The sequence below is a fragment of the Onychostoma macrolepis genome, chromosome 18 (genome assembly GCF_012432095.1).
Source record: "Onychostoma macrolepis isolate SWU-2019 chromosome 18, ASM1243209v1, whole genome shotgun sequence".
Taxonomy (NCBI): Eukaryota; Metazoa; Chordata; class Actinopteri; order Cypriniformes; family Cyprinidae; genus Onychostoma; species Onychostoma macrolepis.
Window position 1 is genome coordinate 3672823 of NC_081172.1, and position 122450 is coordinate 3795272.

The following is a 122450-nucleotide window of genomic DNA, read 5'->3' on the forward strand; positions in this document are numbered from 1 at the left end:
CCTAATCATCATAATTGGCAATACTTGGATGGAACGGTTACAAATATGCAATTTTATATGAGCTGTTGTGAAGGCAGGTTAATCAAAGACATGCAGCAATGAGAGAATTAAGTTCATATGCATATGCACTCTGTAATGAGAACAGTTGTAAACGTGTGCATGGTGCAATGGCTCTTAAACTTTAATGGTCTGTGAAAAATGTATGAAATTCATTAGCAAAGGTTCAAACTGTTGTTGCAATCAGCTGAACAATAAAGTAAGTGTTTTACAAAAATGGCCTATTATGCATATTTCTATTGTAAAATATATATTTTTCTTCTCTCGCTCGTGATGAAATTTGCGTGGTTATGTATAGGCTTATTTTGAGCTCCCTCAGTAACCTCTAATATCTCTTTTAGACTTTTATTTACACTCTGTGTGGTAAATGATGAATTATGTTTGTGTAAATATGTCCTTAGTGGTTATATAAGCCACTTAAAAAGCAAGATTCACCGCGATAAAAGCAGAAATGCTTTATTTTCTCCCATGAGTTAAATAAATAATCAATTTGTGTATAGAATAACCGATTGTCAACATAACAGATTAACCACTGGGATTAGTGTTGGTCATTAACTGATTTGCTTAGCAGGGTAATGTAAAAGAGATTACATGTATCACACTGCTGTGAAACTTCTTTTTCTTGTTTGTTTTGCTAAAACAAAGCCTAGAAGTACTACAGATGAAATGCATATTCATGTCATTATTTACTCATGTTCTTCCAAACCTGTACGACCTTTAGTTTTTTTCATTAAATTTTCATTAAAGACATATTAGACTCTAAATAAATACATTTTATTTTACACCATTTATTTATTAATTAAGTTTTAAGTTATTCTTCTGTTTTTAGTTATTCTTCTATTCCTCTTAAGAAAAAAGTCATAGATGTTTGGACACAAAGAGGACAAAATTTTGGGTGTGCTAACTTTTCCATTTTAGTTTACATTAAACTAAAAAAAAACAAACAAACAAAGTTATCCTTAATTGCTTTTTTATAGTAGTTTTAAAGCAATCAAAGCATCCGCCACAAGCACATGGAGTTTTATTCAACATATTCACAATAGGAGAGACTTCAATACAGTGCAATTTCATGGCGCTTTGTGTTGTGTAACATCACAAACAACTTAAAAACACAGTACAGAATCCAGACTTTGCTCAGCAGAGGTTCTTGAATGCTTTGTATTGATTTCTTGAGAAATGAATGTGCTTCTTTTCTCAGGCTGTTTACTGTAAACATCCACGGACCGTGAGTATCCTATGGTCATTGTGGGATTTGGATCCGGGGGATTGTCCTGTCCACGTTCCCCTAACACCTAATTAAACGCACCCAGCAGCGCACGGGGCAGGAAGCGGAACAGAGCTGGGGTTAGCTGGTCAGGGGCCGGGACAGTACACGGTGACCTGGGTGAGCTGGAGGATGCCGCACATAAATTCCCCTCCTGATCCCTGCTGGAGCTCCAGGCATGAACTTTCTGAGGTCTGCAGAGCAGAACAAGCTTCCAGGCAAGTTCATCCCTCACTGAGTGAAGATTTGTCCAGCCAGCCACCAGAGTCCCAGGCCTGGCTGCACGCAAACAAAACCCCAGAGAGTTTGGGTGATCACTTGGCAGTTTGTTGGAGCACTGTGGTGGTTTGTCTCAGTGTTAGCAGAGCAATAGTTTCATTTAATTTCATTTCATTTATATATATATATTTTTAAAATATTCTAAATTATTATTATTAGTAGTAGTAGTAGTAGTACACACTTCTTTTTACACAGTCTCAAGGTTTTGGCTTTTGACTATTTAGAGCATCAAATTAAAAATTATTTAATTTAATAATAATACATTAATTGAGTTACTATTAATTTTTAAGTATTTTAATGTTTAATTATTATTATTTATTTGTTTGTTTTCCACTTTTATTCACTTTTATTACTCATCTTAATGGAATTTCTTGACTGGGATACAGTCTCAAGGGTTTTGGCTACTGAATATTCGAAGTGTCAAAGTCAGCAGAAAGGACTAAGAGTCTGTGAGTCACAGGATTCATCTAAAAACCAAATGGTTAGCGAGTCGGACTTGTAACCCAAAGGTTGCAGGTTCGAGTCTCAGGTCCGGCAGGGATTGTAGGTGGGGGGAGTGAATGTCCACCCTCGATACCCTTGAGCAAGGTACCGAACCCCCAACTGCTCCCTGGGTGCCGCTGCATAAATGCCTGCCCATTGCTCCGGGTGTGTGTTCACTGCTGTGTTTGTGCACTTAGGATGGGTTAAATGCAAAGAACTAATTCCGAGTAACCATTCGTGGCCACATGTCACGTCACACTCACAAAAGAAGAAACATATTTTGTCAGAATATATGTTTGCTGTTAATTGATTATCAGTGAAGAAAGATGCATTTGAGATCAATTAGCAGTGGCTAACGGGTCAATGCTAACCAGCTAGCAGTTACCCAATCCATTGGTTTTGAGTAACATTGATGATTAAAGACACATGGTGTTCTTATTGATTGCCATGGTGCTTTTGCAGGTTCAAATCTGTCTTGCAACATGTCCAAATCCTGTTCCCCCCTTTTCCTTTTCCTGTTATTCTCAGCTGTACTTGTTTAAAAACATCCACAGATAAAATACAAGGTGTTATTTTCTTCATCATTAAATCTAGATTGTTCTGTACTTTCCTCACTGTTTATTGACATTTCAAAACCCCAAATGGTGAATTCTGAAGTTTTTCCTCTAGTCAGAAAAGTTAATATTAAAAATGCACTCAAGAATAGTATTGATTTATTATCTGACATTAAAGCAGGCTGAATTTAACTTTCTGTCTCCAACTCTCCATTCCTGTCATCTTAAACAGAATTATGACATCATTAATGAGTAATGGATGGAGAGAAGAGCGCACGTATCCCATTGTCTCCTGGGAAGATTGAAATCCCGCAGAATGAACCCCTTTTCTTTGTAGTGTTCGAGTTAAATGAAAATGTGTGTACGTGTAAAGAATAGGAGTGTGGTTGTATATATGTATGCAGGGCATTTTATATAACTCTGGGAATGGTTGATCATGCACAAATAGGAAAGTCTATGGGGTCGTTCATAATACATATGCATGATTATGTACATTTTTAATGCATATACCTCTCTTAAACCACCTTCATTCATATAAACCTCGGCTTTAATTCTATGTGATCAGGTTTGTTCCTTCATAGTCTTTGCTCAGAGCAAAAAAATAACATGTTTGGCATGAAATTGCCAAATGGCAAATAAAAATCATTCATATGTGGTCAGAAATCCTATTCGTTGGAAAGTGTGTAGAATTGTGTGCAACTGTGTCCAAATGCACTCATTTTCACTCACTTTTTCCTAACATAGGAAGTGTGTGACCATAATGTAGCAAATTTGCAGCAAAAAAAACAGTAGAGTTTGATTGGACACGACCTTTGACAGTGCAAGATATTGGATTTGTTTTCTCCTACTTTTTAAAAGTTGCTGAGCCTGTTTTCTACAGTATCTTAACTCCGCACCATTATATGGTTAGTTGCATTTTATTATTTGCATTTAGCTTCGGATTCCTCCCGCTGTCTGTGACCCTATTAAAAACTGACCCGTTTTGAACCACCGCATTAGAAGATCTGTCTGTAATGGATGTCTGCGCTGTAAGAAGGTGAAATATCTCTGCATTATTAGTTTAGAGGCATCTCTCATAAACAAGAATGGCTTTTAACGCAAAGGCATTCGCTCCTGTGATTTTATACTGTTATAGGATTTTTCTCATAGCTCTCTCTATTCCTTGTTTACAATGCTTTAACCTCCCAGAACCCTCCACCCCCGTGCTGATGGCAGTCATTCTTGTTATTGTGTTGTAAAAGAGACTCTCACCTCTTAATATCTAATAAGTGTTTGGCTTGAATGTTGTCATTCTGAAATGTCCTCTCAAGACATCCATCAAGTTGTCGACCTTGAGAAAAAATTATGCAAGTTAAGAGCTCACAAAGAGAGACTCTTGTATGTAGCAGCTTTTTGTTTTTTCTTTATGGTTTGATGGCATTTTTCTTTATGGTTTGATGGCATCAGCACATTTGGGGTTTAAAGGAATATTCCAGCTTCAGTGCAAGTCCCCCGCCCCCCCAAATTTTCATTTGACAGACAACCTTTGACGCCGTCATCAAAAGGTAAAGGAGGCATTTTAAAAGTTAAGTATATTTTGTTGTTGTTGCCCTAACTATACATGATTATATTAGTTAGTTGCATTTTATTATTTGCTTTCAGCATTGTGTCCTCTCCACAGTGCCCCATAGTTCACCTAAAAATGAAAATTTGCTGAAGATGTATTCAGGCTATGCAGATGAGTTGCTTGTTCACTGGAACAGATTTGGAGAAATGTAGCATTCCATCACTTGCTCACTGATGGATCCTCTACAGTGAATGGGTGCCGTCAGAATGAGAGTCCAAACAGCTGATAAAAATATCACAATAATGCACACCACTTCAGTCCATCAAATAACAAAAAGTGTTTTTGTAAGAAACAAATCCATCATTAAAGTGTTTTAAGTTTAAACCATAGCTTCTAGCCAAAATACATGTCCATAATCCATGATATTGCTTTCTCCAGTAAAATGTGTTGTCCTCTCACATCAAAATCCACGCACATATTTGTCAGCATCCATAGTTTGACATTCAAATCTTAAGCTTTGTGTTTTTTTTAGAAACAAATCCATAATTTTCATTTGATAAGATGTTAACTGATGGACTGGAGTGCCGTGGGTTACTTGTGGATTATTGTGATGTTTTTATCAGCTATTTGGCTCTCACTCTGACGGCACCCATTCACTGCAGAGGATCCATTGGTGAACAAGTGATGGAATGCTACATTTCTCCAAATCTGTTCTGATGAAGAAACAAACTCCTTTACATCTGGGATGGCCTGAGGGATAGTACATTTTCAGCAAATTTTCAGTTTTGGGGTAAACTATTCCTTTAAGGACACAACAAGCTGTAGATACTGTATATACATGACTCATATGAACTGTCCATGATACCGTTACAGTGTTTTTTGTGTTCTTTTAAAGCCTGAATGTTCCCATTCATTGTCCTTGGATGGAAAAGAACATGGATCAGTCTTCAGATTTACTCCTTTTGTGTACACAGGAAAGCAAGTCATGTAGTGAGTAAGTAATGAAATAATTATTATTTCAATTTCCTTCAGAATTTAAATTATTTTCTGTGGTAATCAATATTACACAACAAATGCAGTCGATTTTCACTTGTATTGCACCCGGATCATTCATTTAAACTGAATTGCAACTTGTTTCACGCAGTTGAATTTTGCGTTCAATTATCTTACTTCTTTCAGTGGTTGTGGTTCATGGATGCTGACCTTTTTATGTTTCCCCAGAGCTGCAAAGCATGTCTGTTGTAGTGAAGTAGGGTTGTCTAGGGAGAAAGAATTGAATTGACACAACTCCTGCGCTCTGTGCTGTTCTGTTGCTGACAAATACAGGGATTTATGAACATGCACTGTGTGTCCTTGGCAAACTAGTCAGGCAACAACAGAGAAATTGGGAGAGAAGCACAGGAGACAGAAATAAACTCCTAATCTGTGTAATATCTCTCCTCTGCCCTTCTCTAAACATTACCACCTGTTCCTCCTGTTAACATCCAGTGTATGGGACTGTGTTGTGCCCAAAAAAGGCCACTTGCTAGAGTTGCTAATCCTCTCGGTGGGCCTTCTTGGAGGCCCAGAGGACGCTCAGAAAGCCGCTCGTGAGCATGATGGTTTGGGTTTCCAAGGAGATATTGTCTCCCACTCACTTATTGCTCATATTCACAGCAAGAGATCGATAACTTTAGCATGCAAATGCATGCAGTTTTTTTTTTTTTTTTTGGTAAAATAATCCAAAATGTCGAGAGCAGCACTTAAACGAGGTGCTAAAAACATGTTAAAAAACATTTTATATATCTTTTTAAATATATAATTTAATAGTATTATATATTAATATAATAATAATTTTACAATTCTACATTTTTTATATTTATATTTTTATATTATTTACATTTAATATTTTAAATAGTTTTTAGCACAAAGTGCATATTCCAATAATCAGTATTCATTATTTTGGTTGGATAAATAGTATTATTAATTGGATAAATTTAATTTAGGCGCATAATCAATAACATGTATATAACATATATATAACTTTTAAAAAGCACCAATTTTAAATGACTCCATTTGAAATTTTGAGTCGGTTGTAGTTTATGAATGTAGGTTCACATCAGTATTGTTAGAGCCGTTGTGTGTTTGTTGCTCTTTCTTTATATTCAGGCCTTTGTCTTGACATTTCAAGTATTTTCTCAGTATTCGTCTATGATTTCATCACAAAGCTGATCCCCAAACAGCATGAGGCGACACACCAAACAAAACTCCAACAAGCGCATTTGGTCGTTGGGTTCGCTCTGGTCTGTTTTCGAGAACCTGAAGGATTCCTGCCTACATCACATTAGCAAGCAATCTGCTTCGCAATCTGTGCTTGAACTTCAAGCATTGCCGAGTTCTGTATCGCACTCAAGCTCCCTCCGAAGGGCCCAACTGACATATGAACTGAAGCCTTGTAATTTTAATTTTTACAGTACGCCTCTTCAACTGTTGGAATGGCCCTGCTGTGCAGTGAGAGGAGGTTTGGGAACGTTAGCGTTCTTTATGCTTGGTCTAATACCTGTTACGGCACATAGTGCTGGAAAGAGCCATCGTGCTGTCATAATCATATGGCTGGAAATGTTATGAAGCATTATGTAACTAATGATGTGTATGCAGAAAGTCAGACGGTGAGAGGAAACAGAGTGGGGGTGTGAGTATGTGTGCTTGTCTGCAATTATAAGTATATTTTAGATCTTGTACTGGCGCCGTTGGAGGAATCAGAGCTGGAATGGTTCATATCGCAGGCAGATTCTCTGTTACCTAATGCTTCGTTGCCTACAAAGATAGCATGAAGTGGAAGCTCATGTGTGACTCATTTGAAATGGTCTTCATGAGTCGTACTTAAGTTAATTGTCATTTACAAATAGTTTTTTCCATGCAAGATTCAACTTGTGCCAAAGTCTGTATTGGAGCACTTTAATTCACTTTTGTGGTAGTGGCCATCTTGCTAACAAGATTGTCCAAAATGCCTGAAGAATACTCTGTCTGCATTCCTATTCACCTCAAAAGAAGATGCAAGTATGCCAAGATTTCTTTTCAGTAAAATCTGACAACAATAGAACTAGAAATGTAGCTTCTTTAACAGAAATAAGCAAGCAGTGTTGGCCCAGATCCGCCCACAACTGGCCTGCATGGATCTCACGGGCCAGATGTGGGCCGGATCTGGGCCAACACTATGTTGCTGTTTGGGTTAAAGACTCTTTGGCAGGACTTTAATTATTTTCTCTCCAAATTATGGTAAAACTTTAGTTTAGAGGCCAGTTCTCACTATTAACTAGTTGCTTAATGGCATGCATATTACTAGCATACTGTCTGTTTATTAGTACTAAACACACATATTAATACCTTATTCTGCATGACCATATATTAGATCCCTTAACCCTAACCCATACCTAAACTTAACAACTACTTTACTACTGTATTTATTAAGATGCAAATTAGTATTTTATTATTTTTTTTACTCCAAGTAATATGCAATGACCCAATATTTAGTGTAAACATTTAGTGTGCATTTTTTACGTCATGTCAGATTTATTTCCATAGCGCATTTCATAACATATTAAAGCAGTTTACAGAAAATCCTGATCTTAATGTTTATAATATCTTTCCATCTTCCTTAAAGCTGCATTTAGCAGATTAGAGCTATAGGCAATAATGTTGCTACATTTTGCAACAATGCAAGCAATCAAGCAATTGAGATTTGCTATATAGTAAGCTATACATTTCTTGACGTAAATATACAGTATGTGTGCATTACAACGGTCCAATTTTATATAGAGAGCTGACCAATAATATAGTTTAAATATGAGATGATATAAACAATCACACAGATTAGATTTGCTATATAGTATATATTGCTTTAGGTGAATGTGCATGCAAGTTGTATGCACTTGATTTATATAAATTAATACTTTTCTGGACTGAACACAAAAAAATTGTCCCTTCATTATTTAAGATGGTGCACAGATTTGGATGCAATGCATTTTGGGATTACCTTATTCGAATACATGTGATGTTGGGCCAAAATAAGTTATTTTATACAACAACATTGTTTAGTGTATATTGTTTTGCGTCAAACTTCACAGCCAAAGTGTGCCTATGCTGTATAAAAATGCTATTTATGCAGTTCACAAGGTTTGGAGCTTGAAAGTGGACTGGATTGTAAGTGACCATGCACAGTCATGTCATCTCGTAAACAGCTCAAATACAGCTTAAAAAATGTTCTTATCCACATAATCCATGTCGGATTATGCTCATATGCATGCTGTAATCAGTGTTAAATGAGAGGTTAGTTTAGGAGTGAGAGTCTGGAACAGTGTTTTATGTCTCTTTTCAAGACCTGTTGCTTATCTTCAAAAAGTGTTTGAGAACTCCATGTACCAAGACAATCCCATAATGCATCGCAAGAGAAATTACAAATATGTCATGCATTACTGCAAAGTATGAATGAAGTAGTAGCTATGAGTTTTTTAAAGTAGTTCAGTGTAATTAGAAATGTAATATTTAACAGTATATGTAATCTAAAGTAAATGAAAATATGATCATTTTAAACGTAATTGAAAATTTCAGTAGACTCCCATGCAGAGCACTATTTATGTATCCCATCTCTGTTATCCTGGAAAAATAAATAAAACGTTTTATCCAGTGTAAATACATTAAATAAACCCTAAAGTAATAGTAAAGCATTTAATAGTTATTGAAAAGCTTTTTTTTTTTCTAACAAATGCTGTTATTTTGAACTTTCTATTCATCAAATAATCCTTTTTTTTGTATGATTTATTTTACATTTTCACAACAGCAACAAAAATTAGATAAATAAAAGAAATGGGAAAGAAAATAAATGCTACTACTACTACTGCTGTTGGTGTTCCTGCTGCTATTACTACTACTACTAATAATACAAACATATCTCATATATTCCCTCACCCAACCCACAGGCTGAGAGCAGTGTCCTATATTGTACAGAAAAACTGTATGTAACAATGCAAACGTAAGTTGAAACAAAGTAGGTATTAATTATTTGAAGCTGAGGGGGGTAACCTAAATAACAGGTTAGGTGAAAAGAAAGGGAGAAGAACATAAAATAAAATAATCAAATAATTCTAAAACAAATGTATCTCAGTTTATACAAAAATATTAAGCAGCACAACTGTTTTCAACATTGATAATAATCAGAAATGTTTCTTGAGCAGTATGTTCCGCTGAACACCGGAGTAATGATGCTGAAAATTCAGTTTTTCATCACAGGAATAAATTACATTTTGCAATATATCCAAATAGAAAATAGTTATTTTAAATCGTAATAATATTTCACAATTATACTGTTTCATACTGTATAAACAAATGCAGCTTTGGTGAGTAGAAGGCACCTTTTTTCAAAAACATTTTACCGTCCTCAAATTTCTGAACAGTAGGGTATGTAGATGCATCCTCATGGGTTTATACTCTGTAAAGTTAATCCACTATATGTAAAAAAAAAAAATAATAATAATAAACATAAGTTCAACATCAGCATGTATCTTTCCAGCTTTCTCCCCCAGTGTGTGTCAACATTAATTGACTATGCTAAATAGCTGCACAGTTCCAGGTGCTCTGCCTCGGTGTGTTTGCTGAAGCGAGCTCTGATCTGACACTCCTGCATGGGGAAATTATCCAGGCTGGTTATGACACACTCCACTGAGCCAGGGTCATCTGGAAGCTCATGAAATAACCTCGACCACCTCCCAGACTTTCAGCATATGGCCCGTTTGACCCTCAAGGGCAGATACTCAGAAAAGCCTCAATATGTTCAAGGATCTGCTATTGAAAGAGGACTGACTTGTGAATTTTATATCCATCAGCTCATTTGTTAAGCTTGTCACTCAAAGCGAGCAGCATTTGGGCTTAAGGAGGCTCATAAAGAGGAGCAGCTTCATATTTTCACAAGCACTTGTGAAACAACAACGAAGGTATGTAAGTGTTTCGACTGTTTTTAGAAAAAATAAAAAAATTGGTTGATCCATACAGCATTTCAAAAACAGTAAGTTGTAAATAAATCACTGGAGTATGTTTTACTAGCAATTTATGAGTGAAAATTGTTTCCTACACCAAATTGTTGTGTTTGCTCTTAAAATATAGTTATTACATCCCATATCCAAGCAGAAACTGTGTTCTAAAAGCTATTATCTTTTGACTAATCGCATTGTGGCAAATTTGAATATGATCCGAGATTTGAGAGCTATGATAAAGTTAAAAAAATTGGGTCAGTAAGATTTTTTTTATTGTATTTTTTTTTAATGAATAGCCTACTTTTATTCAGCAAGGATGCATTAAATTGATCAAAAGTGACCGTAAAATACATTTATAATGTTCCAAAAGATTTTGATTTCAAATGAATGCAATTCTTTTGAATTTTGTTTTCATCAATGAATCCCGGAGAAAAAAAAAAAAAAATATATATATATATATATATATATATATATATATATATATATTATCATGGATTCCACAAAAATATGAAGCAGCAAAACTGTTTTCATCATTGATAACAATCTGATTTTTTTTTTTTTTTTTTGAGCAGCAAATAAGCATATCATGTGACACTGAAGACTCGAGTAATGATGCTGAAAATTCAGCTTTGATCGCAGAATTAAATTACATTTTAAAATATATTCAAACAGAAAACGGTTATTTTAAATTGTAAAATTATTTCACAATTATTTTTGTTTTGTTTTGTGTTTGTTTTTTGTTTGTTTGTTTTTAAATCAAATCAATGAGGCATTAGTTCAAAAACATTAAAAACCTTACTGACTCCAAACTTTTGAAAGGTAATGTATGTTTTCTGTTAACTTGAATATAATACAGTAGTTTTGTTTGTTTGTTTGTTTTTTTGCTACTCTATGCTGTTTTATTTTTCCTTAGACCTTAACTTTCTTCAAAACAACTCTTTTTGTGTTTCACTGAAGAACGAAATATGGATTTGGAACCATATGAGGCTGAGTAAATGATGTCAGAATGATCCATATTGGATGAACGATTCCTTTAAACACTGTTCGAGATCCAATACCTTCTTTAAACACTAGACTTCTTTTTGGCTGCGATAAGATTAAGGTTGAAGGTTTTTGCAAAGCACAGGGCAAAAAGATGTATTAAGGCAGCAGAAAGATACTCGAAACCTTGCAATGCTCAGAAAGTTTGACATTTATGTTCACAGGAAGAAGCTGGTGGGAGCAATCCGCTGTGGTGATGAGGTGCTATTTTGCACTGATAAAAATATGTGCTTTATTTTCATACCAAGCATATAATTATAAACTCTTCCAGCTTGGCCCTTAATGAATAAGGGAGGAAGGGTGAAAAGCTCAGAGAGAAACATCAAAAGCTTTCCACACAGCACTCTATGGCCCAGAGCTGCCCACACACACCGGCATTTCCATCTCTGCACCCATAGCATCACACCCTTTACTCATCCACCCAGATCCAGCCGCCTCAGCCAATCACAGTGCAGTGCCGTGACCTGCTGTTGTCCTCATCCTGCCCACAGCCAATGATCTCATCCCCCTCGGTGGATCCCGCCCACTTCTGGTGCCTCTGCTGCGTTTGCCCGAGGTCACTGGGATTTCTAGCAATTATCGCTCTTTCTTTTTGCTGTTCTGCGTTCCATTCAAGCTTTTTTTAGCACAACGTGTTCAGATGGGGATGAGAGGATGCTCTCGGGGTGCTTGTTCTGGCAGTTTGTTCAGATAAATGCAGGAAAAAAAAAATTGCCAAAGTCCCTCCTACAAGACAAGTCTGTTCACTTGTCGGACAATATCACCAAGTTCTAACAACCCTGACTCTAGTCATGCAAGTACAGCTCCTGTCTGCTTGAATGGGGAACGTCTGAAACCTCCAAAACTGTCTAGATTGTATTTCAAAAATAACAATAATAGACTTAGAGCCCAATACAACTTTGAGTAGAGTTAAAAATAAATTAAAAAATAAAAATAATAATAATAATTATACGACTGGCTGATTGGATATACACAATAGCATAAAGAGTTAATAAAGACATTATTATGTAATAATAAATACTGTTCTTTTGCGCTTTCTATTCATCAAAGAATACTGTCAGGAAAGAAGGGGGTGAGTATCAGTTTTAACAAAAATATGAAGCAGCTAGCACAGCTGCTTTCAACATTGATAATAATAAAAAAAAGTTTCTTAAGCAGAAAATCAGCATATTAGAATGATTTCTGAAGGATCATGTGACACTGAAGACTGTTAAAAACTGTTGTAATGATGCTAAAAATTCTGCTTTGCATCACAGGAATAAATTACATTTTTAAATTGAAAATTGTTAATTTAAACTGTAATAATATTTCACAATTTTCTTTTTTTTTTCTCTGTATTTTTGATCAAATATATGTAGCCTTGGTGATCAAAAGGATGCGTCCTTCAACACCATAAAAATATCTTACTTCAAACTTTTGAACAGTTGTGTATTAATTGATTTATTTATCTACCAATTTATTTTCTTATAGCTTTTTGTAAGCTTAAACCTTTAATTCCCTTTTTAATTTTTTTTCTTCTCTTTTCTTATGTTCTATACTGTCTTTAAGTCTTGACCTCAATGTTGTCCTCCCAAACTTCTTGTTTCCTCCCTGTTCTCCCTCACAGTGCAGGTTTGCAGGGACCCAGGGAGATGGTTTATTGTCTTATTGGGGTGCTGAGCATTCGGCGCTGTGCCTTTTCCTGTTGGATGGATCCCTGCAGGGAAATCAGGAAGGAATCAGTCTAATCCAATGAGCCTGCTGTATCTCTCAACATATTGTGCCAATGAACAGAGTGAACACACACACACACACACACACACACTTTATAGCAATGCTCCATCAATCCCTCTGTGTCCCTCAGCTACTCTATCTTCCTCCGTCTCCTTGATTCTCTCACAGTACACCTGTTTATTCTCTAACCATCTTCACTATTTTTTCCCTCTTCCTCAGGCTAAACTCAAACACCATTGCACGAAGAGAAAACAAATCAGTGTCTGACTGCAGTGTGGTGCTCTTGTGTTCTTGTGGCCTTTGACCTCTACAGGTGTCCTTTCTGTCATTTGAGGATTTAGAATGGAAATCAGCCCTGGCAGAAAATGCAGACTCTGAGGAAAAACGTACTATTCGGAACAAGTGGTAAGTTCTAAATGGTTTGACTTTATTGGCACTGAATCTTCTGGTAGGGTGACATCAGATACATGAGCACATATAAACTGTCACACCTTCTCGTTTAAGCTCCTGCTTAGCGTGGAAAACACGGCCGAAGGTTCATTCATGTCAATCACAGATGACTAAGCACCCATTGGCATGACTTCCCCTGTGCTTTGTACCTAATCCCTTCCTGGCAAGGGCATCATGTTTATTTGATGACAGTTGGATGATAAACTGTCAATCAAATGTATAGAGTATGTATGGAGCTAGGAGACGGTGGGAAGAGAACTTTAGCTGATGTGTGACATTGATAGTGGATTATTACTCATAATCATTATTCATTGACAGGTTGACCTTTGAAAGTTGAAAGCCTTAAACTTTTATTTCACTCATTATTTAATCACAACTTTCCAGTTAAAATATGTTACCATTCTTAAGAAAAGAACTTCATTAAAGTTTGTTCCAAGCTAACAGGGAACATTCAGGGAACGTTTCTTAAAAGCTATATAAATGGTAGGACAAAACATTCTTAGAGCAATGTTTATGGAATGTTCGTATAACTTCATAAACATGTATGTTCTTATAATGTAGAGAGAAAATGTTCTTAGAGCAACATTTTTGGAACATCCTTATGTCATTTGAACATTCTAAGAAAGTTTTTTGTAACCTTATTCTATTCACGTTAAACACTGGACATTTTAACATTCTTTGAATATTAAAAATAAATGTTCAAATAAAGTTATATTATTGATGAAAATCTTAGAATGTTTTACGAAACATTTTTGTAACCTTTAAATAATATTCTAATGACAAAAAATAACACTTTATATATTAATGTTCTTAGAATATAGCTAGATTGGTTTGTTGCATAAATCATTAGAGATAGACAAAAAGTGCAGAACATTAATACACAAGTAATACACAATTTAGGTTTACTCTAGATGAAGTGTAAACAAAACTTTAAAAAAAAAAAACCCTCAAGTTTCTGTGATTTTCTGATCTTTAGATTGGGTTCCAGTTCCTCCTTTAATGTAAATGTGTGGCATTTTTGCCCCATTTTATCACACATAAAAATCACAAGTAATAGCACTATGTCACAGAACGTCCGGGCTCATCCACCACCCAATCACAGCGCACACCGTCACCTGAGTATTAACGGCACCTGTTTGGAATCATCACTCTCATCAGGACTCCTTCTTAAGCACACACCTCACTTCACTTAGTGTCCGGTCTTGTTTCTACGAAGTGGACCAAAGCGCTATTCAGAAATACTTACCTTGTGTACTTGCTCTTTGTGTCTCCTCCAGTGTGTGTCTCTGCTCCTCGCTCCAACATCTGTTCCAGGTGCCTTGTCTTTGTGGATCTTGTCACTGCTCATAATCAGAGGTGTGTGCTATCTCCAGTCTCCATTCCACGATCTCCTGCGAAACAAGAAACAAAGTTATACCCTCCATCAATCCACAAACTGTTCCATTGCCCTTGATACTCACCTGCCATTACCATCTGCCTCAGTTGCTGTAAATAAAGTTACCTGTGTATCTTCTAATCCTCTGTCTGAGTCTCCTTCCGTAACACACTACTGTGAAGCAAACTTTACTGTGCTGTGATGGGCTTTTAAAATGACCTGGTGACCATAAAAAAACTTTTGGATTTTAGAATTGAAAGTACTAAAGTTCATTGTGTGAAAATTGACTAAACCACTTCATGGCTTGATGGTGTTTGAAAGCTAATAGTGGTCCACCGAGGGGGTTAGAATTGATTTGAGTGATTTAGGTAACTTATTGATTCTGATGTTTGTCTAGAACTGATTATGCAGTATATTACACTGTGTAAGGTATGTATGTTATTTACTGTATGCCTTTTTGTGTTTATAAGATCCAACCATTGGGAATTCTCTTTTATATTTAGATGCTTTTGGTTCATCAATTCAAACATAATTGCTTTTTAATAAGAAATTTTGGTGGCAGTTTCTTCTTAATATAGATATATTGGTGGCAGAAGCAGATGTGGTTGTTGATTATTTTTCCTGCATTGAAAAATGTCAGTGGCTTCTAAACAGAAAGAAAAATAAGAGAAAATCTGATAACCGTGTTGTTTTGGTAGTAATGATTATATTAAATAATCCATTCAGGGCTATCTCATTTATTTTTATTTAAACTGTAGCATTTTCATAACAAATCTCATAGTTTGTTTGTTTATTAGGAAAAACTATCTGCAATGGCAGCACAGTAATCACAGTAATAAGGAGGTAGTGTACCTGTGGTTATTTTCTTCACATTGCAAAAGCCATATTATTCACTATGAAGAACTTTAGTACATTTTCATAAGGGCAAGTACAAAGTAGAATCAAGGACTTTAAAGTCTGGACCCCCATGAATTATGGACCAAGCTTTCAGTTTTCCTCCTGTGTTTTGTTGTAATGATCTTTGATCATAGGGAAAAAAAAACCTGGCCTTGCTTGGCCTTCAGATATTCCAAGAGATGACTTGAATCATTAAGTGCCTGATGAAAGGAAAACAATATTTGTTAAGGAGTAGGAAACAAACATCTTCAGTATGGTGCCAGTAACGTCATGTACTGAATGTGCACAAGTCAATTTTATATAAACAAGACGTTAGTTAAGTTAGTTTGCCTTCTCAAAGCAATTAGTACAAATCCGTCCGTCCGTCCATCCATCCATCCATCCATCCAGTTTGCCATTTGTTATTCAATAACTGATAACATATTACTTCAGTTTTCTTCTGTTGCTTATGAAGGAGGTATTGAGATTAAATTCTTCTGATATCATTGGAGACATATTTATACTGAGGTAAGTGATATTGTCTGTATTGAAAATGGCTTTCAAGGCTCATCTCAGTAATTCAGCTTCTCCATATGCCAGCATAATGGTCGATTCGTTCCACATTAGACAGTTATATGATATTTTGGAGAATAAGTCAATAAGTGTAAAAACTCAATTGATATTGCATGTAAACAGTCTTATGGATTGTTTTGATACGCATCTCATCATTGTTTTGGTGAACCGCAGCTGTTAATGCTTCTATAAGCAGGGCAAAGAGTAATGGAGATAGCGAAGCCTTGTCTTGTTCCTCGCTAAAGCGTAAATTGTTTTGATATAATTCCATTAGTAATGACAGTAGCCCTTAGGTGAGTGATAAAAAGCATTGATCCGCTGGGTAAATGACTCCCCAAAGCCAAACTTTCTTAGTGTTGCAAAAAGAAAAGTCCGGTTTATTTTCAAATGCCTTTTCTGCATCTAAATCTAAGACACTTGTGTGTTTTATAGATTTAAAAAAAATTCAAGTGAAATAGAGGTTTATTAGGACATGAGGCTGTATTTAACAATGAATATCTGTTTTATGATAAGTGCTGTTATGATGTAGTGTGTGTAATTTACAACATACAATAAAGATGTTGTTTTTTGCCAGTTTATCTGCTGAATATCTAATTGTTGATATTGATTTATATTGTGGTTTCAATTAATTTGATTGTATGATTTGTGTATTGGCTTTTAAAATTTAATTTTGGTTATTCATCTATCTAATTCTTATTTTGTTTGAATATTTTCAGAGTAATATTTATGTTGTTTTGATGTTTTGGAATAAATAAAATGTAGGTTTCATAAATTATATATATATATATATTTTTTTTTTTTTTGAGTAATAATGAGTTATGAAGTTTTAATTAAATTTAATTAATTAAATTCCTTTCATTCCATAATACTGTAATTCTCAGATTTTAGGTTCTTAGAAATTCCATACAATGATATATTGCAATACGATTTCTATTTAATGTTGAAAAAAATACACATGTATTTTACATCATAGGTTTTTTTTTTTCAGTTTCAAACAATTTCAAATTTTTTTATTAATCAAAGCTGAGTAAAGGCGGTAGGAGCATGGTAATTACATTCACTCATTAATGAGAAGTTGCTGATCAAATACAATATGGTTTTATTTGAAAATATTAAGGCAGTGGTTCTCAAATTTGTTTCTGTCATGCCCTGCTTTGTCACATTCTTTGTTTTTGTCCCTTTCTGTTGAATCCCAGAAACAGCTTTATTGAGAAACATATCAACAACAACAACAATGCTGCACATGTGTTTTCAGTTTTCACTGTCTGAATTCCCAAACCCATGAAAATAAATCATCAATGGAATACGAAAGAGATGGATGAGAGGATTGAAACTGTCAAGCTCCAGAAAGCACATAAAAGTTTCATAAAAGGAGTCCATCCAACTCGTGCTGTTCCAAGTCTTCTGAAGCCGTTTAATAGATTTGTATGAGTGAGAGACTGAATTTAAGCCCATTATTCACTGGTAATCTTCCTTTCTGTCAATCAAATCTTGTGCATCAATGATACATCTTGGTTTAAAGAAGTGCACTCGATACCTGTGTGAAGAACTGCGCAGAAAGTTCATCGGTTTTCACGCAGGAGATTTAAATGTGAGAAAGTAAATGAGATTTTAAAACTAGGAAAGTCTCCCACGCACCTCACAGTTTGAGAACCGCTGCTTTAAGGGATCAGGGTGAAGGTGGAACCTCAATAGACCTTCTCTGCAGGCTGTGTAATAGTGTGAAAATGTGTTGATCTGAGCTGAATATCCACAGGATTTGTTTTTAATACCATAAAATACATTTACACACAGAAGTGTCTAAAATCGCATAAGATCAAGATCCACTTCAGCTGTATCAAACCCATTTATTGTCCCAGGCCTGAAACACCTTATTGTGTCAGTCAGTTGCTTGCACACTTAAATAAAAAAAGCATATTGAACACGGCAGGTATTAAGAGCTGGAAGTAGAACGACAAGGTAGTATTTTGGGGCGGGAAGCACAAAGACAAAAATAGAGGCCCTTCATTTCTCCATCTCACTGCGCTTCGTGTCAACAAATCCTGTTGTGTGATGACACTCAAAATGGAAGGTGTGCATACAGGTGTCGAGTTGACAGACGGAGCATGTGCAATCAAAACACACCCTTTCTTTTGAAAAGCCACTCACACAGGATGTGCTCTTGCATTCAGAGATTTGATCTGGAACACAACAGAGTGGAGGGGTCTTTAAAGGGACAGTTCACCCAAAAATGAAAAATAACTGAAAATGTATTCATCCTCAGACCATCAAAGATGTAGATGAGTTTGTTTGCATTCCATCACTTGCTCACCAATGGATCCTCTGCAGTGAATGGGTGCCGTCAGAATGAGAGTCCAAACATCTTATAAAAACATCACAATAATCCACAAGTAATCTACGCCACTCCAGTCCATCGATTAACATCTTGTGAAGCAAAGAGCTGCTTGTTAAGAAACAAATCTATCAAGATGTTTTTTTTTTTATTTTAAACCACTGCTTCTGGCCAAAATACGAGTCCATAATTTATAATAAAGCTTCGTCCAGTGAAAAGGTCCATCCCCTGTTGTCCTCTCACATCAAAATACACAGTTTTTGCTTTTAAACGCTGCTTGATCTGTGCATATTTCTCTCCTGATTCAGACGAGACACCCTTTCCCTGGAGAAAGCAATGTTAGGACTCATGTTTTAGCTGGAAGCAATGGTTTGAAGTTTTAATGACAGCTTTTCACAAGACATTACTTTTATGGACTGGAGTGGTGTGGATTACTTGAGGATTGTTGTGATGTTTTTTATCAGCTGTTTGGACTCTTGGACTCTCATTCTGACGTCACCCATTCACTGCATTGGTGAGCAAGTGACGGAATGCTACATTTCTCCAAATCTGTTCAAGTGGAGAAATAAACTCATCTACATCTTGGATGGCCTGAGGGTGTGTACATTTTCAGCCAATTTTCATTTTTGGGTGAACCAAAACAGAATAATATCTTAGTCACAAATATAAATTAATTAATTGGTATTTCATGTAATTCATTTGAATGCCATTTTAACCTATTTTTAACCAGACTTGAACATTTGAACCAGTAGTACTTGGATGTAATGTTCATCCTAATAGAAAGCAGATGGCTTTATCCAAAAGAAAAAAAAGACTTGATTTACAGACAAATTGTAGTACTTCAATAAACAATCATATTCTCTGTCATCTGCGTTACTGTCGTCATTACCGTAATTGCCGTCATTTCAAACTCATTTGCACTAACACCAAGCGTTTTGTACTCTTCCCATAAGGTTGCAATTCTTGCAATAGCACAATGCTAATTTAAAGAAAATTTTCTCTCATTTGTCACAGTGAGAAAAAAAAAGACAAAACGCCCAGTTCTCTCAATCTTAATCAATTATTAACAAAGAAAAAGGATCAAAAGGAAGGTTGATTTAATTTATTCAAGTCAGCACGTACTACATTTAGGTTTAAGAAATGGTTGAATATGCTAATTTGAGACGTCCTGTTCAGTGTTTCACCTTTGACGTTTGGCACATCATTAACTCTTCACTTCATATTACGTTTTAATTGGAGCAATTATCATGAATTACAGTAATTACTATAAAGTTTTTTTTTTTCCTTTATTTTTCTTTTTTTCTTTCAGCAATAATTCTTAAACGTCACTATGCAATCAGTGTCTCATATTTGTCCTGTGGTTGTTGTGGGCAGTGTGGTGAATTCTCTGTCTTGATGTTTGGCCTTTAGGCAGCCAGATGAGTCGAGGAAGATAATTGTGATAATTAACATGTCCACACAGTTTCTAGCTGACCTCTTGTGGGGCGACAGGTCAAAATGTCTCTGGCCCAAAAGTGTGTCAAACCTGTTTCACATGAAACAGTTTATAGGTATGAAAAATTGAGATGGGGCGTTTATTAAAATTCCTTTGACCATGCATTTATTTATTTATTTATTTATATATTTATTTATTTTTTGGCAAAATCTTTAGGGATATAGATGCTAATGCAAGAGTGTATTTTACTATAGTGATTTTACAGTATTCATCACTGTTCAGAAGTTTACTGTTCTTATGCTCACCCAGGCTGTACTTGGTTGATCAAAAATACAGTAATATTGTGAATCATTCTAACAATTTAACATGGTGTAATTAAAAAACTATTTTAAATCATTCTAATATGCTGATTTTGTGTTTAAGAAACATTTCATATTGTTATCAATCTTGAAAATAATTGTGCTGAAACCATCATATTTGTTCTTTAGTTTTTATTATTATTTGTTTTAATGAATAGAAAGTCCAAAAGAACAGTGTTTAATTAGAAAGTAATCTTTTGTAGCATTATAAATGTCTTTAATCACACTTTTGATCAATTGGGTCCATGATGAAAACAAAAATAGCAAATAATTTTCCTTAAAAAGTGAAAAATTGTTAACTGAAATAAAATAATAAAAATATACACTTATTAACACTTAATAATTGTATTATTATTATTATATAGACATTTTGAAAAAATAATAAAAATAACAAAAACACACAACATATTACTTCACCTTAAACAAAACAAAAAAAACAATTAAAACATAAAGTGTATAATGTAAAATTAAACCTGATTAAAAAAAAAATGTTAACTGAAAAAAAAAAAAAAACCATAGTTTATAATAATAAAATAATAATAAAAATATTAATTTTTATTATTGGAATTACAAAATTACAAAAAAAAAAGACAAAGACACAAAATATTATTTCAAATTTAACAAAAGTAAAAAGTTAAAACAGAAAATGTAAAGATAAAAACTATTCAAAACATTAATAAAAAGTCTAATAGTATTGCACTGATACTAAAATGACATGGATAAAATTGTACTGACCACAAACTTCTTTTTCGTCCTTTCTTATATCTTCATTGTCCTTGTTTACTTCCTCTTCTCATTCTCCCACTTCCTGTTTGTCCTTCTGAGAGCAATACAGAACGTGTTGATCATTTTACGGGGTCACCACACACTGCGTCAACACTACCATGGCCTAATTACTCAGCTGTGGCCCAAAGACAGGGAGCGTTGTGATGTGCAAGCCAAACAGAGGAGCTGTAAAGTAGGCCAGCCTGGTTTCCGTGTTTGAAGAGCAGTTTAAAATCGCATTACTGTGAATAAGCAAACGCAAGGTCTTGTTTTGAGTACTGTTTGCTATTGCTCATACCTTGAACAAAAACCTGACCCATGTTTGTGCTACAGATATGACTAAGACCTCAAATCATGTGCTGTTTCTTTTATATTCTCTTCGAATTTAGGGATTTACACTGGCACACCATTAAAATTCCTTGAAGCATTGAAGGGGACATCCGAGCCATGACTCTTTTGACTTTGTCCAACCTCAAGTACCACTCATATTTCTTTCAGAAAAGGTAAAAATCTAGTTAATGGCTGCACTGGCTGTCAGCTATTGGTCATGATGTGATATAAATGCATTCGTGCAGTCTAATTCTTTTCACCCATACGGGTCTGATTAATTGTGTCCCAGTTCTCTCGCAGTTGTCAGAGAAGAAAAGGTGTTTATACAGGTGTGGGCATTGAGGGTGATGGGGCTGTTAATGTTTTAGCTTACTATGCTAAATTTCAGCCTATTAGTAGTTCCTCTGCAGGATTTTACCCTTCTCTCTCTCCCATTTTTTCTAGCGCTTCATATTCTGAGTAAATTAGTATACCTCTGAGATATTATGCTTGCAAAATGGGACAGTTTTAGGCCATAGCAAAATGCTTCTGGAGGGGGAAAAAAACAGACAAAGCTGATTTCTTTCTCCCATTTGGAAGACTGACAGCTGTCCCATGCTAAACATTATGTATTCATTTTCAAAGAGGAGACATTTTAATAGTAATTTCCCAAAATAGCATTATGCATTTTGTTTTTATGTACATTATGTTATTATTGGAGTACGTATTACAAGACAATACCATGTCAGTCTTTCTACTTCAAATTGTCATTTTTATTAATTCAGTGTGTTACTTGAAAATTGTTTCTACAGTAACTTTTTTTTTTTAAATTTATATATTTATTTATTTATTATGTTGATTATGTCAATTGATTGTTGAATGTTTTTAAATGAATAAACTTATTTCATCTAGCGGCCAAGGTAAATGTTATTTTTTTCCTCTTCTTCATATATATATATATATATATATATATATAAAAGAAGGAAATAAATTTCACTTTGGCCGCTAGATGAAATAAAATAAGTTTAAATTACAAAAAAATATTAATACTTAAGTAAGTATGTAAGTAAATAAATAAATACAAAAAAATACAAGAAGCTCATATAAAAATGGCTAAAACTTAAACTAAAATAAAAACTGAAAAAAATAAAATAGAAGCTTATTGAAAATATGAAAAAAATACTACAATAGTACTAAAATAACACCGTAATAACCTAAATACTATAAAGGTCCCTTAAAACACTCCAAAGTAGGTGGCTGTAAGCGAAAATCATTGTTGAAACAGCATTACAATTACCTGAGAAATCCAAGGATGCCGTATTGTTCCCGTCAACAGCTATCTTTTGAGATTTGGGTCGCCATCATGTCTTGTGACCCCATTGAAGAAGAAGAGCAGGGTTGTTTGACCCAGAGACTGGGAAGAAAGCTGGCTCCACGCTAAAACATCAAATCAAAGAGAATTTTTAAAAAGCCCGTCATGCTTGGTATTTTTGGAGTGCTTTTGATGTTCTGGGTCAGCCTTGGAGAAACCTCAGCAAAAGATGTGGAACACGGTAGAGCCAGCCAAGCAAGCGGGGTGTTTTTCCAGCTTCTGGCAAAGTACCGTGTAATAATCTCACTTTCAAAGAGAGGCAATAATGAGCAAGGTGGTAATGTCGGGCACCAGTCAAAAACGAAGAATATAATGACAGAGGCAGACGGAGTGAAAGACGGTTGATAAACAATAGAAGTGTAGAATGAAGCAAAAGCTTTGGTCACACTTTAGATTAGGGAACGCATATTCACTATAACAAAGAGTTTTCCCTTAATAAGCTTTCAATGTGCTGCTTATTGATAGCAAATAAGGTAGTCGTTGTACGTTTAGGTAATAAACAGCCAATATGCTAGTAACATGCAAGCTAATAAAGCAACTAGTTAATAGTGAGAATTGGTCCCTAAACCCAGATAGAATTCACATTAAGGAGAATTAAAATGTCATACTCAGACTAAAACGGTTGCAGTTCATTATTCCTTTGTACTACAGGCTTAACTCATGGTCTCTTTTGAAAGTAGACAACTAGAAGTTTTATTCAAGAGTCAGAATTCAAATCATAAAGTAAAACTAAACTACCATTCAAAAGTTTGAGGTCAGTAAGATATATATATATATATATATATATATATACAATTGAAAGAAAATAATACTTTTATTCAGCAAGGATATTTTAAATTGATCAAAAGTGGCAGTAAATACTTTTTTTAATGTTACAAAGTAGTTATATTTCAAATAAATGCTGTTCTTTTGAACTTTCTATTCAACAAAGAATCCTAAAAAAAATGTGTTTCAGAACTATTGACTATTTTTTTAATATTGACAATAATAATAAATGATTCTTGAGCAGCAAATCATTATATTAGAATGAGTTCTGAAAGATCACGTGACAATGCAGTCTGGAGTAATGATGCTGAAAATTCAGATTTGCATTACAGGAAAAATTACATTTTAAAATATATTACAATATACTGCAAATCATTTATTTTAAATGGAAAAAGATCTCAACATTGCTGTTTTTGTTGTATTTTTGATCAAATAAATGCAGCGTTGGTGTGCAGAAGAATCATCTTAACTCCATTGAATGGTAGTACGAATTTTTACATTTTATGTAGAAAATGTTATTGGTGCTTCCCAGCTTGATGCTATAGTATTGATGTTGGTTGCCATGTGGTTGCTAAGGTGTTTTGAGTGTTTTCACTCATTGCTGTGCATCTGCTAAAGCGTTTTGCGCTGAAGGTTAATACTTAGGGTTAGGGATTTGAACAAACCCCATAACCGAACATATGAGCAAAAGCAAAATTGATCAGACTATGCTGGGTGAATTTTCATAGTACCAGTGTTTCTGAGTGGAATGCAGTTATTGCTGTGGTGGAAAGGAGTTTACTGTGGACAGGGTGGGATTTACCCTATGTTCTAGTAATCCTGGTGGTCTTTCATGTCTCTTTGGCACAAGTACGGCATGCTCATAGTTGTGGCACAGACTGTGCCCGGGCTTTCTGCCACAGTGAAACATGGCTCCACCAACTGCCTCATGCTCCCGGTGTTATTTTTGGGTGCTGCTTGTCCAAAGATTCACGTGTATCCGTGACCTGATACTGTACATCAAAGAGAGCTGAAGCACAACATGACACCTGCCTCAAATCAGCAGACCTATTGACTCCGTTGACCATGACTGTACTTAGCTGGGTGAAAAGTTGTGTGTGCACTTGTGTGTCAACATTTCTTTTGAAATAAAGACTGACTCTGGTCTTCTAGAGATCCAACATATGTAGAGGAATAAGCATTCCACTTTCATCAAAGTGCAATATCTTTAAATAACCTTTCCAATGTCAAGCCACTTTGCTGTCACTGTGAGTAATGGCTGCTGCATTTAAGGCTGGACATGTCAAGTACTTTAGTGATGGAAGATGAGTTTGTATGTGATTGACATTGCCATATTTTTGTTTTCAGGACGAAGAGATTCCAGGGTGGCTGATGAACCGTGACACAAGCACACAAGAGAAATGTTGTTTCAGGCCAAAGAACACCTTGAACATTTATTATTTAATGGTGTAAAGACATTTCAATGTAAAAACACATTACTTCCGCTCCTATGATGCATTGCGAATGATGTGGATGTCATTATTGTATATAAATACCTTGATTTTTGGCAATAAATAAATAAATATATACAGTGGTGGCCAAAATTATTAGAACACTAGTATTTTCACCAGCTAAAGAAATGGTTTTAAGTCGATTATTTCTATATTTTGCTGTAGTGTGTCAGTAGGAGATATCAGTTTACATTTCCAAACATTCATTTTGCCATTAATTGTAATAATCCAGTGAGATTTTTGGTGCACCTGGAGTTTGACAACAGCCAGATCTGATCTCATCATCATCCAGTCTGTCTGGAATGACATGAAGAAACAGAACAAACAGAGACAGACTAAATCCAGAAGAACTGTGGCAATGTCTCCAAGATGCTTCAAGAGACCTTCCTTAAAAAAAAAAAAAAAACTTTGGTTTGGTTAATAAATGGTTTCCAATGGCTGTTTATTTTATTTTATCTCTATGCTATATGGGGAAAATGCATGCACTTTATTATTGGCAGCAGCATTACTTGAAAGCAAAGCTGTCACAAGTGGATGTGAGAATTTGCATTTGCCCATATTACAACATGCATGTTTCAGCATTAATTAAAAACAAGAAGTGACATCAGAGGCGATTAGAAATGGCAAATTGTGATTAGAGAATTGCATACTGATGGAAAAATAATGCAAATTAAGCAGGACGAAAAAAACAACACATGTTATGAACTGGCTTTAGTACACTGGGATTTATAAAAGAGAAAAACAGCAGAACAAAAAAGGAATAAAGGGATTTAGGAGTGACTGGCAGAGGCAGAAATGAAAGATGGCTTTCACACAAGACAAGATGATTGACTGGCAGTTTTACACACTGCTGCACACCAACCCAGATGCGGCTCTTAAACCTTCTCTTCACTCACTCACCCCTTCATTCTCTCTCCTCTTCTTTCTTTTGCAGACGTTAATCCACCTTGTGCCGTCATGACTGATACTAACCAGCCAATCAGAAGAGGCCTCTAGGTGGGGCTTTATATCGCATGTGTCAGTGCATTGTGAAAAGTGAGCACAGAGTACAAATGTTCCCCACTGACCTTGTGCTTTTGGGGTTCTTTTAGTTGCCATAGGCTTAGTCTTAAATCTTCACTAACTAGTTTGCTCATCTTTAATGAGAGTGTGCTGTGTGCTTGCACTGCATTTAAATTCAAAACCAGTCCAATGAAGGCTTAAAAATGTAATCTGTAAAATAATGGTGGTTAAGGTCCCCGCCCCCTCTGGGCTAAGAAAAATACAATACACTCTCAGAAACACAGGTGAAAAAGCTGTTACCAGTGTGCTACCTTTTCAAAAGGTACTAAAATGTATCATTTAGGTACTTTAGGCACTAATATGTACTTTTAAGGTAATAATATTGACTCTTAGAGTAAGTATATTATGACAAATCAATTATATTCTATTTCAAACACATGATAAAACTATTCATTACTGAAATATATTCTAGATGCATATGAATACACGCTCAGAACCTTTTGAAAGTGTACCATATCTCTCTCTCTCTCTCTCACACACACACACACCTTTGTGTGTGTGTGTGTGTGTGTGTGAGAGAGAGAGAGAGAGAGAGAGAGAGAGAGAGAGTATTTCTATTTTTACTACGTGAAATTGGCACAGTAATAATAATTCTGATCTGTACAATATAAAAATGTTCACTGGTAGCCGTGCTGCTGTTTTTAAGTGAGTAACCAGCAATGTTTTAATCTGAAAATTGGATGCTTTTTACAATCTATTTCATATTACTACATTCCAATCAATATTTTATATAATGGAACAGATTACACAATCTCATTTCAAAGTAATAATCCTGATTAATCAATTTCAGTAAAATGCAACGGTTGTGTGCTGGATTGAACTTTATATCTCAGCCAAGTCAAATTCTATAATATAAATTCAATTCAGTTATATAAGTTATAAAGGTGTTCTTTTGTATCTTTTGTCTGTTTAAAGGATTTGCTGACACCCATTTGGGGAAGTTATCTATTGAGAAGGACAGACGTGGATGAGAACACCAGAGGGAGAAAAAAACAGTCAAAGAGTTTCCAGCCTTATGTCTGCATCATCATAAAATAAATAAATAAATGAAATAAAACATTTTGATTAGCGTCACAGATTTGATCTGATCTGTAATAACCAAAATGATAGTCATGATAGTTATAGCTGCAATCATCCTCATCATCATCCTCAACACAATATTTATCGTCCTTGAGCAATCCAATTAAGCATGACTCATGAAAATTACAGAAATTCAAATATCATTATAAAATCTTGTGTATATGTATTTAAACTTAGCCTACGCTCTAAAAACTTCATAATAAATTTAAATAACTGAAAACATTATCTCTGTTAAATATTAACAGATCTGTAGTTCAAGTACATTCGAAACATATAAGACAAAGGCTAGATATCAAAGGGAAGTTGTCACAACTTCTAGCTATAAGGTTTCAAAAAACAAATTTATTTTCCATAAATATCAGTTGGGGCAAGTTGTCACATTTTATTGGACATGTCATCACTTTGTTATCTTGTATTTTTATTTTTTAAGTCTATGTTTTTACAGTTTTATTTATTTATTTTGTATTAATATTATTTTATTTGTATTTGTTTAACAGCAAATTGACAAAGTGTCTTTAATCGGCTCTGTCTTTAATTTTGTATGTTTGTTTGTTTTTGGGGAAATAATGGTGGACATATTCCATAGTTTTTCAGTAGCTATAAGACTACGATGTGCAGTATGTAGCCTACCTAAACTGATTTTTAGAAATAAACCTACCCTTTGAAATATTCACAGTGAAAGTGCAAAAGCTAGCCCCGGTCTTCCCTATAAATCAAAGTTAAATTTCATATCTATTTTGATCTATATTAACGATCTCTTTAGCATTATTTAAAGTAATAATGTTTTTATGTCATTAATAAATCAAATTACAGAGTGTTACCCATAACCTCTTCCTCATTTCCATGTAAATTTGAAGAATAAAGGTATCCTGTCATCGCCACTGCCCACGCGCAGAGCTAGATTGCCCGCTGCAGGCAGAGCGCGGGAAGACAGGGCGAAGGAAGCGCGCGGAGCTTCACACGGAAGAATTGTCCTCAGCTGTCTTCACTGCAGATAAAACCAAACTAAATTTATACAGAGGAAAAATAAACAGATTTATTGGATAGTTTCGTTTGTAATTTTGCCGTGTTAAGCCAAAGAACCCCGGACTTGCATTTCAACTAACGAAGTGGCATTTTCCAAGGAAAGAAAGGTGGAAAAACTGTGCACAACGGAACTGAATGGGACATTCAAAGCCTCAGAAGAGTTCACCGATGAAGCTCAGAGTTAAATAACCTGTGACATTTATCTCAGAACACAAATCGGAGATGAGATCGCCCTATAACATAACGTTACATCGCTGATGAAGAAAGAGAGAGAGATAGAGAGAGAGAGAGAGAGCACACGGATGCGCGCGCGCTCCCGGTGCGGCACTCAGCGCGCTCAACAGCTCGTGCCTCCTCCATCCCAACCCTCTCCGCCAACGCCGTCTCTCCAATCTCTGCCCTCTCCCTCCCTGCTCGCTTTTCTTAAAGCTCATTTCCGTGACGATCCGAAGCTTTTCTCCGGCACGATGAGAGACGCGAGCAGCGCAGCAGTGGGACGAACCGAACAGAACCGCACGAAGCGGAACTGAGCTCCAGAACTGAACGAACCGGCATCATAAACAAACCTTTATAGAAAAAAAAAAAAAAAAAGATTTAATTCAAATCACGTCTTCATCTTCTCTCTTCTTGGTCTTAGAGAGCGAGAGAGAGAGAGAGACCGAAAGAGAGGGAGAGCGATAGGGGAAAAGCACAGGAAATCTTTAAACTCGTCTTATATCGGATGCTCCGGTGAAAAAAAGGTGAATTTTGAGCGTTTCAGATGCTCACATACTTTTTGGAGATGGGAGAATGACCTGGTTGATCCACAGAATAATCTCTGTATTTAATCAAATGATGCATTGATTTGTTTCTGATGTAACTGCGCAGACTGCTGTACCAATCTCCCAGTTTTAAAGGTGTTTTAGCAAACGTATTTTTAGTAAAAATATCTCAAATGCAAGTTTAATGTTAAGTTTAACATTGATATTTTTTTATTATTATTTGTGCGTAAAATACGGAGATTTTTTTAAAGCGTTTCATTCCAACGCATGCTCTTTTTTTTTCTTTGTAGCCAACCATCGGAGGCAACCTGGGACCACCCGTCTCCAAACCCTGGAGATGTAAAGTTGGACACCACTAAAACCGAGTAGGTATCCGCTACTTTATCGCTTGGGAATGGAAGGACATTGGAATTGATTGCTAAAGCCAGGACACCAGAGAAGGGTGGGAGGAAAATACAAAGTGCGCTATTCATGGAAAATTGCAGTCTCTTCTGGACGGAAAACAAGGATCTTTCGAGGGCTTTTGGTCATTTTTTTTTTTCCTTTCGAAATCCAAGAGATCCGCAGAGTGTGGCACACTCGGCAGCATTTGGCTCTGAGTTTCTCCACTGATCTGCTGATAACATCTGCGCTAATTAAGTGCGTTCAGACTGTGGAAAGCAAATAACCTCCGTTACGCATTGGCGTCTAATTGGCGTTTTGGCGACAGTCTTGGGATGCACCTGTCATTGTTTTATTTTTATTTTTAAATGTTAAGTGGATGCAGCGGTTGATTCGATTTAAGTATGCATTTATTTTTGTTTCATGTTTTATTGATCTAATGTTTTTGAGCTTTGCATGAACATGGAAAGGGATGATTATTCAGAATTGACTAAAGTAATATCTCTTGTCCTGCACTGTGTTTGTATGTGTGTGACAGATGTAGTGAGATACAAAATAGATGGTTTCTAATGGTGATATGTATTAAACAGTTTAGATGTGCTTTGTTTCATTTGGTGGTTAAAAACATTAGTGGTGATTATGCCATTGAGTCCTGTTTTTTGGGTGTAGTGCGAGCTATCATTGAGTGAAAGATGTCAAACCCATGATAATGCATGATCTCTATCGTAAACATGTCATGATGTGGAAGGAGGAGGTGTTTGTTGTGTAGTTTATTGTGCGAAACGCTCAAAGCATCGCAACTGTCACTCGCTGTCTGAGCCTTCTCATCTGACACGCTCTCTTTTTTCTGTGTTTTGTTGCAGTGCTGTGAAGTGGCTCTCAGCCTTAACTTCATCAGGACTCGGCGGAAGGATGCTGTGGTTTACCCTGCTAAGCACAATAGCTTTAGGATGGACTACGCCGATCCCTCTGTTGGACGAGTCGGAAGAAATAGATGAGCCTTGCTTTGACCCTTGCTACTGTGAAGTCAAGGAGGGTATTTTCCACGTCCACTGCGACAGCAAAGGATTTACAAATGTCAGCCAGATCTCCCAGACGTGGACGAGACCCTTTAAACTCAATCTGGCGAAGAACTCCATGCGCAAGCTGTATTTTAACAGCTTTTTGCACCTCAACAATGCTGTGTCACTCAATCTGGGGAATAATGCGCTACAGGACATACATGTGGGCGCGTTCAATGGCCTGAGCATCTTGAAAAAACTGTTTCTGCATGAAAACAAACTGGAGGTGTTCAGGAATGACACTTTTATGGGGCTGGAGAGCCTCGAGTATCTTCAGGCGGATTACAACGTCATCAAGAGAATAGAGAGCGGGGCGTTTCGCAACCTGCACAAACTCAGAGTACTTATTTTGAACGACAATTTGATACCCGTGCTACCCAATTTATTATTCAGGTCCGTATCTCTCACGCACCTTGACTTACGTGGCAACCGCTTGAGAATTCTACCCTATAAAGGGACGTTGGAATACATCGGTCGCAGCTTGATGGAGATCCAGCTAGAGGAAAATCCATGGAACTGTGTGTGTGACATTGTGCAGCTCAAAACCTGGCTGGAGCGCATCCCCTACACGGCACTGGTGGGTGACATAACGTGTGAATACCCTTTTCATTTACACGGTAAGGACCTTCGTGAGATCAAGAGAAGCGAACTTTGTCCTTTACTCTCTGAAGCAGAGCTGGAGGCCAAACATGGCATTCCCAGATTACCGTTTAATAATGAAAATGTCTGGCCCACCAAGCCTTCGTCTATGCTGTCATCTTTTCATAACACAGCCTCCTCAGTAGAGTACAGAGAGAGACACGTAAAGCCGACTAAACGGTCCAGACCCACAAAAACACCACCCACTCCTCGTAGCATTTACCCAGGGCTGAATCAGCCTCCAGTCGCTGCCTACCAGACCAGACCCCCTATACCAATCATTTGTCCGACAGGGTGCATGTGCAATTTACACATCAATGACTTGGGCCTCACTGTCAATTGTAAAGAGAAAAGCTTCCACAACATTTCTGAGCTGCTGCCACGACCACTCAATGCCAAGAAACTCTATCTAAGTGGGAATTTGATTCAGAAAATTTACAGGTCGGATTTTTGGAACTTCTCTAGCTTGGATTTATTGCACTTGGGTAACAATCGGATATCATATGTTCAAGAAGGCGCCTTTATGAACCTACCTAATTTGAAAAGCTTATACTTGAATGGCAACGACATTGAAAGGCTCACTCCAGGCATGTTCCGTGGTCTGCAGGCGCTTAATTACCTGTACTTCGAGTACAATGTCATTCGAGAGATTCAACCGGCCGCCTTTAGCCTCATGCCAAACCTGCAGTTGGTTTTTCTCAATGACAACCTGCTGCGCACCCTGCCCGTGGATGCTTTTGCTGGTACCTCCCTGGCTAGGCTCAACCTGCGCAACAACTACTTTCTGTACCTTCCCGTGAGCGGAGTCCTGGAGCATCTCCACTCCATCGTTCAAATCGACCTTCACCAGAATCCTTGGGACTGCTCTTGCGACATCATCCCACTCAAGCAGTGGATCGAGAAGCTCAGCTCCGTCATTGTTGTGGGGGAAGTGACCTGCAAGACCCCGGACTTCGCTCTTGGCAAGGATCTGCGCACCCTAGAGGCTGAGGTCATCTGCCCAGAGTTGAAATTCACCGCTTCTCCAGTTCTGCCCAATGACATGACAGCCACCAGCGGCTCTGAGTTAGGACAAGCGCCAGTGACGGGAGCTGTTCCGCTTTCTGTGCTGATTCTGAGCCTACTGATTCTCTTCATCTCCTCCGTGTTTGTGGCTGCCGGTCTCTTCGCATTCGTCCTGCGGAGGCGAAAGAAACTTCCCTTCAGGAAGCGTCAGGAGGTGGACCTTACAGGCATTCAAATGCAGTGCAAGATCTTTGAAGAGAGGCAGACCGCCTCGCCTGAGAAGCCACCCGGTCACGTCTATGACTACATCCCCCATCCCGTTACTCAAATGTGTAACAATCCAATTTACAAACCACGAGAAGGAGAGATCGAGGGCGAGCAGTTTGCAGAAACCAAGGAAAATAACAGTAATTATCGAACTCTTCTGGAGAAAGAGAAGGAATGGACGATGGCTGTGTCCAATTCCCAGCTCAACACCATTGTCACCATCAATCAGTCAGGTGACATGGCAGGCTTTCACGAGAACGGAGTGCTTTGCCCTACCGTGATTGACAGCCAGAGACCGACCCCTACGGTGGGTTTTGTAGACTGCCTGTACGGCACTGTTCCCAAATTAAAGGACATGCACGTTGCACACGCACATCCCCCCGGAATGCAATACCCTGATTTACAGCAAGACGCCAGATTAAAAGAAACATTACTTTTCACTGCGGGGAAAGGATTCCCTGAGCAAACCCAAAGTGAATACCTCGAGTTAAGGGCAAAACTCCAAACCAAGCCGGATTACCTCGAAGTCTTGGAGAAATCGTATAGATTCTAATTGAATAGGAAACAAAAAAAAGAGAGTAAACTCACTTACACAAACTCCCCCCCTCCACGCCCAAAAAGAATACGTATCAAAAAAGGAGCATGGCAAAATTATATGTTTCACACACGTACACATACACACTCTCACACACATTTCCCCCAAGTCGCTTTTGGAGGAAAGGCCATACTCAGATTTTTCAATGAAGTGCCTTTTTTTCAGAGTAGCCAGCAATGTTACCACCCATTATTTTTGTACGGAACAGATTTGTTGTTGAACCTCCGGAGCGCCTGGCACAGTTTGTAGAATATTTGCAGTTTGCTGCATGCATCCGACTGCAGAAGGAGGTTACCGAGCAAAAACTTCACCTGCTATAGAGATACAGCGACGTATTACCCGTTGAGTGGTCTATTTAATTTTCTATGCCGCAAAAGACAGAGTTCTATCTCAAGGACGCACCCGAGGATCAATATTTGTGAATATCTAATGACACTTCAAGATTTTATGGAGTTCAACGCACTTTCTTAAGAAAAATGCTTCTGGATACTATCACTAACAGCTTTTTAGGAAGCACTTTTAATGTTTTCTCTCTCTCACAAAGATTTGACAAAGTTAAAAATGTGCATATATTTATTCTGTAATTTCAGTGAAAGATTTAATTGTAAAGGTAATGTTAAATCAATGTATAGTGATTATGCGTCTGGTATAGCCTTCTTAATAAAAATACAAAGTCTTAAATCAAATAAAAAGGGTACCAATGCATACTGTTTGTGAGAAATAGACTTGACGTATTGGTATGGCGCTTCTAATGGCAAATTATAAAATGCACATTAACCTATCAAGGTCTCACTGCTGCTAGGAAAGTCAGGTTGAGACAGTCTAGTGTTCCTGCCTGTATGCATGTGTCATCAATGGGTTTGGACAAGAAAAGGAGACCTTGGTTTAGATTTGAGTCTTTCTGTGAGGTATGTTGTCATACCTGTCCACTGCTTACTAAATTACACAATATTTGAGATGAATATTTAATGCAATGTCACTTTTACATGTGTCCACAAGAGGGAGAAAGAGAGACACACTCGCATCATGTCTGTGGATGGACAAAATTGATATTTGATAATTTGAGGGAAAACGGCACTTATTTTTTTCAGGTATGATATACAACTCCGTGCAACATATGGCATTTGAATATAAATTCTGCTTGTGTGTGTGTGTGTGTGTGTGTGTGTGTTGGGGGTTATTTTAATGTTGATGCATTACTCAAGTGACATAATTACATACTAGAAAGTGATCTGTCCAACAAAATCTGATTTTCTACTCTTTGACAACAAAGTGGCTATTTTTTAAACCAAATATTTTATGTCTGTTTGCCTTTGCCAGTTCTACATCGAAATACAGTTCATCTATTATAAAGTATAATTATTTCTCCTGAGGTTGTCAAGGATGCAGAATGGTCTTTCTTTATTTGTTTCTTATCATTCAGCTGACTAGTGTAGCTTCTGTTTCCTCTGTTCAATAACCACCAAGAATTTTATTTATATTTTTTTTCCCTACATTCATCATTTACCCAGCCTGTTTTGTCAATATTTCAATAAATTGTGCTTGGTCCATATTTAACAGCACTCCCTGTTGTGCAAATCTGTTTCACATCAATAATGTGTTCAAACAGAGAGCCTTTGTGCATTTTTTTTTTGTCAAAAAGTATTCATAAATGATCGTTACTGCGGTGCCCTAAAGTGCATGCAAATGCTATGTTAACTGCATTTCTGTCTTTCATGCATTCTCTTCAGAGCTTGTTTGATTCATTCTTCTGTAGAATGAGAGGCGTATCTTTTGTAAGTGAAGGTGTCATTCAGAGATTGTGTGGTGATCTCTAACGCTGCCGTCTGGATTCTTCACTGTGATGAAGAACCGCTCAGGGACAGTAATGGTCATAGGGACAATGTCACCTTGCTGTGGATTGTTGTCCTTGTCTCTATATTTCAACATAATGATCTTACTTTATTTTTTGCTAAAGGGTAGCAAAGGTAATGACGTATGATGTTGGTGTCAACAGAGTTCATTTCTGAATGAATGATGTTCTAAAGGGTTGACCTGGACAAAATATATAATTAGAACAGTCATTCTTGTTTTGGCTACAATTAATTTTATTCTTGTTTTTTTAAAATAACCTTCCTTTTTGAGTGCACTAATCAATGTAATAGGCAACAAAAAAATGAATTATGTAAATGGAGACATTTTGTTCTTTTCAGACATTATCTAAAAAAAAAGCACAATTTAAAAGACGCCAGGAAAGTCCAAGCCGTGTTATGACTGTAGTTACATATCCTACTCAGATCAAATTTACTGTTATGATGTGCAGGTTTTTGCTGATAAATTTAGTGCTATAGATTTTATTTCATGCCATGTTATTGACGTTTATTTCTTGCAACTTGCATATGTGTTTATTTTCTAGTTTTTCCCACATTTTGCCATTTAATACATCCCCCTGAGGTTAATCTTAGCTTGTTAAAGCCGTGCTTGGTAAATGATCAGTTGGTTGGGGTTTATGTAATCTATACTTGACTTATGTCAACAAACTGTAGCTCATTTGTAGTATTGAACGATTTTCTACATCAATATCATCGTTTTGTTTGTGGCTTGGTCCTGGCGAACCATCGACATCGCTGCCCTCTCTGCCGTCGTTGGCTTGCTTGTGTGTTGCTGTGGGGGTTTGATGTGATGCATTCTGGTAGATGCAGCACTGAATCTGCATTTCACTTAGTTTCTTCCTCCTCTTGATGGTTTGTTCTTGGGCTTTTCAAAGGGCTTAATTAGCTAAAAATGATCAAAACCCAAGGAGGTGGATTGAGGGGGAAAATTAAAAAGGAAATGGGGGAGGAAGAAAGACTTGAATTTAAACAGGCCAAGCATGCAATTCAGCATGTAGAATCAGATCTTCTGGAATGTGCCAAAAATTGAAACTGGATTTTGGAGTTGTTGGAGTGCAATTGATTAAAGACCTTCAATCAATATGAAATATGCAAGCATGCTTGGGTTATATGACTTGTCATATTTCTACAGTGATTCCAGAAAGTTTTTGGACACTTATGCCACAGACATTAAAATGTCTAAATGCCATTGCATCTGGGAATATTAATTTCATTAATTTCATTAATTTCATTAATTTCATTAATTTCATTAATTTCATAAGCTGGTGTTTTGGTGATTTTTATTGGATATATGATGTCAGTTCAAGATTAGTTGCTTGAACAACAATGAACTTTTTTTCATTTATTACAAACAAAAAGTGTTGAAAAGGCATTCAGACATTTTAAATGGTGCTTAAGTGCCCTTTCTAGGGTCTATGTATATGTATGTACATTCTTGTTTGAGTTATGTAGATGCTTTTCATTACTGTGGCAAGTATTTGCTAGCTTTTTGAGAGATGTTGTCAGAATAGTGAAGATGGCTTCAGAGCCCGAGAGAATAGAGAATGTCTAATGACTCGTGGCGGTGCTGAAGGTTGCTGTCCAAGGTGCTGAAATCACTTTGCATGCAAATGGAATAGAAATTAACTCCAGCTCTGTCCTTATCCTTAGAATTGTTACGTTTTGAAGTTTGATTTTAAATTAGAATGTTGACCTGCTAAAATTATTCATGTGAAGTGTTGCATTTTCCATTACCAAACAGCATTTATTTCCTCTGAATTATGAACCGAACTGAAATGTTTCAAATCATATTACACAGTATTAATAATGCAAATGACTTCAGTGCAAGTTAATTACAGGAATCAGTTTTTGTGTCATTTACTGTATATGAAAACTGTTTATTTTTTTATGTGTGTGTACGTATTCAATTACCTTTTGTTTCAGTGCAGAGGTGCAATAAGTCAGAGCTGATAGACATCAAACCTCCCCATGTGAGATGCCGTTCACATGTCATGTCTATGCATGTGTGAGCTCAGTTTAAAAGAGGAGAGAGACAGTAGGAGGGAGACAGAGGATTGAGTACTGTGCTTGTGAAAAATCTCTCCCTGAATTTCGTTACAATTGCAAGTATTGTGTTAGACAGCATTGTGCTTGGGCTGATGTTTAGGTGTGAGCAGACAGCAGTTTTCTCTTTCTTCTTTTGTCTCGTGGTTTTCTTTGCAGCTCGTTCATGTAGGACAAAGAATGAGAGCACATAGATAAATGGAGAGAAGTGGGGGGTGTCGTCAGCGTGTACTGTATCTGCGGCAGAAGCAGTATAAAAGCATCCACACATACTTTTCTGGATTCTGCTGCAGTTATAGGGCAGATGTTACTGATGTTTGCCATCATACATTTTTCTATTTTAAAATGAATAGTTCACTCAAAAAAACCAACCAACCAAAAAAAAAAAAAAAAAAACAGTTTTCTAAAAGTGTAATCACGCTCAGGTCATCCAACATGTAGATGAGTTTGTTTCTTCATGGGAACAAATTTGGAGAAATTTAACATTACCTCATTTGCTTACCAATGGAACCTCTGCAGTGAATGGGTGCCGACAGAATGAGAATAATCAGAATAATCCACAAGTAATCCAGTCCACCAATTAACATATTATGAATAAAAAAGCTGCATGTTTGCAAGAAACAAATCCATCAAGGCATTTTTAACTTCAAACGGTTGCTTCTGGCTGAAATACAAGCCTTATATCCATAATATTGCTTTCTCCGGTGATAAAGTCATCTCATCTGAATTGAGAGAGAAATATACACACATCGTTTACAAGTGAAAACAGTCCAAAACAGTTCTAAATAAACAGTGGAATTTGAGAGGACAACAGGAGATGGACTTTTTCACTGGAGGAAGCGTTATTATGGTTTATAGACTGGTATTTTAGCCGGAAGCAACGTTTTGAAGTTAAAAATGTCTTAATGATGGATTTGTGTCTTACAAACACACACACAGTTTTTCACTTCACAAGGCAATCCTTGATGGACTTGAGTGGTGTGGATTATTATGATGTTTTTATCAGCTGTTTGGACTCTCATTCTGACGGCACCCATTCACTGCAGAGGATCCATTGGTGAGCAAGTAATGTAATGGTTAATTTCTCCATATTTGAGGAAGAAACAAACTCGTCTACATCTTGTGTGTTCTGAGGGTGAGTAAATGTTAGCAAATTTTCATTTTTGAATGAACTATTTCTTTACTACAGCTCAAATCTATAGCTAGACAGACATTATGCTCATTTGTGAGAGACGAGGTGGTGAATATTCCTGGAAATGTTCTGATCGCATTACCAAGTGCTCTTATGCTATAATGCATCAGAGAGGTTGGTGTGAATGCTGGAAAGAGGTTGCTGTGTACTGTATTGTAGCAGGCAGTTAACTTCCTTTGGCTCTCGGAGCTATTAGAATGCACCTCAGAACGGTACAGACACAGCTGAGTGTATCGATCCAAACCGGCAGCGCCTGCCACCGCTCGATAGAAATATCTATGCATGCACTTGATCGTGACTTTATGTGTGTGCGCATTCTTTACTGTGATGCAAGTGCTTATGGTGGGGGGTGATGGGAAATACTTGAATCTATGCATATGAGTTGGAAACTGAGTTGTGCGCTTTATTCCACCATTTAATGTTTAGGCTGTATTCGTGAGTGGGTTAATGATGGAAGTTTTGCACAAGCAAGGTCACTTACATCATCTGTCACTGGGTGATGAAACCCACATCAATCAATGAGGCATTTCCTGATTTTATCCCAGAAAACCCTTTCATACCTGCTTAATGCAAATCAGAGCATTGTTTGTTTACATTTGCATGCGACAGCTGCACGTCGACGCATCATTAATGAGTGCGCTGCTGACATTTACTCCTCAATCTGGCACTGTTGACTTCCTCTAGACTGCTAACATGCAGCCAATACACAAAGAGGAAGTGTTGTGTGCTTGTGTGTTTTGCATGCACTTGTGTTTTTAAATGGTTTTGTGCACACGCATTTAGGATTATTTAGAGAAACAACTCACAATGACAGTTTTTATGTTGCTGAACAGAACTTTTATTTACAGAAGTGTGATTCCCATGCAGTTAATATTTCAACCTAAAATCGAAATGAAACAGTTGCATAAGATTTTATTTTATTTCATGTTTTCTTTCTTTCTTGGGTGCGTTTTTTTTTTTTTTTTTTTAAATAATAATTTAGTAATTCTTATTATTTTCTGAAATGGGATGATTCTCATTAGTTTCTCAATGTACTGAAATAATGTAATGTATTATGTAAGCATTGTGTTTTTTGTTTTTTTTAATTCAGTACATACTGCCACAATGCATAACTATTTTAGAATTTAAATGATATGTTTTTGGCTTCTTTATATTTTGTGGTAAAATATGTAAACACCATAATGCATGAATATTTTAGAGAATATATATATATGACAGACAGACACAATTTTGACAGGATTTGTCTCCTAGAAAGAGATGTGTGTGTGTGTGTATGCGTGCATTGCAGTTCTACAAGTGAATGGATCATAAATCCTAAAATAACTTGTATTAAGGTGCTTCTAAAAAGAGCTGCTTAATTAAAAAATTTGTGTGTGTGTGTTAAATTATGGTGTAATCAGTTCTAGTTCAGCCTAAGCCAGTCAGACCTTACTGATGTTACGTTCTGTGTTCGCTTGATTCATGCAGTAAGTGCAAACAGTTCTGCTCTGAAAACCTGCAGGTTAATTAACACAGAATCACTCATATTTCATCTGTTTCATATTTACTCTTATTATTACCTTCATAAAAGGTCTTCCAGAGGAAAATATTATTGCTCTTTCCGATCTCCGCAGAGGTTCTGAAGATGTCAGATGTGTTTTATTTGAAAGGGTATTTCTCAGAATATCTGAGGAGCAGGTGACTTGAGCAGAAAGCTCCATTTGCTCTACATTTAATCTCGCTGATGTATAGGACAGTAGGTATATTAAAGTAATATTCTCATTTGTGCTTTTTCCTTCTCACAGTCTGACATGAAATTACTTATAGTGTTTAAGTGGCTTCTCTTTTGTGGATATCAGGTTTCTCCAGCAGCCACTAATATGACGTCAGAATTGTATGTTTTTTTACTATTATTATTATTATTTTTTTTTTCATATCTGAAATGTTCAAGTACCTCTACACTGAGCATACCCAATATCCTTTCTTTTACATTGTAACCCACTATTGAAGCAGAAAACACTGTGCAAACAAGCAGCTGAATAGTTGTTTTCTGTTTTCAAACTCGTCCATTTTCAGCGTGGACTTCATCCATGTGAAGTGTACAAACAACAGAACTCTGTAAATGGATGTTGTGCACTTACAGTCGAGAGTGTTTCCAGAGCTCTCTGGTTCTGAAGCACTTTCAGGAAAGATCTGTTATTGCAGATGTAACAGCGCAGTTAAACTTAACATGGCTTTTTATACTGAGAGCTTTAGATGTTCTTTCTCATAATGCGAAAACAACAATCTCTAAACTAAATTCATAAATGTTTTTGCTGCCATTTTGGAGTTAAGGTTATTCTTTTAAATTTGAGAACACCTGAGTTATTTGTTTAACTATATAAAACCAGGAAATTATGTTTTGTATTTAATGAATGATCCAATGTGATTTTTGTGCACATAAGTACAGTGGCCCCAAAACATTTTTGAAACCTAAATGTCATTACATTAGAAGAAATATTAAAATGCAAACATTTTTTAATTTTTTCTCTGTAATTAATAATCTGATACAATTAATTGCATGCATCAATTTTTGGGACTTCTTTGTATTATAACATTTAGTTTGAATTGCACAATAGTCGTTTGCATTTATCCTATTCCTATGGCAGAAATCTGCAAAAAATCCGAATAGCCGATTTTGTCCTTTTTTGTCACGTTACAGATTATTATTATTTATTTCTTTTTTATTTATTTAATTAGCTAGTGTTTCTTTTATTCACAGTATGTTGTTTTCACAACACAGTGTGTGTAAAGGGAGCAGAGATCAGGCGTGAGACTGCAGCCGTCTGTCAGGTTGTGTCATGTGTGACTGAATTTGCCCCCCATCCATTCAAGTCGGGCCAGTGACTCATTTCTGCAATAACTCACAATGATGACCTTTCATAAATGGCAAAATATATCTCCGTAGCAATGCTTTGATGGAGCGTTTAAAAGAGAGATCACTTACAAATAAGTATTGTAGAAGATGCAACCTCCTCTTGTGATAATTAAAAAAGAAATGCATTTTCGGCACAGTAATATTATTTTCATGGAAATCAAGTACATTTGTTTCCAAATTCTTTTTGATTGTATTGCAATCTCATTCTCATTACTTTAAAGTGGAATTTATTTATTTGTTTGTAAGCTTTTACAATTGCACAGGAAATGTGCTTAATTATCATAAAATCTAATTCTAAAATGTTCCTAAGCATACGATATATAGTCATATACAATTATTCAGAGTTTGCAAACCCCTGCCCTTAGAAGCTAGTCAAATAATGCAGATGTCAACATATACAGGTTGTATGACATGCCCTCATCTTCAAAATCCATGAACAGTTTGATTTGTGTGGTGAATTATTGACTGTAGAGAGCATGAAAATTTAGAAACATGGCAATAATAATGAAGTCTATTCATTAGGTCAGTCATTATACATATTGGTATGGAAGCTTGTTTCTGCCATGGAATAAATAGAAAAGGTAACAATTCACAATTCAGAGATATAAACTCGGAATTAAGATATGAAATCATAATTCTGAGCAAAAAGTCTTTTTTTCTGTATTCTAAGTTTACAGCTTGCAATTTTTTCCCACTATTACAAAAATAAAATAAAATAATAAAAATGCCCCCCACAACTTTGAGTTTATAACTCATGAATATAATTTGCAATTCTGCATTCATATCTAGCAGTTCTGTGTTTATATCCTTGCATCGTGAGAAAAAAATAATTAATTGTGAGATATTAACTCAAATCAGAAAATCAGAAATGTGAGATAAAATCTCATAATTCTGACTTTCTTTCACGCTGTTCTTATTTTACATCTCACAATTCTGGCTTTACTTTTCTCTCTGAATTCTGAGTTTACATCATGCAATTGTTTTTGTTTCTGCCGGTAAATAATAAAAAAAAAAAGGTTTATCTCAAAATTCTGACTTTTTTCCTCACAATTGCAAGTTTATAGCTCACATTTCTGACATTTTCTCAAAACTGTGAATTTATATCTTTCAGTTGCAAGAAAGAAGTCAGAATTGTGAGATAATTGTTTAATAAAAAGTTGCAATTAATTTTTTGTACGCTTGGCAGAAACAAACTTCCATACATTGGTGGCCTGTGCCGTTCATGGTAATGTTAATAAATGTCAGTGATTGTTTTAAAGACATTTTTGTTTGCAGTCTTGTGTTAGATGTCCAAAATGTTTCCTGAACCAAACCCATTTGAGTAGCACAGATCCAGCTCACTTCCTCTGGCTCTCTGGCTCTGTCTGAGGGCTGATGGGATCAGTGTGTGGACAGTGAGTGTATCTGTCTGGGGTGATTCATGACTCCAGGCCTTCCTTTCTGACAGCCTTCCTCTGCCATTTCTCTCCATCTCTCTCTCTCTCTCTCTCTTTATCCTGACAGCAGGACTTTCTGAGCGTGCCTGGACACAGAGCACCAACATTTCCGATGCAGCCTGTGGCCGCGGGGTCAGCCAGCATCCACCGATCCCGCCGTGCTCCGCCTGCCTGATCAGCCTCTGTGTGTGTGTTTAAGTGTGTTTCAGTCACCATCTGCTTTTCTCTTCCTCTAGTTCTCCTCACTTGCCTTCCATTTCAGGAGAAACTCAATTTTTTTCACAGCATTTTTTCGTGTGGGATCCCTTTGATCTATGTATGTGTTTGCGCAATTCTGTGTCAGCACAAGGTTTTTTACTCTTGAGGACACAGACAGCTGAAATCGCTGCTGTGTTTGCGTATGTGTGTGTTGTGCATGTCTCAGCACACCTCCATGTAGTGCCAGTTACTTTAAGACTGCATGGGAAGCACAGATAGCATTTGTCTATCTGTTTGCTTGTACATATATGTACAAATAATATATTTATATTTATTGCAAATATTCTATAATATATATATATATATATATATATATATATATATATATACATACATACATACAAATTTGTCCACCAAAAAAAAAAAAAAGATATATATTTATATATATAAATAAAAATCACATTACTATCGTTCCATTAATGCAATTGATTTTGTGGATGCACGGCTTATAAAGCATCATTGAAACACGGCTATGACACGCCTATGCCATTGATTTTAACAGAGTCAAGATTGATGTTCATAGCATTCATGAAGCTCAAACAGTAGAGCATAGAGTTAGCAATGCCAAGGTCATGGATTCATTTAGGGAATGTATGAACTGATTAAAAGTATATTATGAATGCAGTGTAAGTTGCCTATGATAAAAGCAATAAAACAAAAGAAAAGAAATAGAAAAAACAAAACAAAAAAAAAACATTAAACATTAAGTCACCTTAAACCTTAAGTCACAAACCTTAAAAAGTAAATGTTTTTAAATAAAAGGCTGTACGTCTTTTTTAAATCCTGCTTCACTGGGAGTCTTTAAGAATTACTTTTTTTTTTATTATTAAATTGCTTACTAACAATAATTGATAAAGCACAGAACTGTATTTTACAATATTTACACCTGGCAATATGCAAGATATAATATTATGAACGCCAAACTAAAAGAGTGTCACTATTTGCATTTAAAAAAGCATATGTTTATTGCTCATTAGGCCTTTAATCACTGTATTTTCTGGTCAGCTTTTCTATATCATGTTTGGGCGAGCTCTTAAATGAGCAAAGCTTTGTAATAAACACTACTGACAGCATTTGAAAAAAAAAACGTATGCAATTAATATTTATATGGCCAGAAATGAAATTCTTATAGCTTGTAATGTGAATCAATGAGATTGTATAACAACATATCAGACTACTTCACAAAAAAAAAAAAAAAGTCTTAGTAAGATCATATTTAAATGCTGTTTAAAATGTTTGATTATCAAAGCTCTGTAAGTACAATGATGGCTGTGTGATGAACAAATAAACATTCCTCAAAAGTCTGATGTTCATATTTAAAGCTCACATTTTAATGTAGTTTTTAATAATAATAATAATAAAGTAAACCTACGTTTCTTGAGTCCATTAAGTGTACATTTTGAAATATTACTAACACTATAAAAGTTATTTGTATGTATAAAATCTGTAAAAATTTAAAGTAAAAAGACGTCAACCACAAGGTGGATGTTTGCACAATTATATTAATAGGACTTTTACTTAAAAAGTGCAAACTATCAATCTGATTAAAGAAGAAATGTAGTAGTAATCATGTTGAACATTTAGAGGCCTTATAAATTTGCATATCAAACATTATATATTCTTAGGGTTCTTAGGGTTAAAAAGCAGCTTTTGAAAGGAGCACTGCAGACACTGAAATGACAAATAAATTGATCTGAGGACAAATTTGGCATTTATAAGTTGCATACTTCCCTTGTGGAAAAGCATCAGCTGTAACTGCTCCATGTTGTTGACTCATCATAAGTGCAGTGCTGTGCATTTGTGGTCCGTGTACGTTGCGTTCATTCGTTTTTTGATTAAATATTGAAAATAGAAACATGAGAACACGGCACCATTTTCATTTTTCGTTTTGTCAAAAAAATGAAAAACAAGAAATCGCCTTGATTTGCCGTTTTACATTCAGGGTAGAAAATGGATAAACAGCTCGAATGTTCGATTTTCACGTGTGGGAGGGAATGAAACGCCCCATTTCACTGATTGGTCAAGCAAAAATGAAGCGGTGCCGTCATCATGTCGTCTTCAGTACTGTGTAACAGAAGACGAGTCCTCCGCTGTTAAAGTGTTTATTGCAACTCCTGCATGTTATCTCTCTCTCATCAAACAACCAGACTAACAAATGAACGGGGTTTACTTCTGTGTAGGCATAAACTCTATATGGCAATTATTAGGTGCTTATTGCAGAAATATGTATGTAGCTCGGATCTGCAGCTACATTACCCTTTTAGTCTATTTCTTTGGCGCACCGCACATTTTATTTAGCTGTCCAGTTATCAAAATCTGTGTGGCAAGGCTGCGTGACGCACTGGACAACACTGGACGAATGCATTTACTTTATAGTGAAGCGCAGAGCAGTATTGATTTTAGTATATCCAGCAGTCATAACTTTTATTTTAGACAGTACAGTTTCATTAATAATGAGTATAAATTGATTTAATTTTAGACACAAAACAGTCTGTTTTATTTGACTTAAAACACAGGCGTTTCGTTCTTGAATGAATCCGAGTCTTTGAATGAATCGTTTGAGTGAGTGGTTCAATGACCCATTTGCTTTGCTCCTGAAAAAAACCTTCATAATTCAAGTAGCCTATCCAGTTGTTTCATTTTGTCACTCATTTCATATTTCTGTAGGCTACTCAAAATGTTTTTGTTTAAAACAATCTCATTCCATAATGAAATTGTTGTTTTAATGCATTTACTACTGTCTGAGCAGCACTAATTCTGTAAATACATTAACTTAAGATGCAGCTTCTGTGCCACAGTGCAAAGATGGCTTTGCCTGGTACTGATTTAATTGGTAACACCTATAATGTCATATTTTTCAAATATTGACTAAATTCAGGAATTTAATATTAAAGGTGACAGACATATTTTATAAAGTTAGAAAAATGCCCTTTTCTATAAAAATAGCATGCATTATATACATGTGTAACATGCCGTCAGATAATGACAGTATCATATAAACTTCTCAATGAAAATAAAACTCACGCTAAAATCAATACTGGTCTGCACTTCACTATAATGTAAATGTTCACTATAATGTAAATGTCACGCAGCTTTGCCACACAGATTTTGATAACTGGACAGCTAAATAAAATGGGCTGTGAGCCAAAGAAATAGACTAAAAGGGTAACGTGGCGGCAGATCTGAGATACATACATATTTCTGCAATAAGCACCTAATATTTGCCATAGAGAATCTATGCCTGCACAGGAGTAAAGCCCTTGTCTAGGCGCTGCCCCAGTATGGTTTGTGTCAAGCCACTTGTTAGTCTGGTTGTTTGATGAGAGGGAGATGAACGCAGGAGTTGCAATAAATGCTTTTATTCTGTTGCACAAAACTGAAGACGACATGATGACGGCACCGCTTCATTTTTGCTTGACCAATCAGTGAAATGGGGCGTTTCATTCCCTCCCACACGTGGAAATCGAACATTCGAGCTGTTTATCCATTTTCAACCCCTGAATGTAAAAACGGCAAATCAAGGCGATTTCTTGTTTTTTCATTTTTTTTGAAAAAACGAAAAACGAAAATGGTGCCGTTTTCTCATGTTTCTATTTTCAATTTTAAATCAAAAAACGAATGAACGTACACGGACCATTTGTGTGTATGTGAATGAACATATGCAATCTGTGTGTGTGTGTGTGTGTGTGTGTGTGCTGTGGAGTGGAGTGGAGTGGAGGCCGTCTTGCTCTTTCTCTCTCTCTCTCGCTCGCTCCAGAAGAGCAAAGAAATGTTGCACTTTGATCCACCTCCGCCCTACTGGTTTGTGGCTGTTTCTTTGATTTTTCAGTCTCTGGGGTTCTTGTCTGCATGCATGTCTGTGTGTATATATACAATGTGTGAAACTAATGGTTTATCCTACTTTTAAAGGACTATAGGGAAGGTGATATATAAACTGAGGCAGGGTACAAGCAGCACAGGGTGGGTGGCTCTCTGGAGCTGGAGGCTGCCTGACCTTGTAAAGGGGCGACAAAGTGACCGGAAGTCATTCGGTTTCAGACAGAGTTGGCAATCTGAGGCGACGTGAGTGACAGCAACCATTGGCGAAGTGACAAAGTTCAACTTTATGCACAATGATAAGGAGCAACCAGTAGGAGATGATCCACTGTCTGACACAAGCACTGGCTGAATTCGGATTCAACAGTGCATATTTTCATTGCTTAAAAGGGAACAATTTAGCAATTTAAGGTATATAATATTTTCCATGGAATACAAAATGTGAAGTTTAGCAGATTGTCTGAGCTGCTCTGTCATTAAGGCATTTTAACTGTTGCTTCTGGCCAAAATACAAGTCCATAATCCGTAATAATGCTTTCTCCGGTGAAAAAAAAAAGTTCATCCTGTTGTTCTCTCACATCAAAATCCATCCACATCCACACTGTTTTGGACTGTTTTCACTTGTAATCACTTGTGTCATCTGTGCATATTTCTCTCCTGATTCAGACAAGATGACTTAAAGGCCTTGCATTTTAGCCGGAAGCAATGGTTTGAAGTTAAAAATATCTTAAAGATGGATTTGTTTCTTACAAACAAGTAGCTTTGGGCTTCTCAAAACATTAATTGATGGACTGGAATGGTGTGGATTATTGTGATGTTTTTATCAGCTGTTTGGACTCTCATTCTGACGGCACCCATTCACTGCAGAGGATCCATTGGTGAGCAAGTGATTTAATGCTACATTTCTCCAAATCTGATGAAGAAACAATTAATCTGCATCTTTGATGGCCTGAGGGTGAGTAAAGCTTCAGCAAATTATCATTTTTGGGTGAACTCTTCCTTTAAGGAGTTTGACGTCATATCCGGTTACTCGTATTTATTCAGTCTAAAATAAGTTGGCATGCTTCAAATACTTTGACCTGCCTTTTATTTCTTGTTTATTATATAGTCTGTGATTTAGTCTTTTGAATGCGTCCTTCAGTTTCTCTGACCTCTTCCTGTTCTTCTCTCTTCCTGTCCTTTGTAACACTCCTGTCCCGTTCAGTGTCAGATGGATCGTGCTGAAGTGGGTCACCATAAACTCTGAGGACATAAGAACGAAGTGCTCTCAATGCAGTGTGTGTGAGTCACATCTCAGTGACAAACAACAGACGCTACACCACAATTCATTAGCAGACACGACCGCTGCATCATCTATCTGCTCATACGTGTGGCACGACCGCTTGTGTGTCCCGGTGTGAAGATAATTGATCGAAGATATTGATCCGGTATATTCAGAAGTTTTGAGACCGGTATGATGCTGCTACCAATCCAATTTCTGTCAGGACCACTATCGTCAAAGATGATTGACAATTTCATTTGTGTTCTGGGCAAGAACTCTCTGCGCATCCATGCTAACCCCCCCAGGGTAAACAGAACAGAACCAACAAAAGTATTGCAGACATTGTTAAAGTTCAGTAATTTTATGTAAACATTTTTGAATTAGTTTGATTCAAAAGAAAATCAGAAGGCTGGATCCTGACTGACAGAGGAGGAGTTGGGGATGGAGGAGGGTAATTAGCTATTGAGCAATGCGAAAACTGCTGATAATAGTGACGGATCTTATGTACGAATGCTTAGATAGGTGTCGTAGTCCTATAAGTAGATGGGGATCAGCTGAGAACATCTAGCCAGAGATGCTCACTGAGTGCAAAAGTCTGAGGCAACTTAAAAAAACAACAACAAAAAAAAAACATTTATATTTGTATATACATATATACATTTTGATCACAAATTGTATTATAAGTTTTCAGGAAAAAAAAAAAACAAACAAAAAAAAAACATAGCAATGTAAAAGCAGTTTATTAACTAAAAAAAGAAAGACTTTAGTTTATTCCTGAATTACATCCAGTTGGGGCTATTAATAAAATCATTATGAAGTCCATGTATGTCATAATTTAAATATCACTTAATCTCCACATAACCGCCAATGGTGATGTTAATGTATTATTATTATTATTATTATTATTAAACACGTTAAACAAGGCATATCAACACAGTATGTATAGCATATAGAGTAATGTTTAATAAATGCATATATGTGTGTGGGTGTGTTTAGAGGGGCCAAGGTCTAATGCTGTAAATATTTCATATTAGGCTCTGTCACATCTACATGTGTGCGCAGATATGATTAACCTTGAACCCACCCTATGGAAGAGACAAGGATTTGTTTTGTTTTTTTGCTTGGTTTTTTGTTTTTCTCTAATTAGGTCCACCAGAGGCGCACAGAAAATAAAAGGGGCCTATAACTGAATGGCTAGTTCAAAAGAGCTCATTACAGTGGCTAAATTAATCAGACTACACTGACCAACCAACATTTATTTACCTTTTTTTTTTTTTTTTTAATTTACAGCTATGATTTCATCGTGTCACGGTTCTGCCACATAATGAACAGGAAGACCCAAATATGGGCATGGAGGGAGAAAACTAGGGCAGGGAAGGCACAATGGGAGAAAAAACACAAGACACGGGGACACAGGACTGACACATCGATGTTGCAAAATGATTTTTTTTTTTTTTTGTAATAAATAATAATGTTTTATGTTTTGATTAAAAGATAGTTAAGTTAACATTAAACTTAAGTGAAACCCAAAGAATTCACAACATTTTTCCCAATAGTGCTCTCATTATAACGTTATGTATATGACAGTTATATGTTTATATTAATGTTCTGCATTTTTGTTTTGAGCTATGCGCGCTGAAGATGACCAGTAGAATGAAGCATATGATATATGATAGCAGGTTTTTAATCAATGGGATTTAACTCATTTATCTCATATAAAATACGCTTCATTATTTATACAACATAAGGCAAGGCAAGGCAAGGCAAGTTTATTTATATAGCACATTTCATACACAATGGTAATTCAAAGTGCTTTACATAAAGGGAAGTGAAATAGTCATTAAAAATAATAAGAAATTAAAAATAATAAAAATCGCAACAATAAAAACAAAATGATTTAAAAATTGATTTTAAAAGAATTTAAAACATTTAAGAATAGAAAATGATTATATATAGTGCAATCAGTTCAGACGTAGCACAGTGCTCACTCAACAAATGCACAGCTAAACAGATGAGTTTTGAGTCTGGATTTAAATGTGGCTAATGTTTTAGCACATCTGATCTCTTCTGGAAGCTGGTTCCAACTGCGGGCGGCATAATAGCTAAAAGCAGACTCCCCTTGTTTAACATAAGGTTAATATAACAACTTATTGGCTATCTGCACAAAATGCCCCGATGCATGAATGTGTCTGCGCGGCTCTGAATGAACTCCTTTTGTGGACACGTTTTAATGGGAATTATAAGGGAATTATACTCTAAAAATCCACAGCGTCTTATTATGATAGTGTTCTCATTATAATGTTATGTGTATATGACAGTCCCAGTCATAGTTATTAATATTCTGCATAATTGTTTGTCCTGCGCGCTGAAGAATCACCGTGCAATGAAGCACTTTACGGCAGCGACTACAAATGCATCTTTTACAAGATAAATAATATAAACACGATATATATAAACCGGCTGAAATGTTTTGAAATCACTTGCATCCTACCTGATCGAAAAAAATCCAGTCTTTCACTCTGCCTGTGTCAATTTGAGTCTGGTTAAAGTTTTAAATCCTTGTCGCCAAGATGCTCCTCTGCCGGACACGGATTATGGAAAGTGAAACTTAAATCTATAGGGGTGGTTGGATTTATTCACGCACGTTAAAATATTTATTTAAAGCTTTTTTTCTTTTCAGATTCTTATTTACAGCATTATCATAATAGGCTGTATATTAACTTATTGGGAGAAAACCGGTAGTTCTATGTGAAATCAGACATTTAGCACCCCCATATAGCCAAAATGGCATGATCATAACACCCCGCGAATATTCGACTGTGAGATTGAGAGTCGAATCAGGCTCCTCGAATCGAAGCATCGAATCCTCGACTATTCGGGGTCACCTAATATATATATATATATATATATATTCCATTCAATGTTACAATATTGGCATTATAATAAGTTAATGAAAACCCTACAATGGATGTCTTAAAGGCACATCAGCAAATTATATTACATTACATTAAAATGTATAAATAAATAAATACAAATGTATTTAAACAAACAACGACAACAAAAAAGTTTAATTGCAAGGGTAAGAGAGGGTGGGCTTCATAATTAAAAATTTAATTAATACTGATTGTAATGGTAATTTTGGCCCAAATAAACCTTGATAATCATTTTAAATGGACCTTAAAAAAATGGTAGCTTTATTTTTATATAGATAAAAAAAATGCAATTAATAAAAACAAATTTAATACAACATCTCAAATTTGGCATAATAAGTGGATGGAAACCCAGGAAAGCACAGCAGCAATTATTATTTATAATGATAATTTTGGCCCAAATAAACCTTGGTCATCATTATAAATGGACCTCAGGTGAAATAAAATTATGATGGAATTATGTAATTACTTTCATTTCTCAATAAAGTTATTGGGTAATCGTACAGGCCATTTGTTAATCTGTAAGTGTAGCTTGAAGCAGCTATCAGTAGTGCACATGTGCCAGTCTGTCAGGTGAAAACAGACTCACCTGCTCTCTGTCACTTTTCTTAAATGTCAAACACTAAGTGCCACCTGCATTTCAACCTAAATTTCAGTGTAAAACAGTGTGATTTATGGTTGTGCAGCGGTAACTAATAGTTCACATGTCAGAACATCAACGACATAAAATGTCTGAGGCAAATCCAAACACCAAATAATTGATTAATGACTCTAGGCAAACATTTGAAGACAAACAGACTTTCGATTACATCCTGGAGTGCTGAGAGCACTCTGTCTGTGTGTGTGTGTGTGTGTGTGTGTGTGTGTGTGTTTGTGTGTGAGGACTGGATTGTATCTCTGTATTGTGAGACTAGTACAGGAGATAATTAGCTGTCAGAGTGTATTACTGCTCTCAGCTGGAGCTGATAAACACAGGAGAAGAGCTCTCACCTCACACAACCATACTCTATTTTCATACTGTGAACACACACAGGAGCCAGAATTAACACTTGCCAAGTGCCAAATATGAGCAAAATTTGGTGCTGACAAATAAATAAAACATTACTTGTTGGCCAGAAACTTTATGGTTGAAACTACAGTGTAAGAAGCAGATTTAGAAGTTAGCAAACCCAATAAGATGCAGATTGTTCTCAGATCTTTGGCTAATGATCTGGCAAGGTTCTCGCAAAATTGTAAACAAACATTCTTCCAGTATGTTACCTGGTCTTTATTAAAGTTCTCAACACACACACACACACACACACGCACAAATTACACATTGTTCATCGTTTGTGGAAGATGCTTTTTTCTGAAACATTTTAGTTCAATATTCATCGTACATTTTTTTTTTTTTTTTTAAATGAAATGTCACTACTTGTTTCATAATGTTCAGAAAACATTGAAAAGTAACATTCCCACAATTTTGGAAAGTGATCAAATGGAATGTTTTCATAATGTTTGCAAATCCAATAAAATTAAACATAAAAAAGTGAACATTCAGAAATAACATTTTCATAACTTAATGGGAAACGTTGGCAAAACATGCTTAGAACATATTTTGTTAGCCGGGTTACTGTTTGGTCAATTTTTTTTTTTTTTAAGACTAGTAAAACATTTCCATTGCTGGTATATTTTCTAAATTCATGAATATACAGTAAAAGTAAATACATTTTTAACTGGGTTTCCATCCACTTTATTATTATTATTATATGATTAAGTCTAGGTTATTGTATTAAAGCAAAATATTAAATAAATAAACATATTAAGTTTGGGTTCAGTAAAATTGTTCATGTTTTTGAAAAAAGGCTGCATTTATCTGATCAGAAAATACAGTAAAATCACTAATATTGTGAAATATTATGACAATTAACAACATCAATTTTTTTCAGGATTCCAGGATTCTTATAATTATTGACAAAAGTATAGTATCTGTTTGATTTTTTTTTTTGCAACATTATAAATGTCTTCTCATATGATCAATGCAATTGATTATTGCTGAATACATGAACTCTTTTACAAAAACTTACAATAACCCCAAACTACGCAAAATCTGTGTGTACTCTCTGTCATTTTCTTTTGTATTATTGCCAGCACTCTCGTGATTGCCCATAAATATCTGCTCATGTGCAGAGTCCAGCACTGACGAATTTTGCCCACCACAGCCTTCATCTGAGAGACATCCAGCTTGATAATTATTAAACCCCTCAGCAGTCTCGTTCTACTACAGTCTGTCTTTCTATCCAGATCTACCAGATGACTTTATTTCCTCGTAAAGTACTGTCACAGCCGCTCTGTGAGTGTGATCTGCGTGAAGAACTGGAGAATCATTAGGGGATAGAGTTCAAGATCAAACATTGGAAGGTGGCTTGCATGTGATTTTATTGTATTATATTACACACGTTGTACTATTATACACACTCGCATTATTGTTCTATCATGAGCTGATAAGGAAGGTTTTATGCACGTATAATTAAGATTAGGAGCTGATGTGAACATGCCAGTCAAGTTCAAGAAAATCTTCTTACTTGAAAAAGGATTCCTGTTGGAAATCATCATAATTTGGTTTCTAATGTTTTTTATGTTTGTTTGTTTGTTCGTTTTTTGGATGCAAAAAAAACAAACAAACATCTGCCAGAACAAAACATTTCTAGTAGAATTATATGGATTTTAATATAGTAGAATGGTGTCTTAAGACATTAACAGGAATTTAAAGAAAATCTGTACATTATGACTAAAGCTCTGATTAGGATTATGCAATATCCAAAAGAAAGGCTTTTAATAATAATAATAAAAATAATAATTTGATTTCCACTGGATTCCTTCAAGATGATTCTACAGGGCTATGGATTTAATTTTTATATGTATATGTGTGGCCAAGGTGCTTAGAAAAAAAAATAAAATAAAAAAATAATAATAATAATCATCATCATTTTGTTGTTTTATTTTATTTAGTAGTAGTAGTAGTAACTTTAAAAATTATCTTTTGATTGACTGAATCTATGGGTATTATTATCATTATTATTATTATTATAATCATTATTTTTATTATTGTTGTTGTTGTTATTACCACAAAGATTACATAATCTTTGTGGTAATAACAACAACAACAATAATCAATCAGTCTTTTAATAATCAAATATGAATTAATCATATATTATTATTATTAATCATTAATTACAATCATTGGATTGTAAATTCACTTTATAATAATGATGATTATGATGATGATGATGATGATAATGCTATTATGTGTATGTGTGTGTGTGTGTGTGTGTGTGTGTTAATAAACAGATTCAGTTTTATAAATCTAATAAAATAACTGAGTCTATGTATTGTAAATAGTATTATTCATTTATATGCACCTTTGTTATGCACAAATTAAGATTTTTTTTTTTTGTTGTTCTTCTTAATCTAACATTATTCAGTGACTGTGTGTCTTGTTGTTAGCATGATATGTAATCAATTGTATGTCGATTATATTTCTTCTTCTCAGGGATGCTGTCTCCTCGTTTGCATTATTCTCCACTGCAGTCTCCGCTCTCAATGCAGTTTGGTTGGATTTGGCTCTCCGTTTCACTTTTGTTCTGCATCCATTTTCCCACAGCCGGCTCCAAATCTATTCTCTCACACGTCGGACCTGCAGCTCCAATCCAATTCTGGTACCTGAAAGTAGAACTGGCAATTCAATGGTGAAGTATTGATTCCTCTCAGCTGTGATAGCTGCTCGCGTTGCTCTTAACCTGATACGGCCATCAGAGCTTGACTGCAGGCGTACAAGCGCATCTGGAGAAATCGCTATGCTAACTCGCTGGAGAAAGCATGATGCTTCAGCACTAGCTCTGACTCTAGTGGTATCATCGCCGCGAGTAGTTTTCAGTGAGCTGTTATATCTGAGAGATCGCTTCAGTTCGAGTGCTAAAACACACTATATCGGCTCTACAGGTCGGGTTCGGCTGAGTCCCGTCACGCTGTGCTTTTCTGTAGAACTGATAACCCCAAATGATAAGCTTTCAGAGTAAACAAGACGATGTGAATATGGAGAATGGATTGAACTCTGGTCATGCTCTCAATGAAACGTCTAAGAAACAGCTAAGAGTCCATCGACAATCCATCAACACTGCAAAATTATTATTTTCTTTCTCTGTATTTTTGTCTTATCTTCAACACATTTCTAAACATTCACAAATCAAGATACATTTACTTGAGAAGCAAAATGATGTAAGTCTCGTTTACTGAAAAGCAAAACAAAACAAAATTAAGCGACTTTATGGTTAAAACAAGAAAAATGGGGTCAGAAAAAAAAAAGCTTGTTTTCCCTTTAAATTAAGGAATGTACATTGCATGAATTACTTTAATCATATCTCTTAATTTTAAATTAATTGAATTTAATTACATTATTAATCATTATTACATATTTATTTTTTAGTAGTAGTAGTTGTTGTAGTTATATTTGTATTATATTCTTCCTTTCGATGCTGTTTAAATGGGTTATGCTTTAGGTATTATGTTGGGTAAAATTGCTTTATATAAATATGTGAATATGAATGAATGAATGAATGAAAAAGAAAAGAAAAGAAAAGTGAACAATTTATGTTGAATGAAATATTATGTCTTCATAAAATATATATAAGTTATTTATATAATTTGTTAAATGAATTGAACGGAATAAATAAATTAATTAATTAATTAATTTTTTCTTACTCCACACTCTCAGAAATAAAGGTACAAAAGCTGTCACTTGGGCCTTGTCCCTTGTCCCTTTAGGTACAAACATGTACCTTTTGAAAAGGTACCGCCCCACTGACAGCTTTTGTATCTTTATTTCTGAGAGTGCACTCGCATATATTTCCTTGTTTTAATCATAAAGTCACTTAATTGTTCAGAAAACAAGATTTAATATATTTTGATTCTAAGGTAAATTAATCTTGATTTAACAATGTTTAGATATCTGTACTTGGAAAATAACAAACAAAATATTTTTGCAGTTTATCTGTCTATCCATCAGAAAATGGCCATGCAGAAAGTTCAACACACCTTCAAAAAGGCATTTTTTGTCCCTCGCTCGCCTATCCTTTTGGGTCAAAGATCAGTCCTCAGATTGCAAAACAATCCAACTTAATAAAGTCCTAAAGAGGCTCATAAATGGCACGTGTAATTGCTTCATTAAAATGTACTTATTAATCTGAGAATAATTTTATGTCTCTAAGCGCTCATTCAGCACATCACTGAAAGGAAATCACACATTTCCAGCTTAAATCTGAACGTCTCATGAAACCAGTCTCATCTAATTGCTTCTTTGAAACGTTTTGAAAGAGTTCATGCAATATTTTCGGAACAGAAAATATCTTGCAAAATGATTTTTATTCAACACAGATGTGGAGCTAAAGATGTCCCTCAACAGCTCCGTTATTTGACAGCTAAATCCATGGTGGAGGACAGTAAAATGTCCCGATAAACAATGCAATGATAAAGTGGGCATTAATATAATTTCAGGTGGATAAGATCACTCTTACGACATGAAGACAGAAGAAATGCTTCGTCATGCCTTACATATACAAACAGCAAGGCGAGATGAACTTCTGGTTCAGTCATCAACTGTGAATGATTCCTGAATTGTCTCAAGGGGCGTTGCTTCTTAACCATGACCTTTGGTAAACCATCATGTAATGTAAGTTCTGGTAGTAAAAAACACAAAAACACCTACTCAGGACTTTAATTTCACTGCTACATAAAACAGACGGTCCAGCTCTGCTCCTCTTTAGTGTGCTCCAACTTCAACTTGCACACAGGACTGAAAAAGGAAGGAAATAACAACAGTGAAGGTAAGAAAAATACAATTTTAAATTAATAAATAAATATTATATATATTTTTTATGTTATTTTTTTTTCTTTTTGCAATTTTGTTTTTATTTTTTGATATTATTATTATTTTATTTTATTTTTTTGCATTAAGAATGTGTCCACTATACAATATACACTATATACATTTAATATAATATAATATAATTTATTTGTATAAGTCTTATAGCTTAAATGCAGTCATGTTTGTTGCTGTAAACATATGATTTTTGTTATCTTGACATGTTTATGACTCTTAATAGGCCATTTACTACACATACAAATGTTCAGTTGTTTAGCAAGATGAGAATGCTTTGAAAACATTTTATCTTGATAGGATTGTTTCACCCCACAAGCTGCTGTGAAAATGAAAAACAATCAATTTAACTTTGAAGGACTGAAATTAAATTGAGACTGTTTGATCCATAAGAACAATTATGTGGCTTTTCTGTCTTGTCATGCGAGTCTGTTCAAGTGAACAATCATTTTTTAAATACTCTAAAATCTGGTGTTTTGTTGAAAAAAGACTGAGTTGGATTCAAAGAAAAGATGGACGACAATATAAAGTGTAGATGATGGTATTGTCAATGGTAAGTTTTTCTTTTTGAATGAAAATGGAGAAGAAACATGAAACACACACACACACACACACACACACACACAAAAATACTAATAATAGAGTATTGAGATAAGTAATGAGCATGTTCCAGATGTTTTGTGCTTTTATAGTTGTTGATATTGTTGGATGTTCCAAGCCTTTAACCCTTTCATAGACAGGAATACAGTACATCTAAAAAATGTATTCCAAGAAAGGGTTAAACTCAGTGACAGTGAAACAAAATATGGCAAAAGTGAAAACTTTTTTGAACATTAGCATGTGCATTTCATACACAGACTCAAGGACATGTATTGTGCATGTCAAAGACGTGCAGGGAGATTAATTATAGGATGCTTATGGTTGTGTGTGTGTGTTGATCAGATGGGAAAGCGGCGTTTCTCAGGGCTGGAGGTGTCCCTGATGGTGTTGTTTTCGTTGGTGCTGGTGGTCGCTGTCGCAATGGTCGTTCTACTGGCCACTGGGGAACCAGGGACGATGAAAGAAGGTAGGTGATCAGACGCCAATAATTTGCCTTACAACAACTACAGAGGCTCATACAGAGACACAAACACGCATGTATAAGCTCTGCAGGGATAAAAACATTTATAGAAACCCCTGGCTAGGCCAATAGGCTAATTTACAAAAGTACTTTCATGTAAATTAGTTTTCTTTGAAAGTTAAAAAAAAAAAAATTATTTTAATAAATTATTTATTTTATTATTTTATATATATAGAGAGAGAGAGTGAGAGAGAGAGAGAGAGAGAGAGAGAGAGATTTTTTATCATTTTCCAGTACAAATAAGAAGCAAACTGATTTCAGATATGAAGTCTTGTTTTCTGAAAAATGTGTTGAACGTTTGTGAGGTTTTGCTTAAAAACATAGTATTTATATATAATTTGGCTGATGTGTGGTCAGAAGTGCATTTTTATGTTTTAGTAAAGAAAGTCCAACTACTTTTATTTAGCAAGGATGCATTAAACAGATCCAAAGCAACACTAAAGATTTTTTACATTTTACATAAAATAAATAAATAAATAAATAAAATAATTTTAAAAAATCTGTCTTTTGGGTAAGAAAAAGCTATTTTGTTTTCCTTTTGCATTTTGAATTTTTCTGACCCCATTAGAAGATATTTATTTTTGTTTTAAACTCAGTTTTGATAAATTTTTCATAAAACACGACTTGCTTCTCAAGTGATCTTGATAGATATTTGTACTGGAAAACAAGACAAAAATACTGAATAAGAAAATCATTGTTGACAGTGCAGAAGTTATTTAGAAGACACAAAATAACAAAATTTAAAATAATGTAAATAGTTTAAAATTCACCCTGTCTGATATTAATTATGATTTAATGACAAAAGAAAAACAGCTAGTATGACATCCATGTTTACAACATTGTGAGTTTAATAATTTATCCAGTATAGTAGGATTGACCTGACTAATGTTTAACAGAGTTCTATAATAGAATACCAGTTCAACAAAGTTTTTACATACATACATGCATATATTCACCTTATGTTCAGTTAATTGTGATATTGTGACAAAAGAAAATTTAATAATGTGTCCAATATAGTATCCAGTATATTAGGAATGACCTTTCTCGTGTTTAACCAATACATTAAACACAAAATATATTAACTTACTAATTATATATCACACGCTTTTATATACATTATATACAATTTTTATACATAAAAGTGTGGACCGGGGGCAAACATTCTGTCCTGTGGGACTGCAGCTATTGAGGAGCAGTTTATTAACGACAAAAAATAGCAGCTGCCTCGTCAAGGACAGCGAAAAATGTGAGTTTTTGATGTTGCATTAAAGTATAAAGAATATGTCCATCTTGATTGTTATCAAGGACACCCAGCAGTGAGAAAACCAAAAGCAGAGCCAGAGTGCAGAGGCACTGGTGAACGGCTCGTACAGGGACGAGAGCTCAAGCACGCACAGACTGCCTTATTATGACAGCTGTCACTCTCAATTTCAATTTACCGCCCTGATGTTGGTCAAGTGGTTTATGTTTAAAGGGGACAAATTGAGGCTGGGACAGCTGGTTTGGGTGAGGCGAGTCTGTATGCTCTCAGATGACCTTGTTTTAGGGGTGCAGGGTACTGCTGGAGATCAGGTTACAAAACAAACAAACAGATTTCTGGAAAACATCATATGTAGCATGTTTTTAGGAGAAATGTGGTAGTGTTTGATATATGATTTTGGTCAATGATTACAGAATAACGTCTGTCTGATTATGTAATATGTATGTTTGAAGAATTCCAGCCTTGTATGCTTATGTTGTATGGCAATAACCCAGTGTTTGATTACTAGTGATTATACAACAGTTAAGGGTTAAGGTTAAGTAATGCATTAAAGGAAATTACTGTTTAATATATCACATATAGTTGCCAATCAACTTTTAGTATTAAAAAAGAATTCAACTGATGTCTGGTCACAAGTGCATTTTAGCTTTTGATATATACTGTATATGTATATGTAAAATTAATTCTTTAATTTAGCAAGGAAGCTTAATCAAAAGTCACACTAAAGATTTACATTGTTACAAATATATATATATATATATATATATATATATATATATATATATATTATTATCATTATTTGACAATTATGTTGTCAAATAAATTTGACCTTTCTATTTCTAAAGTAATTAATCCAGAAAAACAAAATCTATTTCTAAAGTAATCCAGAAAAAAATTGCACAAAAATATGAAGCAGCGCAACTGTTTTCAACATTGATAATAATAAGAAATGTTTCTTAAGCAGCAAATCAGTATACTGAATGTTTCAGAAGGATCATGTGACACTGAAGACTAGAATAATGGCTGAATAATATTAAGCTTTGCAAAAAAAATATATTAAAATTGAAAACAGTTGTTTTAAATTCTAATACTGTTTTACAATATTACATTTTTTTTTTTTTTTTGATCAAGTAAATGCAGCATTGGTGAATGTAAGAGTTAAAAAATTTCATTGACCACAAACTTTATTGTATTGGTTTGGAATTGCTTAAATAAAAAATATGCTAAAGTATATCAAAATGGTCATTTGCTATATTTGTCAATTTGTCCCCAACTTCAGATTCTGGATCAGATCCAGACATTGTCCCGGAATGTCCCAACATTCCAGAGGGAGAGAGAGTGGACTGTTTCCCAGATGGCAGCGCTTCCCAGGTAAACTGCAGTGGATATGACCTACATTCCATACAAACTCCCAGCATGCTTTGCTAAATCTTCATATGTGTCCTTACAGCAAAAATGTTTGGAAAGGGGTTGCTGTTGGAGCCCCTTGAACGAGACTAACGTCCCCTGGTGCTTCTTCTCCAAAAACCACGGCTACAGCGTGGTCAGCGAAAGCAAGCGAGACAGCACACGTGAGTTCAGCCTGAACCGAGATGATACTGTAATAAAACAATATGATTCGTATCATTGGCTTTTAGATAAGTCTTTGTATTACCTCTTTTGTCATAAGACAGTTATTCAGAGATTATTTTAAAGTTGGGAGTAGTGTATCGCCATGAGGTATCACCATTGTACCCTTGAGCAAGGTCATATCAGGGGAACGGTCTCTTTTCATGATGCTATTGTATGGCGAAATTATGTGAAACAAACTCTACTGACCTTGGTTTTGGAATGACGAAAAAATTGATGAACTGTTTTCAAAGAAATATTTCAAGGCTTCTCGTTAGCTGCTCTTAATAAGGGTTGGGGATTTTAATAACTCCTTATGCAACTTGTAAATGTTTGTGTGACAAAAATAAATTATATCTCAAATCATTTGGATTGTCGCGGAGAAGTTTGCTCTTACTTTTCTAAGCAAACACTTATTAAATCCTATAGACATTAAATGAGGAACTCGAGCCATTTCCTTTAGAACATGTTCAAATCTGCTTTCCATTGTACTTTGAAAAGTTTGTAATTGACCATGTAGCAAGTAGAGCGAACATTTCACAAAGACCTCATGGAAAATGTTTGCCTTGCTGCAGATATTGAGGCCAAGCTGACAAGAATGGATGCTCCATCTCTATTTGGAGCTGATATTAAAGAGTTGACCTTCTCCGCTGAAATGCAGACAGAAAACCGTCTTCGATTTAAGGTCTGTTTACAAACTGACACAAATAGCCGAAGCATCGTGTAAACATGTCTATAATGCTGTGCAATATTCTCTTTGTCTACCAGATCACTGATGCAAATCAAGCCAGGTTCGAGGTTCCTCACGAGCATGTGCAGTCGCTTTCCGACACTCCCAACGGACCCCTAAAATATAGATTGGAGCTGATCCAGAAACCCTTTGGGCTGAAAGTTTGGAGAGCAACATCTCCTGAAAAACTCCTGTGAGTGAGGAGCTTCTCATCTTTTCTCTTCCTTTTTATGTACAGATCATATGTTGACTCTTTGTGAGCTCGGTGCATTGCTAACAATGACTAAATGAAGAGCAATCACAACACCAAAAAGACAGAAATCAGAGGCATGAATAGAATGAGGGAATCCGGTGAGGTCTGAAAGAAGCCTGAAGCAATGCAAACAAGCTTTTTGTAAAGCATCCGGTTTTCGTCTCGCTGTCTACACGCTGTTGATGGAAATTGCTTTGTTTCCTTTTGTTATTGTCTGCCGTCATCTGTGTGTTTTTGTGTACTGTTGAATAATGACAGGCAGGTTATGAGTAAGTCCTGATTCTGAATTCAAGTTGAATTTGATCATTTTAAAGTCACAGCGACTATCAGGCCTGCTTCATGCATGTTGCGTTTGTCACCAAAGCAATTTATTTCAGTGACCTTTTTAAAGAAATATTAAAGAAATCAGAGTGGCACTGCATATTGGATTCATATACACTTTAAAAAATAATGTTTTGTCTCAGTCACAGTTTGCATCTTTTTATAATGAAATTACATTTAACCAACAAACTACATGCAGTTAGAGGAACTTAATTGCGTGTTCCAACTGAATGAGTTGTGGCCCTGGAACTAATTGATCTTAACTGTTTAATATCAATAGATAGCTAGCCTGACACATCCTAAATGTAACTTATTTAGCATGCAAATTTAAAGAACAAGTAAGATATGACTTGTCATTGGCATTAGTGCAGTCTTTGCTAATAGAGTCAGTGTAGTGTTTACCTTGCGCTTCAACATAATGGTCTCATTTAAATAATAGCATTAAATAATAGCAGGTCTTTCCCTTTTCTTAAAACATAAAATAACACTTGATTTCAACATTTATTGTCCTTATCCAGTCCTATGAAAAGCATGCTGGGAACTAGTAATGTACTGGCCAGTTTTCAAAAAGTTATCAAGACAATTTCATAAAGTTACTACAACCTAATAAAAAATAAATAAATAAATAAATAAAAAACTCTTCAAATTAAGTCAATAATTTAGAATTTTAACTTTTCAGAACCATTATCTTCAACATTACATCTTTAACATTCAAACATTCAACACATTCTTTGATTTACTTTTTAGAGTATTTATTACCTAATAATTACTACTTAACCATTGTTTTTAAACAAAGGCATCTATGTAAACATTTATGACATTTAATTGTAATTTACAACAACAACAACAAAAAAAAAGTTTATCAGTTATGATCAAACTGTTAACATTTGACCTTATGGCTGTTATCAAAGGAAATACTGAATATAGTAACACTTTCAGTTCCGTTATACGCTGAAGAAACACTACCTGTGTGATGCCTGTTGCAATGCTCAAACACTGCAGATGCAAGATGTGTGAAACCGAGTTTATATGTACATTAAAGATGAAAATAATGATCCGAATTAGATGCCGATTCCACAGGAAATGCTGTCCTTATTAAAACAACAACAGCAGGATTACCCAATGAGAAGTAGATCTAATTTTCAAAGAATACAGCGATTTGCCACATACAGTACAGAAATGGAGCATTTTAATGAAAACTGTTTTTTGGTTCTGTTTTTTAAAAGTCATGTCCTTTTACATGACCGTAGTCACGTCTGTATGTGTGTTGCAAAACAATCAATAATCGGTAATCTTTTGCCTGATAAAAAGCCTGACTTCAAAGCCTAATAATGATGTTTTTAATCATAGGAAAACATGATTCATAAAGAGGTTTCAGCATGGACTGATATATCAGAAGGAGTGCATGTGTGCAATATGCTCATTAATCTTATCTGTACTCCTAGTAGAGTTTTAGATAAGAAGATGCACATGTAACAGAATGATTCACAGCTATCAGTTTAGGTGTTGGGAACAGGAAGTTGTTTTCCTGGTTACAGAAGATGATCTTTAGATGACCCATATATCAGTATTTGTCATTTACGCTGGTGTTTTCATGTGGCTTCACCCCTCTGTATTTGAAGACACTGTTGAAGGTTGAATCATGTGGTCAGTGAACATGTTCTTGACAGGTTTCATGACATTCACCCATAAACTTAACTGTGCGGAAATGTATTCTTTACACCATCTCTTCCTCTCTTGCTCTCTCAGGTTTGACACAACCATTGGGCCGCTGGTTTTTGCTGATCAGTACCTACAGCTCTCAGCTAAACTCCCCTCTCACAATATTTATGGGCTTGGAGAGCATGTGCATCAGACCTTCCGCCATGACACCAACTGGAGGACATGGCCTATCTTCACAAGAGCTGCTTTTCCCAATGGAGTGAGTCATAACATTTAGATTTTCACTGTTCGAACAAAGTTTTTAGGCAAGTTTTTGAAGAATACCCTGGCCACTCTGAAGAACTGAGGATGTCAAGCTTCAAAAAGGATGTAAAAGCATCATAAATGAAGTTCATAAAACTCATGCACCATATTCCAAATCTTGAAAAGACATTTGACTCGCATTAAAATCATTATTCTCTGAGAACTGATGCTAATGAATCAATAAGTGCGTTTACATGGACCCTCTTAATGCGATTATAATGAGATTTTGGCGATTATGCTTTACCTCATGTAAACGCAATACTTCGATCTAAATAATGCGATTAAGCTCATAATCGCAGCAAGCATAATCGTATTAACATAGGTGGCGTACACCGATTTGAATCGGAATATACAGGCATGTAAACACCTTAATTGCAGTATTGCCGCTCTGACCAAAGTGCGCATGCGCTTAATTGTGACATATAATAACGTGACACGCACCTGTAATAATACGCAGATTAAAAACGATGGCATCGCATTCTGGGGGAAACACAACTCGCTGCCATCAGTCTCTGTTCCTTACCCTCATACAGAAATGGTGAGTAGAACACGATGGCAGCGCAGGCAAACAAATTCCATCACATTTCTATGGCGCCGAAAAAGCGTGGAATACAGCCATACAAAATCATTATGCATTAGACGTAAATAAATTAAAACAGCGGCCAGTAACACATCTGCTCTTTGTGAATCCATCATTTGTGCTGTCCAGTGGGGTATGTGAATAATGGCAGTAAAAAAAACAAAAAAAAAAAACACAATTCTTAGCGAATAATAAGAATAATGGAAATTGCATGTAAACGGGAGTAAGAGCTTTGCTCTTGACATGTAAACATCATCATGCGATTAAGTCCTTATGATTATTGGAAATAATCGAAATATTCGTGCGCATGTAAACGCAGTCATTGAGTCAAGCACTGGATCAGTCTGATTCACGAACAAATAATTTAGAACAACATTACTACTTTTCTAAGGAGGTCTAGGGTCGATATCAAGATTTACAGTGAATAACTACTTAAAATTATTGAATTATGTCAGACGACTTGAAATAGTGCAAGAGTCATATAGTATGGAACTTTTATAATACTTTTATGGTGATTTTTTTTTTTTTTTTTTTTGTCGTTTTGGAGCTCAGCTGCCCTAATTATAGATTTATAGAAAAATCTATTTGATTGTATTTTATTTTATTTAACGCATGTTTGTGTGTTCCAGAGAAGAATTTAGAATAAATAATTGGTGACAGAAATGTCATTTTTAGTGAACTCTTCCTTTAATAGCTATTTCTAACTGATCTGACTTGTATAAATTACTTTAGATTTTAGTTTTTTTATTATTTATTTATTTTATTTATTTATTTTTTTTTTTAACAACCCAATGTAATCAGGTTGAGCACAGTTTTATTAACTTTTTTTTTTTTTTTTTTACATTGTAACGTCTGTGAGGTCACTTTATTTGTAATATTATCTTGGCATTTGTATATCAATATCAAGAAACATAAATGTCCAGATAAACTGATTAAAAGGTTGAAATTTGCCATTACAAACCTTAATGTCTTCTCTTACTGCAGGGCACACACAACCTGTACGGCCATTACCCCTATTTCACATGTCTGGAAGATGTGAGCGGCCAGTCCTTTGGTGTTTTCCTCATGAACAGCAATGCTATGGGTAAACAGACCCTCTCTCGAGTAGTTTTATTGTAATAGCTTTTTTGCATTGCTGGTCACAAACATGAGCTTTGCTGTGGGCTGAAGTCATAATAATCTTTAATGACATGATTTGTGATGTCTGTGCACAGAGTGTATAGTGCATTTTGATGTGTTTGTGGGTTTGGAATGGCTGCTTTCGTTAAAGGTTAGCAAATTAGAGCAATTTAAGTTGTTTACGTCTGTCTGTTCATGGCTATGTGCAGAGGTGACAGTCCAGCCTGCTCCGGCTGTAACCTTCCGGACTATCGGTGGGGTTCTGGATTTCTACATCCTGGTTGGAGAAACACCGGAGGCAGTGGTGGACGAGTTCACGAAGGTGAGTGTTGAGAGCAGATAGAAACACCAGCGACACTTGTAGGCGAAGTTGTAAACATTTTGGGAATGCTTTTTCATGTTAGGGATCCAGCATGGTGGACAGTGCATGCTAGGACACAGTGAAATTTTTATGTGGGCAAAAACGAATAGGGTAATTTCTTAAGAATCAAAAATAAATATATGTATATATATATATATATATATATATATATATATATATAGCTTGTATATTAATTAATTTTACAGATTGTTTATTCTCTCAAATGTTATAATATTTCCATTAAAAAAAAAAAAAATTATATATATATTTATATTTATATATTCATGGATTTTTTTTTTTTTTACTAAATACTACAATTTATTATACAGAGACACTTGATTCTTATTGGTCAGTTATAGTATTCTGCAGTCAAATATTTTCGTATATTGACCACGAAAAAAAAAATACAACTATATTATAAATTCTAAACATTTGTGACATGTTTATTTTCTATTAAATTTATATTTAAAAATAATTCTGAAATGTTTGATTCTGATTCTGGTCATTTGCGACATTCTGCGTTCAAATGTTTTATTTGAATATAAAATAGAATATATTTAACTTTTTATTTTTTATTGTTGTATTTTTTAATGTATGTAATAATGTATGGATGTTAAGTGTTGTGGGGACCCCAGGAAGACTTGCAATGCTTGAGGTCATAGCTAATGGGGATCCAAATAAATAAACAAATAAACAAATGTTTTGGTAAAATAACCACAAATTAATTTGTTAATTACAAATGTTTAAAATTATAAGTTATTTCAATTATAAATTATAATCATAAAATATTATATGATAATTTATTATTATTACACAACTCTTCACTAAACTGCACAAGTGACTGTTGTCCTAGTCAAAATCTTATTTTATTTAATAGAAAATGTTCAAATCATATCAATATTTGCCATCAATTTGAGGTTATTATTGTTAACAAAAACTAAGCTTAAAACTAAAACCTTAAAAAAATTAATTAATAAAAAAGTTATGTAAATTTGGACCGAAAAAACAAAAGACAATGTAAAAAACAACAACAACAACAACAACAAAAAACTTTTTTTTAAATTGTTATTTCAGCTAGTTGCCAAGGCATAATTTCTCACTTTCTTTGTAGTTGTAAAATAACAAAAACTATATATATAAACAATGAACAAAAATGACAAAACACCCCACAAAATAGGTAAAACTTTCATTAAAATTCAAATAAAAACAGAAAACATAATAATAAAAACGTATTTCAAACAATGCATCAATGATACTAAAATAAAACTACTCCATTTATGCATTTATTTATTTATTGGTAAGTAGCCATATAATAAGCAGTCAGCTGGTCATTTTTACAAATTAAACCCTGACAGGGAGATCAGGATCATGCCATGAACTTCTTACCAAAACTTCATCAATGCTTATTGACATTAGCTCTTGCCGAAGGTTGAAGTAAAATCATATAGGCCCAGATGAGGCTTCCAGATTAGCCTGAGGGAGTCCTGTGATGTTCAGTGTGTTTAACACTGCTTTATGTGTCTCCAGCTGATTGGCAGGCCTTTCATCCCTCCGTACTGGTCTCTGGGCTTCCAGCTCTCTCGCTGGGACTACGGCAGCCTGGAGGAGGTGAAGAAAGTCGTGGACAGAAATCGACAGGCTGGCCTTCCGTATGTAAGTGCCAGGAACAGAAGGAGGGTCCTCGCTTTGTTCTACAAAACTTGAGTCCACCCAGTACTTCAAAGCCACAATCAAGTGAACGGAACAAAGCCTACCGATTCATGAATAATGACTCCACATATGTGCATTTCACCTGTACATGCAGTTAGAAGCGTTTAGCACCTTATGGTGAGGCTCTAATTGCTGAAAGATGGACTGAAGCTCAATGTTTGATGTAATTCGAACAAAGAGGGCATTAGCATGTCAGGATATTGCATCTCCGCCTGATTAGCATTAGAAAATTACTGGCAGGCGAATCTCACCATCTGCTGATGGTTGATGGAAGTCAAGCCTTCCAGAAAAATCAAAACAGACAACAGTGAATCTACAATGTTAGCATGCAAAGGAGGCATTTGCTATCGTAAAGGCTGAAGGTGCTGACTCTAAAGGACGAGACTGCAATGTTACAGTGAAGCATGAACATTAACAACGCTCTAAAATAAAATAAATAAAATAAAGATTCCAAAAGTTGGTTCTCATAGCAATGCCATAGAAGAGCCATGTTTTATTCCTCAAAGAAAGAACCTTTCAGTAATTAGTTCTTAAAAGAATCGTTATTTTCTTAGGCTAAATAACATTTTAAGAAACTTTTACACTTTTGTGCAATGGAATGTTAAAGGTTCTTCATGGAACCATCAATGCCAACCTTTATTATTTTTAAGAGTGTAACTTCCATAATTAGACTTCAAAGTGAGACAGGATATTCAATGAGAGGAAACTTTGATTTCATGTTGATTTCACTAGGACTCAAAGCTGAATCAGCATTATTATGTGTTCCAGGATGTCCAGTACACTGATATTGACTACATGGAGAACAAAAAGATCTTCACCTATGATATGGAGAAATTTGCAGGGCTGCCTCAGTTTGCTGACTACATGCATGATAAAGGGCAGAAATACATCGTCATACTGGTGAGCCATCGATATTGCAGTTTCATTTATGCTGAGATCCAGAGTTTTATAGGTTGCCAAGTTAGTATTTTGAGTCATACATTTCCACCCCTTGCTGAATTTGATTTTGTGGAATCAAACACCTCAAAACCTTTTCTTCTTGGTAGGATCCTGCCGTATCCACAGGTCAAAGGATAAACGGACCCTATGAAGCACTTGAGAGGGGACGTGCAGCTAAGGCTTGGGTCACTGAACCAGATGGAGAAACACCTCTACTGGGAGAGGTAAGATCCTCCAAAGATACTCCTGATCTTGGCATTACATTGGTTAATTGTAACTAGGGTTTAGGATTGAGAGCTGGTTATTTTTCTTAAAAAAAATAAATAAATAAAAAATGCTGAACTAAATCATTTACATGCTTTTGGTTTTAGTAATTTTTTTTGGACATCTGAGTCCGTATTCACAAACCATTTTATCATACCACTAAGAGTTCTCCTAAATAGCAGTAAAAGTTTTTAGCTAAGAGTTTTCTCTTAAAACCTATTCACAAAGCTGCTGAGACAAACATTTACTAAGAAATAGAGAGAAGTCTTAAGCTAAGAGTAAGGGTGAGCTGACCTACTTGTATGTAATAATGATATGTGCTTCTCAAAAACAATTAGCGGATATGCATATAAACAGTCTTTTAATTAACAGAGTAGAATAATCATGGTTGATAGTAATACATGCAAACGTAAAAACAAACAAACAAAAAAAACTGGATGCAAGAACAGCTGTTACTTCTTGCTCAACTGGTTGATGAAAACAAGGATATAAGCAAAGGAACATTTGGAGCTCGGATAACCTCCAAAACCAAAGGTGATACCTTTTTAAAAGGCCATTATCGTCAAATGTTTCTAAAATGTTTACGTTCAAAGGCAGATTGCCGGCAAAAGCCATTTTAGGAATAGTTTGGGGCTTGGTCTTAGTGACTCAGGAGTCCTCTTCAATACTCCTAACTTTTCACAGATTTAGGAGCTAGTTTTAATGCTTTGTGAAATACTCTTAGAGCAAAAATTTAGGAGTCCTACATGTAGGATTGACACGGCCATTATTTTTAAGATTTTCTCCTAAATCACAGAGTTATGAGCTACTTTTAGCCTTAAGATGTTTTGTGAATACGGGCCCTGAATTTTTACACTGATGTAGACACTGCATACTCTATTGCACTGGATTGTCCTTGCTGGCTGAAATACACAGCGTGAAGAGGGTTTGATCTGGAACAAATGACTCATTTATTTTAGAATAATTGGTCAATTAAAAACATCTGAAAACTTAAAGTAAAAATCACTTTTTACAGTGATTTCTGAAGGGTCATGTAAGACACTGAAGACAGTAATAGTGATGCTAAAAAATAAGCTTTGCATCACATGAATAAATGACATTTTAAATTGTATTTTAATAGAAAAGTTATTTTAAATTGTAATACTACTTCACAATAGTACAGTTTTTACTGTATTTTTGATCAAATGAATCACCCTTTGTGAGCAGAAGAGACATAAGTAGTTATTTAGAATTGGAGAATTGGTGCTACTTACTCAAAATCAAAATCAGAATTGGAGCCAAAATCATTAAATTTCTTACAATTCCCATTCACTTTTTTACCCATTAATAATTGTCCAGTGTTGTTTTGGGAGATAGTTGTATTGCACTGATGTAGTGTAGGAACTGGCATTGTACTGTATATATATATATATAAAAATAGAATGAAGCAGAATAAGATAAGAGACATAAGTGAATGATTGAATGAAGAACATCTGGAGCTGCCATGTGATTTGCCATGAGAGAGACTATTAATTTACCATTTGTAACCTTGAGTTAGATCATATATCAATCACCCCTCAGGGCAGTAAGGCACATATCACATGGCAATAATATCACTTGTGATTATTTAGCCGATTAGGCACAGGCAGGTGTTAATTGCTTTTTTATGGTTTTATTTCAGGTCAGTGTTTGCATTGATTTTGCATTAGAGTTTAATATCACGCTTTCATGCAGCTCAGTGCCATGGTGAGATCAGAAACAGAAAAGAACTCAGGAGAGAATATAAATGCCAGTGGCTTAAAAACTTAAAGACATAAATAAAAGGAAACATGCAGGCAGGCTGGGTTTTTTGCAGCTGTAAATGTCATCTATGAGCAACTGTGATGTTAGTGAGTGAATCTCTTGATGCATGGGCGTTTTACCCAAATAACCCAAATAAATAGCAAGTATTTTTAATAAATAAATGTTAAAAAAATATTTATTTAATTTTGTGTTTTTTTTTTTACATTATTTTCATGACAATTAAGCGTTATTCTCCCATCTCATGTTGCAGGTCTGGCCAGGGGAAACCGTGTTTCCTGACTACACTAACCAGGCTTGCATTGATTGGTGGGTTGATGAAATTTCCCGTTTCCACAAGGAAGTCAAGCATGATGCTCTCTGGATTGTAAGTAACCCGCAGAGATCATTACCCATGAGCAAATATTGAACCTGATCATTTTACGTCTTGGTGGAAAGGTCACAAAAGGTTGTGAAAAATGTTCTGATTCTGATCTCCAACTTCCTAGTCTCCAAATCAATACTATTTATGTCACTGCATCAATATGTATTAATCATGATATTCGAACACAGCAAAGCTCTATAAACATCTGATCTAGAATACAATATAAACCGCAAAAGCTTTTAAGTCAACATGAAATCAAAATCGATCTTGCTTACAGTAGTAATTCACCAATCTCTAATTCAATTTGATTATATTCAAGTTCATTTGTATAGTGCTTTCACAGCACACATTGTTTCAAAGCAGCTTTACAGAATATGTATATTTTAAATATCACAATATTTACTGTCAAAGAAGAAACTCATTTTACACCATCCAATCAATTCCTGATTGATAAAATCAAGTCCAGCCCTACAATTTGTCTCACAGAATAATCTGATTCAGAAGTGCATCACTTTATGAAAGTAAAATGGCTGTGAATGCCATTTCATGTTGATTTTAAAGCCTCCCTAAAGGGTTTTGCTTTAATCTCGAGACAATTAGTCGCCTGAATTAGAGAGCACTGAACTAATTGCTGTTTTATTTCTAAGGACATGAATGAGGTGGCCAATTTTGTGAAGGGAGGCATCAACGGCTGTGCTGATAACAAGCTCAACTATCCTCCATTCACCCCAAGTGAGTCTCCAATGCATCTACAGCTAGATTTATTCATAGCAGAAGCAAGTGTTTCCTCAGCATCTGTAGACATCCGTCCTCATCATTTCTATTCAACTCTACAGGTATCCTCGATGACCTGATGTACAGTAAGACCTTGTGCATGGATGCTAAACACAAATGGGGGAACCACTATGATGTCCACAGTCTGTATGGGTACTCTATGGTCCTGGCCACTGACAAGTAAGTGTTGGTTTATCCACATATTGTATGCAAATGGTCTCTGTTATGATTGACTGATGCTGCTTTCAAGTCTTGTCAGAATGATTGCTGCAGATGGATAGTCATATGTGCCCCTGGACCACAAAACCAGTCATACAAAGCACGGGTATATTTGTAGCAATAGCCAACAATACATTGTATGGGTCAAAATTATCATTTTTTTTATTTTATGCCAAAAATCATTAGCATATTAGGTAAAGATCATATTCCATGAAGATATTTTGTAAATTTCCTACTGTAAATATATCAAAACTTATTTTTTTGTTAGTAATATGCATTGCTAAGGACTTAATTTGGACAACTTTAAAGGCAATTTTCTCAATATTTAGATTTTTTTGCACCCTCAGATTCCAGATTTTCAAATAGTTGTATCTCGGCCAAATATTGTCCTATCATAACAAAACCATACATTAGTGGAAAGCTTATCTATTCAGCTTATATAAATTTAAAAAATATATATTTTATGACTGGTTTTGTTGTCCATGGTCACATATGTTAATGGCTGTGACATCATGACCATGATAATTTTGGAATTATGTTTTTGAATGATTTTATAGTGGTCTGGTGGCTATAGGATGTTGTGAATGTTAGTGTATCTCTACATATATTAAATTATTTTTTTATTAAATTCTCTTTAACCCTCTATTGCACCATGCATTGCCTCTGGATAACAAACTCATTTTTTTTCATTTTGCAAGCACCTGATTTATTTAAGTTGAAAAAACACGGTTAATAATGTGTGGATTGTTTTTAATAAACCAATAAAAAATATCTAGGTCAGACTACATCCTTGAGGTCTTTTTTTTTCTTTTTCTTCTTCTTCTTCTTTTTTTTTTTTTTTGTACACCAGGATGCATATTTTTATTTTGTAGCACTGTGATATGAAATAGGATTCACATTTCTTTATGAGTAAACTTCATTTTAAAACAACTGGAGTCAAATAAAATATCTGCACATTATAGGGATTTGCTTAAACGTGTTTGTTTTCAAGCAACATTGTGTGACAGTGGTGTAGATATGAATGATACTGATATGAATGCATTGAATGCAGATGCAATAGTGAATATCAGAGTTATGTAATGTTTTAATCTGTTTTTGTATTATCCATTCTTAAACACCTATACCTTTCTTTTTAGTATTTACTTCACATTTAAGTCAAAGTTAAAGGGGTGGTTGATTGCGATTTCACTTTTTTAACGTTAGTGTGTAATGTTGCTGTTTGAGCATAAACAATATCTGCAAAGTTGCGGCGCTGAAAGTTCAATCCAAACGGAGATCTTTTAAAAATTCTGGCATTTTAATGCCTACAAAAACGACTGGTAAGGGACTACAACGAGTTACTTCCTGGGTCCGTTACGTCACGAACCCAGAAAAACCCTGCCTCCGGTAACACCCAGAAAAACCCCGCCTCCGGTAACATGCAGCAAAGGGGGCGAGGCCATGCTGCCCTGCTTTAGAGAAGAGGAAGAGAAAACTACGGGTGCATGTAAAAATCTATTCATATATGAATCGCAATTCTGTCTTCTAACGATTCTAATGGATTCACAAGTTTCAAAATCATGTTCTAAAGCAGCCGTTCTCAATCCTGTTCCTCGTGTCCCCTGCTCTGCACACGCTCTGCATCACTCTCTCTCTCTCTCTCTCTCTCTCACTCTCCAACAATGAAATGTTCCATTTATACACTGCGTTAAACATGGACATGCGTGTGGTTGCCATACTGTATTAAAGCTTTAATCAGGATAAAACCGTATATTAAAAGCTAACAGAAGCAGTAGCACTTACAAATAACAGCGTATCTAAAAGTATGAGACAACAACAAACAAAAAACTTAATTGGTATTTAAAACCATTAAAAGCCGTGCTTGCAAAGGTTCTGCGCGATCCTCTTCACTAATATTCTCTGCGTCTCAATCGGGCTCAAATTGATAAGCAATATTGATGACGCCATTGTTTACAATACAGCTGGAGCACATGCCGCTGAGGTGAGGGGCGGGACGTTTAGATGTGCACTAGAGACGGTTTAGCCAATCACAACACACTGGACCAGCTGACCAATCTGAGCCCATTGCGTATTTCTGAGGGAGGGGCTTCATAAAACCAGGAAATGATCAGCGTGTTTAGAGGAGAAAGGACAGAGCGGTGTGGAATAAAGGTAAATTATGTGAAAAATAATGCGTTTTTTAAAAATGAAGCATTAAGACGTTAGACTGCACCCCATAAAACACAATCAAGCCTAGAAAAAAAACAGTCAACCACCCCTTTAAATATTGTTGTTGGTATATGTATATGTATGTGTATAAATTATAATTTATAATTATATTTATAGTATTTTTGTATTCTTCAGCAAAGCCTTTTGTATATTTTCCCCGCTTTTTCATAGTGCATGTAAGGGAGGACTAAGGAAAGTTAAAAATTTACATTTTTAATAATAGTAATATTTCTTCTAATAACGAGATCATTATTATTATTATTAGTAGTAGTAGTAGTAGTAGTAGTAGTATTCAGCATTTTTTTCTATTATTATTTTAATTTGCAAAGAATTTCAAAAAAAAAAAAAAGAGGTCAGTTGAATGCAAAAAAAAAAAAAAAAAAGATTTGTTTTCTTCCCTAGTGCATGCAGTAGATGATTACGAAACCCGTTAAAAGGTTAAAAAAAAAGCACACGACAGGTGTGAGTCAGTCACAGGATTGCTGACTCAAGCAGTGTCACCCTAGTTTTGTGTACGGCTAGTTTTGTCATATGGCAGGATGTTTTCCTCAAAGGGGGGTGAAGAGAGTTAAGTTGTATCCTGCTTGTTCCTTTTTTCCCTCCTTTCATTTTCAGCAGGAAATCTGTTTTACTCATCTTGTAATTTCTACATCATTGATTTGTTCCACTCTCGTTCCTCTACGCCCCCTCTCTCATTCGGCTTAACTCCCACATTTAACTCCTGCCTGTGTGTTTGTCATCTTCCTAGGCCACCCAACTGCATTGTGTCTTTGTTTTATTGTGGTGCCAACACTCCCGATGCATCTAATATTGTGTTTCTGATTATAGAGCCTCAAAAGCAACGTTTGGGACGAGCCGTTCCATGGTCTTCACCCGCTCCTCCTTCCCCGGAGTGGGCAAGTACTCTGGGCACTGGTTGGGAGACAATGGCGCCAACTGGAATGACATTAAGTGGGCGATACCCGGCATGCTGGAGTTTAACCTCTTCGGAATCCCTTACGTAAGTGGTTTAACACCAAACAAAACGGCTTTTCCAACATGGGTAATTGATGGTCGACAGCAGTCAGTCTTCATAAAACAACAGCCCCACTGAGAGACATGGAAAGCGTTTGGAGAAAGCTTTTGGTTTTGATTGAGTTTCCATGAAATGCATTGAGAAATTGAATGGGCATTCGGACTCCGTGTTCAGGTTGAACTGAATTAACATTGACTGGCCGACTCAACAGTCAGATCCAATGAATTTATCATGGGACGGGCGATGTAAACATTTATTGCTGCACAATATTACCTGATTACAAAGCATATTGTTATTTGTGTTTTGTGGTAAATCAAGTTATTTTTATTGTAATACTTTTTTTTTTCTATTATTATTACAACAGTACATATCTGGCACATATTGCTTTGGTGTCTTTTAAACATCAGGAGATGTTTGGTTCAGTCAAGTATCAACTTTGTTTTAGATGCTTCTTAGAAAATTTCACGAGGGATTCAAATAAGTCACTAGTATAATTCATAAAAGTATAAAGGTATAAAATATTATAAATAAAAATGAATATAAAATATAGAAAAACTATATAACATGTATATATATATACATACATTATATATACGTTATTTATATACAGTACATTATATATACGTTATATATATTTAAATGAATAAAAAAATTATTCAATTTCCTTGCATTCAACTGACCTCATTATTAAACACACACACACACACACACACACATATATATAATGAGGTCAGTTGAATGCAAGGAAATTGAATTAAGTTGAATCTATTTTTTCCCCTAGTGCATGCAATATATTATTAAAAAAACAACAACTAAAAATATTGTTATTATTATTATTTAGCAGTATATTTCCAAAGACTTTCTAATATATATTGTCATTTGAATGCAAGAAAATGTAGTCGAATATTTATTTGTCCTAGTGCATGCAATAGATGATTAAGAAATGTGTTACCAACTAAAATATATTTTTGAAATGATTTATTTCAGTCTTTTTCTGAGGAGAAACATCTGAGAACTAGGAGACTTCAGAAAAACTCTCAATTTTCTCTCCATATAAAAAAAATGAAATATTAAGATGATCTCTTCTGGTGTTTTTTTTGTTTGTTTGTTTGTTTGTTTTTCTCCCTAAGTTTAGGAGATTCTCACTTATGGCCTCTTAACTTTAAAAAAGTGAAACTTTTCACTTAAAATTGCTCATGAAATCTAAAAATAAAGAAATGAGAAATTCAATCTTGGAAGAGAATGACATCATATTTTATGCTTTTAATTGCAGAATGCAGTGTTTTGGTAAATATGAGCACAATCTGAGACATTTTTTATCTGTTCTGATACTCTAGGAAGATGTTTCTCAGACTGTTCATATATAAAATTCTGGAGTGTCCATTTGATCTCCATTTAAGTGTCTTGCTTTTTGGGGGGGAAATGGTTGAGATAATAAGGAGTGATTTTTCCCTGAATATTATGATGTTATTCTGCAGATCGGTGCGGACATCTGCGGGTTCTTTGACAACTCGACGGAGGAGCTTTGCACACGTTGGATGCAAGTGGGCGCGTTCTACCCCTTCAGCCGTAACCACAACGCACAAGGTTATGCAGTACGTATCGCCCTTAAATACTCATAAACAGTCTTAAAGTGTACAAAGCATCTTCCTCTTCAAACATCTGCGCTACGTGTTTCTGACCCAACGGCAATGCTCTGAATTACAAATGTGTCCTCTCTCTTTAAATGCTATTTGTAGAAGATTTATTTCTCTAATCATTATTGTGAGATTGGCGTGAGAGAAGCAATCAGACCTCCGGAGCGAGAGTTTGAGAGGGCAAATGAGGATGAATGGAAAATTATATTCTTGGTGAAATTAGATGAATAAGATTTGACCTTTTAGTCAGAGAGTAATCATTCCACGGCTGTCTCCACGACCGATGGCTCTCCGCCATGATGAACATATTATCAGTATCCACACAGTAAAATCCATTTCTCTCTTTGCTCTTCAGCTTTCTCTCCCTGACTGGGTTTATGTCTCTTTCTAACAGGACCAGGACCCTGCAGCATACGGCTTTGACTCTCTCGTGGTGAACACCTCCAGGCATTACTTGAACATCAGATACACCCTCTTGCCATACCTCTACACTCTGTTCTACAAGGCCCATGTTAACGGAGAGACCGTAGTGCGTCCCGTGATGCATGAGTGAGTTTGTACGCACGTGCAATGAAACCTAAAGAAAATATTACATTTTCTATAAAAATCTGAAGCAGCACAACTGATTTTAACATAATAATAATTATTATTATTTGTATATAATTATAATGAATAATTATGATAATTATAATTCATGCTTTTTAAGCAGCAAATCAGTATAGTTGAATGCTTTCTGAAGGATCATGTAACACTGAAGGCTGGAGAAATTATGTTTGAATTTTTCAAATGGTATTTAAATACCAACAAAATTGCACTAGTTTCTATTTTCTTTTTTCGCCAAATATAGTTTTTTTGTCTTGTTTGGTGTTTTCTTTTCTTTTCTTTTGTTTATTTGATTGATGTGTTTTATTAGTTTTTTATTGGTGTGTCTTGGCATTTTTTGTTGTTGTGTTTGTTTGCTTTGCTTTGCTTTGCTTTGCTTTGTTTTGTTTGTTTATTTGATTTCTTGTTTTTGTCTTTTTATTGTTTTTATTTGTTTGTTTATTTGATTGTTTTTGTCTTGTCTTGGCATTTTTGTTTTTGTTTGTTTGTTTCTTTGTTTTGTTTGTTTGTTTGTTTAATTTATTGTTTTTGTCTTGTTTTGGTATTTGTAGAATTCAGCAGTCAGGAACTGCTTTATAAAAATTGTCTCCACTCTGCAGGTTTTATTCTGACAGTGAAACCTGGGCAGTGCACAAACAGTTCATGTGGGGAGCACATCTTCTCATCACACCTGTGTTGGATCCTGTGAGTGAACACACACACACACACACACACACACACACTGTTGTATGACTTCCTGTAAGCCCATGTGGATGACCTCCTCTGGGACAAATGTGAGGAAGATGGGACTTTTTCTCTCTCTTTTCATTTCCATCGCCTCCTTTTCTCTCTTTCTAATGAGATCGTCGACCTCATTATGAAGAAATTAGAACTGAATATAGATCGCGGCCATGTGAAAATGGGTGATGAATTGTTTGAAGAGTCTAATGTGGCTTCGTGCATTTTATCAAGAATATGACTGAAACAGACTCTTCATGTTCAAAGAGCTTCCCATGAGATCACGGCAAAAGGCCCGTTTTGAGAAAGTTTGAGGCACATACGTCAAAAGATGCTTGTGTTGGGGTTATCCAAATCTTCAGAGAGCGTATGTGATGTAAACACTTCAATCAGCGGCAAAATCCATATGCATCAGCTGCATAAAAGATTATGATAATTACTGGACCATGTGGTACGAAAAAAAGTTGTAAGGTGCTATAACAAATTGCAGGGAAGAAAAACTGCTGTTGTTTTTCATCTTGCAAGCATTAATTTAATGACACCCGACATCTAACTTGCAGATCAGCTGAACTTTGATCTTCTCAACATGGGTTTTGACTAGGGAAATCTATTCCCACCTTCAGATTTTTTTGTCGTCTTAGCCATCTTTTTTAAGTGCTCAAATGTTCTCACTCATCTTCGTGTTCTCAATTAAAGAGTCAAGTATGTTGGTGAGCTTCAAAGAGAGAGAAGTCACCGCTGTGTGAAGGTCAGGACTGCTTTCAACTGCAAAGAAACTCAAAAAAGTTATCTTATTGTCTATATGGACAGGCACAAAGAAAGACTGGCAAGTCTGTGAACAAGCTTTATATGTTTAAGAAGATCAGGCAAATTTGAAAAATATAAGACTTATATGTGTATTTTTTCTATACTCTACCATGCAAAATTTGATTTAATAATAATAATAATAATAATAATGATAATAATAATAAATGCATAAAAATATGCATTCAATTAATCAAAAATTACAGTAAAGGCATTCATTTACAAAATGTGTATTGTTCATACAGGTATATAATTCAAACTTGGCTCAGTCAATCAGATTTTAGTGTCATAACTATGATTTTTTTTTTTTTTTTTTTTAAACACACTATTGCTATCTTAAAGTCACTCGTGGTCGGGTCTTCAGTGCACAGTGCCTTCAGATTGATATAAATATCATATTTGAGTGCCACCATCTGAAGTGTACAGTGTGTTTTCCCTCAGGCACAGGGATGAATCATCTTTTCTTTTGGTTTGTTTGCTGCTTCGCTTTCTGTCAACTTCTTACTCTCCGATATCTCGCTCATATTTTCTCTTTCTGAAGCTTGAAAAACCATGACAGGTAGACCATACCTCAGAAAAATCATCACTGGTGATGGTCTGCCCATTAGTTTAATGAATAATGCTCATTATTAAACCATCAAAATAATGTCTGTAATTATGTTCAACTAATTTTCCTGTTTCGTTTTTTTTTTTTTTAGGGTGTTGAATGGGTGGAAGCCTATATCCCAGATGCCATCTGGTATAACTTTGAGACGGTAAGACCACCCTCTGGCATGTTAATAGTAATGTTCATTTTTGGGTGAATTATTCCTTTAAAATCTGCTTGAAACCACTGAGTTCTTGTTCCTATTGTGAGTCAGAGGCAGAGGTTTTCGTTTAAGCCTCTCTAGAGTCTGGTTAGTGCTCTAAGAGCCAGATTAACTAGCACCGATCAGATCACTGATAGGATCGGTCCCTTGCGTCCGTGTGTTGCGCGTCTCAGAACGGGTCGATTACAGAAGCCGTGATTGGCAAAGCAGGGCTTGAGTGACCCTGGCAGAGTGAGAGAGAGTTTGATGGAGAGGAGCGACACAGAGAACCTGATTGGATCTGAAATGACTTATGGATAGAGCGGAGACTCGATGTCTGTCTCGTCGTCTTGGCATTGACCTAGTCACACAGTCAGAGAGAGGGGTGAGGGGTCTCGAGCTAGAGACAGGTAATGCAGGCAGTGTGAGGTAAAAAACATACTGAAAGTAAGTATATGTTAAGCTCAGTTTCTGCTGAAATATTATAATGATTACTTAAAGTTATTACTGTAAAATCAAGAATTAATATGCAAAGCATTCAGAATATATTTGTCACTTTATGTAATTTTATTATTTTTATAAAAATGGTGGTGAATACCAATTTATCAACGTTTTGTTGTAACTCTATAGTTTGGTAGAAACTATCACTCTGTTTATAAATCCAGTAAGCTGTTCAATATAAATATATTTATATCAATACTTTATATTTTATATTATATATATTTACATTTGAATCAATACAAAAATTATTAAAGTTATCTAATTCAAAATTGACATATTTTTGAGACTATGATTACCATATATATATATATATATATATATATGTATATATTTTAAATGATGAAATATCATAATATATTATTTATGTTTAAATAATTTGTATTCAAATTCATTTACATTTATGCATTTTGTTGTTACTGTCATGCTCCCCCAAATAAGCTACAGAAATACACAATAATAATTACAATATTTTAAAATTATTTGCAAAATATATTCTATAAAAGTTTGGGGTTGGTGAGATGTTTTAATGGTTTTCAAAGAAGTTTCTTCTGCTCACCAAGACTGCATTTATTTGATTGCAAAATAATGTAATAAGTAATATTTTGAAATTCTATTACAATTTAAAATAACAGTTTTCAGTTTCTGGTTTAATATTTTAAAATGTTATTTATTCCAGTGAGGCTGGATTTTCAATGGTCAGTCTTCAGTGTAACATGATCCTTCAGAAATCATTTTATTTGAAATATTTCTTCTTCTTATTATGTATTCTTATTTTTAAACCTGAAACTTTTTTTTTTTTTTTTTTGCATGATTCTTTGATGAATAGAAGGTTCTAAACAACAGTATTTGTTTCAAAAATAAAATCTTTTGTAACATTACAAATAATTTTACTGTCACTTTCGATCAAATAAATGCATCCTTGCTGAATAAAAGTATTTTTTTTTAATCATGTTGATTTTTAAACAATAATGTATTATGCAGTATATTTACAATGTGATTTTTGGTTTGTTTTATAGGGGGTAAAGATTACAGAGCGCAAAGCAACAATTAAAATGTACCTGCCAGAAGACAAAATTGGTTTACACCTGAGAGGCGGAGGCATTCTGCCTGTACAGAGACCAGACGTCACCACTACATACAGGTAATGATGGGAGAAAAAATAAATAAAAAACATATAGCCTTAAATGACTAAAAAGCTCATATTAAACTACTGTACTGTCACGAAAGCCTATCCATGAAGACCCAGCCATAAAACACATCTAATGCCCCCCAAAAAGAGGATCTGCTACGTTTTAGAGATTGTATTATAGTATTCTGGACAAATACTGTAGTATTCTTTGAATTACCATAGTATGTGAATAGGACAGCCATTCAGTACAACACATCACTATAACATTTCATATTGCAAAGTGAGTGTATAATACTGAAAACAGACACATATTTATGGTGTTGTGTTTTTTGTGTTTCAGACATGTATTGCTTGTTTATTATTCCTGTCAGTGGTAGTTCTGTGTTTTCATTCAGCTCGTTCCTGTTCATCTGCATGAGGCCTGAGTTTCTATTTAACATTAGCAAAATTGTTCGAATTTCTCTCTGTGTTCAATAGCTATTTATTTTATAGTGCTTTTATTTCCCTTCAGCAGCAGAAATGGAAATGCACTGTATCTCGTAAAGTATCTTTTGGGGTGCGCTAGCATTCAAAGTAGGGGTGATACTCGAATGCATCACAAATGCAAGGTGAAGTACAAGTTATTTAAAATTCATCCGGCTGTGCTGTACGGTGTCTGTGACATATTATTCACAAACAAGAATCCCATCTGAACTTCAAAGGATCCGTTTTCTATCTGCTCTTCAGTTTCCGGTAAAAAGTTGTACATTTGTGTGATGAAAGTTGTGTGTTCCCTCAGCCGGCGTCATCCCATGGGACTGATCGTCGCACTCGATGACAACAAGGCTGCGTCAGGCGAACTATTTTGGGATGACGGAGACTCTCGAGGTATTTTAGAGGGGCTTGCTATTAATTAAAAGTTGTTTTTTCTCCTGTAGTTCACTGTCAGAAACAAAAATCTACCTTATACAGGACTCAATAAGAAGATTTTTTTTTTTCTAAAAGCCCGCTTGAGTCAGTAGTTTAGATTTCTACTTAAATTTCTTATGTTTTTCCCTTTTATATATTTATTTTGTATTTACATTTCATTCAAAGTTCATTTTCTTAAAAAAAAAATAAATGCAATTCATTTAATTAATTAATTAATTTGCAAGAAGAGTTACAATTTAACCTTATGATAGATATAAATTCATGGAGCAAACATTTTGCTTGGATGGGTCCAAGACTTGTAATTTTAAATTAGCAGAATTTACAACATCAAAATGTTCAATAAATTAACAGTGCAAAGAAAAAAATAAATGTTTGAGTTTGCAATGCATAAAAACACATGAACTTGAGCAACGAACGTCAGATGTAGTGAAAGAGCAACACTGGCTTGAAACTCTTTCAAATTGGTCACAGGTTCATTCTTGTTGTTGCATCTTATAATAGGCTTTTTGAAGCTAAATTATTAGATTAATTCAAATGTTTCTTGGAAAAACAAATAATCCTTGTGTGACTCACATTTAAGTTGATTGGTCTCGCATAACTTTTCCTTCTGTCTGTTTCTTAGATACTGTTGCATCCGGTGTTTACATTCATTACCAGTTTTCCGTGGCTAATGTACGTCATCCTAATGTCACATTTTTGTTTGTTAGATTGCATTACATTGTATGTCCAAAGCACATTTAAATAAGTTTTAACTGACATCTATTACAAAAATCTTTTTATTTATTTATTTTTTATTTTTTTTTTTTTTGTTCTTGGCTGGATCAGGGTGTTTTGTCAATGCAAGTTGCCCACAATGGATACCAGGATCCAAACAACTTGAAGTTTGAGAACATCACAGTGTTGGGAGTGACTGCAGCTCCTGCTCTTGTGGCCGTTTCAGACGGCAGCACTGTTATCTCTCTGTCTGACTCCCAGATTCAATACGATATTTACAAGCAGGTAATCATAGTTTTAATATTGGAGTTTTCTATTCACCACCAAAGTCAGTATTAAACAGTATGTGTGACTTATTTTGATTAGTTTATTCAAGAACAGGGTATAATGGACATAAATTATAAAGTAGTTTGTGTTATTTTAGTATCACTGAGATACTACACTGAAAAAAAAGTGATAACTATTTTTTTAAGGTAAGTGATTGCAAACAATTTATTTTAGCTACATTTAGTAAAATACTTCTTCTTTTTTTTTTAATTTAGTAAATTCAATTAATCATTTAGTTCAGTGTATTATAGTTTTTCTTAATATTTTGAATAAGATTTTATTTATATAGTTTCTGCTTTTGTGTTAATTTTAAGTTTTAGTGGTTTTTATTATTATTAGTTCTTAAAGTTTTTTTTTTTTATAAAAGTATAAAGATTTTACTCATTCTATTTCAGCTTTAGTTAAATTAAATGAAAATAAGAAATGTTGTCTTGGAAACTAGCTGAAATATATATATATATATATATATATTTATTTATTTTACGTTGATAACATTTACTTTATTTCTAGTAATATATATTTTTTATGGTTTTAGTTTTAGTAACTAACTCTGGTTTACAGCCATTTAAAGCAATAATTAAAAGCAGTAAACACTGTGACACTCAGCTGACCTCAAACATTAAAAGATTAATAAACAACAAAAAATTATAGTTTGCATAAAAATCTGCAACAAAAACCACCATAAAGTATGCTTACATTTGCATTTGCACACTTTCAGCTGTGCACTTTTGTAATGAAAGTAACGTTTGTATTGTTTTTGTATTGTAATAATATATATTAAAACTTTACACCGTAATGACAACGTTTTTGCATTACAGTACTAAATAATACAGCAGTATGCAAACATACACGATGCACTGCAACTGAAGTAAAAAATAAACGCCAACAGGCAGATAAACTGACAGAAACCTCAATGTAATATTTTCATTAAAGCCAAGGTTTTCTCAACAAAAACCATCTGAAAATAGCCGTCCTTCAAAGGGCTTTGCAGAATTCTCATAAATGTATTAGCTAATTTGACATTCGGAGAACATCTCTAAACGAAGTTAAAAATGAAAAAAAAATCACAGCCGACATAACGTAATTAGGACTGTGAACCAGTCCAACAAACCATGTCCACAAAATGGAGCCTGACTTCTGCTTAATACGGAGCAGGATTCCCTAGGGTACCAGGAGAGGCCCTGTCATTCCAAGTGAGTGTCCAGGGATGCTCACGGACCAGAGATTGATTTTGTCAGGGCTCTCAAAAGCACACATGCATTAGCCTATGATGAAGGGCATTGCCTTCTCTCAGAGCTCAAGGTCTTGGAATGACAACACGTGGACGTGCAGACTTTGGTCTTAAACTACGCGTGACACATTAATGTCAGCTGCTGTAATTTATGGCACGTTCGCCAACTAACGCAAACACAACAGTGTTTGTCATTTTTGTCATCCACATCTCTGGCTCTGGCTAGGATTCTGATGAGAATACACCTGCTGTCTTTTGTGTGATATGGAAGACAGACGGGGCCAAAAGTCTTTAAACAGAACACGTGTCAGCATGTACTGTTCGTCCGTATTAATATGACAACATGCACACCAGCCAATGACATTTCTATATTTGAGACTAAATTTGCATATGCAATGCAGTGATGCGTTGTTGTATATGTATACAAACATCAGACATTATATGTGTTCATGAGAGATAATGCATCAGTATGTTGTGTGTGATGTCAGTCGTGTGTCATAATTTGTCATGTGCTTTTTATTTGTTTAGTTCAAGGTTCTTTCTCAGGTAGAAAAGTCTTAATTTCATTGTAGCATTAATCAATTTACTCTAGCACAGTAGATATCAGTAAAGCAATGCCGCAATAAACTAAAGAAAGAATTAATATGTGAATAAATCTAGAGGTAAATCTAATTTAAAAAGCATTAGACATTCGAACATGACGAGAATGTGCTCGCATTGAGAGACACTTTCAAATTTGTTGTCTTAACACGGTAAAACTGTGCGTCTTTAAGCGTACTAAAGAAACGTAGTGAAAACTGATGCCTTAACATGGCCAGAAATGTGTTCATAATTGACGAACGCTGTGTCTTGACATGTCCAAATTTCGCATATTCCATTTAAAGACCTTTGGCCCCATCCACCTTCCATATTAAAGGGGTCGTGAAATGAAGAATCAGATCAAAACGTTCTGACGTTCACAATTTACATGACTTTGTTTGTACTCAAGAGTTGTTCAACGTTCTGAACAACTCGTGTCTGTCCATCAATCACAAGAGCCATTAATGCTGTTAGGTAAAGAAAATCTGTTAGGTCTGCTAATCATTGTAATCATTGAGTATTTTTGGTCTGCTAGGTGCTACATCTGAAAAATCTGGAGCTGGAACTGGGGAAGAACTACACAGTCGACTGGGAAGCCAAAATGTCTGCAAATATTGATTGCTATCCTGAAGGGGGAGAAGATCAGGCCAAATGTGAAGCCCGCGGCTGCATCTGGGAGGTCAGAGAGAGACGATATTTAATATTCAACCCTGTCATTTTCAGACAGACAGTTTGTTTTGATGTATACGGAAAGCAAATAGCAAATTTGTACGTTTGCTGCATTTGCTGTAACGTAATTGTTTTTATTCTCTTTCGTAGCCATTAAGTATCGTTCGGTGTTATTACGCCGAGAACCACGGCTACATCACCAGCAACAAGGTTGAGACACCAAGTGGCATCACTGTAGATATAGACCGCAATACTGAATTCCCAAGTCAGCGTTCTCGATCTCGAGACATCAGCAAGCTACGGGTGGAAATCACATACCTGAGTGGAAGAAGCCTGCGTTGGAAGGTATGCTTTTCTAAATTCTAAAAGACCAAAGAGTTTACATTTATGCATTTGGCAGGAGCTTTTAGAGGTTCAAAGAGGTTATTTTGGCAATAATGTGGTAGTTTTACTGTGGTTTTCACTGTGAAAATTATACGTGAATTTATATGTGAAGAACTTAATTTAAAGAACCTTTTCCCACTATAAAGAACATTTTGTGCAATGGAAAGGTTCCATGGATGTAAAAGGTTGTTCATGGGACCATAGATTTGGAATCTTTATTTTTAGGAGCATTGGGATTTGAACCCATAACATTGGCATTATTAGTGCCATGTCCTATTATTTGAGTGTTTTTTTTTTTGTTTTGTTTTTTTAAGTAGGAATTAGTAGAAGTAGGAAATAAATAATTACATTTAAAGCCCTATTCGGACGGGACTAGTTTTCTAAACTATGTTTGAGTTTCGATACTTATCACCTGACGTCTGCAAAAACACACATTTCTCTAACGACCCCCTGTAAAACTAGTCCCGTCCGAATAGGGCTTAAGACTGAGATTAAGACTACAGCATGACTGATTTTGTTCCTATTCATCTAGATCTTCGACCCAGAAAATCCACGCTACGAGGTCCCCGTTCCCCTCGACCTGCCAGCCACACCAGAAACAGTGGAAGACAACAGAGACTATAGGGTTCAAATCAATGTCAAACCATTTGGGATCCAAGTGATCAGAAAAGGAACAGAAGAAGTGATGTGAGTAACCTGAATTACTCTGGTAACATGGAGTTCAGAGAGGTTCTTTGGCAATAATGTGGTAGTTAATAGGTAACTGCATAGTAAGTTGAGTAATAAGCTGTCACCATTTATTGAGGTTTTTCACCATTTGTAATCACCTTATACACCTTATTTGGCAGACCTAAAGCAACTTTGCATTGCATTCAAGGTAAATTGTTTATGAATTTATGTATTTCCTGGGAATTGAACCCATGACCTTGGCATTGCTAAGAACATGCTCTACTGTTTAAGTTAAATGAATAAATGTTTTTACATCTTTTTACATTTACATTAATGTTTTTTTTTTTTTTAAACTACATTAAATAAAAAATAAATATATGGTTTCTAAATTAAAGAGATAAATCACCCAAAAATGAAAATTCTGTCATCATTTATTCACCCTCAAGTAGTTCCAAACCTGTATGAATTTATTTGTTCTGCCGAACACAAAGGAAGATATTTTGAAGAAAGTTTGAAATCAGACTGTTTTGGGGCAGAACCATTGACTTCCATAGTAGGAAAAAAAAATACTATGGAATTCAATGGTGCCCCAGAACTGCTCTGTTTCCCACATTCTTCAGAATATCTTCCTTTGTGTTCAGCAGAACAAAGACATTCATACAGGTTTGGAACTACTTGAGGGAGAGTAAATGATGACAGATTTTTTATTTTTGGGTGAACTATCCCTTTAAATAAAATGCATACATATAATATACATATATTAATACATCTTAAATGCATACATATCTAAAAAGAGGACTAGCATGTCAAAGTTCCCAAAGGTATTTCAACTACAAATTAATTGGAAAAAGCAACAATGAAGCAGTGTTGTAAAGGAGCACATGAGTTGAACGCAGAACTAGTTCTGAATAGCGGTGCTGATGGTGCACTTTCAGGGTTTTCTGTGAGTTTTAGGACTATTAAAGCACAGTTTGCCTTCTTAATGAAAACAACTTTTGTTGAATCTCATTCTCTAGATGGGACTCGGCCATGCCGGGGTTCACATTCTCCGATCAGTTCCTTCAGATCTCCACACGCCTTCCCACAGAATATGTCTATGGTTTTGGTGAAACAGAGCACCCCACCTACAAACATAGTCTCAACTTCCACAAATACGGCCTGTTTGCAAAAGACCAGCCTCCAGGGGTGAGTGTCAGAACCAGTGGTGATGTTTTTACAAGCCTTCCTGAATGATAAGTTATCTGCACTTTACACATCACGATACAGCCGGCCATGGTGTATAGTTTGGTCATTCAGTATAGTAATCAAAAGCAGCAATGCTATGACAGTTCACCTCAAACATTAAATAAATAATTACAATCAATCAATAAAATCGTTTATAAAATTAAGCTTATTTTAGTTTAGTTACGTTTTGACTTTTTTTTCCCTTTTATTTATTTATGTAATAAAAGCAACCTTTCTCAGAGTTTTTTAAAATGAAAATGAATTGAATTATAGTATAACAAATACCACCATGAAATATGCTCATTCTGATTAAAGTAATGTTTGCAAGGTGTTTCCACATTAAAAATAACACACATAAAACATGTATTATTACATAGTCACATAAAACATTAAAACATATTCCCATAAAAATATATATTACAGATTTCACATTATTAGTATTTAAATAGACTTCATTTTCTTTATTTAATTTTTTTTCTTAGATTTTTTTGCAAAATATAAATGATACAAATATTATTATTAGTAGTATTAGTATTATTAAATTATTGTATATATGCATACTTTTGTGTTTGGTAATAAAGTTATTAAAAAAAGATATTAGAATGATTTCTGAAGGATCATATGACACTGAAGACTGGAGTATTGATGCTAAAAATTCAGCTTTGTATCACAGGAATAAAATACATTTTACAATATAATCACATATGATTTTTTCATTGTTTTAAACTGTAATAATATTTCACGATATATAAAAGATCATATACGTAGGTTTTAGAAAGTGCCATACAGAAAGATTGACTCAGCTGCAGTGATGTTTTTGCACCTCTCGGCTGAGGTGCAACCTTATTCTCTGACTCACTTCATGTCACAATGCCCAGAGAAACACAAGTAAAGACAGAGCTTCATGAAGGAAGAGAGAGGGATGTAATTAGGTTAATTAAAACAGAGAGATTGGATTTGCAGGGTTCATTCCTTTAAGCCAAATAAAAATCTCTCATTAACACTTAATTGTCTGTTTAACACTGAGAACAACTGAAATCGCATCACAAACTCAAACTCTAATCTCTTTCTCCCCATCTGCAGTATAAACTGAACAGTTATGGAGTTCATCCTTTCTACATGGGTCTGGAGAAATCCAAAAATGCTCACGGCGTCCTCCTGCTCAACAGCAATGCTATGGGTGAGTAAAACCAAATACACTAAACATTTGTGTTTCACTTGGACACACAGGACACAACCTGCACTGGATGGTCTTGCTTGTAGGCTGAGACATCTTGAAGCAGCCTAAGAAGGTTTCCTGGTTTAAACTGGTCTAGCTGTGCAAAAGCATAGAAGACATTTTCAAAGTAAATTAGTCAGTTACTTAAAACTTTTGGTGCTCTAGCGGTTAATAAACAGAACTGCATGCGTCTTGCGGAAGAACATTGTAGCCGGATCTACCTCTCTTTGTTTATGTCTATGACGAATCACGCAGGTACTGGGCTACTCCGCAGCAGTATCTACCCGAACCAGTCTAAAATAGTCCGAATATAAACACTTATTAAAATACAGTAGTGATTCAGGGCAAGCCAAAAACATGGTTTGGAAAATGGATTCACGGTGTACTCGCTTATTAAATTTTGTACGTTTTGAACACAAAAAAGTTACGGACTGCAGCTTTAACAACTAATCAGTAGTTGGAAAATAGATTTGTAGTACATAATAATATTATATATAATAATAATAATAATAATATAATAATAATTTATATATTATTAATTTATTGGAATTATTTTCCAATGTTTTGTTGAATATTTTCTATATAGGGAGATGTTTTAAGAAATATATAATAAAATATATTTTGCTTAAGTAAAGGCTATAGAAAAGCTATTTTAGGCATATTAAGAGATTTTGCATTTCAAAATTATTTCCATGACAAACTGAACAGTTCTGTCACCAGTTTCCATTACCATGTTGTGATAAATATATATATATATATATATATATATAGAGAGAGAGAGATTTTTTTTTTTTTTACTAAAAAAGTCGTTACACTATAAAAATAATTTTTTGATCATGTTTAATTCAATGTGTTATTTAATTGTGAAAATTACTAACAACTTCTTGGTAAAAAGTGTTTTGACCATTATTTTATTTTTATTTTTTTGACCAGAAAACCAGTTTACCCTGATTTCATTTTTTTTTTTTTTAAATGGCTACTTGGAAACAGAGACAACATTTTAAAGCAGCATATACATGCTTTCGGTGCAAAATCTGTTCCAATTGGTCGGCAGAAACATTATGATGTTGTAAAATACCTCAGATGACAATCACAGAATGCATTGGAAAGAATCGAGAAAAAACATTGCAGTTGTAGAACCGAACAAATACATTCCAGACTTTTCTGTAAGACAAAGAGTTAAGTTGTAAAAAACACAGTTGTTTGTGCCCTTCACATTTCTGTTCATGTAAAGGGCACCACAGTATCTCCGGGAGCAATGTTTTTATTGTCTATTTATGAGACTAAAACTCATCAATCAGCCACTTGCTGCATCTTTAGCATTGGAACAAATAAGTCCATCGCTCACTGGCGCCAACACTGGCGTGAGTTTTGTCAGCAGGTCTTAAGAGCTGACGCTATTTATCAGAGGCAAGAGGTTGTCATTGAGCTTCAGTGTGAGGAGCGCTTATGCTTATTGCAGGAGTTTCTCTTGAGCTGCTTACACATAATGGTGCTGCTGCAGTGGGGCTTTTAACAGAGGTGTGCTCTCAGAAAGTCTTCTGCATTCAACTGCCATCTCGCAAACGCTCACACACACACATTTTAATTCTTACATAAACACACATGCGCAGGCAGTCGAGTAAATGAGCATCCTGAGAACCGCAGCAGGAGAATAGCTTTGATGTGGTCCACTTTACTCAGAAGTTCAAAGTAGTGCCCTTCAGTTTGAATGCAGATTTGTTTAACACCTCAACGCATACAGAATGATGCAGAAATGGACAGTTAAGGAGGCGTTAAAGACCTCTGAAATGAATTGAAGGTTTTATTGCATATGCTGACATATTTATTTTGTAAAAGGAAGTTGGGAATGTACACTGAAGGACTCTTTCCTTTTTAAAATACCTAATGGTTTAGTTTTTTTGTCACAGTCAAATCACATTTGGCAGCTTGTGCACAGAAAAAAGCAAAAAAGGCACTTTCAGAATTAATAAATCAAAGCCAATTACTTCACTACTAAATCGTAGTTGGGAAAAAAAAATTAATGAATAAAAAAATATATATATATATTTATATTATTCATGTTATTTAGTATTCTTACTATTTATAAGACATTTTCATAATGATTATATTAAAGCCAATTACTTCACAACCAGTTAGTAGTTAAATAAAGGGAATTTATAAGTAATAAATAAGTAGAATATAGGGAATATTTGTATGTGTATAAAATAAACTATAAATTATTATCATTTTTATATAATATAATTGTGTAGTTTTCTGTAATATTTTCTGGCTAAAATGGCTAAAGACATATTTTGCATTCTTTTGAGAATTTCATTTTTTATTTATATACTTATGTTCATTTAAATGTATATATATTATACTATTTTACAGTGAAATACTGTTACAATAATAAGAATATAATGGGAATTATTTTTGATAATAAAAAAATAAATAAAAAAATCACAATTTAAAAAAAAAAAAAAAGTAAACACAAAGTAAACATGAGAAAAAGTGTTACAAACAGGCTTCATTTTCTTTATCCAAAATATAATTGCACATTTTTCTATTTTGATTTTGGGATGAATTGTCAACTGGACGTGTTTTTGCAAGTGTTTTCAACCCACAGACATGGACTTCAAACCACAAAACTCTCATTTTAATTTTATGGGACCCTTAAGATGTAAACATGGTCTTAAATTGTGTCTAGTGTGCTGTCTGTCATAAAAGCGTTAGAGGGAATCCACTATTGCTGTTCAGAGACCGTAAGTGTAGGAGTGTAAAAAATAAGCTTATGCGACACATTGAGTCACTGGGATGATGTCATCCATGTTTTTGTTTTTTTCTTTTGGCTTGTTTTGCTCTCAGATGTGACCTTCCAGCCTACTCCAGCTCTGACCTACCACACCATTGGAGGTATCTTGGACTTCTACATGGTGATGGGACCCACTCCAGAAGAAGTGGTTCAGCAGTACACTGAGGTGTGTGTGTGTGTGTGTGTTTCTTGGCTTGATGAGGTTTAGCAGCTGGAGTCTCTCTGCCTCATTGCCCACAGTGTACTCAATCTAAGCACACACACAAAATAACATCCAAAAACTCACATGCATAAATGAAATACATAAATATTTATCTAAAGGAAGCTCGCTTGTCACATAGACAGAAGGGGCTATTAGATTCTCTTAAGCCACTTGAATATTTATGTCCTAAAATGTATTTGCATAAAATGTAAAATATTTTTCTCTTGGTTTGTGCATTTTGTCTGACAGATGATCGGCCGCCCGGTTCTTCCAGCCTACTGGTCGCTCGGATTCCAGCTTTGCCGCTACGGCTACTCCAACGATACGGAGATCGCAGATCTTTACAGAGACATGAAAGCAGCTCAAATACCTTATGTAAGAATCTCATCTTGTAGTTTGTGCATGTGTCTTTCAGTCTCCTCCTGAATGCAACAATAAACACAGTTACATAACTCTCACCGACCTTCAAAACTTGCATTAGAACTTCAGGAATATTGTGTTTCTCACTTTATATACCTCAACCAGTTATTTTGCAGGGATGTGCATCTTGAATGATAAAAACTCAACGTTCTGTGGCTGTATTAAGACTTAAAGTTGTACCTGGAGTGAGTCACCGACTCATAACATTCATAAAAATGCCTTCATAGTCCTTTTATTAGAAGTTTCTTCTAAGAAAAGCATCACTAGTATTTATAATTGCTCATAGTTTGAGCTAACAATTTGAACAAACCCCTAACTCTTAGTATTACTCATTAACATGTAACTCGCCTTGCACTGTTTTTGATACTGATAATGAATGATACCTCAAATTTTGTGACTTGAGAAGTCTGCTGTTCATTTTTCAAGGGATTTTAGAGAGGTCTGTAATATATATTTGTAATATAAATATATATATATATATATATATATATATATAGTAACTTTATCGTCTTGGAACTAAATTACACTTGGCAGCTTGTGAATGGACAAAAGCAATGATGAAGACACTTTCATAATTGATCAATTAAAGCCAATTACTTCACAATGAGTTAGTAGTTAGAAATTACATTTTTATTTAATTATTAAAAATCAGTTTTTCATATTATTCATGTTTATTTTTTTTTTATTTATTACAATTATTTTCTCTAGTTTTATATAATGTTTTTCTCCATAATTAAGGGAGATGATTCACAACATTTTGAACTAAATTTGTGTGCATACCAATGTGTTTTTAAGATATATATATAGAGAGAGAGAGAGAGATATGTATATGTGTACTGGTTTTTGTGGTTTACGGGGACAACATTTGTATAATGACATGGGTATGACAGAGGTATTACAATTTGAATGTGGTTTATGAGGACACTGCCTATGTCCCCGTAATTCAAAAGGCTTAAAAAACATACTAAATGGTGTTTTTTTTGAAAATCTAAAAATGCACAAAGTTTCCTGTAAGGGGTAGGGTTAGGTGTAGGGTTGGTGTAGGGCAATAGCACATACAGTTTGTACAGTATAAAAACCATTACGCCTATGGAGAGTCCCCACAAGGATAGCAAACCAGACATGTGTGTGTGTGTGTGTGTGTGTGTGTGTGTGTGTGTGTGTGTGTGTGTGTGTGTGTGTGTGTGTGTGTGTGTGTGTGTGTGTGTGTGTGTGTGTGTAAAATTTTCAGTTACAGTAATTAGAATCTGATAGGAAATTGTGAACATATTGTGAAAATATGCCATCTCAACCACCCAGATCACCTTAACAAATGCATAACAGCTGCTTACAACATAATACCATAAATTTGGTTTCAAACCAAAAGGCATTACTAAGCTGCGCTCAATTACTCATTCACTTTGGAAGTTCACATTTAAGTTTAATAATCATAACAATTGACCTTTGATCCCTTAAAGGATGTGCAATATGCAGACATTGACTACATGGAGAGGCAGATGGACTTCACGCTGGACCAAGTGAACTTTAAAGAACTGCCTGCTCTGGTGGACCAGATGAGGGCTGAGGGAATGCGTTTCATCTTCATCCTGGTACAAACTATTCTCAATTACTGAGAAAAACAAAGTTGTTTCCATGAAATGGTAACTGTAATGAGAACAGAGTGATCGATGTAGTCTGACATCAGTACGGTCTTCTTATTCTGGCCAGAAGCATTCAGAGAAATGTATTCTGTACCACAACAACATGCTTTTTTTGTTTCAGGACCCCGCGATAGCGGGCAATGAGACAAAAGGCTCCTACCCTGCATTTGACATCGGGATTGAAAAAGACGTTTTCATCAAATGGCCTCCTGAGCTCAGCAATGACATTGTGTGGGGAAAGGTATGACAAACACAAGGAGGAAGAGGAACATATATTGATTCTGAGTCAGTGCCTCATAGTTTTGTTGACAGTATATTTTTCTCTGCTCTGCAGCACGAGTTTGAGGTCCTTCGTGTTCTGCAGCACCTTAAACTCTATTTGTAGTTTGCTTGTGTTGTAATTTAAAGAAGTATAATACAATTATCTACAGGATAATCTATGCCTGTTAGCATAGAAATACAGTAAGTTTACCATTGCTCAGTGAGGATTTGACAGTTAGTTTACATAAAGTTTTTTAAATGATTTTCTTTTTTATTGCATATTGTCATACCAATTTTCATAATTTTCTCAAACAGGATGAATGTTTTATAATGAAACAAACCAAATGATACCAAAAAATGCCACTGATCATCAAATCCATTGCTAATCCTCAATACTAATTGTGCTGTTGTTTTCCCTCCAAAAATGATGTCACTGGCATCAAGGATAATGTAATTATGATTTGTTGTGCTGTATCATGTAAGTCCTAAATTGGAATTTCTCCAATTTAGTCTTAATTGGGAATAACCACTGGAAGGCAAATTAATTAACCCGTACTTCAGTGACAAGTTGAACATCATCTCCAAAATAGTGATGAAGTGGAAATTTGTTGATTATTTTCAAATGCTTGTGAAAGAATTCAGAGTTCAAGTTAAATGAGGTTAAAGGTGCTGTATGCATGTTTTTGACTGCACTAAAGCATACAATACCATAATACGTTTGCAGTAATTTAGGACACATGTTAAGTGCACATCCTTTTTTCTTTGAAAAACAACACATCAGCCAGGTATTCTAATATCAAATGTGTGTTACGTGTCGGAATGTCTGTTTTTGTTTTGGTGTGACTCTGCCCTCTGCCAGTTTACTCAATAGTCTTTCGGCTCCCTGGGTTGCCAGTTGGTATAAAATAAAACGTATCACAGGAAGCCAGAAAACAAACTGGGTCAAAGACTGCAGATTCTTCCCAACCTAAAAAAGCCTCGGTCTACAAAGCTCTATGAACTCAGGCAAATTAAAACATGGATAAATCAACTCATCAATGTACAGTGTAAGGCTTGTCAAACTCCGTTGTCAATTGTGCTCGTTCTTCTTGCGTATCCTCAATCTGGCAACCCGCATGAGCATGGAGTCTCAAAAAGGAGGTTTGGGAGAAACAACTGTCTCCAATATTTTGAACTTAGACTGTAGTACCCTTTTCAATATTAGATGCTGTACCTTTAAATTAGGAAACGTCATCTAGAACGCGTCATTAATTGAAGGGATTTTCACAAAAATAGGATGAAAAATTAGTGATACTGAAAACACTTCAGGAAAATCAAAACAAATTAATCACAGAATAAAACCACATTTCCCTTAAAGCTTGATTTGTTTGAAATATTTTGTTGTTTCTGTCTGTCATAGGTGTGGCCTGACTATCCCAATATCACTGTGGACAATTCTTTGGACTGGGATACTCAAGTAGAGGTATCTGCCTATCTCACATTTTATATTTCTCTCTTTCTATCTCTCTTTAATCAGAGAGCCGGACATCTTTTTTCTTGTTCCCCCTATTCAATTCTATTCATTCTGAAATCATGAGTACAATGGGCTATAATTGCAAATGTGGTCAAGAGAGATGAAGGTGATATCATAGATTCTATCAACCAGTCAGCATGTAGAAGACAGACCATCGGCCAATGAGCACATAATAGTGTTATACTATATCACTCACTATTATATCAGCCAGTCAGTATGTAGAAGACACGCCAACAGCCAATGAGAACAGATCAGAAGTGAATCAGCACATTATTATTTAAACAAATTAGCATGTTGCACTACTGTAATATCCAATCAACCTGCAGCAATTCTAATAATGTTTGTTTCACTTAAACGTTCAGCTATTCAGAGCTTTCGCGGCGTTCCCTGATTTCTTCAAGACCAGTACAGCAGAGTGGTGGGGAGAGCAGATTAAAGACTTTTACAACAACATCATGAAGTTTGACGGACTCTGGATTGTGAGTGCTTTGTCTTTTTCATATTCATGTTGGAATATAAAGCAAAGTTTTTGTTTCGATTAGACATCCTGCTAGTAACTAATAAGTATGTCAACTAACTTATGATTTTGCAAATACATATCAACTAACTCTCATTAGAAGACTGTTAGAATTATGGTTTGTAATATACTGTAAGTTGACATGTTGCCTACTTGCAAAGTTACTTATAGTCAGTAAAATGTTGGAGGACTATCAGAATAAAGTGTTAGCTAATGTCCCTAATGAAAAATAACTATACTAAAATGTATTTGAAATTTATTTCATGCCACATATACTAGAAAAACATTTACATATTTATGTACTTAATAAAAATACCCTGCAATTGTACTTTTAGTATACTAAACTGGTATACTTAAAGTCTGCTAAATTGGAACAACTAATTTTGTACTGGGAAATGCACACAAATTAGCATTTTGCACTACTGTAATATCCAGTCAGCATGTAGGAATCGTTAAATTGTGCGGAATTAGTGCAACTAAAGATATACTGAAGAATATTTGATTGTGCTAAAGTGGAACTATTGCAAGTACACTTCAGGTACACTTTAAATATCTTGAATTTAAAGACTGATATTATTCAAAGATCATACAATCCTCATCAATAGTGACATTAAAACACATTTTAGACTTAATATTAAGAAATGTGCATTGTGCACAAGTAGTAATCCAAATAAAGTTTCATTTTAATTTTCATATCAGTAAGTCTCAAGCAATATGTCAGTAAATATGTTAATAGGTTTGAACTATACTTAGTATTACATAAATGTATTTGAAACATATAATGTTTTTACTAGGGGTAAGCAGACAAGTAAGCAGTCAGTTTTATGAATTAAAATGGTAAAAGATATTCTTTGAGCACATATGTGCCATTACACACCATTGTTACTCTTAAAGCAACACATCTAACTCTAACCGTAACCGATAGATACCTCAAAAATGATAGATTCATGTTGAATATGTCCTACTTGACAAAGTCATGGTGAGCTGTGCAAGAACAAGTGAAGGTTTTGTATAGCCACGCCCTATTCCTGCGCTCATTTGCATATGTTCACAGTTTTCTCCTTTGCATTCTTTGAATGATAACCTTGTCATTGTGTTTTGCTTTCTGAAGGACATGAATGAGCCAGCCAATTTCGTGCATGGCACCGTTGGAGAAAATTGTCTAGGAAATAAAGATTTGGAAAATCCTCCATACATGCCCCGTAAGTTCCTATGAGGGCACGACGGTCAACATTTACACTTGTATTTAGCACTTTCTGTCCAAAATTAATCTGGATGCGTGTGACTTTTCCCAGCACTGGAGTCCATGCACCGAGGTCTGAACCACAAGACTTTATGCATGAACAGCGAGCAGATCCTGGACGATGGCACACGCGTCAAGCATTACGATGTCCACAACTTGTACGGCTGGGCTCACACAAAACCCACTTACGAGTGAGTTTTCTGTTCCTCTGCATTCGCTACTATTTTATTACTCAGTTGTTCTGGAATGAGCTTTAATCCCTGTGTTTTTTTTATGTGTATTTCCCAGTGCTTTGCTTAATACCACTGGAAAGAGAGGTGTCGTAGTTACCCGTTCAACATACCCATCTAGTGGACGCTGGGCAGGACATTGGCTGGGAGACAACTACTCTGCCTGGAACCAGCTTCTGAAGTCCATCATAGGTATGTGTTTGAAGATAAGCATCGCTAGTGCTCATATTTAGTACACAATTGTTAAAAAGTTTGGGGTCAGTAAAAAATCTGTACTTTTATTCAACAAGTATGCATTAAATTAATCAACAGTGACAGTAAATACATTTATAACATTACAAAAAATATGTAAGAAAAAATATCTAAGAAAACTTTCTATATATAAAAGAATCCTGAAAAATAAATGTTTTTCGGCTTCCTCAAAACTATTAGGCATCACAATACTGATAATAATTAGAAATGTTTCTTGAGCAGCAAATCAGCATATTAGAATGATTTCTGAAGGATCATGTGACACTGAAGACTGGAGTAATGATGCTGAAATTTCAGCTTTGATCCCAGAAATAAATTACATTTTAAAATATATTCAAATAGAAAAAAAGGTTATTTTAAATTGTAATAATATTCCACATTTATTGCATTTTAATTTTATTTTTTATCAAATAAATACAGCCTTGGTGAGCATAAGAAACTTATTTCATAATCCAAAACTTTTGAATGGTATTGTATATTAAAAGGAAACTAAATGGGAAAGTTTTGCAATGATAATTTCAATGTAATGGTCTTCTGAGGCATCAACAATGTCCTGACTTTTTTTAAATATGGTGCAAGAGTCAACGAAAAGATAGCAGAGATATGCAAGAGAAAGAAAAACAAAACAAAAAAAAAACACAGCAAACCCAGTGCTGAACTGAAATCAACAGAACTTGAAATCAAATTAAGGACAGCAAGACACATAACCTTGCCTCAGATTATTATAGAGACTTCTTAAAACAGGCCAGTAACAAACCAGTCAGAACACCCTAAAAACATGGCAACAAGTTTTGCATGGGCAATCAGCACATTTGTTTTATATCAAAATTGTTTGTCCTCATCCTTTAGTTTTTGACACACCTTTCTCATTAAACGTGGTGTTTTATTGAACATCCACTGTACACTTCAGGGCATTAACTGGATATCTGTATCCATGAAAACCAAACTCCTCTCTCCTCTCTCTCTTTCTGTCTTTTAGGCATGATGGAGTTCAGCATATTTGGCATCCCTTACGTAAGTGCCTCTCTCGTTCTGCCGCAGCACTTGCTATTGATTTTTCATTTGTGCTTTATTTCCTATCAAACAATGTTTTTAGTTCAATTGGGTGCATTACACTTGCATGCAGCCATTACACTGCATCTAGTGTTTATTTATTAATGTTTTGGAGTTGGCGCTTGTAGCCCTGTTTTTACAGAGATCTATATTTGTGTTTTTCTCTCTATGTCTCTCTTCTCATACTCCCTTTCCATGTGTTTCAGACCGGTGCTGATATCTGCGGCTTCTTTAACGTTGCTGAATACGAGATGTGCCTGCGCTGGATGCAGCTTGGAGCTTTCTATCCATTCTCCAGAAACCACAACACCATCAACATGCCAGTAAGAACACAGCTTTAGAGAAGCTTTATTCATGCATTGGCTTTTTTATGGACAGATGTAGGATTTTTAGACCAGCGTTAACCAAAATTTGACTAAATCTTATTATAAGTCTAGGTATGAGGTTAGTTTCATCAGTCAAATTGTGTCAGAGCTCTTTTCCCTTAAAAAGATCTTATGCTTTTCATCACATTTCATAATTTTTGGATCTAAAAATTGGGATTTTGATACAGAAATTTGCTGGGCTGCACATTTGAGGTATTTATTTATTTTTTAATTAAAACCTGTAAATTTCAATTCAAAATGTGATTAAAAAAAAAAAAAAGTGTCCAACTTTGCTGAGCTTGTTTGTAGGGCTGTACGTTTAAAAGTATTGATTAAATATCAATATGCCTGTAAAAATAATATAAATATTATTATTAAATAAAATATAAAACTAAAGAAATATACCTATTGTAAAATACAGAAATTAGTATTTAAATTAGAGAAAATTATAATAACTTATGCTTTTCTTCTTTTCTTATTATTACTAAGTTAAAATATTAAACTAAATAAGAAATATTAATATTGTAATATTTGTAGGGTGCACAATATGGCCAAAAAAAAAAAAAAAAGTAATTAAATACCAGTATGCCGGTTATAATAAATAAATAAATAAATATGATTATTGTTATTATTATTATTATTATTATTAATAAACTAAATACAAAATATTGTTATTGTAAAATATAGAAATTAGTATTTAAATTAGAGAAAATTATGATGATGATACTACTACTACAACTACTACTAATAATAATAATAAATTATGCTATTCTTATTCTTATTTTTGCTAAATAAAATATTAAACAAAAATATTACTATTGTAATATTTTACTGTAAAATTAAAATAAATTATATTATTATTATTTTACAGTATGACTTTTATGACAATTTCACCAAGCGATTTTGCTTTTATTAAGCTTAATCATGCTCAGGAAATTGATGGATGTGACAGGGGACATATGGGGCCATTGTACAGCAAACAGTGTGAAATGGACCTTAATTGAGCCTTATATGGCGTTAAGCCTGATAATCAGTGACAGTGAGTGACGGGCATCAAAGCAGAGGTTGAAACAAGATAATGTCACTGTACAAACAGCCATGACAACTTCCTACATGAACGCTTGTCTGTATGACGCCCTGAGAGAGTATGAAAATGATCTCTGAATCACTGAGACAGACAGTAGCTCCAAAACACACAATTGAAAAGGGCCTCCCACACGGGCTCTGAGTAATATCTGGCATCCATAGACAGGTGGGCTGTCAGGTATTCACTCCGGCACTTGTTTAAAATGTGACCTTTGCAAGTTTTGGGACCTGTCACAAAAATCCAATAAGCCTGGGGAGTGAGAGGGATCGATATGGTGTGGGGAAATTCTTCAGTGAGTGGACGTGGCAGCTTCGTTGCTAACAGATACATTTGGGGGTATAATGAAATACTCAAAGTTATCCAGAACCCTCCTGGGCTTCAATCATTAAGAAACAGCTTTGCTAAATGAGTGATTAAACAAAGGACGAACAAATCGAAATAGAATTTGGAGTGGAAATGTAGCCAAAAAATCCTAAAAGAATGTGCACAGAATTAATTGAACAGTTTTCTTTCTTTCTTTCTTTCTTTCTTTCTTTATTAAACTTAATTAAAATAAAATGTATTAATTTATTTATTTCAAATAAAAATATTATTAAATTAATCATTTTAAAATAATTATTTTTAATTTACCATTTGTTCATTTGTTTGTTTAAATTTAACCTTATTTAAAATAAAATAAATTCAGTGTTTTATTACAAATAATTGAAAGTACTGTTTATTTAATTTACCATTTCATTTTATGTTATTAATTGCACAAATATATTTATTTTTAAATATATTTAAAATCCTTTAAATTAAGTTAAATTTAATTAAAATGAATGTATTTGACTTAATTTAAAAATATAAAAAATATTTACTTATTTATTTTGATTAGAATAAACGAACTAATTATTAAATTAATTTTTAATTTACAATTTGTTTAAATTTGACCTTACAAAGAAAATAAACAATGTAAAAGTTTAATTAAAAATTATTTAATGTACTGTTTATTTAATTTACTTTTTATATTTTATTTTATTATGAGAGTCCTTCTTTTATTGTATTGGAATGATGTCTAATGTCTGAATGGTTAAAGGAAAATCTGTAGAGAATTTGTAGGAACTGTAAAACCCATCAGGATTTTCTTTAAATTTATTTTCCTACAAGTTTTTTTATTTATTTATTTATTTTTTATCCTGCTGGTAATTATGACGGTCCTTTTGGGAACAGGGTATTGGGAAGTTTTTGTTTTGTGCTATGTTGCAATCATATGAGAATTTCTATTACAATCCTTCAGGATTTGTTGTAAATTATGACAGAAATTGGGGTTGAAGACATAGCGTTTGCTATCTGCTCCCTATCATTTCGCTGCCTTTGTCAATAAAACTGGCGAAAAAGCAAAAGAGAAAACATTTGTGCAATATTATACGTGCATATTCCTTTGGGATTTGTGCTAGAGTAAAACACAGAAGTAAAAATGCTAACAAAAAACGCTTTTAAAATAGCTTGAAATGTATCATTTCTGGTATTTGACATGCACTGTCAGAGACCAGGGAATGTAGAGGGCTTTATTAAAACAAAAGTGCAGAGCAGTGCTTGCGCGACAGCATGTCCACACATTTTCTGCTGGTGCTCTGCCGAGTCATTCACTTGCTCCGGTGTGGATGTGTCCTCCGCGTGTCTCAATGACAGTTTCAATAAGAGACTGTCCTCAGCTGGCCTCTACCCCGCACCGGACGTGTTTATCCCTGCACGTCCCCTTGCTGCTGTAATTACCCCTCCAAGATGTCATTAGCTTTAATGTGGCTGCGCAGGCAAATGGAAGGTCATCCAGAGACAAACGGCAAAGGATGGAAGGCGTCAAGGTGGCCTGAATTACTAAGTGATAGAGAGAAAGACATGTCAGATAGTGAATAAGAGACACTTAATGTAGTCAAAACAGGAGTTTTGTGTCACTACTGAAGGAAATGTACTAATATTAATGACCACATTTTTTTAAGTAATGTGATCTGACTAGCACTGGAAGTAGCAAACCCTGGATCATGGCTGTATATAGTTTTTTTTTTTTTGATTTTATAAATTAATTTCAGCATTAATCGTAATTGTTTTAGTACAAGTACAATTAAATGAAAGTAAGAAATATGTTGGCAAGTAGCTAAAATAAAGGTTTATTTATTTTTTTGTTTAGTTTTTTTTTTCCCTAGCATTCATTTTAATTAATAATTAACAGAAAATAATTTTTAATGTTTTGAGTTTTAATTTAATAACCCTGTTCCACATATTTCACATTTATAATTTTTTCCTCAAAATAATAAAAGTTAAATAAAATAAAATAATATCTCAACATATCAAAAATAAATTAATAAATAATCTGGAAAATGTTTACTTTGTATCAAATTAAAAGTGTAGTAGTAGTAGTAGTAGTGCTATATATATATATATATATATATATATATATATAATTTTTATTTATTTTTTATTAATTTTTTGTTTTTCAATTTGATTCAAATTAATTTGTATAGCATTTTCAAGATTAATATTGTTGCAAACTAGCACTTAAGGTCCAAACAATAAAAGGTTTCTGGTAAGATAATAAAACAAAATAAATGGATTTAAATAAATAATTTACATATACAGGTGCATCTCAATAAATTAGAATGCCGTGGAAAAGTTTATTTATTTCAGTATTTCAACTCAAATTGTGAAACTCGTGTATTAAATAAATTCAATGCACACAGACTGAAGTAGTTTAAGTCTTTGGTTCTTTTAATTGTGATGATTTAGGCTCACATTTAACAAAAACCCACCAATTCACTATCTCAACAAATTAGAATACTTCATAAGACCAATAAAACACTAAATTCACTAAAAACATTGTTAGTGAATTGTTGGCCTTCTGGAAAGTATGTTCATTTACTGTATATGTACTCAATACTTGGTAGGGGCTCCTTTTGCTTTAATTACTGCCTCAATTCGGCGTGGCATGGAGGTGATCAGTTTGTGGCACTGCTGAGGTGGTATGGAAGCCCAGGTTTCTTTGACAGTGGCCTTCAGCTCATCTGCATTTTCTGGTCTCTTGTTTCTCATTTTCCACTTGACAATACCCCATAGATTCTCTATTTTATAAATTAATTTCAGCGTTAAACATAATTGTTTTAGTGCAAGTGAAATTAAATGAAAGTAAGAAATATGTTGGCAAGTAGCTAAAATAAAGGTTTAGTTTTAATTTTTTTATTATTATTTTTTTTTCCTGTTAACATTCATTTTAATTAATAATTAACAGAAAATAATTTTTAATGTTTTGAGTTTTAATTTAATAACCCTGGTCCACATATTTCACATTTATTTTTTTTTCCTCAAAATAATAAAAGTTAAATAAAATAAAATAATATCTCAATATATAAAAAATAAATAAATAAATAATCTGGAAAATATTTACTTTGTATCAAATTAAAAGTTTAGTAGTAGTAGTAGTAGTAGTAGTAGTAGTATTAGATGGATTAAATAAATGGATTTAAATAAATAATTTACATATACAGGTGCATCTTAATAAATTAGAATGCCGTGGAAAAGTTCATTTATTTCAGTAATTCAACTCAAATTGTGAAACTCGTGTATTAAATAAATTCAATGCACACAGACTGAAGTAGTTTAAGTCTTTGGTTCTTTTAATTGTGATGATTTAGGCTCACATTTAACAAAAACCCACCAATTCACTATCTCAACAAATTAGAATACTTCATAAGACCAATAAAAAAACATTTTTAGTGAATTGTTGGCCTTCTGGAAAGTATGTTCATTTACTGTATATGTACTCAATACTTGGTAGGGGCTCCTTTTGCTTTAATTACTGCCTCAATTCGGCGTGGCATGGAGGTGATCAGTTTGTGGCACTGCTGAGGTGGTATGCCCCGGTTTCTTTGACAGTGGCCTTCAAGATTCTCTATGGGGTTCAGGTCTGGTGAGTTTGCTGGCCAGTCAAGCACACCAACACCATGGTCATTTAACCAACTTTTGGTGCTTTTGGCAGTGTGGGCAGGTGCCAAATCCTGCTGGAAAATGAAATCAGCATCTTTAAAAAGCTGGTCAGCAGAAGGAAGCATGAAGTGCTCCAAAATTTCTTGGTAAACGGGTGCAGTGACTTTGGTTTTCAAAAAACACAATGGACCAACACCAGCAGATGACATTGCACCCCAAATCATCACAGACTGTGGAAACTTAACACTGGACTTCAAGCACCTTGGGCTATGAGCTTCTCCACCCTTCCTCCAGACTCTAGGACCTTGGTTTCCAAATGAAATACAAAACTTGCTCTCATCTGAAAAGAGTACTTTGGACCACTGGGCAACAGTCCAGTTCTTCTTCTCCTTAGCCCAGGTAAGACGCCTGACGTTGTCTGTGGTTCAGGAGTGGCTTAACAAGAGGAATACGACAACTGTAGCCAAATTCCTTGACACGTCTGTGTGTGGTGGCTCTTGATGCCTTGACCCCAGCCTCAGTCCATTCCTTGTGAAGTTCACCCAAATTCTTGAATCGATTTTGCTTGACAATCCTCATAATGCTGCGGTTCTCTCGGTTGGTTGTGCATCTTTTTCTTCCACACTTTTTCCTTCCACTCAACTTTCTGTTAACATGCTTGGATACAGCACTCTGTGAACAGCCAGCTTCTTTGGCAATGAATGTTTGTGGCTTACCCTCCTTGTGAAGAGTGTCAATGATTGTCTTCCGGACAACTGTCAGATCAGCAGTCTTCCCCATGATTGTGTAGCCTAGTGAACCAAACTGAGAGACCATTTTGAAGGCTCAGGAAACCTTTGCAGGTGTTTTGAGTTGATTAGCTGATTGGCATGTCGCCATATTCTAATTTGTTGAGATAGTCAAAATCATCACAATTAAAAGAACCAAAGACTTAAACTACTTCAGTCTGTGTGCATTAAATTGATTTAATACATGAGTTTCACAATTTGAGTTGAATTACTGAAATGAACTTTTCCACAACATTCTAATTTATTGAGATGCACCTGTAATTTTAATCTTTGTTTTTCAGATCATATTCATATGCAAAAACCATTCTCTTAAAAAGTGTATTGGTGTTTTCCAGTTTTAAACTCATTTAAATATCCTTAAAACAAGATCAGTTCACCTAGGAAGTAACATACATTTGCAAAGTATTTCTTTAGCAGAAAATTTTTCTGAATATTCTGAAATGCTCAGCTCCCACTACCTGTTTCAGAAGAAACTGTGTTCAAGTTAGCAAAACAAGCTGATGGCGGTAAACGACAGATGAGCAGACACCCAAAGAAGTTCAGAAAGACCATCTTATTTGCTCCTAATATCTGGCAAAGTCATTTGCCAGTGCAAATGTTCCCGCTGATGCCAGCAGCCAGAGAGAGAGGGAGAGAGAGAGATACACAGAGAGAGAGACGGTTTCTGCAGCACGGCTCATAAGTCTTACTCTCCTGCCAGGTTTCCAAGTTCATCCGTCTCTCCATCACGCTAAGTCACATGCTAATGGAGTTAGAGGGCAGTACATTTGGAATAATTTGGCTTTTTGTCTGCGAGCAGCAGTTGGCTCTAACAGGAGGAAGGTCTAGTTCATTCAAACACATTAACACAGAGATATTAGCTTTTCCCATTACATTAGCAGAAGGAGTTTTCACTCCATGAGCGAGAGAGGGGACAATACTAAATATTCTAGAGGTCAGAAGGGCAAGAACCATATAAACCTACAATATTCAGTCTGTTTGCTTAGGCTGCCATCACTATTATTATTATTGTTCAATGCTTGAGGTTAGAGTTTTGAACAAATTAATTTAATGAAATTATGTTATTAACTGTATCTATTACATTGCTGTTAGTATAATTGAGATACTATTATAGTTTTTATCTATATTTTCCTACACACTCACACACACACACACACACACACACACATATATATATATGTGTGTGTGTGTATTAGTATTCATTTTAAATATATCTATATAGGTTTTATTTTAATATGTATTTTTTTTATATATATCTATATAGGTTTATATATATGTATAGGTTTATTTGTTTTTATGTAAGTTTTAGTTAACTTAGTTTTAGTTTAGTTTAGTTTTAGTACATCAAGTAAATTAAAATAAGAAATGTTGTATAAGTAATTCATTAAGATAAGTTTTTTTTTTTTTTGTCAAATTTGTGTTAAATAAAATAAATAAGTTCAGTACTTATAATGTTATTTCCTACAAAAAGACTTACTATATATAGTCAGGTTTTTGTTTTTCTCTGAACCTTAACTTTTAATGGACTTGATGAAATCATGTTTATATGCAAAAAATAATTTCCTAAGGAGTGACTTTTTTGTTTGTTTTCCAGTTTTAAACTCATTTAAATATCCTTTGAGCAAGATAAGTTTAAATAAGCAGCAAAACTGCATAAGATATTAAGGCTCATTTTCAGAGAATTGGCATATATATATATTTTTCTCTTCTTTTAACCACAAGCAGGTGAAAATCAATTCAATAACAAGACAAAATATAGCTTTATTCAAGAAACATCCTCTGAAAATGAGCTTTAATATCTCATGCAGCTTGTTTTAAGGACATTTAGAGGAGCTTTTTTTTAGGCCTTAGTATAACGTACAGAAACTGTTCTCACTTCATAAAGTGTTTAGTTCATGTTTAAGTGTTAGCACAGGCGCATTAGCGGTCAGACATGTGAACGTGTGGCACTTGAGAAATAATTATCAGATATAGTTCACCTTTATATCTGTGAGCACATTAACTCACACCCACCGCTCTTAACAGCACTCAGACCCGCATACAGTTCTCTCTCTGTCTGACAGACGATTAACAGTCAGTCTGTACACACACGCGCGCGGGACAGATGATGAACGGGGTGTACAGTCATGTCTGGATTCAGCGGGACACAGCTGTGCAGATTTGGATTGTGCAAATATGAAATATAGTTCAGAGCTAAAGTATTTATTCCCATGGTGTCACAATGCATAATGCTGGACATGTGGTGTTGTTCCAGATCTATCTGTTTGCAGCTAGATCATAAATAAATCAGTTACTGAGATAATACAAAATACAAATAGTTAATGAAGTATTGATATTGATTCATTGATTACATTTCTAATGCTATATACTCCAGAAAAAAATATTTATTTATTTATTTTAGTTTTTTTATAGTTTTTTTAAATAGTTCCATACAATTATTGAGCAGGCTCAAGACAAAACTGGTAAGGAAAACATTTAAAAAAATATATCACAATAAATAATAAAACTATCCTAGCATGTACATTGCAAGGAATCCATTCAGGTTTTCTTCATCAGTGTTGAATGACTGTAATCTGATGAGATTTGTGATGTTTGACAGAGGCAGGATCCCGTGGCCTGGGGAACGGAGTTTGCTGCTGTGTCTCGTGATGTGATGAACATTCGCTACACCCTCCTGCCGTATTTGTACACACTGATGTACGAAGCCCACGCTCACGGAAACACTGTGGTCAGACCCATGCTGCACGAGTGAGTGTCCACCATTTAGTTGACCCACAAATGACAATCATTTGCTCACTCTCATACAGTTTCAAAACCATAAGACAGAAGAAAACTGTATGTGACTCTGAACATTTTAGAAACGTTTCTTCTTGGTTATGCAAACATTAAGGGAACATTCCATTTTAGCATTTTGCAAGCATTGTGCGAATGTTACTTTTGAATGTTCTCTGGACGTTCTGAAACAAGAAGTAACATTTAAAAACTCTCAAGCATTCTACTAAAACATGACAAATGTGTGTGGGACAAAGATGCATCAAATACATTTACAAAAGGGATTATTATATATGCAGACAGCATGTTAAATCATGTAAAGTGTCTACTTTAATGTTTCAAATAACTTTTGTGAAAATATCAAAATATGGATGAAATAATGATCCAATGCATTCAGCATAACAAAAAGATGTATATACAAATGAAACAACATACTTATTCTGACCTGTACATGTTAAAATACATAAAAGAATAAGTGATCATATTAAATTTATTATATTTTAAATGCTTAAAAACTTGCTGCTGACAAATGTGACCCTGGACCACAAAACCAGTCTTAAGTGTCAATTTCTCGAAATAATAAATAATTGCTGAATAAATAAGCTTTCCATTGATGTATGGTTTGTTAGAATCGGACAATATTTGGCAGAGATACGACTATTTGAAAATCTGGAATCTGAGGGTGCAAAAAAATCAAAATATTGAGAAAATCACCTTTAAAGTTGTCCAAATGAAGTTCTTAGCAATGCATATTACTAATCAAAAATGAAGTTTTGATATATTTACGGTAAGAAATGTACAAAATATCTTCATGGAACATGATCTTTACTTAATATCCTAATGATTTTTGGCATAAAAGAAAAATCGATAATTTTGACCCATACAATGTACTTTTGGCTATTGCTACAAATATACCCCAACGACTTAAGACTGATTTTGTGGTCCAGGGTCACAAATGGGTAAAACCTAGCGGTTGCTCAGAAAAAATTATAATAATAATAATAATTAATTAATTAAACAGGGCACATTCTAATGTATGAAAAAAATAAATAAAGCTGCATTATACTTTTATTGTTTTGATGCTTGAAACCCCTTTTTCATCTTTGAGTCATATAATGTTTTGTGGTAATGTTTAGAGAACATTATTAAATACCAGATAACTTTGAACAAACATTCTATTGACGTTACTTGTTTGTAACTTTGAGAGAACTTTGCCAGAGCGTTAAGGAAGTTCTGCGAATGTAACGAGGCCCGGGAGTAAATGATGACAGAAGTTTCCTTTTTGTGTGAAATATCTCTTTAAGACCTTCATTCATATCCTGCTCCTTCCAAATATATCTTCATTACACCATCTTTTCTTTCTGACACTATTTTCAGTCCATCCTCTCGTTTCAATTACCTTTCCCTCAAAGCATCATGGGAATGACTAATCAGAACTTGGACCAAATGCTCTCTGTATTGGTCTTATATTCCTGTATCTAATGATTTTTTTTTAGCCTGCTTTGATATCACTACTCTGTTGACCCGTCTAACCTTCCTCTTCCGGAATCTGCTTTTTTTTTTCTTTTTTTTTTTCAGCATCTCAACCTCTGCATGTTTTCATTTCATGCTCTAAACCTCTCTCTTGCTCATTTTTTGTTCTCTCCCTCATGAACTGCATGTACAGTGTTGAGTGGATGATGATCTCAGTGCTGTGTTCTTTACTGTAGGTTTGTCACAGATGAAAAAACCTGGGGCATTGACAAGCAGTTCCTCTGGGGTCCCGCTCTTCTAATCACACCTGCTCTGGACCCGGTATGAAACACCCTGGCTATATCACTATACTAATGTATACTACATTAGTAATCATTTTAATACTAATTACATATATATATATATATATATACGATTTTAAAACAATGTTTAAATATTTATATCTTTATGTAAATGTATTATTATGTATTATGCTGTGTATATATTAATATTATACTACATAATTAATGCATTTCAATTATATTACTTATTTTAATATTTAAATAGTTTTTAAATATAGTTAAATGTTTTTAGGTTTTTTTAGTATCATTATTGTTATTTATTGTGTGTATATATTCAGTCAGTAAAGAGGGTCTTGCAGTTCTATTTAGTGTTGTTTGGGTTGTTGTTTATGAATTTTTTTCTCATTGATTTTGTTTTGTGAAGGGCGTTACTGTGGTCAAGGGATACTTGCCAAATGGCGTCTGGTACGATTACCACACGGTAAGCATTTTACCAACATGCAAGTAAGCATTTTATTAGTAAGCATTCAAATCTTTATTAGCATGTCAATTTAACAACCAGTCATAATGAAGCTAGCTTCTGAAACAAATTCAGCCTGCAGTACATTGTCCTCTATATATTGGGGTCTCTTATCTGCTTGTATGTGATTTATCATCCAGGGTAAAGCTATAAGAGCAGGAGGAGAGTTTGTGGATATGTATACACCGCTAGAGAAAATTAACCTGCACGTGAGAGCAGGCCACATTCTGCCCTGGCAGAAACCAGAGAACAACACACACTACAGGTGAAGCGATGCTGCATCTGTGTTAATACCTCTTTAATGGACCATTTTGCTATACTTGCATAGTATTTTTCCATTTTCAAAAGGCTTCTTGCCCCCCACAGTTTTCAAATTTCTCTCTGTGCCTTTAAGAGTTCACTCTGTTGTTTATCAAGATGAGCAAGTGTCTGAACTCTGAATAATTAATATTATGTAAATGTGAGTGGTTGTGTGTTTATATGTTGTATGTATGTTTTGTTTTTTTCTTGTAGTCGTCTGAATCCTCTGGGTCTGATTGTTGCTCTTAATGATGGAGGTGTAGCAAAGGGATCCCTGTTCTGGGATGACGGAGAGGGAATTGGTGAGATTTGTGTGGTTGTGTGTCTGTAGGGATGGGAATCATGAGGAATTTAAAGGTTTTGATTTCTCTTGATGTTTCCAATTCCATTAATTTATTCAACCCGGTTCATTGGAAATATGTGGAAATGCAACAGTTCTGCAAAATGATATTACATTGCTTCTTGCACCATTTTGTGACATTTTCAAAGTGAAATGTTCAGGGAGTAGCCCTAAAACTGTGTTCATTATCCAAAACAGGCAAAGTTGACACTGGCAGTGTTTTAAGTTGGTTGTACATATTGCTGCAGTTCGGAACTGAAATGTCCAGTGAGTGGCACTAAAAGGTTCATGCTGTATTGCATTTAAAAATAAGATACTACCTGCACTAAACCCTACTTTGATCCTAAACGACAGTGCTAATAAAATAGATTAAAACACCTTTTTTTTCTTTTTCTGTGCAGTTCAATGCTGTATAATAATCATAATTTGTGTGAAAAGGAATAAAAGTTTTTAGCGTATTACAGCCACTAGTGTTCATTTCAACCGGAATCTGCAGTGAATTGTATGTATACTGTATGCAGTTTAGCAAAAATATACAGTAAGAAGGAACACATATTTCCTATGAGCCTATTTTTGGATGTATTACTTTTTTCTTGCAGTAAATGCTATTGTTGCTCACATATTCTAATATAAAATCTCATCAGTATTACAAGCAATAGTTCTTAAAGCGTTATATATTCATTTTTGTATTTGTTCGTGCATGTAGATCATTCTAAAATCATTTACCACAGTGTTTTAAAAATACTTTCTTCTTTTAATCTTTTTTTTTTTTTAATTCTTACAGATACTGTTCAGAACAGCCGATACCTCTTGACAACTTTCAATGTTAATGAGGTACGTTAATATGTATTGAAGAAAGCTAAGTGTGCAGTTCTTTCAGATTTATTTGGATTGTGGTCATTAAATCCAATAGGGAGTCCAAGATTGTCCATCTCACGCGAAGCCAAACATCTGTGGCCACTCTCTATTTATAAACAAATCTAGATCCAAAACTGTTTCATGCTGTAGCAGCTCAAGGCCACTTGGCCCAGGTCAGAGCTCTCTGGACGTCCTGTGGGTTTGATGTCGTATGTGCTGAGATTATTTGAGCGGTGGGGAAAACACGGCCCTATGGAGCTGAGAACTGTTTGTAAAACGAGGTCAGACTCAGCTAGGTTGAGTTGTCTCGACACAGATGTTACATAAATACTGAAACAACTATTTTCTGTTATTATTCAGTCTGTTCTAGTAATATCTAAGTGAGAGAATCTTAAGAAATGGGTCATTTGTCCAATTTTTTTGCATTGTGACATTACTTTCATGATAATTAAGTGCATTTTCCTCACAAATATGTATTACTGTAATATATCCGGATGTTTTAATGTCAGCAATTATCATTTGCAATAGCATTTTTGCTTATACTGTAACTGGGCATGTGTGTGTGTAACAGCTGTGCTGTGTGATTATGTTTATAGCGTACTCTTACCAGTGTGGTTTCTGTAAATGGGCTGGCCGTGGCTGACAGACTGACCCTGGGTGTTGTGAGGGTTTGGGGTGTAACAAACCATGTCACTCGGGCTACCATCAAAGTGGCTGAGAACCCTGAAGTCGACTTGGAATTCACATATAACCCTGAGGTGAGGTGCTTCATGCAAACATATACTTTAGCCATTTATATACCGTTCATACAGTCAGAACCACTGATACAATTATGAGAAATTATACCTTTTATATGGACAAGAGGTGCTGCTTAAAAAAAACCCAAATCATTTATTTTAAATTATTTTTATTCATTTTTATTTATTTTAAAGTAAATAAATCATGTTACCTTGCTATATTTAAAAATGTAAAATAGCAGGTAAATATATAAATTATATTTAATAATTATTTAATTTGGTAATTTTATATGAAGCTATTAAAATGCATTTTCTTGAAAAATGAAAGATGAAAATGGATTGTTCTTGAAGCTATGTACTTGCCATGCATTTGCCAAATTTATAAAATGATTGATTTTTAAGTCATATTACTTTCATGACAAAAAGAAATGTATAAATACTTGTTATTTATATTGAAAATAATTTAATTTAATTGTAACATTTTTAAGAAATATTATTTTCTTTAAATTTAAGAATACTATAAATAATAATATTATTTAAAATAATATTTAAATAATAAGCTGTACATCATGGAACTATTTGTTTGCTGCATTTAATTTATCCTGGTGAAATTTCACCCCAAAGTTAATACAAATAAATATGTAATTATTACTTATTGAAAATAATTTTTAAAGAGATTTTAATATTTTCATTTTAATATTTCTAAGAGATATTTTCTTAAAATTAAGAATATTATAAATAATTATATAACTTAGTTTGGAAATCATTTATACATCATAGAAGTATTTATTTGCTGCAATTAATTTATCATGATCAAATTTCACCTGAAAATTAATACAAAGAAATATGCTTTTATAATACAATTAAAAATGATTTTTATAATATATATAATTTATATAATTATTTATATGACAATTAAACATTTTAAATAATTATATACAGTAATGAGAAACACTATTGAGAATAATTTAGAAGCTAAACATCTGAATGCATTCACCCCATTGATTCCTCCTAGTATTTTATTAAGTTGTTTTCCTCCATACCTTTACCCATGCACATTGAGCTTAATGAAATACATAGAGAAGTTTACATTCTCCTGGACTGCTTAAAAAGTTGTATGCGCATCGACCGCACCGTTTCTATTAATAAGACTGCAGGCAGGAGCTCCAGAGACTGAGATTTATACGAGTCATGAGAAGAATCGAAGGGGGGGAAATGACAAAGAAACTGTGCGCATGTGAATCTGAATAACTAGTGTTCCAGCCCACACCAAATCATTTATCTTTCTTAGTATTTCCCGACTGCATAATAAGTCTGAAAGAGGCGAGGCAGCTCCATCTGTCTCCATGTGTGTGTTTGCCCTCAGCGGCTTATGTCAGATCAGAGGTGGCGTTTTCCAACTATTCGCTCGAACATCTTTTATTTTTCTTCATCATGCCATTATGAGGTCATTGACTGAATTGGTCTGTAATCACACATGAGTTTAAGCTCTTAAAGGAACAGTTCGCTCAAAAATTAAAATTTGCTGTATACACCCTCAGGCCATCCAAGATGTAGTTGAGTTTGTTTCTTCATCAGATTTGGAGGAATGTAGCATTACATCACTTGCTTGCCATTGGATCCTCTGTAGTGAATGGGTGCCGTCAGAATGAGAGTCTGATAAAAAAACATCACAATAATCCACAAGTAATTCACACCACTCCAGTCCAACAATTAACATTGTGTGAAGCCAAAAGCTGCATGTTTGTTCACAAATACATCATTAAAACTTTTTTAACTTCAAACTGTCTTTCCAACGTATTTCCACAATATAGCTTTCTCCAGTGAAAATGTCATCAAGCAAAAACAGTACAAAACAGATCTAAACAATTGTGTTGGTGGATTTTGATGTGAGAGAACAAAAGAGAATGGACTTTTCACTGAAGGAAGTGTTATTATGGATTATGGGCTCGTATTTTGGCCAGAAACAAACGTTTTAAGCCAAAACGCCTTAATGATGGATTTGTTTTTACAAACATATGCAGTTTACCGTTTCACAAGACAAGAATTGATGTATTGGAGCCTTCTGGATTACTTGTGGATTATTGTGATGTTTTTATCAGCTGTTTGGGCTCTCATTCTGACGGCACCCATTCACTGCAGAGGATCCATTGGTGAGCAAGTGATAGAATGCTAAATGTAGCTTTCCTTTTTTTCTCTAAAAAACTGAATTTTTCTGTTGGATTAACTCTCTCTTCTTTTCCTCAGATTCAGGAGCTGATAATTAATGCAACATCGCAATCTCACACCATCGGAACGCCTTTCACAATCACCTGGACCACATGATAATTATGGGCAAGTCTACAGAGACGTGCTTGAGCCAAGAGCAATCGCATGATTATTTCAGTTTATTTATGAATGTTCAGTCAACTAGTAATTTATTTAGCATTTCTTCTGGAAGCTTTTTATGGTAAATATCATCTGGATTTAAAATATGACATTATGTCTTCTCAAATAATTGCCAACGCCAAATTGTTTTTTTTTTTTGGTTTGGATCTCATATTAGAAACTATTACTGGTTGTGCAACTTCAGGCCGAACTTGGAAGACTGAATCTGTAATGCCGGCCTTTTGGGAAGTGGGAATATAATGATAAACCTTAATTATCGACAATCACAGCTTTTTAACGAGAAAACCTCTCAGCGGCGGCTACCTGCCAGGCGAGCTTCACGCACGACTACAGTTTGAAGTAATGATACAATAATCAATTATTCATTCTACAGTAAACATAATGATATCAATTAAGCAATGGAGACTGTAAATTGATTTCTGCTCTAATTGGCAATCATGGCGAGCTGGAGAGATGGACGCCGCGGGGAAGAGGGCGGGAAGGGTGTGCCTTCGATATTTAGATGCTAGCCAAAAACAATGATAATTGAGGAGCTTTTTTTATCCGAGTGTGAAACAGGATGGAGCCGTTCTGACTGAGACTGTAATTATTTGGGTTTTCTATTATGTGAAAGGGGAGCTTGTATTTAATTAGCGAAAAACAGCGGTCCTGCTTTCCGGGGTTTTTACAAGAAAAAGAGCAGTTTTCCTTTCCTGTATGAGGCAACATACAATTATTCATGGAGTTTATACAAAGTTTCAAACTTCTGTGTTATAAAAACATCAACTCTGCCTGAGTCGGTTGTGTTAATTTTGCCATTAGGAGTTCAACGCTGTCCATTAAGCAATATATGAAAGAATAATACAGCTGTAACGTGGAGAACGATTTTAAAACTGCAATAAACTGATTTAAACCTCAGGAAGCCTGTGACTGATTTGACTTGCTGATTTTATGGTAATATTTGCTTTAATCTCTGAAGAAACTTTCTTTTGTTTCCTTCCTGCACCGCACGCAATCCAGACATCAGTCAAAAGTCAGGTGCATTAAAACAATCAATCTTGATTCAAATAAATCAAAAACAGACAGAGAATGTGGTCTTGATTTAACCAACCCTCCAAACAAAGACTGGGATTGAGAGGAAAGTACTCATGAAAAAAATTTAAATTGAAGGAAACAACAAAAAGACGACATGAAAGACGAAACTCACACTCAAGTGACTTCAAAGCATCGACATGTGATTGTGAGTGTTTGCGATGTCTGTATGCTGGAATACATTACACAAAACATGGATTAGGGACAAAAGCGCAAAGAAAACATCGACGCACGCTGATCCAGAACACTAATGCTTTGTTTTCAAGCAGGTTTCAGATGTGACACGATTTCATGTGAAATATTAAAGAATAGAATTACATCTGGAGTTTTGTGATGACGAATAATGTGTTTTTATGATCAATGATTAACTTTCTCAGTACAATAAGGTTCATTAGTTAACATTAGTTAACAACATTAGTAAACATGACCTAACAATGAACAATATTTCTACAGCATTTATTAATCTTAGTTAATGTTAATTTCAGCATTTACTAATGCATTATTAAAATCACAAGTTGTGTTTGTTAACATTAGTTAATGCACTGTGAACTAACATGAACTAACAATGAACAACTGTATTTTCATTAACTAACATTAACAAATATTAATAAACAGTGTAATAAATGCATTGTTCATTGTTTGTTCATGTTAGTTAATACATTAACTAATGTTAACAAATGACACCTTATTGTAAAGTGTTACCAATATAGCTTAGTCTAACTTAGTATGATCTCACTTGAACAGCACACAATATTTAATTGGTGAATTAAATTCACCTATATATATATATATATATATATAATTGTTAATGTATCAATTGATACATTAATGTATCAAAATATTTTACAGCTTTTATGAATCTTTGTTAATAGTTAATAAATACAGCTGTCGTTATTGTCAACTAGCCTAAAGTTAAAACTATTTTAAAACTATTATTTTCATTTGCAATAAAGCTGAAATAAAACAAATTTCAGTACACTTCAAAAAACGTACACTTCAAAGCGCACTTAAGTAAATTCACTAAAACTAAATTAAATTTAATTAATTATTTATTTTTTTATAAAAAAAAAACAATAACAAAATCACAACAAAATTACAAAAAATGTATATGAAAACTGAAAATACAAAAATAAATGTTTAAAAATGTAAATTAAATATCAATAAATAGCATAGTCTATACTGAAATAGCACTGATTTCACAAGCATTATGTTAACAGATGCAATTTATAGTAGGCTATTAGCAGAGGCGTCATGCCCCCTCAGATTTTTGAGCCAAGTGGATTTTGAATGCAGCTTCCAAAAGACAAAAAATAGCCGATTAATATTTTCTATATTTGATACAATCACACTGGCGTGATTAGAACCGTCATATCATCAACTGCTAAATTCAAATCTTCTTCGCTGGCTGGCACTGAGCCAGAGACGGAAGGTGTTTTTACAGCACTGGGCATTATAACCAATCACACACCATGCTGTCGAGCTTATGAATGCAGTAGCCAATCAGAGGCATTCAGATGAGTCATTGCTGAAATGCAGGTGTTTTCTTCACTGGCTGACTGAATACCTCTTTCTGGCAAATTCTCTCCTCAGAAACATCAAAGTGCAAATGTGTGTATTAATCTGTAAGTAAGATATTAATATCACAGTGTAAACAGCTTCAGTGATTTTAATGGGAGTTTTTGGGGGCAGTGCCCCTGTCAAGAAGCTTGCCCCCCTAAATTTGGAAGACACATACGTTTTTCAAAGCACTGCGCATATAACCAATCACATACAATTCTGTTGAGCTTATGAATGCAAGGACCAATCAGAGGCATTCAGATGAGTCATCACTGAAACACGCTGTTTCGTCACAGCGCGCGCTGCCTGACTGAATTCTCTCACTAATTCTCGCTCATCAGAAACAACAAAGTGAAGATGTACAAATGTAAGTAAGATATTAATTGCAGTGTAAACAGCTTTAGATATTATTATGGCAGTTTCTGGGAGTGCTTTAACTCGCTGGACTGAAGTGAAAATGTTCTTTGATTATATAAACGTTCTTTGCTCTCTTTTTGTTTAATGAAAGTGTTATAGATTAATTAGTAACGTACAATGTTTTTATTAAATTCACATTAAATACAAAGTCAGTCCTATTAAAAGTATTTTATGGTACGATACCCATATGTCTGGTACTTAAGTAAAAAGACTGGCTTGTATGCGTAGTTAATAGATTATATTAGGCTACTTTGCCCATCGCCCGATATAGATCATAATCTATAAAGGTGCAAAATGCATTTACTTACACATATTTGAGAATCGAGATATGTCATGATATATTTTGGTGATATTTCGAATAAAAATAAAAACAATTTAATAAAACTGCTGAGAAAAAAACCCCCAATAAGACACCATTACAAAACTAGCGATGGTTTTACTGGTTATAATGGGACTTGTATTGGTTTTACTGGAAACTTTTTAATGGACCATGTTGGTCTATACTGGTAATTGGTTGCCTTATATTGGTGGCTTGTTAAAACCAATAAATACTAATGGAATATGTCTGAAAACACACTACAGCAAACCATTTTTTAATAGTTAAAAGCTGATGGTTTGTAATGGTATTTGTAGTGGAAACCATTACAATTTTCTGTGATGGTTTTATTGTTTGTTTGTTTTTGTTTTGTTTATTTCAGTAGGGACATAAGCCTATATCAGTTATACAGTAGCATTGTGGCTGCTGTGTGTCACATGACAAGCATGAGAGCCCCCCCTTCACTCGTGCCCCCTCAAAAATAATGAATGCATGATGACCCTGATACTACAATACAAAATTATTTGTCAAATAAATGAAACATGATGAAACATTCATTTCAGTTGAAATTGTTATAGATTACTTCAAGAGATTGCAGTGATACATGACATGGTGAAAAATGACTGAATAATATTAAAGTAGGTTAAGATGAATTTTAAAATTGTGCCCTCTAAAAGCACAAGTGTACTTCATTAACATGTCTAAAGTCCGCATGAAATCAAAATTGACTTTATTTACTTTACTAGGGCACATTGCTAGTCTTGATGTTAACAATTAATCTGTGCAAGTTAATCCGCTGAAAAAAATAGTTTGTTTTGGTAATCTTTAATCAAAATCTGAACATTTACTTCCGCTCTGGAATGGCATTCCTTCTCTGATGACGTCAGTTTGACGGCTTGGGCAGAATATCCTTAAACACGCCCCTCCAAACGTTAGGTTGCTATGAGTGAGAGACAAGCTGTGTCTGAAATCGCTCACTCGTTCACTCATTCACTAACCCCTATATAGTGTAAAGCAGTTGAGTGCACTATATTAGAAAGGCCTGAAAGAAATGAAGTGAACGGATTCAGTGTACACTGCGCGTGAGACTTGGCTGTTGCAAAAACATCTTAGTCACATATGTACTTTTATATTACATGTAACCTACCTCATTTAAAAATAATATTAATTGCAATAACACTTAAAATGACTTTATATGTGATCTCACTAGTTCCAGGTAATTATTTCTTATTTAACTTCTCTTTGTTGGTGAAATGGTGGGGTTGCGTGTTGTTGTTCCTGAGAGACGTGTAAAGGGTGGGTTTTAGTGAAGCGCTACGGAGCTTCTGGCCTGACGGTGGCAACCATAGACTGTAAAAAAGATGGACGACGCATCTCCGCTTCCTTCCACTATAGAAAAGTGAAGCGAATACATCTCAGTATGGCCGCTGCCATCTTGAGTAAATGACGTCATTTGGAGCCCGAGTCTGCGCAGTAGAGTCGTGAGGTGGAGCTCCCGCCCAAACTCCCGCAGACCCAATCAACCATAACGACATGCCCCGTTTTTATAGCATCAAATTACTAGCTAAAATCAAACATATCACAAAAACAAACAATTTAACATATATCAGCGTGATAACAACTACCTTAAATTACTAAAACCATATTTCGGAAAACTGTATTGGAAGTGTAATTTATTTTTTTATTTTGACTGAAGTCCCATTCGTTTACATGGAGAGGGCGGGGTTTATGACCTGTACTGCAGCCAGCCACCAGGGGGCGATCAAAGAGCCAGCAGCTTCACTTTTAAGGACGAGTGAGACACACCCGGTGGCAACGCGTCGTGATTTTGGGCTTTGTGCTACAGGTCCGTGGCTATTAGCCCCACCCAGCCTACTGAAAGCCTACAGGCTTGCACTGGCCCGACAGTGGAAAAGACCCGAAAAACACTTAGCCTCTAATTAGCACACAAAATACCATTGGTATACTACTTCCGCCGCCTTACCGGAAGTTTTGTCCACGTTCTTTTTTACAGTAGCACCCCCCCTAAATTTCCTCCACTGGAAATGCGTCATTACACTGAAATAAAGTCGGCAGCAATTTCTGGTTCACGTGGACTTTAACTATTCATGTGTTGAAATAAATCAGCACCTGACATTATAATTGGGTTCAAGTCTTAAAAGGTGACACTTAAAAATATGATTCATAAGAAGGAAAAAAAAGTTTCCTCAAATAAAACTTCTGTGAAGCTTAACTTTTAGACGGGCATCTTTTAGACAGATACTTTTGTCAAATAAACCCTCAATACTAATAGCTTTCCATTATGCCAATTTGCTAGCAATAAATCTAATAGTTTTCTAAAATGGAGGTTTTGTTCTTAAAAACTGCGATGCTGGGATTGAAATATGAGATACAGAAGGCCTGGGTTGATCTCAACACACACACAGAGAGAGAGAGAGAGATGCTGTCAATCTTAACGCGACGCTAAATCGCTGACAGACCCAATAACAGGCCGCTTCCTCACGAGTCATTTCACCACGTGACACTGGGTGACACAGCAACGCGCCCACACAATTTTCCCTTCACTCGCGCGCCACTGACGACAGGGGGCAGAGGGGGACGATACCTGGTAATTGCAGCTGTTTATGCTTCACTTCACACCGGCTGTGACAGGTGTGTGTGTGTGTGTGTGTGTTGAGTCAAACTGAAATTATTTGGTCTGATTTGAAATTAATTTCTGTTTTGCTATTTATCGTGCAGGTAAACACTTTTTTAAAATGCATGGTATGTGCTTGCTTTAATGCTTTGTCTGCATTTCCGACATGCACACATACTGATATATAATTTGCAATAACACATAGTAATTTGATAAGTTTGGCTGAAAGGAAAAAATGCCACCTGACAAGCAATCAGAATATATGTGATGTTATATATATATTTTTTTTAATTAATATTTATTATTTATTTGTATTTAATTTGATATGCTAATTGGTATATAATTTAATCATGAGCATTAAGCATTTTTTATAATAATAATAATACTTTTTTTTTTTTTTTAATCATTTGACATTATTGATCTAGTTGCCCCTGCCTAAAATACAGTTTAGTCAACTTTATTGTATTTCTTAATATAAATAAATTTGTTAGGCTACTTTATACACAAAGTTTTGCAAATCAATAAAAATAGTATTCTGATGTGATAGGCAAATGTTGTGTTTAGCATGAAGGCTTTGAAATTATTTCATGTGCAAATGGAACAACTTTTCTACATTGATACTCAGAAAAATAATCTTGTAAATGAAAAAGCTACAATATTTTGAAAACAGCCACTGTCAGCAACAATATGTCATGTTTCTTGAAAACTAGTTATAAAAACATTATATTATATTATATTATATTAGTATATGTATATGGGATTATAATAATTCCTTAAAATATATAATTAATGTTATATAATTCTATTTTATAATTCTATTTATTTTATTTTGTATATTAGATATATTATTAAAATTAAAAGTTAAATTAATATAATTATCAAATAAAATATTATAAAATATATAATATTATTATAAATGATATAAAATGAAAATTATAAATATATAAATCTAAATATTTTATATAATCAATTGTATAGTATAAAGAAAAATATAATATAATATTGCTCTTTTGCATCTGCTTAGAATATGAATGAAGAATATTGTTTTAATTTCAACAATAACATTTATCAGAAAATACAAAGGTATATTTCTTAACCTCTTAACTGTCACCCCCCATTTTTGAACATATACATGAAAGTGCACTATCCGAACTTAAACTCTTATAATTCATGAATGCTTTGGAATACAGACATAAGGTTGGACTCTTTTTTAAGAAGACAATCAGCAG

The 122450-nt window shown here is 34.8% G+C and overlaps 2 protein-coding genes across 4 annotated transcripts; both read left to right on the forward strand.

Annotated features, from left to right (window-relative positions):
• Positions 1-28142: 28142 nt before the first annotated feature.
• On the forward strand, positions 28143-33628 carry slitrk3a (SLIT and NTRK-like family, member 3a). Of its 2 annotated transcripts, XM_058750528.1 has the most exons (3): positions 28143-28954; positions 29266-29340; positions 30220-33628. In XM_058750528.1, the coding sequence occupies exon 3, from the start codon at positions 30269-30271 to the stop codon at positions 32879-32881; it is 2613 nt and encodes an 870-aa protein (XP_058606511.1). In that variant the 5' UTR covers positions 28143-28954; positions 29266-29340; positions 30220-30268; the 3' UTR covers positions 32882-33628. The 2 variants fall into 2 exon arrangements, with proteins under 2 accessions (XP_058606511.1, XP_058606510.1); XM_058750527.1 differs by lacking the exons at positions 28143-28954; positions 29266-29340 and adding an exon at positions 29391-29758.
• A 22771-nt stretch (positions 33629-56399) lies between these two features.
• Positions 56400-116116, forward strand: si (sucrase-isomaltase). 2 transcript variants are annotated; one of them, XM_058751847.1, is made up of 48 exons: positions 56400-56487; positions 57483-57606; positions 60201-60292; positions 60372-60492; positions 61105-61214; positions 61298-61452; positions 63583-63754; positions 65363-65462; positions 65707-65819; positions 67386-67511; positions 68337-68468; positions 68615-68731; positions 70804-70917; positions 71562-71646; positions 71751-71868; positions 74944-75115; positions 76609-76725; positions 77162-77316; positions 77970-78054; positions 79590-79646; positions 81197-81321; positions 82088-82176; positions 82841-82890; positions 83044-83217; positions 85605-85748; positions 85889-86083; positions 86655-86809; positions 87808-87976; positions 89099-89195; positions 92082-92194; positions 92480-92605; positions 94108-94239; positions 94412-94531; positions 95951-96013; positions 96427-96543; positions 97693-97783; positions 97877-98015; positions 98113-98246; positions 99286-99320; positions 99566-99682; positions 108156-108304; positions 110038-110122; positions 110507-110563; positions 110743-110867; positions 111116-111204; positions 112027-112076; positions 112697-112858; positions 115085-116116. In XM_058751847.1, exons 2-48 carry the CDS (start codon positions 57483-57485, stop codon positions 115160-115162), a joined length of 5445 nt encoding a protein of 1814 aa, XP_058607830.1. In that variant the 5' UTR covers positions 56400-56487; the 3' UTR covers positions 115163-116116. The 2 variants fall into 2 exon arrangements, with proteins under 2 accessions (XP_058607830.1, XP_058607831.1); XM_058751848.1 differs by lacking the exons at positions 56400-56487; positions 57483-57606; positions 60201-60292; ... (1 more) ...; positions 61105-61214; positions 61298-61452 and adding an exon at positions 62817-63480.
• The last annotated feature ends 6334 nt before the right edge of the window (positions 116117-122450 follow it).

Bases quoted from the DNA above. Each gene is read 5' to 3' on its own strand.
- slitrk3a (XM_058750527.1), top strand. From the start codon at position 29,736: ATGCAGCGGTTGATTCGATTTAA. The intron at 29,759-30,219 runs GTATGCATTTAT...GTTTTGTTGCAG, and splicing joins CAGCGGTTGATTCGATTTAA to TGCTGTGAAGTGGCTCTCAG.
- si (XM_058751847.1), top strand. From the start codon at position 57,483: ATGGGAAAGCGGCGTTTCTCAGGGCTGGAGGTGTCCCTGATGGTGTTG. The intron at 63,755-65,362 runs GTGAGTCATAAC...CTCTTACTGCAG, and splicing joins GAGCTGCTTTTCCCAATGGA to GGCACACACAACCTGTACGG. The intron at 78,055-79,589 runs GTGAGTGAACAC...TTTTTTTTTTAG, and splicing joins TCACACCTGTGTTGGATCCT to GGTGTTGAATGGGTGGAAGC.